Genomic DNA, 144179 nt, shown 5'->3' with positions numbered 1-144179 from the left:
ACCCCCATATAGCAGCCAATTCCCCCCACCCCCATATAGCAGCCAATTCCCCCCCCCCATATAGCAGCCAATTCCCCCCACCCCCATATAGCAGCCAATTCCCCCCACCCCCATATAGCAGCCAATTCCCCCCACCCCCATATAGCAGCCAATTCCCCCCACCCCCATATAGCAGCCAATTCCCCCCACCCCCATATAGCAGCCAATTCCCCCCCCCCCCCAATATAGCAGCCAATTCCCCCCACCCCCATATAGCAGCCAATTCCCCCCACCCCCATATAGCAGCCAATTCCCCCCACCCCCATATAGCAGCCAATTCCCCCCACCCCCATATAGCAGCCAATTCCCCCCACCCCCACATAGCAGCCAATTCCCCCCACCCCACCCCCACATAGCAGCCAATTCCCCCCACCCCACCCCCACATAGCAGCCAATTCCCCCCACCCCACCCCCACATAGCAGCCAATTCCCCCCACCCCACCCCCACATAGCAGCCAATTCCCCCCACCCCACCCCCACATAGCAGCCAATTCCCCCCCACCCCCACATAGCAGCCAAGTCCCCCCACTTGGCTCACCTGTCTCTGGCTCCTCTCCAGCGCGCCTTCTCCTCTCTCATCTTCCGGTGCAGGCATCAGGGTGCAGAGACGCTGCCTGTGTTGAGTGTCCCTGCAGATAGAGGCTGCAGGTCACATCCGGCGCAGGCAGCGTCTCTGTACCCTGATGCCTGCGCCGGAAGATGAGAGAGGAGCTGCTGGGGAGCGGGACAGGTGAGTTGCGGTCCTCCCCCACCCTCCTAAGGATTAGATGTCAGTGCGGCGGCTGCGCTGCTAACCGGAAGCTGAGGGCCGTCGCCGGACCGAGGGAGCTGCCAAACACTCGGTCCGGCAGTGTCCTTTAACTTCCGGTTAGCAGCGCAGCCGCGGCGCTGCTAGTTAATCTAAGGCCGGTCTTTCCCAAGTATATTATAGGGCTGGCCCAGCCCTATAACGTTCTTGGGAAAGACCGGCCTGGGGGGCAAATGCCTCCTTGCCCCCCGGCCCAGCCCGCCCCTGGTCCAGAGCAGGAGAGGTTTTCTATGCAGATTTGCTACTGCTCTAGACAGTTCCTGTCATGGACAGCTGTTGTTTTATTTTAATAGATCAGACAATTACGCTCGCTATGGTATATAATATGTTAATTTATTTTTTGATTTTTATGTTTTATTTATGAAATGGGAAAGTTAGGTTATTTTAATTTTTATTGGGGGAGGAGCAATGGCATGTTTATTAAAACATTTTTAATTTTTTTATTTTACACTTTTCACATCTCCCTAGGGGACTATTACATTTTTATATTGGATCAGTAACACTGTTCATTGCTGTGCCATAGCATAGCATTGATCAGTGTTATGCTGTGTTTACACAAAACATTAATTGGCCCGATCGTACGATTAACGATGTCGGAGTAACGACTTTTTTTCATAAGCATCAGCGTTTAGACGGTACGATATATCGTACGTAAATTCGTTTTGCGATCGATTTGCGATCGCTTAAGCCTATCTCACACATTGGTTAGATTGGCGAGCAACTGTTTACACGGAACGATCTGCAAATTTTTTGCGAACGACGAACGACGATTTAAGAACATGTTGTAAGATCAAAATGAACGATTTCTTGTTCGTCATTTGATCGCTCGCAGCGTTTACACGTACGATTATTGTTCGAACTTTATCGTTATCGTGCGAATTCGCACGATAATCGTTCCGTGTAAACGCAGCATTATCTGAGATCAATGTATAGAGCCTGCGCATGGCAGACTATACACATTGATCGCCGATGTGACTGCCGCGATGAAGATAAGAGACTTACGGCAGTCAGGTTCAATGATCAGAACTCACACTGTGGTGGGTCCTGATCAGACAAAGACAGGAGCATAGGTCCTGTCACTGTTGCACCCAATCGCAGCGGACCGTCATTAAAAGTGAGGACCTGGCTGCTAGCAACCGGTCCCCACGTGTTAAGAAGTAAGCTCAGCCCTGAACTCACTTCATACTGCCACTGGACCCATTGGCATACTGGTAAATCACTGGTCCTTAAGTGACAGGCTCCCATGATGTACCGGTACAACATGGGTCCTTAAGCGGTTAAGGTATGATGTGTCTTCTTGACCTAATAGAATCTAACAGCGTCAGCAGTTTGGAACATAAATTACAGCTGATAGATTCGTAGAAGTCTCATGAAACTAACAAATGACAGGCAGGCAATGGGGTGCGGGAAGATAATAAAGAAACTATACTCACTAGTCCCTGTGCTCCTGCGCCACTCTCTCTCCCACAGTGCTGGAAATAATTTTCAGTCATTTTTCGACGGGGTTCTTTGTATGTCACGGCCCCAGCTACTTTAGCTGCAATCTCACATACTTGGCTGATGGATTGCCTGCTCAGCCAGTCAATAACTGCAGTGGTGTCCATCCCCAGTCAGTAAATGGGCTGAGCAGGCCATCCATCAGCTAATGGCCCTATTCCACGGAACGATTATCGTTCATTTTCGGACGATATCGACCGCTACGGACGATAATCGTTCCGTGGAATAGAGTGCAACGATCAGCCGACATCGTTCATGTCGGCTGATCGTTGCAGTCGCTTGTTTTTCAACATGTTGAAAAACAAGCGACTGATATAGCAGCGATCTGCTGCCGTCGCTCCGCTGAATAGGAGCATCGGCAGCAGACGCTGCTATATCCTATGGGCTGCCCGGACGATCAGCGATCCTCCGAGCAGCCCCCCCGCAGCTCCCCGCCGCCCCTCCCGCACTCACCCGCTCGCTGCAGCCGCGTTGAATAGCGGCGGCAGCGAGCGGCGAACGAGGAGCAAACGAGCGCTAATAGCGCTCGTTTGCTCCTCTAAAACGGCCCGTGGAATAGGGCCATAAGTATGTGACGTTGCAGCTGGAGGAGTTGCAGAAGCTATTGAATATCACTAAGCAAGAGCTACAGGGGCACAGAGACGGGTAAGTATACTTTTTTTATTATGCTCCTGCACCCCTCTGCCTACCTGAGATTTGTTAGTTTCATGGGACTTCTCCTTTTAAGAAACTAAAGTGGCACGTTATGCTGTTCGCATAGAGTGACTGACAAGTTACTAGCAGTGAGCTGGCATCGCTGGTCACATATATAGCGATATGCAAAGCTGCCATAGTAATGTGAAAGTGTGTTTGGTGGTTGTTATATCTGGTATATGTAGGGTCAAATTCCAAGGTGGGCCCAAGGTACTCTAGTGTGACACAGGCCGGGCCAGTGCTCCTCCCAAATTCCATAGGATAGGGGATATCAAGCTTTATTTATTTATTTTTAAATCAACTGGTATTAGAAAGTTATATAGATTTGTATTTAACTTAAAAAAAAACTTCAGTCTTTCAGTACTTATCAGCTGCTGTATACCCTGCAGAAAGTGGTGTATTATTTCCAGTCTGACACAGCGCTCTCTGCTGCTTTTTGTTCACACCAGGTTTTTACTCTTTTTGCTCGCTGACAGATACCTTCCTATATAGTTATGGTGGACACCACTTTATACCGTCTGTCCTACATAGACTCCCAAAATGCATACTGCCACACCTCCCGTTCTTGCTTTTTATTCTGAATCATAATGTTATGATCGTGATTTGTCTAGAATGTGGAACACGTCTAGATTTTCTGTTGTGCTGAAGAAATCCAATCTGGACATATTGCACAGTTTTAGGCTATGTTCACACTACGTAAAACAACGGCCATAGTTTTCACCACAAAACTACGGCCATTGTTTTGAGGAAGATACGATATAGCAATTTGTACGAACTACGGACGTACAATGCACACGGCATATAAGACTACGGCCGTAGTTCGCACGGACCCATGAAAAATGAACATGTCATTTATTTGCGGCCGGTAATGTTGCAACTACAGCCATGAATTTCAATGCGGCTGCACACGTAAAATTTATTTCGGCCAAATTAAACTTGATTTTAATGTAAAAAATTTACTGAGTGGTTTATTGGGCTAGTCGCAGTATTTCAATTAAATGACGTGTTTCAGCCCGATTAAAAACATACTAGGAGGCAATATTAAACAACGGCTGTTGTTTCACGAACAGCCCGTATGCTCGTAATTCTACGGCCGTTTTTTTTACCGCAAAATTCCAGCTGGTGAAAACAACGGCCATTGTTTTACGTAGTTTGAACATAGGCTTATTCTGCAAAAATATAAAACACTACAACTCTCAACGTGACCATAATATATTATTATTATTATTTTTTTTTATTTATTTATTTTTTCTGCATACATAGAAGACCACAACCCCTAAGATGACCATAATCTATTTCTATTATACCCTCTGCATAGAACACCACAACTCCCAACACGGCCTGACCACTAGACAAGAGCAAAACACTAATTATTATTATAATACTCTATACCTACAACACTACAACTCCTAACATGACCACAATCTATTTCTATTATACCCTCTGCATAGAACACCACAACCCCCAACATAATCTGACAACTGGACAAGACCATAATACAATTCTTTTATTGGCTATACATAAAGCACTACAACCCCCATCATGACCATAATCAGCGTTCCCAAAGTGTTTGGGAATGTGCACACTACAGAATCCCAACAAAACACTCTTGGTGGAATCTGCAGCTCGCAGACTCTGGCTGCTTCCATATGCTTCATTCTGTGGTTTGTCCGCCCGAAAAATTAACCCGCGCATTCTTCAGGCGGACCATAGAATTAAGTCTATGGGAGCAGCGGAATTGCGTGCAGCTGCCAGAGTCCGCGAACGGATGTGAGCTGCGCAATCTGTGACATTTCAGCTTCCTTATATAATGTATATACACAGTATGAACTGTGACATGTATTATAGACATCGCATACATTTTTCAGCGCATATTTTGGTACGTAATAGTTGAGTTTTTTTTTTCTAATATAGATTTTATAACATTTCCTGCTCTTTACTTTTTATATTTTAATTGCAAAGAACTCTTTTAAAGCTTAAGGCTATGTTCACACGACATATAGAGACTGGCCGTTCCGTGAACTGGCCGGGTCATGGAAGGGCCGGTCTCTGCACGGATCATCCTGGCCGGTACTTAAGTACCGGCTGGATGATCTTTTGGCCGCAGTGTTCTGATGCGGGCACATCAGCGCACGTCCGTTTTAGAACCTCCCATAGCACACAGTGAAGCGAGCGGCCGGAACCGCTGCGTGCACTGATTTTCCTACGGACTTTTCCTACGGCCACAATTCATTGAATTGCGGCCGGGATCCCATTGAAGCAGAGGCATTGTTCCACTCCGTATAAAGTACCGCCGTTGTTGCCGATGGCAACAATGGGCGTACTTTTACGTAGGGTGAACACAGCCTGAAGGCTGATGTCAGAAAGTTATATAGATTTGTAATTTACTTCTAATAAAAACCCTTAAGTCTTCCAGTTCTTATTAGCTGCTGTATGTCCTGCAGGAAGTGGTGTATTCTCTCCAGTCTGACACGGTGCTCTATACTGCCACCTCTGTTCATGTCAGGAACTTACTCTGGACAGTTCCTGACACAGACAGAGGTGGCAGTAGAGATCACTGTGTCAGACAAGAAAGAATACACCACTTCTTGCAAGACATACAGCAGCTGATAAGGACTGAAAGACTAAGAGATTTTTGTAATAAAAGAATTACAAATTTATGGCACCGATTGATTTAAAAGATTTCTTTTTTGTTTTTTTGCTGAAGTAACACTTTATTACTGTGGACTATTATACTTTTTAACAACTAGACAAGCCCTTTTTGCAGTTTCTCCAGTGATCAACTAATCCTGTGATCACTGATTTCCTATGAAAGCCTGGGAAATGTAGTGTTACATGCCCCCCATACTGCTTGTCTTTACTCTGGGGGATTTCCAGGTAGGGATCCCCTCTTTCTCTATTCATTTCAACAAATTTATGTATAATACTCTTTGTCCGCCCTTTCAGCATACAATTAAATGTGATTGTCAGCCGTCTCCTTCCTGTTAACAAATCCGCCGTATATAACCGTATATCAGTGGATTTATAAACTGACTGGCAGGAAATGCTGGGAATTGTAGTGTATAGAAATGTCTGTGAACCACAAGTGTCCCTCCAAAAAGTTAAGAGGTATGGAGGAAGGGCTAACTGCAAAGCATTATGGGGAAGCCTGATGTCATGTGTTTTCACTCATCATCATCATCATCATCATAAGCTTTACAGCAATGGAGCAGCTTTATCAATCTGCAAAACATGTTCTGATTTGCCCAGAGCAACCAATCACAGCTCACCTTTCATATCTTAACAAGCTCTTATACAATTAAAGCTGAGCTCTGATTGGTTACTATGGGCAAGTTAGACTGTTGCCCATGGCAACCAATCACAGTTCAGCTTTTATTTTACCAGAGTAATTTGAGAAATGAAAGCTGAGCTGTGATTGGTTGCTATGGGCCACATCAAACTATATTATTTAGTGTTCTTAGTGTGGCCTAGCCATAAGCTGTTTGCTTGGTCAGAAGTGGGGTTAGTGACCTCTGCAGTAAAGTGCATCGCCAGTCATTATTGGGTTAATGCTTCAGATGTGTTTACCTGCAGTAGCCATGGCAACCATGCACTATGATAAACACTAATGTCATAATGATAAACGCTTATGTCATAAAGAAGGTTCCATAAAGCAATGCACCGCACCCTGATCAGTGCCATCTTGGATGCGCCAGAGGACCTTGAGCTTAACTACTTTATTCCCCCCTACCCTTGATGTAATTTGGAGGTTCTAGCCGGGGAAAAGGAGTGGTCTGCTTTAGACCACCCCTTCATCGAATTGAGAAGTGGACCTGGATCTGTGTGGGAGAAGAGATACATCCGCCAAGCCATCAATAAGGTGATTTCTCTCACATCCAGTTTAGTATATTTATAGTTTGGTATTACCCTCTAAGCCTAGGGGAGGGGCAGCTCTCCAGCCATGGCTCCCTTGAGGTTTCCCCCACAGGGGGTTTTTCCTCGCCTGAGTGCTGGAGGGTGACTCTTTGTGAGTCGTGGGTCTGCCATTTTCAGTGTCATATAATTTTAAATAAAATTTGCACCCTTTGACACCTGATTACAATGTGTTGTGTCTTTATTTTGTATTCTTTGGTTTAACTTACTATGTTCGGGAGTTGGGGATCCATCACATATTGCAGAGTCATGAAGCTGGACATCTGCCTGCTACACAGATCCATCACCTGCACAATGAGCACAAGTAGGATGGAGAAGTGGCTACTAGAGCTCCTGCATGTATGTACATATCCCTGGATTATAGGGACACTCAAATCTTGAAGAAAAAACATGCATCCCAAGGTCTATACCTACATTTGCAAGGTTTGTCAAAAGGTTTTTTCAAGTGACAGGGTCACAGCAATCATAGCAACATGGACACCACCATACATATACATCATACATACGCAACCCAGTGGCTCGTGTGTGTGTGGGCCGCATCAGGGTAAAGGCAAAGTATTGCGCCCCCTTACACATACATCCAAGTGTGGCCTAGGTAGCTGCCACCCCACCCCCAGTCCACAGGATAGGGGATATTAAGCTGATTGGTGTGGGGGTCCCAGTGGTCAGGAGAATGTGTGGAACGTGTCCCCCTCAAACAAACAGTGGCGACAGTGCTCCATTAATTCTCTATAGGTCTTGTTATCCCTTATACTGTGAATAACTTTGGGAGAGGGATATGTTCTTATATATTTTATGGTTGGACTAGGACAAGGCCTTTTTCAGAAATATGGCATATGGAATTTTGGAGGGTCAAAACCGCTGCAACCAGATGTTAGCTGATATTAAGGGAAGCGCAATACCCATAAGACATTTTTCTGCTATAGTGTTCATTGGTGAAATCATAGCAAGCTATAGGGGGAATATTGTCATGTCTATATGGAAATTAGTGTTTTTCCCTAATTCTTCAAGAGAAAACCTGAAATCACATAATAAAGAATCGCATAAGTTGTACTGGGAAAAAAAACATGGGGGATAAAACGCCAGTAGTAATTTAAACTAAAATGAGAAAATTGCAGAAAAACACCAAAAAGCATGAAAACCTTAATCTTGGTTCAGATTTGTAGTGAATTTTGTGGAAATAAAGGGGTACTCTGGGGATTTTTTATTTATTTATTTATTTATTTTTCAAATCAACTGCCAAAAAGTTATAAAAAATGTGCATTTCACTTCTATTGAAAAATCTCCAGTCTTCCAGTATTTATTAGCTGCTGTATGTCCTGCAGGAAGTGGTGTAATTCTCTCCAGTCTCACACAGTGCTCTCTGCTTCCACTTCTGTCCGAGACATGAAGGGGGAGATTTATAAAAGAGTGTAAATATACACCTGGTGTAAATTGCCCACAGCAACCAATCACAGCTCCTCTTTTTTTTCTACCAGAGTTGAAAGCTGAGCTGTGATTGGTTGCTTTGGGAAATTTACACCAGGTGTATATTTACACCCTTTCATAAATCTCCCCTGAAATGAATTTCTATGCGGATTTGCTACTGCTCTGGACAGTTCCTGTCATGGACAGAGGTGGCAGCAGAGAGCATCGTGTCAGCCTGTAAAGAATACACCACTTCCTGCAGGACATACAGCAGCTGAGAAGTACTGGAAGACTCTTAAATAGAAGAAATTTACAAATCTTTCTGACACATCTAAACTGTCACGTGTATTATAGACATCGCATACATTTTTCAGCGCATATTTTGGTACGTAATAGTTGAGTGTTTTTTTTTCTAATATAGATTTTATAACATTTCCTGCTCTTTACTTTTTTATTTTATTTGCAGAGAACTCTTTTAAAGCTTAAAGGTGTATTACTCCAGCAAGAAAAAAAAATCTTTAAAATCAACTGATGTCAGAAAGTTATATAGATTTGTAGTTTACTTCTATTAAAAACCCTCAAGTCTTCCAGTTCTTATCAGCTGCTGTATGTCCTGCAGGAAGTGGTGTATTCTCTCCAGTCTGACACGGTGCTCTATACTGCCACCTCTGGTCATGTCAGGAAATTACTCTGGACAGTTTTTGACACGGACAGAGGTGGCAGCAGAGAGCACCGTATCAGCCTGGAAAGAATACACCACTTCCCACAGGACATACAGCAGCTGAGAAGTACTGGAAGACTCTTAAATAGAAGAAATTTACAAACCTTTCTGACACCAGTTTATTTGAGGAAAAAAAACTTTTTGATGGAGTACCTCTTTAAATTAAATTAGAAAAAAGTAAATTAACTTGACAGTGGAAACCTAGACTAGACAGTGTAAAAATGCACCATATTGAGGTTCTTTCTTTTTGTTCTGAATCCTAATGGTTTTGCCCGGTTTTATTCTATAAAAACAGAAAACACTACTACTCTCAACATGACCATAACATATAAGAATGCTGCATACATAGAACATGTTTCTTTTTTTCCTCCTCCCCTTCTAAGAGCAATGACACTTTTGTTTTTTCATTTACAGGGCCAGGTGAGGGCTTGTTTTTTAAGAAATAAGTGTACTTTGTAACATGTATGATGGAACCCCCCAAATATTATTTATATGGTGAAATTGGGGGAAAAATGCAACTTTTTTTTTGGGGGGGGGGGGGGGGGGGGCTGACATGATATCTTTATTCTATACGGCAGTCTGAATGCAGTGATATGCCGTTTATATAGCTTTTCTAATGTTTTACTATTTTTTAACAGTTAAACTTTTTATTGCAAAGAGGTATGATTACAATGGCCCTTTTTAAGCTTATGTGTTTTCAAGTATGGGACTATATGGGGTGTCTTTTTTTGCGCCATGATCTCTAGTTTTTATATGTATCAGATTTGTGTAAATGAGATTGTTCCATTTTAATGGATCAGACAATTACGCACGCTATGTTACATAATATGTTTATTCATTTTTTACTTTTATATGTTTTATTTATAAAATGGGAAAGTTAAGTGATTTAAATTTTTATTGGGGGTGGAGCAATGGCATGTTTATTTTATTTTTTATTTTTTTTTACACTTTTTACGTCCCCCTAGGGGACTATTACAATTTTACATTGGATCAGTAACACTGTTCATTGCTATGCTATAGCATAGCATTGATCAGTGTTATCTAAGATCAATGTATAGAGCCTGCCTATGGCAGACTCTACACATTGATCGCTGATCTGACTGCTGGGATAAAAATAAGAGACTTCCGGCAGTCAATTTCAGCAATCAGAACCCTCGCAGTCACACTGTGGGGGGTCCTGATCAGACAAAGACAGAAGCATAGCTCCTGTCACTGTTGTGGCACTGCACGAGTTAATGGCGGGCTGCCACCCAAACGCAGCGCACCGTCACTAACAGTGAGGACCTGGCTGCTGATCCCCACAGTCCCCACGTGATAAGAAGTGAGCTCAGCCCTGAACCCACTTCATACTGCCGCTGGACCCACTGGCATACTGGTAAATCACTGGTCCTTAAGTGACAGGCTCTCTCTCTCATACAGCGCTGAAAATAATTTTCAGTCATTTTCGACAGGATTCTGTGTATGTCACAGCCCTAGCTCCTTTAGCTGCAATGTCACATACTTGGCTGATGGATTGCCTGCTCAGCCAGTCAATAACTGCAGCGTTGTCCATCCCCAGTCAGTGATTGGCTGAGTTGGGCAATGCATCATCCAAATATGTGACATTGCAGCTGGAGGAGCTGCAGGAGGCTGGGGGCTATTGAATATCACTAAGCTACAGGGGCACAGCGATGGGTAAGTATACTTTTTTTATTATGTTCCTGCACCCCTCCACCTACCTGAGATTTGTTAGTTTCATGGGACTTCTCCTTTTAAGAAACTAAAGTGGCATGTTATGCTGTTCGCATAGAGTGACTGACAAGTTACTAGCAGTGGGTCTTGGAGGAGAAAAAAATGATCGATCCAATTGGCCCGATCCTGAAAGGGTTAAAGGCATGCTCAAATCTTGAAGAAAAAAACATGCATCGCAAGGTTTCTACCTATATCTGCAAGGTTTGTCAAAAGGTTTTTTTTAAGTGACAGGGTCACACCAAGCATAGCAAAAAATGAGAGCGGCACTCCGTGGCAGGTGGGTGGTGCACGAGGAAAGGAGCACAGTCCCAGCAAAGTCCAAAAAGAGTAGAAATCCCGGCAACTCACCACTGGATCATCATATAGTGTAAATTTATTTCAGTTCCATAAACCAAGTGTGAACATAGTAACAGCAAAACGCGTTTCGGCAATACGCCTTTATTAATTGGGCAGTTGATAAAGGCGTATTGCCGAAACGCGTTCTGCTGTTACTATGTTCACACTTGGTTTATGGAACTGAAATAAATTTACACTATATGATGATCCAGTGGTGAGTTGCCGGGATTTCTACTCTTTTTACACCAATCATAGCAACATGGGCACCATCATAAATATACATCATATAATTGTTGCAGTGAAATGATAGAGTTCAGGGATTTGATCAAATGACTAGTAATTTGATCAAATCCCAGGAAATGAAGGTATGGTCAAGTCCTTCCATCATTTCCCTGAAGAAAGTCAGTGATTTGATCAAATCACTAACCCTTTTAAGGGAAATGAAGAAATGAACGAGTCAGGAGTTGCCCGGCTCTATATTTATTAAGTAACACGACAATAGTCATTGAAACGAAAATTATTTATTCGTAACTATTTAACAAAGGAAATAGGAAGCTGACACAGGTAGCTAAGCTGGTAATTTTTAGGCAGCAGGAGTCACCATCACACTGCACACAGGACCGGAGGCTGACAGGGGAGCAGAGCCGGGAGCAGGAGGCATCATCACACAGCACACGAGACCAGAGGCTGACAGGGGAGCAGAGCCGGGAGCAGGAGGCATCATCACACAGCACACAGGACCGGAGGCTGACAGGGGAGCAGAGCCGGGAGCAGGAGGCATCATCACACAGCACACAGGACAGGAGGAGGATAGAGGAGCAGAGCCGGGAGCAGGAGGCATCATCACACAGCACACGGGACAGGAGGCCAACAGGGGAGCAGAGCCAAGAGCTGGAGGCATCATCACACAGCACACAGGACAGGAGGCGGACAGAGGAGCAGAGCCAGGAGCAGGAGGCATCATCACACAGCACACAGGATCAGAGGTGGACAGAGGAGCAGAGCCGGGAGCAGGAGGCATCATCACACTGCACACAGGATCAGAGGTGGACAGGGGAGCGGAGCCCGGAGCAGGAGGCATCATCACACAGCACACAGGATCAGAGGTGGACAGAGGAGCAGAGCCGGGAGCAGGAGGCATCATCACACAGCACACAGGATCAAAGGTGGACAGAGGAGCAGAGCCGGGAGCAGGAGGCATCATCACACAGCACACAGGACAGGAGGCGGACAGGGGAGCAGAGCCAGGAGCAGAAGGCATCATAACGCAGCACACGGGACCGGAGGCTGACAGGGGAGCAGAGCTGGGAGCAGGAGGCATCATCACACAGCACACGGGAACAGAGGCTGACAGGGGAGCAGAGCCGGGAGCTGGAGGCATCATCACACAGCACACGGGATTGGAGGTGGACAGAGGAGCAGAGCCGGGAGCAGGAGGCATCATCACACAGCACACAGGACCGGAGGCGGGCAGGGGAGCAGAGCCGGGAGCTGGAGGCATCATCACACAGCACACGGGATTGGATGTGGACAAGGGAGATGAGCAGGAAGCAGGAGGCATCATCACACAGCACACAGGACCGGAGGCTGACAGGGGAGCAGAGCCGGGAGCAGGATGCACCATCACACAGCACACGGGACAGGAGGCCAACAGGGGAGCAGAGCCGGGAGCAGGAGGCATCATCACACAGCACACGAGACCAGAGGCGGACAGGGGAGCAGAGCCGGGAGCAGGAGGCATCATCACACAGCACACGGGACCGGAGGCGGACAGGGGAGCAGAGCCGGGAGCAGGAGGCATCATCACACAGCACACGAGACCAGAGGCGGACAGTGGAGCAGAGCCGGGAGCAGGAGGCATCAGCACACAGCACACAGGACCGGAGGCGGACAGGGGAACAGAGCTGGGAGCAGGAGGCATCATCACACAGCACACAGGACAGGAGGCGACCAGGGGAGCAAAGCCGGGAGCTGGAGGCATCATCACACAGCACACGGGAACAGAGGCGGACAGGGGAGCAGAGCTGGGAACAGGAGGCAGCTGCACACGGGACCGGAGGTGGACAGGGAAGCAGAGCTGGGAGCAGGAGACAGCATGACACAGCACACAGGACAGGAGGCGGACAGGCAAGCAGATCCGGGAGCAGGAGGCATCATCACGCAGCACACAGGACCGGAGATGGACAGGGGAGCAAAGCCAGGAGCAGGAGGCATCATCACACAGCAGACGGGACACGAGGAGGAGGACAGGGGAGCAGAGCCGGGAGCAGGAGGCGTCATCACACAGCAGACGGGACAGGAGGAGGAGGACAAGGGAGCAGAGCCGGGAGCAGGGGGCGTCATTACGCAGCACACGGGACAGGAGACAGACAGGGGAGCAGAGCCGGGAGCAGGAGGCATCATCACACAGCACACAGGACCGGAGATGGACAGGGGAGCAGAGCCAGGAGAAGGAGGCATCATCACGCAGCACACAGGACCGGAGATGGACAGGGGAGCAAAGCCAGGAGCAGGAGGCGTCATCACACAGCAGACGGGACAGGAGGAGGAGGACAGGGGATCAGAGCCGGGAGCAGGGGGCGTCATCACGCAGCACACGGGACAGGAGGAGGAGGACAGGGGAGCAGAGCCGGGAGCAGGGGGCGTCATCACGCAGCACACGGGAACAGAGGCGGACAGGGGAGCAGAGCCGGGAACAGGAGGCATCATCAGCAGCATCACACCGCAAGCGGGGAGCAGCAGGTATGTTGCAGGGAAGTGATAAAAATCCATTCCATCATTTCCCTGGAAGGGCTCAGGGATTTGATCAAATCACTGACTTTCTTCAGGGAAATGATGAAAGGGCTTGGCCATTTTATCATTTCACGGTATTTGATCAAATCACTAGTGATTGATCAAATCCTTGATTCTATCATTTCACTGCAACATATATAGCTATAATGTAGATGTATGGTGATACAGTGTGTATATACTGTATAATCTATAAATATATATACACCAGCCAGACCGCTGCTTTTAGACCTTGACAATAAGCGGTCAACAATAAGAGAAATAACAGCATATCAGGAGGAGATAAATTTGCTAAATAAATGTAGTTGTAAAAATATTTAACTTGATGAGCATTACAATGTTAGTTGAGATGAGAATACTCCTTTTATCATGCACGAGGTGGAGAGTAAACGTGTATATAAAAGAGTATATAAAGCTAACAGGAGTTAAGCAAATTGTGCAAAATGGCCAGCAAGCTAATTTTGGCTTCCCCATCACTGTCAGCAGTGAGCAAGTCTAGAGGGGCTTGGGGGGAATTATTTTAGGGAGATGGCAGAACCCCTGTAAGTTTAGATTCAGTAAAGTATAGTAACGGGTAAAAAAAAAAATCCACTTTTTTCTAATAACACTATTTCTACCTGCTAAAAGTTCACAAACAGATCCTAAATGCCTGGAGCAGAACTATTGTTAAGCATGTTTTGAGATATATTTCTCAACATCAAACGCAAATGAAGTCTGGCATCTCCGATTGATCACAGGAATCACTACATTTTAATACCTGCTGCTTTTGCAGTCAAGATAATCATGGTCCTTTAGAAAAAAAAATGTAGACGAGAAAGCTCAGCAGGGAAACTAAATACAAATCCACAAGTCTTAGTTACATTAAAACCATTATATCTCTTTCTCCCTTCTGTGCCTGTAGCTAAATGCTCACTGAAGCGCCAATACAATTCTAGATATATTAAATCTCCCATAAGGTATGAAAAATGTATTTTAAATCTTTCTTTAAATCAAAATTTTTCTCTCCTCCACAGGTTCACATGGATAAGATTGCATGTTTAGTCAAAGTTTTGTGAAATAAATTTTACATGAATACATTCTTTATGCTTTAATGCATTAAAACGATGCATGTCAAATACTGCCATTGCTCCTTTGTGGCTGCAAAACTGAGGGAAAAGCTGCAGGAAGGACGAAAGAATCCAAGCATTAATCCATGTGCTTTGGCGCCTTTAATATAACAATCTGAGAAGATAAAACTGGCGCCACACCTTCTTCGCCTAAGGGAAATGGTCGTCATTTTCAAAGCAAATATGCCTGTAACTGTGTTGCAGATTATACCACTCTATAGGTGGTGTAAACAAAGCTAAGTCATGCAAGGCACCAGATTTTCAAACAAACATATAGAAATGTGGTGCATATCATGCCAACACAGACACAAATTAAAATGGTGTAAAAAATGTTAAGTTTCATTCTCAATAAAAGCCCTACAGCAGTGGATATTGGTAAATGTGCGGCATAAAATGACACTTTCTCCCAGGACAGCAGTGGACATTGGTAAATGAGAAGCGTAAAATGACACTTATTCCATGGACAGCAGTCATTTTTGCTAAATCAGTGACGTAAAATTACGCCTTCTCCCGGGAGAGCAGTGGATATTGGTAAATGAGCAGCGTAACATTACACTTTCTCCATGGAGAGCAGTGGACATTGGTAAATGAGCAGTTTAAAAGGACACTTTCTCCCAGGACAGCAGTGGACATTGGTAAATGAGTGGCGTAGAATGACACTTTCTCCATTGAGAATAGTGGACATTGGTAAATGAGCGGCGTAAAATGACACTTTCTCCCAGGACATCAGTGGACATTGATAAATGAGCAGCGTAAAATGAAACTTTCTCCATGGAGAGCAGTGGACATTGGTAAATGAGCAGCGTAAAATGACACTTTCTCCCATGAGAGCAGTGGATATTGGTAAATGAGCTGCATAAAATGACACTTTCTCCCAGGAGAGCAGTGGACATTGGTAAATGAGCAGTGTAAAATGACACTTTCTCCCATGAGAGCAGTGGTCACTGGTAAATGAGCAGCATAAAATGACACTTTCCCCAGGACAGCAGTGGACATTGATAAATGAGCAGCGTAAAATGACACTTTCTCCCAGGAGAGCAGTGGACATTGGTAAATGAGCAGCGTAAAATTACACTTTCTCCATAGAGGGCAGTGGACATTGGTAAATGAGCAGCATAAAATGCAACTTCCTCCCAGGAGAGCAGTGGACATTGGTAAATGAGTGGCATAAAATGACACTTTCTCCCAGGACAGCAGTGGACATTGGTAAATGAGCAGTGTAAAATTACCCTTTCCCCAGGACAGCAGTGGAAATTGATAAATGAGTAGCGTAAAATGACACTTTCTCCCAGGAGAGCAGTGGACATTGGTAAATGAGCAGGGTAAAATGACACTTTCTCCCAGGACAGCAGTGGACATTGGTAAATGAGCAGCGTAAATTACACTTTCTACCAGCACAGTAGTGGACATTGGTGTAATATCAATTTACTCCCAGGATAGCAGTGAATATTGTTAAATGAGCAATGTAAAATGACACTTTATCCCAGGACAGCAGTGGATATCAGTAAGCGAGCGGCGTAAAATTACACTTTCTCACCAGATATTCCATGTGGGATCTGCGACATCTTCATATTCCGGGACAAATATCTCTTCTCCCGAGCTTTCATCCTCCATAGGATGAGACTGGACTTTGCCCCAAAGCTGGCCCTCCTTGGCTCTCCTCACTTGTCTGTGGCCTCTGAACTCCTGCAGTCTCAGAGATTGCTTCTGAATCCTGGCTCTCTGGACATTCCTCCATAAGATCATCTGAGTACAGGGGCTTAGACTCTGGGGGGAGTGCTAGGCTCACCATGAGCTCTCTAGCTCACTGCCCTTGCAAGCACAGTTGGGTCCCCACAAGAGACAGGGCAGAGGAAACATTCTGACCTTTCCATGGAATCGTGGTAGCACTACTCCGAGATTACCCATTAGTTTACTGCTCTGAGCTCGCATAGGTTTCTCTCCAGGATTTATGTAGAGGCATTGCACCTCTACATAAATCTGAAAACCGTTGGCGCTGCAAGGACATTTTTCAAACGAATTGGTACCAAGTGAATTGAGTTGAGTGTGTCCACTAAGATTGGAAGGCGGACGCTGTATTCACTGATGTAAGTGAATTAATATAACACAGTATGAGTTGAGAGCACCCACTAAGTCTGGAAGGTGGGCATTGTGTTCACTGATCTCAGGGAATTAGTATAACACACTATGGGGAACATTAAAGGGGTAGTGCGGCGGTAAAAAATTATTCACAGAATAACACACATTACAAAGTTATACAACTTTGTAATGTATGTTATGTCTGTGAATGGCCCCCTTCCCCGTGTCCCACCACCCCCACCCGTGTACCCGGAAGTGTAGTGCATTATACATACCTGATTAGTGCCGACACGCGTCCGCCATCTTGTGCCAAACGTCATCTTCGGCCGGCCGGCCCGAACACCTTCGATCTTTCAGAGTGCCGGCCGCGTCATCAGCTGCTCAGCCGCGATTGGTCGAGCACAGTTATGCTCAGCCAATCGCGGCTGAGCAGCTGATGACGCAGCCGGCACTCTGGAAAATCGAAGGTGTTCAGGCCGGCCAGCCGAAGATGACGTTTGGCACAAGATGGCGGACGCGTGTCGGCACGGATCAGGTATGTATAATGCACTACACTTCCGGGTACACGGGTGGGGGTGGTGGGACACGGGGAAGGGGGCCATTCACAGACATAACATACATTACAAAGTTGTATAACTTTGTAATGTGTGTTATTCTGTGAATAATTTTTTACTGCCGCACTACCCCTTTAATTAAGTCCGGCGTTTTCTGCGCCGGACTTAAAAATGTCCCTGCAGCGCCGACAGTACGCAGATTTATGTAGAGGCACACTGCCTCTACATAAATCCTGTGCGCACCAGTATTGCGCCAGGAAACCTACGCTAACTTAGAGCTGGAGTAGGTTTCCTGATCATTTTTTTGCAAAAAAAAAAAATGATGAATTAAGCGGACCCAGAGTCCACGCCCCCCATTCCGCCCCCTCCACACCCCCTCCCCGCCCCCCTAAAGTACCGGGCATAAAATCTGGCTATTTTACGCTGAAAAATACGCATTTTTTGCTTGATAAATGTCCCCCTATGAGTTGAGTGCACCCACTGAGTTTGAAAGGCAGATGCTCAATTCACTGACCCAAAAGAATTGGTATAACCCACTAAGTTTACTGCATCCAGAGAATCGCTGTGAATTCTCTTTGCAAAATGAAGTGAATTGACAGCGCGATTCGCAGTGAATTTTGCTTTTTTTTAGGGTATAAAGCATGTGGTGTGGGCTGAATGACAAATGGCTACAAGTTGTGTGTTTCCAACGACCTGCTCATGTCCTGCATTTTTTAATCTAGCTTTTTTTTATTTTTTATTTCATATTTATTAAAGTTGTCCTAAATCCAGTCGTGTATGGATACTTAAGAATAAAGGTCATAATTTCTGGCAAGTCACACCACTTTTTGTTTGGTCTGTGATAGCGTCTGTATGTTTAGCCTAGGCCTTCCAGATGCGAAGAAGAAATCTTTACATTGCTGACCACTGCTGCTTGGCCAGTATTGTTATCCTGAATATGACCAGAAGAAGAAGGTGTTATTATTTGTTTACTATATATGAGACAGATATATGAAGAAGAATGCACAGAATGGAGCTGCAACTATTAAAAGGAGAAGTCCGAGCACAGACTTTTTAATCCAAAAAGGAGGAGGTGGTGAACATAACAACACTAACCTCCCCAATTTCAGCGCTAGGGTCCGCTGTCCTATGTTCACATGGCTGTTTTGAAAAAGTGATATAGGGGGATCAGCCATAGTGATAGAGAGGTCAAGCATAGTGATATAGAGTGGTCAGCTATAGTGATAGAAAGGGCACACATAGTGATATAGAGGGATCAGCCATAGTAATATAATAATAATAATAACATTATTTTTTTATTTCTATAGCGCCAACAGATTCTGCAGCACTTTACAATTCTGGGGGTACATACATAGACAAAAATATACATATAATTATCCATACAGGAGGAGTGAGGTCCCTGCTCGCATGCATGAACTTACAGACTATTAGAATGTGTTTGAGACAAAAAGGCAGAGGCGCAAAGTGCTTCATTGTTACTATGGTCCGGCCATTTTTATAAATAAGGCAGTGCAGGTAAGGGTGGGTAAACCAGTCACCAACCAATGCCTGCCTGCTACAGGTCTAAGTGCTTAAAGGGAAACTTTCACCCCAGCTGCCAGGGCAGAGCCTGCCCAACTCGCCCCCGGTAGAGCCCCATATATTTACCCCTTCCATGAAGTCCCACCGCTGAGAATCTGCCGTCAGAAGCTCTGCGCGCGCGTTATACTAATAACCAGTAATGAGTCCGACGTCCATGAAGAATGACTATAAGAGGAATAGTGGTATAGGGGTTAGACAAAGGCCCAGATTTATGAGCTCTCTGTCAGCATCCATGCTTCTGAATCATCATGGCCCCACACAGGGGCGGGCTGGGCCCGGGGGGCAGGGTGGCATCTGCCCCCCGGGCCGGTCTTCCTCAAGACAGTATGGGGCCGCACAGCTGCCACTCACTGACAGCTCGTTGAAGGTCTCAGGCCGCCCTGCAGCTTCTAACCGCCCCAGCGCTCTTTTCTCTGACACCTAAGAGTGCTGGAGGGCCGGTCTGTGCTGTGGGCCGCCGCTGAAGCCCCGCCCCCTCAGCAGACCCCTATACTTTTAACTAAAGCCTATGAGGCTTATAGTTAAAAGCAAACTGCTGCTCTTTCTCCCTCCGGCCACTAGAGGCCGCTCTGTCCCCCCAGCTGTCACTCCTACAGCCTGGATAGAGGAGCCGGAAGACAGAGAAGATGGTGGTCTGCACTCTGCAGGGAGCCAGGTAACATCTGTACAGGGGAGACCTACACAGCATCCCCTGCAGCCCCCCATACACAGTATCCCCTGCAGCCCCCCCATACACAGTATCCCCTGCAGCCCCCCCATACACAGTATCCTCTGCAGCCCCCCATACACAGCATCCCCTGCAGCCCCCCCATACACAGCATCCCCTGCAGCCCCCCCATACACAGTATCCCCTGCAGCCCCCCCATACACAGTATCCCCTGCAGCCCCCCCATACACAGTATCCCCTGAAGCTCCCCCATCCCCCCCCCACAGCATCCCCTCAGCCTCCCTAAACACAGCATCCCCTGCTGACCCCCATCCCCACACACAGCATCCCCTGCTGACCCCCATCCCCACACACAGCATCCCCTGCTGACCCCCATCCCCACACACACAGCATCCCCTGCAGCCCCCCATCCCCCACAGCATCCCCTGCAGCCCCCCATTCCCACACACACAAATAGCAGCCCCCATATCCCCCCCACACAGAGCATCCCCTGCAGCTCCCCCATTCCCCCCACACAGGATCCCCTGCAGCCTCCCCCCCCCACACAGCATCCCCTGCAGCCCCCCATCCCCCCCACAGCATCCCCTGCAGCCCCCCCATTCCCACACACACAAACAGCAGCCCCCATATCCCCCCACCCCACACAGAGCATCCCCTGCAGCGGTCACCGCTGATGTGGTCACCCAGCTTTCCCACCATCCCACCATGCCTCAGGGAGCAGCACAGTAAATCTATACTGTGCAGTTGAAAACCATATTAGCACAATTGTGCTAATTGGTTCCCTTTAAAGAAGCACTCCGGCCATTACCTATTATTGCGCTTCCCATATCAGTGCACGGATGGTAGATGGTACCCCCGGCCTGTACTTCTGCCAGCGGCGATGTTCCGACAGTTCGAATAATGTCTCTTTCCCTTCTGTTTATTTGTGACAGGGAATTCCCACTGCTCTGTGTGAAGGGGCCAGAAGTCACCTTGTCAATGTAAGTCTATGGGACTATGGTTCAGTGTCAGTGCTGAGCCGTCCCATATACTTATACAGGAAAGTGACTTCCGACCCCTTCACAGTGAGTAGTAGGAATTCCCTGGTCACAAATGACTGGAAGGGCTGGAGACATTATCCGAACTGTCAGAACAATTCCGCTGGAGGAAGTACAGGTCCGAGTGGCATCTACCTTCCTCGCACTGATGTAGGGAGCGTAATAATAGGTAAGGGCCAGAGTGGTACTTGAAGGATGGACCGCTAGCCGGCTACTCATGGGCCACTGCTGTGTGCTTGCCCCCCAGGCTAAAATTTGCCAGCCAGCCCCTGGCCCCACAGGAACTACCTGCTCAGCCAGTCAGTGACTGCAGTTGTGTCCTGCCTCACTGATTAGCTGAGTGGAGCAATAACATCTCAGGATAGGCAGCCCAGTGCGGGACCATGAGTGGTGATGCTGCACTGTGAGGGTACTGGGATGGGTAAATAGGACTTTTTTATTATCCCACCACCTTCACTCCCCCTGGATTTTCACTGTTGCCCAAAATACCACTTTCATTTCTACTTACCTATCTCTCTCTCAAACACACACAGCCTGATGCAGGCATAACACACACGCATAACACACACACAAATGCTCACGCAGCCTGCTGCAGCCATAAGACACACACACACACAGCCTGCTGAGGCCATAAGACACACACACAGCCTGCTGCAGCCATAACACACTCACACCACTGCTGAAGCCATAGTGCACACACTCACAGCCTGCTGCATGCATAACTCACATACACACACAGTCTGCTGCAGCCATAAGACACACACAGCCTGCTGCAGCCATAGCACACTTACACTGCCTGCTGAAGCCATAGCGCACACACACAGCCTGCTGCAGCCATAACACACTCACACTGCCTGCTGCAGCCATAGCGCACATACAGACACATTGCCTACTGCAGCCATAACTCACATATACACATACAGCCTGCTGCAGCCACAGCACACACACACTACCTTCTGCACATACCTACATGCATACATAGTACACACACCTACACGATACACACATAAACACATTATATACAGATATAAACAAATGCACATTACATATATGCATAGATAATACACACATTCACCATACACACATGTCCACATACATTTTTCATGTTCACAGATTTACCACTGGTACAGAAAATCACCAGGTACAGCTCAGATGCTGTCAGATCTGTTTCTCCAAGGCCACACTGTGCAGGCTGGAGCCCCTCTCCCTTCCATTCTCCTGTGTGCCTACTACCAGCAGCAGCACATAGAGATGATGGAGGCAGCCTGAAAGAAGGAGGGTGGGGAAAGGTCCCAGGGAAGAGGTGATGTGCTGATTCTGCACACTACATGTTGCTATCTGTCACCTCCAGTTACTCCCTGCATCTATATAATGGGATAAAACCCCAGGTTACTATATTAATGCAGTGAGTAACTGGGTGACAGGCATGTGCAGCAGTGCTAAGGGATTATATATCATTATGGAGCTGCTAAACAGGGAGGCCCACCTCTTGCTCAGGGGCCTACCAAGGGGTCGGGCCCATTGAGGGATTCCCCTGCTCCCCTGTGGGCCATTCCAAGCCTGGTGCAGAAGGTATAATAAAAATAGATTCTGGTCATATTGGGGGTTGTAGTGTTGGAGGCATAGAGTATTATAGAATTTGTATTATGCTCTTCTCCAGTGGTCCGGCCATGTTTGGAGTAGTGTTTTTGCAGAAGGTATAATAGGAATAGATTATGGTCATGTAGGGGGTTGTGGTCTTCTGTGTATGCAGCATAATAATATATTATGGTCATGTTAAGAGTAGTAGTGTTTGATGTTTTTATAGACAAATCACAATCATAACATTATGATTCAGCACAAAAAGCAAGAACGGGAGGCATTCCAGTATGAATTTTGGGAGTCTATGAAGAACAGATGGTATAAAGTAGCATCAATTATAACTATATGGAGAGGTATCTGTCAAAGAGTAAGAAAAAAAAAAAGAGTAAAACATGGCATGAACCTGACCTTGATATGGCGCATTTTTACACTGTCTAGTCTAAGTTTACACTGTCAAGCTAATTGACTTTTTTTTTATTTATGCATATAGGTATACTCACCAGTCCCCGTGCCCCTGCGCCACTCTTAGGTCTCTTCCACATTCGCCAGAAGTCATTTTCAGTCACTTGTGACCGGGTTCTGCATATGTCACGGCCACAGCTCCTTCAGCTGCAATGTCATTGACCAGCTGACGGATTGCCTGCTCAGCCATTCAGTGAGTTTATGTCTATAAGCAAATTTGTGTTTTTTCCTCAGTTCTTTAATATAAAACCTGGAATCACTAATTCACTGGAATCATGGACTGAATAAAAAAAAAGGGGGGGGGGGGGGAATACCTCTCCTGGATAGTTACTTACATGAAAAGAGATAGCAGCAGAGAGCACTGTGTCACGGAGTTTATCCTCAAGAATTCCGTAGAGGTAACCCACCCTATTTTGGTGTGTAATAGTTCAGAAGTGGTGAATTCTTTCCAGTCTGACACACTGCTCTCTGCTGCCACCTGTGTCCAGTCAGGAACCATCCAGAGCAGCAGCAAATGCCCATAGAAAACCTCTCCTGCTATGGGCAGTTCCTGACATGGACAGAGGTGGCAGCAGAGAGCACTGTGTCAGACTGGAAAGAGCACACCACCCTCTGCAGGACATACAGCAGTTGATAAGTACTATAAGACTGGAGATTTTTTTTTTTTTTTTTTTATAGAAGTAAATTACAAATTTGTAGCACCAGTTGATTTGATATTTTTTTCTAGAGTACCGCTTTAATATTGTAGACTATTTTACTTTTAAACAACTAGACAACCCCTTTTGTACAGTCAATGCAGTTTCTCCAGTGATCAACTAATCGGGTGATCACCGATTTCCTATGAAAACCTGGGAAATGTAGTTTTACATGCCCCCCATACTGTCTTTATTCTGGAGGATTTCCAGGTAGGCATCCTCTCCTTCTCTATTCATTTCAACAGCTTTATTTATAATACTCCTTGGCCGCCCTTTCCACATACAATTACATCAGATTGTCAGCAGTCTCCTTCATGTTACCAAATCCGCCATATATAACCGTATACAGGCTCGGACTGGGCCACCGGGGGGCCGGGGAAACCCCCGGTGGGCCCCGAGCTGGAGTGGGCCCCCTGCTCCTAGGGGGGCCGGGGGCCGCACCTCCCTTTTTAACTGGAAGCGATCGCAACAATCGCTTCCAGTTAAATGTAAGCAGTGTTGTGATTGACAGGGCCGGAAGCCTACGGCTTCCCGCCCTGTCAATCACTCTTGTGACCGCAAGCAGAGATTTGCTTGCGATCACAAGAGTTACGCAAGCTCCGTTGCGAAGTCCCGGCGGCGCCATCACTGACCTCAGTGTGCGCCGCGGCGGCTAGGACTTCCGGGTCATGGAGCAAATACCGGAAGTCCCAGCCACCGCGGCGCACACTGAGGTCAGTGATGGCGCCGGCGGGACTTCACATCGGAGCTGCTCACCTGTCAGAGAAGAGGACACCGGCGACCGACGGGGGAGCGTGTGGTTAGGTGAGTTGTCTTGTGGTTTTTTTTTATTTTTTATCAGAAGGGGCAAGATAAGGGGGGGCTGTATACAGGGGAGGACAACATAGGGGGGCTGTATACAGGGGAGGACAACATAGGGGGGCTGTATACAGGGGAGGACAACATAAGGGGGGCTGTATACAGGGGAGGACAACATAAGGGGGGCTGTATACAGGGGAGGACAACATAGGGGGGCTGTATACAGGGGGAGGACAACATAAGGGGGGCTGTATACAGGGGAGGACAACATAGGGGGGCTGTATACAGGGGGAGGACAGCATAAGGGGGGCTATATACAGGGGAGGACAACATAAGGGAGGCTATATACAGGGGGAGGATAACATAAGGGGGCTGTATACAGGGGGAGAACAACATAAGGGGGCTGTATACAGGGGGGACAACATAAGGGGGGCTGTATACAGGGGGGACAACATAAGGGGGGCTGTATACAGGGGGAGGACAACAGAAGGGGCTGTATACAGGGGGAGGACAACAGAAGGGGGGCTATATACAGGGGCAGGACAACATAAGGGGGTATATACAGGGGAGGACAACATAAGGGGGGCTGTATACAGGGGAGGACAACATAAGGGGGGCTGTATACAGGGGGGAGGACAACATAAGGGGGTATATACAGGGGAGGACAACATAGGGGGGCTGTATACAGGGGGAGGACAACATAGGGGGGCCGTATACAGGGGGAGAACAACATAAGGGGGGCTATATACAGGGGGAGAACAACATAAGGGGGTATATACAGGGGAGGACAACATAGGGGGGCTGTATACAGGGGGAGAACAACATAAGGGGGGCTATATACAGGGGGAGGACAACATAAGGGGGTATATACAGGGGAGGACAACATATGGGGCTGTATACAGGGGGAGGACAGCATAAGGGGGGCTATATACAGGGGGAGGACAACATAAGGGGCTGTATACAGGGGGAGGACAGCATAAGGGGGGCTATATACAGGGGGAGGACAACATATGGGGCTGTATACAGGGGGAGGACAGCATAAGGGGGGCTGTATACAGGGGGAGGACAGCATAAGGGGGTCTGTATACAGGGGGAGGATGGCATAAGGGGGTCTGTATACAGGGGAAGGACAACATAAGGGGGCTGTATACAGGGGAAGGACAACATAAGGGGGGGCTATATACAGGGGGAGGACAACATAAGGGGGCTGTATACAGGGGGAGGACAACATAAGGGGGCTGTATACAGGGGAAGGACAACATAAGGGGGGGCTATATACAGGGGGAGGACAACATAAGGGGGCTGTATACAGGGGGAGGACAACATAAGGGGGCTGTATACAGGGGAGGACAACATAAGGGGCTGTATACAGGGGGAGGGCAACAGAAGGGGGGCTGTATACAGGGGGGGGGGACAACAGAAGGGGGTCTGTATACAGGGGAGGACAAGAAGGGGGTCTGTATACAGGGGGAGGACAACATGAGGGGGGCTATATACAGGGGGAGGACAACATAAGGGGGCTGTATACAGGGGGAGGACAACATAAGGGGGGCTATACAGGGGGAGGACAACATAAGGGGGGCTGTATACAGGGGGAGGACAACTTAAGGGGGGGCTATATACAGGGGAGGACAACATAAGGGGGGCTGTATACAGGTAAGGACAACATAAGGGGCTATAAACAGGGGCAGGACAACATAAGGGGGGCTGTATACAGGGGGAGAACAACATAAGGGGGGCTATATACAGGGGGAGGACAACATAAGGGGGTATGTATACAGGGGGAGGACAACATAAGGGGGTATGTATACAGGGGGAGGACAACATAAGGGGGGCTATATACAGGGGGAGGACAACATAAGGGGGGCTGTATACAGGGGGAGGACAACATAAGGGGGCTGTATACAGGGGGAGGACAACATAAGGGGCTGTATACAGGGGGAGGACAACATAAAGGGGTCTGTATACAGGGGGGGACAACATAAGGGGTTATATACAGGGGCAGGACAACATAAGGGTGGTATATACAGGGGAGGACAACATAAGGGGCTGTATACAGGGGGAGAACAACATAAGGGGGGCTGTATACAGGGAAGGACAACATAAGGGGGGCTATATACAGGGGGAGGACAACATAAGGGGGCTATATACAGGAGAAGGACAACATAAGGGGCTATATACAGGGGCAGGACAACATAAGGGGGGCTGTATACAGGGGGAGAACAACATAAGGGGGGCTATATACAGGGGGAGGACAACATAAGGGGGTATATACAGGGGCAGGACAACATAAGGGGGGCTGTATACAGGGAAGGACAACATAAGGGGGGCTGTATACAGGGGGAGGACAACACAAGGGGGGCTGTATACAGGGAAGGACAACATAAGGGGGGTATATACAGGGAAGGACAACATAAGGGGCTGTATACAGGGGGAGGACAACATAAGGGGCTATAAACAGGGGGAGGACAACATAAGGGGCTGTATTCAGGGGGAGGACAACATAAGGGGCTGTATACAGGGGAGGACAACATAAGGGGCTGTATACAGGGGAAGGAAAACTTAAGGGGGCTATATGGGGCAAGGACAACATAAGGGGGCTATACGGGGGAATAGACAACATAAGGGGCTATATGGGGGGTAGGGATGGACAACATAAGGGGGCTATCTATATGGGGGGATGGATAACACAAGCGGGCCAGTTATAAGGGGGATAACACAGGGAGACATCTATAAGGGACACTGGATGGGGGCAATTTATAAGGAGGACAACACTGAGGAGGTATCTATAAAGGGCACTACACAGAGGGGGACAACAATGGGGGGCATCTATAAGGTTAACTATACTGGGTGCGGTGTGTATACAATAGGCTATAGGGGGCATCTACTTTAGTGGACTACACAGAGGGGTCATCTATAAGGGAACTACACAGAGGGGGCCATATACTATAGGGCAGGAATAGGGAACCTTGGATCTCCAGCTGTTGCAGTTGTTGCAGGCATGAAGGGAGTTGTAGTTTTGCAACAGCTGGAGAGCCAAGGTTCCTTATCCCTGATAATAGGGAATGCACAGAGGTTGTCATCTACTATAAAGGGATTACACAGAGGGGGATCTCTACTATAGTAGAGGCACACAGGGCCATCTATATGGAGGACTGAACAAGGGGCCATCTACAAGGTGTGTGCACAATATATATATATATATATATATATATATATATATATATATATATATATATATAAACACACACACACACACAATAGTCAGGGCTAACCACTGAGAGAAGGTGTAAAGAGGCCAATACAGATGTGCAGTTTGTAGAGAGATGAGGATGGTGACAGAGTAAGGAGCCTAATATATTTCTCTGGCAGATTCTGTGGATTCGTGGCTCGGAGAAGTTCTCATAACGGCCCAGGGCAGATGAAGAAGTAGATGAAAAGGGAAGAACTCCGATCAGAGAAGACGTCCCCTGTGAGTCACTAAATCTATGTGCACTGTAACGTATATAGTGTAGAGCTGGGGCTACCTCTGTATGACTGTATGAGGGGATATTGATCTTTGTTCAGAGCATTTTATTCAGTAGCAGCTGTGGTGTTAGTCAGTATGTGGGGGTGTTAGTCAGTAAATGGCGGTGTTAGTCAGTATGTGGGGGTATTATTTGTTACTTGTAATCTGGTGCGGTGTTCATTGGTCTTAGTATACCAGATTTGGTCAGTAACAATATGGTGGTGATGGTTGTGGTGTGGCGGTAATATTTCCCCCTTGTGTACTGGTAATTTTGGTCTCAGTATACAGGATTTGGTCAGTAACAGTATAGCGGTAATATGTATGGTGATACTATTTCCCTCCTGTATACTGGTTTATTGGTAATATCGGTCTTCATATACAGGATTTGGTCAGTTACTGTATAGCGGTAATATGTGTGGGGATATTTGCTCTTTATATACTGGTGTTATTGGTAGCATACAGTGTTATCATGCAAAGAAAATTGTCTTATAGCGCGATTACACCGGCCAATAATCGGTAACAAGTGCTCCTAGGAAGTCTATTCAGCCGATGATCGGCCCATATAAAAGTGCCAGAGATTGGCTGACATGCAAGCAAATGCCCCATAGTCGGCTGATTTGATCTTTTGTGCGGCTAAGATCATTGCTGTCGGCTGCACATCTCTATATATTCCTGCCCTGCTGATTAGCAATCATTTGCAGCCCTACACTGCCCCATATCACGCCGTGTTAATGTACCTTTATTAATGTTACCATAGATAAGTGTGGTGGCAGAAGGGTGGGCCCCAAGAATGATTTCCCCTGGTGGGCCAAGGCACTCCAGTCCGACACTGACCGTATACCAGCGGATTCTAAACTGACTGACAGGAAATGCTGGGAATTGTAGTGTATAGAAATGTCTGTGAATCACAAGTGTCCCTCCAAAAAGTTGGGAGGTATGGAGGAAGGGCTGACTGCAAAGCATTATGGGGAAGCTTGATGTCATGTGTTTTCACTCATCACCATCATACGTTTTCCAGCAATGGCGCAGTTTTATCAATCTATGAAAACATTGTATGATTTGCCCCTAGCAACCAATCACAGCTCACCTTTCATATCTTAACAAGCTCTTATACAATTAAAGCAGAGCTCTGATTGGTTACTATGGACAAGTTAGACTGCCTAAGTTGCGCATGGCAACCAATCACAGTTCAGCTTTTATTTTACCAGAGTAAATTGAGAAAGGAAAGCTGAGCTGTGATTGGTTGCTATGGGCCACATCAAATCACATTATTTAGTGTTCTAGTGTGGCCTAACCATAAGCTGTTTGCTTGGTAACAAGTGTGTTTAGTGACCTCTGCAGTAATGCGTGTCACCAGTCATGAATGGGTTAATGCCTCAGATGTGTTTACCTGCAGTAACCATGGCAACCGTGCACGGTGATGACAATCACTTATGTCATAAAGACGGTTCCATAAAGCAATGCACTGCGCCCTGATCAGTGCCATCTTGGAAGTGCCAGAGGACCTTGAGCTTGTAGACTTTACTGCCCCCTACCCTTGATGTAATTTGGAGGTTCTAGCAGGGGAAAAGGGGTGGTCTGCTTTAGACTACCCCTTCATCAAGTCTCCAACTTCTTGAGAAGTGGACCTGGATCTGTGAGGGAGAAGAGATACAGCCGCCGGCCATCAATAAGGTGACATATTGCAGCCATATTTCTCTCACATCCAGTTTATTATATTTATAGTATGGTATTACCCTCTAAGCCCAGGGGAGGGGCAACTCTCCAGCCATGGCTCCCTCGAGGTTTCCCCCACAGGGGTTTTTTTCCTCGCCTGAGTGCTGGAGGGTGACTCTTCGTGAGTCGGGGGTCTGCCATTTTCAGTGTCATGTCATTTTAAATAAAATTGGGCCCCTTTGACACCTGATTACAATGTGTTGTGTCTTTATTTTGTGTTCTTTATCTTAACTTTATGTTTGGGAGTTGGGGGTCCATCACATATTGCAGAGTCATAAAGCTGGACATCTGCCTACTACACAGACCTATCACCTGCACAATAAGCGCATGTAGGATGGAGCAGTGGATAGTAGAAATCCTGCATGGATGTGTGTATCCTGGGTATAAAGGCACACTCGAATCTTGAAGAAAAACATCGCAAGGTTTATACCTACACCTGCAAGGTATTTTCATGCGACAGGGTCACACCAATCATAGCAACATGGACACCACCATAAATATACATCACATATACACAACCCAGTGGCTCTTGTGTGTGGTGGCAGCATCAGGGGCAAGTCAATGTATTGCACCCCTTCACACATACATCCAGGTGTGGCCTAGGTAGCTGCCCCCCTAAAATTAACAGGATAGGGGATATCAAACTGATTGGTGGGGGTTCCAGTGGTCACGAAAATGTGAGGAACGTTTCCCCTTCAAATAAACAGAGGGGACAATACTCTATTAATTCTCTATAGATCTTCCTTTTTCTTATCCTGTGAATAACTTTGGGAAATGGGTATGTTCTTTAACAGAAAACCTGGAATCACATGATAAAGAATCACATGACTTGTAGTGGAAAAAAAAACCCTGCAAGGGATAAAACGCTAATAGCAATTTACACTAAAATGAGAAAATAGCAGAAAAAAAAAACACCAAAAAGCATGAAAATGTGCAACAGATTTGGTTCAGATTTGTGGTGAATATGTATAATAAAAAGGGTATTCAGGCAATTTTTTTTTTTCATTTAAAATCAGCTGGTGTCAGAAAGTTATAAAGATTTGTATTTCACTTATAGTTAAAAATCTCCAGTCTTCCAGTACTTATTAGCTGTTGTATGTCCTGCAGAAAGTTGTATATTCTTTCCAGTCTAATACAGTGCTCTCTGCTGCCACTTCTGTCCATGTCAGAAACTGTCCAGAGCAGGAGAAGTTTTCTATGGGGATTTGCTACTACTCTGGACAGTTCCTGACATGGACCGAGGTGGCAGAAGCCTCTTTGACTCTTTGTACCAGAGAATAAAAGCATTTTCTATGCTATGGAAGCACAGACAAATATATTTAAGGTACCCTGTGTCATCTTGACATAACAGCATCTAACAGTGTCAGCAGTTCGGAACATGAATTACAGCTGACAAATTTCCTAAAAGAAGTCTCGTGACTTACAAGTCTCTGTGCCCCGTAGCGCTGCTCTTGGGTCTCTCTCACAGCTGCCAGAAGTCATTTTCGCCCGGGTTTGGTGTATGTTTCAGCCCTGGCTCCTCCAGTTGCAATTTCACAGAGCGGCTGATGGATTGCCTGCTCAACCAGTCAGTGTATACAGCATGGGGGCTACATGCAGAGGGGAGTTTGTACAGCATGGGGGCTACATGCAGAGGGGAGTGTATACAGTATGGGGGATACCTGCAGGGGGGAGTGTATACAGCATGGGGGCTACCTGCTGGGGGAAGTGTATACAGTATAGTGGCAACCTGCGAGGGTGAAGTGTATACAGTATGGGGGCTACCTGTGGGGGTGGAGTGTATACAGTATGGGGGCAACCTGCAAGAAGGGGGTAGTGTATACAGTATGGGGGCTACCTGTGGGGGTGGAGTGTATACAGTATGGGGGCAACCTGCAAGAAGGGGGTAGTGTATACAGTATGGGGGCAACCTGCAAGAAGGGGGTAGTGTATACAGTATGGGGGCTACCTGCGGGGGGTGCAGTGTATACAGAGTAGAAACTACATGCAAGGGGGGTGTATAGAGTATGGGGACTACCTGCAGGGGGAGAGTGTGTACAGTATGGGGGCTACGTGCAGGGGGGGAGGGGTGTATACAGTATAGGGACTACCTGCAAGGGGGAGGGGGGGGGGGGTGTTGTATAGAATATGGGAGCTACCTGCAAGTGGGGGGAGTGTATACAGTTAGAAACTTTGAAACCTGTTCTGTGTTGTCCTCACCAAGGATGAAAGGTAGTGCCTAAGAGGGTCAGATTATGATGATGCAGGATTATGTATGCACTTATTATTATAAGCTGCAGGTTTTCTGCACACACACCTTACTTATGGTCTGCAGTCGTCGGGGGTGGGGGGTCCCCAAACTATACACTACAGGTATACAGGACCCCCAAACTATACACTAAAGGTATACAGGACCTCCACCAACTGTATACTACAGGTATACAGGACCCCCAAACTATACACTACAGGTATACAGGACCTCCACCAACTCTATACTATATGTATACAGGACCCCCCCAACTATACACTACATGTATACAGGACCTCCACCAACTATATACTACAGGTATACAGGACCTCCACCAACACTGTCAATGTTGCATATAACCAGGCTCAGCATAACACTACCAATGTTGTACATAACCACGCTGTATATTACACTGCCAATGTTGCATGTAACCAGGCTGTATATAACACTGCCAATGTTGTACATAACCAGGCTCTGTATACAGTCTGATCACATGACAGCTAAGTTTGGCTATTAGGTATTTAGGATGTTTACATAAACAGGGCAGAACCTTAGGGCTATATAGTGTATAAAGGGGTACATATAGCTCTTTGCGATTTCCCCTTAAACAAAAAAAAAACAAAAAAAAAAACAATGGCATAGATTTGCCTCGTGGGCGACCTTGGAACAAATCTAATTAACACACTGACACTTTATACACGGGCAGCGCCGGGTACATTTTCTAGTTATTAATAGAACTGTGGAAATAAAGAGACGGTAGGCATTCAGTTTAAAGTGGACCTGCCTGCTGGAAAACAGGTGTAAATAAGCCAATGGCTTGAGAGGGCTTCTCTTCCCAGACATACATTCATACAAGTACAGACATACCTTTATCTCCATAGTCCTTTCCAGAAACACAATGGGGAGATTTATCAAACTGGTATAAAGTAGAATTGTCTTAGTTGCCCCTAGCAACTAATCTGATTCCATCTTTCATTTTTCAAAGACCCTGTGAGGAATGAAAATTGGAATCTAATTGGTTGCTAGGGGCAAGACAATTCTACTTTACACCAGATTAATAAATCTCCCCCAATATGTCTTTTTGTAAATATTTAAATGAGGCTCAAGTGCCCAGGGGCGTTCCCCAGCATGGCAAGAGAATTAAAATCTTTTTTTTAAAAAACCCTAAATGTTCTTAAAGCGACTGTACCCACAATCTGCCCCCCCCCCCCAAACCACTTGTACCTTCAGATAGCCGCTTTTAATCAAAGATCTGTCCTGCGGTGCATTTGGCAGGTGATGCAGTTGTTGTCCTAAAAAAATACTTTAAAACTTGAAGCCCTGTGCCCTAACTTTGCACAACCTCTCTGTCCCTCCTCCCCACCCTCTTCATCATTAGAAATGCTCCAGGCAGATTGCCTCCTATTCCTCACCTGTGTTAGCCCGGCACATGGGGTGGATCGTTAAGGACCTGTGCAATGTTTAGACAGGAGGAAATGTTTCAGTGGCATCTCTAATGATGAAAAGGGTGGGGAGGAGGGACGGAGGGGTGGTGCAAAGTTAGGGCACAGATACTCCAGTTTGGCATGGGCTTCAAATTTAAAAGTATTTTTTTTTTAGGACAATAACTGCATCACCTGACGAACGGATCACAGGACAGATCTTAGATTGAAAGCAGCTATCTGAAGGTACAAGTGGTTTGGGGGGGTCAGATTGTGGGTACAGAGTCGCTTTAAAATTACCATCCTTCTAACAGTTTTATTTTTTGGGCTATGGGGATGAGTAAGGTGTCATTCTTAACACCATGATCTGTACTTTCTATCAGTGCCTTGCATGCGAATGTGACTTTTTCATCACTTATTACAATTTTTTAATATTTGATTCGACTAAAAATCAGCAATATTGCGCTTTGGCATTTTTTTTGCGCTTACACCATTTATTGTGCAAGATCAGAAATGTGATAAGTTATTCGTTCGTCGATTACGCACAAATATGTTTAGTTCATTTCTATTTATAAAATTGGGAAAGGATTTAAAGGATTTTAAGGATTGATCTCTCATAGAGATCAATGCTATATTATATACACATATATATATATATATATACACACATACCGCATTGATCAGTGAGATCAGTGTTCCACTTTGGGTGGACAGTCCAAGCCGGGGTCAGCATCATTGCGACGCTGAGGCCTGGCCTGAAAAAACAGATCACCCCTCTGCAATCTGTTTACAATATCACCACCAATGGGCTTTTGCAGTAAGTTTCTTACCTTCATCCTCGCCACCGTTTCCGTGTAGTTAGTGGTAGTAGCTCTGGGCGGGACAATCACCCCTTGTGCATTGATCCGGCCTGCCCGTTGATATTCATTAGAAGGGGCGTGATTGGCCATGGCAGATATAACTACACAGAAACGGTACTGAGGATTAATTGGGTTATCCAGCGCTACAAAAATATAGCCCCTTTCTTCCAGAGACAGCCACACTCTTGTCTCCAGCTTGGGCGGGGTTTTGCTGCTCAGTTCCATTGAAGTGAATGGAGCTTAATTGAAAACCACACCTGAACTGGAGAGAAGAGTTGTTCTGTTTCTGAAAGAAAGTTGCCACGTTTTTGGAGCACTGGATAACTCCTTTAACCCCTTAGTGACCGCCGATACGGCTTTCTACGGCGGTCACTAATGGGCCTTATTCTGCTGCCATCAGCTTTTTACGGCGATGGCAGAGAATAAGGCTGCGGGGCCGGGACGGCCCCCACCCCATCCCCCCGGCTACCGGAGGTAGCTGAGGGGTTGGGGCAGTGTGTGGGGTCCGTCCCGCCCCCCCCCCCTTACCGACGATCGCCGCTATTAACGTTATAGCGGCGGCCGTCGGTAAAGAGGATTACCGGTGCCGCCGCCACCTTTCATCTCCCCCCGCCGTGAATCTACGGCGGGGGGAGATGAAATAAGTGTATATCAGACCCCGGATCAGACCCCCCTAGTGCCCCGATAACTAACCCCCCTCCCCCGGCGGCCATCATTTCCAAGATGGCCGCCGCCATCGCTGTGAACCGACTAACGTCGGTTCACAGCGATTAAAAAGTTAAAATGAATGAAAGCTCCATGCTCTCCGCCACCGGAGGTAGCGGAGAGCATGGGGCAGTCATCGGGGACCCCCCTGTGGGGTCCCGGTACAAGCGATCAGTGGTATATACTATATACCGCTGATCGCTTGTACCATGTGCTCCCGGCACTTTTTATCCCCTGTCACCATAAATGATTGGTGACAGGGGATAAAAAGTGATGTCCCCCCACCCCCCAAGTCGCCCCCCACCCCCCCTGTCACCCCCGTCCCCCAGTCCCCCCCCCCCCTTCCCCATATACGTTACCTGCTCCTGGAGCTCCTTCCTCCTCGACGTCCTGGCTGGTTATGAAGTGCGCATGCGCTTCACAACCAGCCAAGCTCTGAAAATTTAAAGTGACAGAGACCAATTTGGTCTCTGTCACTGAACTATGATTACTGTGATAGAAAATATCACAGTAATCATAGTAATACAGTGAAAATGAATGTATAAAGAACAAAAAGTGACAAACATACAAAAAAATAAAACACACACTTTTTATTATAGTAATAATTGCAGTTTACTCCCAAATTACCCCTAACCCCTCCCCAGATTACTCGTAACCACCGCACGTTGCCCGTAACCAGCGCACGTTGCTCGTAACCACCGCACGTTGCCCGTAACCACCGCACGTTGCCCGTAACCACCGCACGTTGCCCGTAACCACCGCACGTTGCCCGTAACCAACGCACGTTGCCCGTAACCAACGCACGTTGCCCGTAACCACCGCAAATTGCCAGTGACCCCCTCCAGATTGCCCGTAACCACCCCAAATTACATGTACCCACCCCAGATTACCTATAAGCACTTCAGTTTATCAGTAACAATCCCAGATTGTCTGTAACCCTTCCAGGTTGCACATAACCCCCCCAGGTTCCCCGTAATCATGCCAGATTACATGTAACCCCCCCCAGATTGCACGTAACCACCGCGCGTTGCCTCTGACCACGCCACGATGCCTCTGACCACGCCACGATGCCTCTGACCATGCCACGATGCCTCTGACCACCGCACGTCGCCTCTGACCACCACACGTCGCCTCTGACCACCACACGTCGCCTCTGACCACCACACGTCGCCTCTGACCACCCCAAATTGCCAATGACCCCCTCCAGATTGCGGTGCCCATGTCAGATTACAGGTACCCACCCCAGATTGCCTATAAGAACTTCAGTTTATCCATAACCACCCCACATTGCCCGTAACCACCCCACGTTGCCCGTAACCACCCCAGATTGTCTGTAAGCACAGCAGGTTGCCCGTAACCAGCCCACGTTGCCTGTAACCACCCCAGATTGTCTGTAAGCACTGCAGGTTGCCCGTAACCACCCCACGTTGCCCGTATCCACCCCAGATTGTCTGTAAGCACTGCAGGTTGCCCGTAACCACCCCACGTTTCCCGTAACCATCCCAGATTGTCTGTAAGCACAGCAGGTTGCCTGTAACCAGCCCACGTTGCCTGTAACCAGCCCACGTTGCCTGTAACCACCCCACGTTGCCTGTAACCACCCCACGTTGCCGTAACCACAGCAGGTTGCCCGTGACCACCACACGTTGCCCATAACCACCACACGTTGCCCGTAACCACCCCGCGTTGCCTGTAACCACCCCACGTTGCCTGTAACCACAGCAGGTTGCCCGTGACCACCCCATGTTGTCCGTAACCACCCCAGATTACCTGTAACCACCTCAGGTTGCCCATAACCACCCCTGTTTGCCCGTAACCACCCCACATTACCTGTAATCTCATTTTTTTTATTTTATTTTAGTAACTGCGCTATTCTAATAACCATTACTAGCTGCGGTTTTGCTCCTGTAAATTGGCGCTCCTTCCCTTCTGAGCCCTGCTGTGTGCCCATACAGTGGTTTATGCCCACATATGAGGTACCGTTTTACTCAGGAGAACCTGCGTTACAGATTTTGGGGTGAATTTTCTCTCCTGTTCCTCGTCAAATTGAGAAATTTCAAACTAAACCAACATATTATTGGAAAAATTCGAGTTTTTAATTTTTACTGGCCAATTTTGAATACTTTCCTCTAATACCTGTGGGGTAAAAATGGTCACCACACACCAAGATGAATTCTTTGAGGGGTGCTCTTTCCAAAATGTGGTGACTTTTGGGGGGAATCTATTCTGCTGACACTACAGGGGCTCAGCAAACGCACCTGGCGCTCAGAAACTTCTTCAGAAAAATCTGCACTGAAAATGCTAATTGGCGCTCCTTCCCTTCTGAGCCTGGCTGTGTGCCCATACAGTGGTTTATGCCCACATATGGGGTACCGTTCTACGCAGGAGAACCTGCTTTACATATATTGGGGTGACATTTCTCTCCTGTTCCTCGTGAAATTGAGAAATTTCAAACTAAAGGAACATATTATTGGAAAAATTCGAGTTTTTCATTTTTACTGTCTACTTTTGAATACTTTCCTCAAATACCTGTGGGGTCAAAATGCTCACCACACCCCAAAATATATTCTATGAGGGGTGCACTTTCCAAAATGGAGTGACTTATTGGGAGATTTTACTCTGTGGACACTACAGGGGCTCTGCAAACGCACCTGGCACTCGGAAACTTCTTCAGCAAAATCTGCATTGAAAAAGCTAATTGGCGCTCCTTCCCTTTTGAGCCCTCCTGTGTGCCCATACAGTGGTTTACGCCCACATATGGGGTACCATTGTACTCAGGAGAACCTGCGTTACAAATTTTGGGGTACTTTTTTCCTCTTATTCCTCGTGAAATTGAGAAATTTCAAACTAAACGTACATATTATTGGAAGAATTCGAGTTTTTCATTTTTACTGTCTTCTTTTGAATACTTTCCTGTAATACCTGTGGGGTCAAAATGGTCACCACACACCAAGATGAATTCTTTGAGGGGTGTACTTTCCAAAATGGGGTGACTTATGGGGGGTTTTCTCTCTGCTGACACTACAGGGGCACTACAAACGCACCTGGCACTCAGAAACTTCTTCAGCAAAATCTGCATTGGAAAAGCTAATTGGCGCTCCCTTCCTTCTGAGCCCTACTGTGTGCCCATACAGTGGTTTACGCCCACATATGGGGTACCGTTGTACTCAAGAGAACCTGCATTACAAATTTTGGGGTGCTTTTTCTCTCATGTTCCTTTTGAAAATGAGAAACTTTAATCTAAACGTATATATTATTGGAAAATTTAAATTTTCAATTTTTTTACTGCCTAATTGTGAATACTTTCCTCCAGCCCCTGTAGGGTTAAAATGCTCATTATACCCCTAGATTAATTCTTTAAGGTGTGTAGTTTCCAAAATGGGGTCACTTATGGGGGTTTTCAGGATACCAGACTTCTAAATCCATTTAAAAAAAGAACTGGTCCCTAAAAAAATCAGTTTCACGAAAATGTGATAATTTGCTGATAAATTTCTAAGCCCCATAACACCCTAAAAAAGTAAAATATGTTTACCAAATTATGCCAGAATAAAGAAGACATATTGGTAATGTGACTTAGTAACTAATTTATGTGCTACGACTTTCTTTTTTTAGAAGCAGAGAATTTCAAAGTTCATAAAATGCAATTTTTTTAAATTTTTCTTGATATTTTGATGTTTTTCACAAAAAACACACAAAGTAGTGACCAAATTTTGCCACTAACATAAAGTGCCATATGTCACTAAAAAACAATCTCAGAATCGCTAGCATACGTTAAAGCATCACTGAGCTATAAGAGCATAAAGTGAGACAGGTCAGATTTTGAAAAATTAGCCTGGTCATTAAGGCCCAAACTAGCTGCAGCACAAAGGGGTTAAGATAACCTTACTTTTATCCTCAGAGCCCCCTGTACAAAAGGGATATATGAGCAGTTAGATTCATCCAGCCTCATAAGCACACACATCTATAACCGCAGACTTGCATTCATAACTGTCTGCATTTTCATTGACCCCTTTACTAAGAATTGGCGATGCAAGCCACAAACACGGACCTGGGTCTGCATTGTAGACACAATAAATGGATGGATGGATGGATGATGAACGCCTCTCTGTCAAATTTTCCTGCTCAGCCTCCAGGCCGTAAAGGTGTAGATTTTGTGAGAGAATATTTTTAGAATCTACTTAAGGATACAAACCAGACAAGTGTGGATCTGTTATACAGATCAAGCCATGTAGGATCAAAAAGGAAGGAATGTGATGGCTTCTGCTTGTTCCTGTAGTATATTTTACGTATAAAGACATACCTTAACTTTCTCCAGATGACTTGGTCTTAAGAGGCCAACAACTGACAGAGTTTGAAGTTGTACAAGAAGAAGAACATGCATGCTTTAATATTCTCTTTGTTGTCCCCTGCAAGACTAGAATTCTGTTCACTATTTGGTTGAAGATTGGAATGTAGTGAGACTTCACGCCACTGGGTGGAGTGTTTGAGATGGTTTGTTTTCTGGTTCAATCTTGCTGTAATGTGGACCACTGACAACCACATTGTGTTGGATTCTGCACCCTTGGTTAGAGGTTTGCATTCTTTAGTCATCAGGGAACTCCTGTGCCCGCTGCATGTTTACGTAGAATACTGTAGACAGAGGGCTAACTGTAACATGGTAACTATATAGATCAGGGGTGTCAAACTCAAATACACAGTGGGCCAAAATAAAAAAAATTAGACTAAGTCGAGGGCCAACATTGACATTTATTGAAGAGTGCATGCTGCATTCCTGTCAGTGGTGTGCGTCTCCCAGCACTGTGCACTATGATAAATATGACAAATTGCTATGACATGGTTAAACCCCAACCCTAATGGTAGTTACCCATTATTTACCCCAAGCAGTAACTAATCCCATAACTGTGCCCTATGCAGTAACCAACTCCTCCAATAGTGTCCCACATAGTAACCAGACCTCCCAATATTGCCCCACATAGTAGCTAGTCCTACTATTGGTGTCCCACATAGTAGCCAGCCCTCACAATGGTCACCCATATAGTCGCCATCCCTTCCAGTAGTGCCCCAAATAGTAGACAGCCTCATATATATATATATATATATATATATATATATATATATATATATATATATATATATGACAGCTCTCACCAATAGTCTCTTATATAGAAGCCAGCCCTTCTTAATAGTGTCTTTTATAGTAGCCAGCACTCCCCAATAGTCTTATATAGAAGTCAGCCCTCCCAATAGACTGTTATATAGTAGCCAGCCCTCCCCAATAATCTCTTATATAGAAGCCAGCCCTCCCCCAGTCTCTTATATAGTAGCCAGCCCTCCCCATAGTATGTTACATAGAAGCCAGCCCTCCCCAAATCTCGTATAGTAGCCAACCCTCCCCCATAGTCTCTTATGTAGTAGCCAGCCCTCCCCCGTAGTCCAGATGCCACTGTGTTTCTGGCGTCTGGACGCTGCTCACATACTGCTAGGCCACAGGCTAAAAAGTGCCTCCGGCCTACAAGATTATAATATGGAAGGTCTAAGCAGCCGTTCGGGCCTCCCATATTATAATCTGCAATGTTGGCAGGCCAGATTTCATATAACAGTAGAATAGTGTGGTGGTCCAAAAATAAATGGCACCACGGGCCAGATTTGGCCTGCGGCCCACAGTTTAACATGTCTGATATAGATGATGAATGCATTAGCACTAGTCCTACAGCATTGAGCCACCACAGGTTGGAGAACATTGCTGCTTCTTTCTGGCACCATCTCACTTGAAACCAAAAGGTCACATACCTGAGCACCCAAGAAAGAGGCATCTGTAGTGAGCACTTTCTATGGTTAGGGAACCAGGGACATACCCCTTAGAAGTCTGCTCATTTGCAGTCACTATTTTACATCTTGCTGAGTAAAGGGATATATTAGCATACAATTGACCATATACCTGAGATATCTATTCTAGAAGGAAATTACAGACTGGAAGGCATGCTTGTAGAATTTTGTTTGGGAGTACCAAATCTAAAGAGAATTTGGAGACCTAAAAGTTTTAAGGCGAACTAGACAGTGACCCTAGAGTGAGTAAATAAATATTTCACTTCCTGATTGAGAGTCAGTTTATAGGAAAATAGAAACTATATGTTGTGAAGCTGGAAAATGACTGCAGTTCCTTCTGTAGAAGATATTCGAATGGAGCTTTTCCGAGACCGTAGTGGAAGTATGGTATCATACAGACCTCTCTCTCTCAGGACGACTGAAAGCACAACTATAGTTTATGTAAAAACTGTGAGTGCTAACAAGATCCTGGAAGAGAGACAAGAGAATAGTGGAAGCAACTGTTGTTTCTGAAATATATTCTATGGTTTAGCAAAATTTATATATACCACTTGGTAATCTGCTCAGTGTGACATTGAAATCTCTTTCTGGTATTTGAAGTAAGCCCCCTTTAACCAACGACAGATTCTACAATCCTTCCTAGCTGAGGGCCAAGGAAAGGACTCTTTGAAGGGATATCCCAGGTCATGGCTTAATGGGCATAAATCACCTAGATTTTAATTTATAGATTAGAACTAGGTACTAAAAATAACTTTTGTATAATAATAATTCAATTTTTCCTCCTCTCTCCCTCCTCCTTGTGAGTAGTAGCTATTTCCTAAAAATCCAGATGTGCTCCCTCTGGACAAGGTGGCATCCCTCCCTCTATTATTCATTGTAAATGCAAGGATTGTGATTTGCTTTAACCGTTGGTTGCGCCGATGCTTTTGTATGATTCACAATGTTTTTTCTTGGAAGCTTGATATTCTTTTAAGTCCTGGGGGTGATCTACACCTGTTTAGAGCACATGCATGGTCTTTGTTATAGATAGCATCCTCAGTGACCACCCCTTAAGTACAATCCCCTGAAAGCGGAGAACATATACAATTACAACACATACAGTAGGAAGCAAAAATACAAAAAATACTGCAGTGTATCTAAGTTTTACATGCGGTCATGAATATTTTTCCTGTATGACATAGAATTGAATAGAATTAAACATGATATACTGTAGGTTTATTTTTATTCAAAAAGTTACTGTCTCAAGACATAAATACAAATCAGAAAACGGTACAGAGGACAATAGAATGTGGAGGACAACAGGTTAGGTAAATATATAAAACATTTTAGCTGGTTGAAAACAAAGCTGTAGGAACTGCTTTCACAAAGATATACTCTGCTTAGAGTAAGAAAGAAATCAACTTAAGTTTAAAATGGTATATACACAGTCTTTTCAGCAGTTCTAATAAATGCAGTGGTGTGAAGGTAGGGTAGGCAGTCATTTCAGACATTGAGTACTTATGTAACATGTTTTAGACATAACAGGTTCTGTGTTACAACTATGATGTTCAAAAAAAAATTATATTTTAGAATTCTCTAGATAATTTATGGTTTTTGGCTACCACAGCCTAAACGTGATTGTTACATTTTTTTTTTTTTTTAACAGTATTTTTTTTCTTTTTTTTTTCTTTTTGTACACAAGAGAAGTTTGTGTATTGCAAGCATAAGGCATGGAATGACTTTAAACCTCAGGAAATGAAAGACAACTGACAAAAATATACACATGAAATATAAGTTAAATTTAGTTTAATGTCTAGCTGCCTAAGCCTGGCAAAAATGAGTTGATGTCAGATGGTGAATATTGACTATTAGTTGTGAACTAAGGATGATGTGTGGAGCTTTTTATAGAATAAAGCTAAGTGTTTACGAGTTTTCTAGATTCTTAACCTAATTTAAAAATAGAAGAAATGTACTGTAACCTGCTGGAAGTATACTTAACCTGAAGACTGCTTGCAAAGACAAATAGATAAAACAAATATAAAATACAAATTTAAAAATCATTTTAAAGCGATCATTTACGCTTCAACTATTTTAAACATTGTTAAAACTTTCAATATATTTCTGAAACCTCATTTTAACTTGGAATTTAAAAGTAAGAAAAAAACTAAACAAACTGCGCAATTATAAAATCAGCACCAATTTATATATATATATCATTTTTATTTAAAATTTAGAACCCTATTCCCACACTCTAATAAGCTGTATAATTTCTGTTTAAAGTTTTTTTTTTTTTTCTGCAAACATACTACAATAAGCTTTTTATTTGGAGACAAAATACAGTGGCACTACTGGAAGGATTTTCACAACATTACATGTTTCTTAAAGGACAAGCAAACTTTTAGGTTGGTTAATAAGTAAGCGTTATGTTTTGATACCTTCGGGCAGTTAACAAAAGTAGTATATGAAAAAGGCTTTCAGTAAGGCTCCTTTTCATTAACCCAGTTTAAAAAGAAAAAAGGGGGGGGGGGCCTTCTGTATTTAACACAAAAATGTTAAAAATTAGGAACTGTTCGCAACATACTGGATAACTATAAAAATGGGATGACATTAAAAACAGAGGGAATTCATAACCATACCCAATCACAGATGTAAACGCTAATCAGTTTCATAGTGTTAACACTATTGACTGGCAGGCTATTTTTTTTTTAATTGAAAGAGACATAATAAAATAAAAGAAAGGGCGTCATAACTGGACAAACTAAATATATATAAATAAAAGGTTTATTTTCCAAAATAATACATTGTAGCTTATTTGCAAACTGTTTACTTGTCCTTTATAGTTCTGTTTTTGTTTTTTGTGTTTTTTTTTTTTTCAGGCATTCAAAACTGCCCCTCAATGCACTTAATCTTGGTAAGCATATCAAATTCTCCTTAGAGAAAATTCTGTACAGAATTTCATTTTATCTACCACAAATCTGTCATTAAAAACTTTTGCTTCCATTTAAAAAAAACTTCACCACAGAGTTGATAGATGAACTGGTATTAAAACATTGATACCCCAAGAACCTAGAGAGAAGAAAAAAAACAAATGGAAGTTAGGAGTATGTAAAAATGTAGATAGAAATGGAAAACGAAAAACAAAAGAGACTACGTTGGAGTTTAGCAAAATAATAGTACAAAAGCAAGTAAAAGAAACAAAAACAATGAAATGTTATGGGAAGAGATCTATACTTGTGAAGATGTGTTTTGCTGCCATCAGCTGTTTATTGTAGTGAATGACATTCACTTACAATTTACATGAAGTGGTTTAACAAACTTTTCTTGTGTTCCTTTGCCATGTATTTTTGGCAAAGCAGCTCAGTGTATTTATAACAACTGTATTAACGGTTTATAAGTAACAAATTTTAGGTAAAACCCACAAATTATTAGAAAAAAACAAATACAGACTACTTCAATTATCTCTCTATACATTTATATATTCTCCAGACAGACCCAGCCTCACTCAAGATCACACCACCTGTCTAAAGAGGATCCATGTATTAAGTTTATCACTTTTTTTTTTTTAAATCACTAAGGCTGCATTCCCACGTTCCTTGATCCTGACGGATCACGGACGTGGAATGCATGTACCGGAGTCCCCCCGCGGCCGGACAGCATCTGTAATTAGATGCTGGGAGCGGGGGAGACTGTACTGTTACTACAGCGCGGCGCTTATGAATACAGTCTCCCCCGCTCCCAGCATCTAATTACAGATGCTGTTCAGGCGCGGGGGGACTCCAGTACATGCATTCCACGTCCGTGATCCGTCAGGATCACGGAACGTGGGAATGCAGCCTTAGGCCTAATTCTCATGCTGCGTTATCCACGGAGCGTGAAGCTGTGCAGGATTTCCATCACTCCTGGCGTCATGTATCAATATGATGCCGAAAGAGCTGAAAGGGTTTACTGATCAGTAAAGTCTTACGAAGATTTAAACACTTTCATCTCTCCCAAAATCAAGGCCACTGCGTAGCTTCACGCTCTGTAAAATCTGTGAATTAGGGAGCGTGAGAATAAGGTCTAAAACATGTCAGAAGATAGCGTCAGTGTGGTGCTGGGATAGTATCATAAGCCCTTCAACAAAGCTCTCAGTCAAGGACCACCTAAATACTTAACTAAAAGCGAACACTATAACTAGGTACACAAAGCAAACTGTTTCCAATAAAAATAATAAAAAGCAAAATGGATACAATATATTATGCTTAGTGTTGGGCCGGAGGTTGATGTAAAGAGATTCTCTCCTTTGATGTTCTAAATCCCAGCCTCATGCATCAATCATACGCCACCCCTACTGAATTTTCCTGTCTGCTTGGTTTATATAAATAATTTTAAGGCCATAAGTTGTGCAGTTTACAAGCAGAAACACACTCATATCAAACGGTTTATAGTTAACAGTCAAATCCTAAAAAAATGTACTACAGAATAAAGTTTTTTGGTTACGAATTACGAATACAAAATATATACTAAAATTATGTTCCTGTACATGATTGGCTACATGTTTCACAAAAACAGATCAAGTTTTAAACCATTCAATTCTCTAAACTTTGAAATGTGTATTTTTTAATGGGTTTACCCAAGTTTCCTTTTAGATGTTTTACAAAGCACATTTATTTCATTATTTTTAGAATGGCAGGGATTATGTATTTTAAGCTTACAGATTCATCCATGATTGAAGCAGGATCAAAGAAATCGGGTTTGAGCTCTGTTCTTTCTCGTCTGTTTTTAGATGGTGGCTAAAGAGAGGAAACAAAGTAAAAAAAAAAATAATTATATGATGCATGCTGTTGTAATACACAAAAACAAACACATGGTCACTAGCCTATTTTTTTTTGTTTAATATAATCGGTTTATTGATGTCCAGGCAATACACTAAATGAGCCATTTACATTGCACATTTCAAATAGTACTTTATCGCCTGGGAGATACTTGATATTATGTTTAAAAGGGTACCCCAGAAAAATACAAAATTTGACTGGTAATCAACTAGTGCCAAAAAAGTTACTGACAGGAACAAGAGTGGCAGCAGAAAGCATCATGTAGACTGGAAAGAAAACTCCACTGCTGAAACTCCAGTATTTAAAGGTTTGAGTTTAAAGAAAGAAAAAAAAAAAAAATGTACAAATCCTTTGGGTGGGTGAGGGGGCTTCTTTAAAGTATGCAAGCTACTTTTGCTTGATTACTATAAAAAGGTTGTAAGTAATTCGAAAAAGGTTGAATGTTTAAAGGAGTTTTCCAGGCTTCGGGTACGTGCCAACTTGTAGCAGATTCCGCAGCTCGCACCCGCTGGCGGACTCTGGCAGCCATCCGCATTTTCGTCCGTGTCATAGACTCCATTCTATGTACGGGCTGATTCCACCGTCCGTCCAAAGGATGAATAGGTTCAGTGTTTCAACGGACGTCGGAATTTGCCCATGCATAGAATGGAGTCTATGACACGGGCGGAAATGCGTGCGGCCGCCAGAGTCCGAGAGAGGGGGTGAGCTGTGGAATCCACAATGCGTTTTCCGTCGCAATTCCGTAGTGTGCACATACCCTTACAGGAAAAAAAAATACTTTTTTCCACAAACATCCTTCTTGTTCTTATTTTGTGTGTGGTATTGAAACTCAGGTCCATTGATGGTAAAGGAGCTGAATTATAGTACCACACACACAATCTGAGGACAGATGTGGTGCTATATTAATTCTATAATATAACTTCTATCATTTCTAACTTCTATTAGTTTTAGATTGCATAACACATGTTTCTTTCAAGTCTCATAAAATTTTAAAATAGGTTCTTACTTATGCTTCTAACAAATAACATCAGAAGCCAGGATGCCATAGAACAGGTGTATATTTTACACCCTTCAATAAAGCAGTGCCTATAGCTTTACCAGATTTATTAAAAAAAACAATAACCACAAATACTGAGAGATATCACTGACTCATATAATGGTCAATAAAGGGTCGGTTGGTTTTTTGTTTTTTTTTATGGTAAGAATAGCACTGCAGAAAACACTATTTGTGCCATAAGATTATAGCTATATGTATATACATACACACACCTACTGCACATAATCTTACTATTAACTATATACACAGACATCAATATAACTTACTAAGTCTATATCCATTGTGTCAAAGTCCATTCCCTCATTAAGATCTTCAATTCTGCCCTCAGATGACATCATTACATCTTCAACAATTGGTTCTTCATCATCTTCCATTAACCCAGGGTTACGCCGTCTTAAAAGGAAAAAGCCATGGTTGGAATATTATGTTTATTATAAATGCACTGTGGACAGAATTCTAAAAGATCTAGAACAACCAGTCAATTGAACTTTCTCCTTTAACCCCTTTCTGACATATGAGGTTTGCCCATGGAAGCCTGTCACTTAACAACGCATAGCATACATTTATGCCATTTAAGGGAATCTGGGAACTCAGACATGACCTGAGTTGCTGACAGTGTTATATAGGTCACATTTCAACATGGTACCTTTAGCAGAAAAAGTGCAACCTTAGTGTAGCCAAGTGTCGCAGTGGCACTCTGGCCGTGCCGCAATCTGTCACGCCTTCCTCTTTGGTTTCTCCTCCCTCCGGCATTTGAACAATAATTTCATATTGGTCTCCAGTTTCCAGGAATTCCTGAGCCCTAGTCATTCAAGCGCCATAGAAGCCGTGAAGCTTTCTTCCGACAATGCAAGTACTCCGCTCTCCCTGGACACGGAGCATAAATGAGTTTATGACGCAGGACATGCAGGTCATCTTTGACGCGGGAATTGGAGGACGATTCGAAATTATTATTCAAAACGAGGAGGGTGGAGGAAGCCGGGAAGAGGGGTCACAGAGTGCAGCACAGCCAGAGAACCGAAACAAATTTGGTCACACTAAGATCGCACATTTTCTGCTACACAGACTGATAAGCTAGAGGTACCATGTTGAATAGGGTGGCACCTATATAACACTGTCAGCAACTCGGGTCAGGTTTAAGTGCTGACAGATTTCCTTTAAGTCCAGGGGCTCTAAGCAAGTTTAGGAGCGGAGCTTGCTGCATAGAGGGTTAGGACCTTGCTATCAGCAGCCAGGTCCTCATAATATTGTTAGAGACTTCACAGTTTCTTACATGGCTTGTTGCAGATTAGTCCGCAGCTTCACATAATTCATTGCTGCTCTCTCTTGCTGTTGTCTTGCTACTTCTTCTTGCTGTCGCTGAGCAAGCATCCACGTTACCTGTGTACTGAACACAATTTCACGCAGGCTGTTATTATCAATCTTGCTTTAAAACAATTTAATCCCAGTCAAACTTCAGCATTACACAACTTAAGGAATTGTATCATGTAACACTTACTTATAATCAATGGAAGGTTGGTGATGCTCAGGCTGCATTGGGTAAACGGGCATGTAACTTTCTTCTGGCCGCAATCGTTTGGGTTCTCTCATGATTGTGGATGTTAGTTGTGGAGTTTGCATCATGACTGGTGTATTCATCGTCTGCTCCCGGTTTAACCACATACTATCACTGCTACTACTTTCTTCAGCTAACATGATAAAAAAAAAAATATATACATTTTATATATGTACACACAGATATGCATTAAACCTTAAAAAAGAAAGATTACTTAGTTTGTGGATTACCTTCTGGTATTTTCCGTTTCCCTGTTGCCGGTTTAGATTTTTTACTCCTTACTGAAGAGCCTCTGCCACTCATTCCACTCATAACAGACATAGTGTCGTCATCTCCTCCAGCTAATAAAGAGTTTCTATAAGACATGAGTGGTAGCCAGACATCTTCTCTTCGGAGAGACATTTGAAACGTCATAAACTTTTCCAAGTATGCGTATCTATTAAAAAAAAAAAAAAAAAGCAAAAACAAAACAAAATTTGCATGGTTTCTATTGCAACACACATATGAATGGGTATATATTAGTTTACATTAAAAATAAATGACCCATATAAGTCACTACTTACACTGTTTTCTTGTCCTGTCTTAGTAGTTTGGATGAAAACTCGCTGAGAATGTCAAGAAAAGCCATGTTTAGAGGTGGATGGACCTCTCCTTGGGGGCTTGGCTCTTTAAAGGCAAATTCTATACCATCCCTATAATATACAAAATGTGTTTAGTTAGTAAAAAAAATTAGAATAAATATAGATGCTACACCTAGTCATTTGGCAAAAGGTCCTCCACTCTCCACATCAAAGTGCAAGTCTTAGAAGCTCACAGGGAAATTAAACTGAAGTACACAACTTATATATATTAGTTGGTTATCGGGAAACGTGATGCAAAAACACTGGAACATCATAGTGACATTAAGGTGGCATGGAGAGAACTAGGAAGCCAATCCCTTTCAAGCAACACTGGTCAGTAACTGAGCTCCAATGCTGGTCAATTAATCCTCTGGATACCATGAGGTATCAACGGGAATATATGAACTATTAACATTTTGTATTAATCCTGCATTGTGAAAACCATAAAAAGGAGAAAATGCCTAAACTGATGTATTTTATTAGATCTAAGGTGGGGAAAAAAAAGGGGGGGGGGGGGACAAAAAAACAATAAAAAAAATAAAAAGTAACTAAAAAAGTGCCAGGGTACTAATAAATCTACAGATCAAAGCACACAAAAAAACCCTCTCAGATAACTATATACATGGAAACAAAGTCAGAATATGGCAGACGGTGTGTGATCCTTCTAGACATCAGTCATATTTAAAGAGTATCTGTCAGCTACAATTCATTTTCCAAAGAGATAACTGTTGGGTCAAGGAGACACACGGTACCTTTCATATAGCAGTCTTTGCTTCTGGAACATAGAAAAACAATTATATTCTTCAGTACAAAGAGGCTTTCCCAAACTCCTGAAGTGCAGCAAGCCGTAACACTCCTTATTCCCCATCCCATACCTGACCCTCCTTGCGACTCAGCTTCCAGGTGTCAATCAGGCAGGGAGGGGAGAGGAAGCATTGTAACTATTCAGGACCTTGGCAAAGCCTATCTGACACTCTGTATCGGAGAAAGAAAGAAAAAAATCTTTCTTGAAGCACAAATGGATAGATGAAAAGGTTCCTGTGTCTCTTTGACCTAACAGTGTCATCAGTTTGGAACGTAAATGACAGCTGACAGATTCACTTTAAGAAAATCATCAGCACATTCTGAAATTCTTGCTTACAAAGAATGGACATTGTAGTAGTTGAAATGTAGGCCTTATCCACAAACACCCGGCGCAGTCTGTCTTCATGTTAATGCAATTTGGAGCCCATTGACCCTACTGCCCTAATCTGGCTGTGTTCTTTGCGTTCTCATTAGCTTGAAAAAGGGCATAAAGCCCAAATTGTCAAACAAACTTTAACAGCACTATATTGACATGGTACATGGATTCTACAAAGATCATGAGCAATTTATGGCATGTAACTCTTAAACTGTGTGAATCACATTTCTTCAAAACTCAAAATAAATGTGGCACAACCGTTTTCCACCACAAATAATGTGTTCTATTTCCAGTGTCTCACAGATATAACCTCTGCCTGTTGTCATTGAATGGAAAAACTGTCCCAAATATTAATAGTCTATAATGAAACTAGTGTGATGTATGTTCTTCACACAAAGTCAGACACATACAAAATGTTTCCCCCCCTAAATAAAGCACCTACAAATAATGTTACAACTGGTTAGGTTTTATCTAAAAACATGTAAAATAAAGATGTGATTACTTGTGTAACATTGCAATGGCTTCTCGGGTTTTAAGCTGATCAAGTCCAAAGGTTAAAGCAAAGCGCCTTGCAAGCTCTTTTATGCCGCTGAATGTTGGTGATGATCGGTCAAAGTTAAAGCTATGCTCCTGGATCATCTCATTGAAAAGCTGTTAATGGGGAGAAGAAGAAAAAAATCAATTAGTGCATGCAAACTTTTCACTAGTTCTTATTTTCAGAGATATCTTACACTAATAAAACATTATATAAGGCTATGCTTAGCAAATGACAATGAATTAATTCAGTACTATGCTAAATAACAGTTTTACTCATGCAGATCCCATATTTTATAAAGGCTCCATAAACCTTCCTAAAAGTTGTATTTGTAACTTAACATTTGTGGCCTACGTACACTCACCGGCCACTTTATTAGGTACACCATGCTAGTAACGGGTTGGACCCCCTTTTGCCTTCAGAACTGCCTCAATTCTTCGTGGCATAGATTCAACAAGGTGCTGGAAGCTTCCTCAGAGATTTTGGTCCATATTGACATGATGGCATCACACAGTTGCCGCAGATTTGTCTGCTGCACATCCATGATGCGAATCTCCCGTTCCACCACATCCCAAAGATGCTCTATTGGATTGAGATCTGGTGACTGTGGAGGCCATTTGAGTACAGTGAACTCATTGTCATGTTCAAGAAACCAGTCTGAGATGATTCTAGCTTTATGACATGGTGCATTATCCTGCTGAAAGTAGCCATCAGATGTTGGGTACATTGTGGTCATAAAGGGATGGACATGGTCAGCAACAATACTCAGGTAGGCTGTGGCGTTGCAACGATGCTCAATTGGTACCAAGGGGCCCAAAGAGTGCCAAGAAAATATTCCCCACACCATGACACCACCACCACCAGCCTGAACCATTGATACAAGGCAGGATGGATCCATGCTTTCATGTTGTTGACACCAAATTCTGACCCTACCATCCGAATGTCGCAGCAGAAATCGAGACTCATCAGACCAGGCAACGTTTTTCCAATCTTCTACTGTCCAATTTCGATGAGCTTGTGCAAATTGTAGCCTCAGTTTCCTGTTCTTAGCTGAAAGGAGTGGCACCCGGTGTGGTCTTCTGCTGCTGTAGCCCATCTGCCTCAAAGTTGGACGTACTGTGCGTTCAGAGATGCTCTTCTGCCTACCTTGGTTTTAACGGTTGGCTATTTGAGTCACTGTTGCCTTTCTATCAGCTCGAACCAGTCTGCCCATTCTCCTCTGACCTCTGGCATCAACAATGCATTTCCGCCCACAGAATTGCCGCTCACTGGATGTTTTTTCTTTTTCGGACCATTCTCTGTAAACCCTACAGATGGTTGTGCGTGAAAATCCCAGTAGATCAGCAGTTTCTGAAATACTCAGACCAGCCCTTCTGGCACCAACAACCATGCCACGTTCAAAGGCCCTCAAATCACCTTTCTTCCCCATACTGATGCTCGGTTTGAACTGCAGGAGATTGTCTTGACCATGTCTACATGCCTAAATGCACTGAGTTGCCGCCATGTGATTGGCTGATTAGAAATGAAGTGGTAACGTGCAGTTGGACAGGTGTACCTAATAAAGTGGCCGGTGAGTGTATATGCAGGTCCAATCTAAGGAACATGTACCCATCTAGTTCTCAAAAGGACATTTATAACAAGAGGACATTTAGGATGCATAATCTGTGAATAAGCCATTATTGTCAAGGTGAGACTACCCCTTTAAGCCACTATTCCTTTGTGATTTTTGTATAGAATTCCTTTAGGATAGATTCAAACTGAATAAAATAGCCTGGGATCCCCCCTCCCCTTAAGTAGCCAAACTATTCAAAATGTAATTATGTATTAAACTAATCTTAATTCTCACTGAAAAGTAGTAAACTTACAGGGCAAAAAAAGATAACATATGAACCTGATATTGTACAATATATAGGGTATACTTAAATTAAAAAAAAAAAAAAAGTGACCCACAACACAGCATACCTGTTGTAAACTGAGAATGAGAGTCTTTGCACATTGGATTTTATCGATCTGTCGGGTTTTGCTCATGGTTTCTTTTATGATGTCTCCATAATCATTATAATACTATGGAAAAAAAATGATTATATTAGTAACCCCAGTACACAAACAATATCAAGGGAAATTGTTCAATTAACTTTCATACTTCAACAATAATTCACAACAGCTTGCTACAAGGAAGAGAACAATTCCACACAGATGACTTAACGTACAGATTTTTGCTAGGGCTACAACACAAACGTTTCTTAAAAGGGGTTGTGAGGCTAGCGGGAGATGTCTGAAGGTTTCTGCTTGCTGGCCATCGCTTTCTTAAATTCCTACTATTCGGAAGTAAGCCTTCTGAGGCATGGGATGTGCGAAACTACGTCGAAGTGTGATGTCAAACAGCTGCACAGTATTTCCGATATTGCTGAGACAATGTGCAGCTATCGGACATCACTTGCAGGCATGCTTTGGAAGGGAGGGGGAGAAAAAAAAAGTTTCAGCATCGCATAACCCCTTTAAACGTTAAGGTATAACAGCAGTGCTCAGCACTAGACATAAAGAGTTTGACAAAAAGGCTTTGTCTGGTAAGAGACATGTCTTAAGTTCAAATTGCTGAAAAGATATGCAGGATGCAATAAAAGAAACTGCTAATTCTTTTGACAGCTATCAAATCTCTTCACATACATACCCTCATATACTGCTTGAAGATGTCAGCTGCACAATTCATTTCCACCACATTATACACTATAAGCTTGCAAAAGGCTGCAAGCAAATTTCTTCTTTTGTGTAATGCTTCAATTTTACTGGCTTCATCATCTTGTTGACCATCTACATAAAATATATATATATATAAAAGATTTATCCCACATAAAATAATGTTGACTATAATATACAGGTATCAAAACACAGTCGTCTGCAATATATGGGAATGCAAAACGCAAACCCAGGTCCACCAATAAAAAAGAGCTACACCACAGAGCAGTGGAACAAGGTGGCCTTGTCTAATAATTAGAGGTTTCCCAGGAAAAAAAGTACTGATATGATTTCAATAATTGATTGGCGCACCACCAGCAATCAGCTGTTCGGCACACACAGTACACTGAAAACAGGCCCGGAAGCAGTGGTCTTGTACTCAGTGTAGTGGCAGAATTGTATTACTGCAGTCTCTGAGAAGCCAACTACTTCTGTCCAGGTTCTTCTGCTTACGCAGAAACTGAACAAATTTTTGACGAAAAGTGTGGGTGTTGGCAGCCCACCGATCAACTATTGATTGCCTTTGAATAGTTTTTCCTGCTTCAAAACCTCAAATGTTTTTCTCTTCACCATCTGGGCAGTGGTGCATGTGCACCATAAATTTGGGGCAGAGATGGCACCAGGGTGTACAATAGCAAGCGATCAGCACCACCTGCTTTATATTGTATGCATTCCCCTGCATAAAAACTGCTCTAAGTTGTTAAGGAGTGGACCTCTTAAAGGTGTTATATGGGAGCTGGCACCAAGACATTTTTTTAATTTTTTTTTTAATTTATAAATTTTTTATTTATTTTACAAAACAAACAAGACACTTCACAAATATTATTAACCCCAATCCCATCCCACCACAGAGAATACCCCCCAAATAAGTCACCGGTCTCTTACAGCAACTCATAGTACTGTGGAGTCACCCTGCGGCCCAACCAACACCAACCCAAAACCTTGGGGTACCTATCCAACCCTCCAAAAGCCCACCCCTATCACAATATTTCCCTATCCTACCAGTGCGGAAACGTCCCCGTCCCCCCCAAAAAACGACAACACCCCCTCCCCCCCCCCCAACCCCCCCACAACAACACCACCCCCGGGCCAGACCAGACAGACCACACTAAGCCACTCTGAGCTAACAAAATACAAACACACCCAAAAAACAAAAAAAAAAAAAAGAAAAAGAAAAAAAACCCCGACAAATTGTCAGATCCCCCTAGTAGATTCAACCGCCGTATCCACCCTGCTCACGCACTACCTACTCACTTTTCATATCATCTCTGCCCCCCGCACCAACACATTTGTAGCAAAAAATGATTTCACCTTTTCCTGTCCTGTGATGCATACAAGCTGTATCAACTCCAGTGGGTGTGGGCAGTAACTAATATTCAATATCCTACTGTATTCAACAGCAAAAATGGCATCCAAAAGGTTTGATAGGAGGTGTCTCCCTGTTTTCCAACTATTAGGAAATTCCAGAGGCAGGGCCAAATTGGATGCATAGATATAATACACTGCAGTTTAGAAGTACTGTAGTGTATTATATGAGTGAAAGTACCTGTTAGTATTAAAAATAAAAATAAAAAACATTTGACATGTCTGAGATCTTAACTGTGGGAGACCAGGCAATTCCAAGAGCAGTTGTGCAAGTAATGTTAGCTGGGACAAGCAAAAATCAAGAACTGAAAGTGACCTGTTTAAAATATGTACATTAGATAATATTGAAAAACAATAAAGCAACTCAAAACGTTTGAATGAAAAGAATATGTAATATGTAGCGCTAAGTAGCCACTTACCTGAACTGCTATTATCATCATCTTGGTCAATGAAGACATGGTCCAAAATAAAGCTTAGTAACTCAGATTGTAATGAGGAATCTGGGGAATACACAAGTGGCTCTAAAGCTTCACGGCCCCCGACTACAATCTGGTGGCTAAATATCATTAGCACATCGCTGAGAATAGTAAATGCCTGGAACAAATAACGTAAACACAAACTTTAATAAAGATACATTTACAATTAAATAATCTGCAATCATTTCTTTACATCTTAAGTTTTAACCATAAGTGTGCAAAATTGCAAGTACACAACAGCACAATTGCAGTGTACAACAGTGTATTGTTTATAAGGAAATAATCCCCAGCTTCATATCTGCACCGGCAGTCCTTCGTTTATATACTTCAGTATTGAGCAATCTATACAACCTGTGCTATCTGCCAGAACAGCTTCAGCTAAGTGTGTTTAGTATACCATGTTTATATGGCTCAGATTAATCATACTCGAGTCTGACATGGCATTTTTCTTGTTTTATTTAAAGTAGATCAGAAAAAGTCAATGTTCTCAACCAATTACTAAAATACACAATGCCTTCATGTGGTTATTTTGAGGCAAACAGATATTGCAATTGCAGATTTCACGCAGGGAACTCACTTTCCTAGTATGACCACAAGGTGGTACTGATGGGTTTCCTAAGACCAATCAACAAGACATCTAGGCTCTAACAATGTCTTAGACATTAATACAAATATGTACATCTTTATGTATTTATATCTATATACACAAACATTATATACAAATACACACATCAGGATCATTAATAATACCATGTAGTCATGCAGCGTATGCTTTCTGGGTATTCATCTCATACACACAAGCAAAGGCTTTTCACATTCAATATATTTCCAAATTTAACAATGTATTTTTTACACCTTTTAGGGGAATATTTATCATGTTGTAACCCTGGCATACGCCTTAGAGAAGGCGCAAATGTTAACGTTCTCCTTGGCGTATACCTGAAGTAAGGCATGCTTGTTTAATGGCCAGAGTACGCCGGTCTTAATAAATGCCCCCTTAGAGTACAGAGTTAGGCCATGTTCATACATCGTAAGAGACCGGGTCACGGAACGGACGGTCTCTGAAAAGATCATCCTGGCCGGTACTGCAGTAGCGGCCGGATGATCTTTCGGACCACAGAGTTCTGATGCGGGCACATCCGTGGGCGCCTGCATCAGAATTCCCCACAGCACACAATAGAGCGTACGGCCGGAGCCGCTTGCTCTATTGTGTTAACTGACAGAGTTTTTTTGCAGCTGCGAGGGATCCCTAAAGGAATTCATACCATTTGTATACACTCCAGCCGGGATCCCATAGAGCACAAGACAACATATCTTTTCGCAAAAAGTCCGTCAGTTATTGCCGATTGCGACAACGGCCGTACTTTTACGAAAAGATACGTCGTGTGAACATAGCCGCAATAGTGGATAAAGCCGCAGTGGTTGTTAACCCTTTTTTAACATAAGGTTTTTGTCATTTACTTACACAAAATAAGAGGCATCTGCTTGTATTCCTATACTGTAATAAATACTCTAAAGTCAATTATTTTAACTATATAATAAAGCCACTCAAATTTTGCAAACAAAAAGACTACAAACCTGTTCTTTTACAGCAGTGTGCACATTGGTAAGGTAATGCTGACATATTTGGCAAAATACCCTCATTTGTCTCTTCAATGTTATCAACTCCTCCTAAAAATAAAATTTATTTGTATTAGACAATAGAAGAGAACAAAATTACAGCAGAAAAAGTAGACAAGAGTGAGAAGATGCAATAATCAGAAAATACCTTAGTTGAGCCAGTTTCTGATATTTTTGCAAGTTGCCAGAGAATCACATAATGGGTACACTGTAAAGCATGGATGACGATCTGAAACAGAAGCACGACACATTATGTTACCAAAGAATTATTTAAGTAGCACACTTTTTTTTTTTAATTTGTTCCCCGGCTGCAGGGTCCCCTGTAGACTCACTTGTGATGACTGCGTTCCCGGAAAGCTGCTACAGCGCTGTTGAGATCACACTGACACCTATGTCCTCCAAACCCTCTGAAAATCAGGGTCTTTATTGCATCTCTATGAGAGCGCTCTCATAGAGATGCACTGAAGAAACTGACTTCTTACTTCTTTAGATGCAGGACAGCAAGTGGGCGTTAGAGGAAAGCGATTATAACGGGTGAGTATATGGGGGGAACCTGCAGTCAGGGAGCAATTTAAAATAAATAAATACCTGTGAAGTGTAATAAACTGACCTGCTCTGGCATGTCTCCATTTTCAATGCCAGTTTTTAATAGCTTGTAATTGCTGCTGAATAAATCCCACCTGGAAAGATCATGTGCACTGCAAAACACAGAAAGGGTTCTTTTGTTCAAATTTCTCTAAATTTGAAGTCCATAACTCATGAATTTAAAAGGGCATAAAAGGAACCTGAGAGCCCGGAATCCAGGGCACAGCCCTCAAAACTCACCCACTTCTGCCAGTCATGCCATGGAGAAATTGATCTGCATGCTCAGTATGTAAATTATAAGAGATGAGTCCAAAATCCATAGGAAATCACTGGAGCAGTGATATCCTATGGACGTCAAACTTTTCATTTACATATTGAGCACACAGATTGCCGGTTGGCGATTTCTCAGCTGCGGAACAGTCAGGAGCGAGTAAGCATCGGGGGCTCTACAGGGGGGGGGGGGGGGGGGTCAGGTGGGCTCTGCCTCGTGTGTCAGGCTAACAGGTTCCCTTTAAGTCATTATCCTGCAATATTCAGTATTGTATAATTATTTAGAATACAATCTTAAAAGGTGTCTGTACTACAAAACAGGATAGCTGAATAATCCAACGGGTATTAGGTATTCTAAAGTAAAGGTCAATACCTTGTACTGACCCCAAACCCGGAAGTGATATATAGCAGGGATTGGAGTATAATGAAAGCACAGGGAACTTTTTTTGTTTTTACCACCTGCCTGGGCACCAGGGTGGATAAAAATCAATGATTTTTTTAAAAAAATCGGATTTTTTTGATTTAAATCGGATTTTTTTGATTTAAATCGGATTTTTTTCAATAAACTGCTTTTTGAGGAAAATATTTTACCATCCAAAGGTTCTTCCATCATGAGATAAAGCTGAGTTGTTTAACTCAGTAGAATAAAGGCTGTATATGTTCTCAAATGTTACAACATGAACAGAGTTGAGAAAAAGACCTTAATCCTATTGTTCTACAAACCTATGAATACAGAATCATCCCCTTCAGTACCAAGTCCAAGAAGTTAGACAATGTTTCTGATTGTTTGGACTATTTTTTTTTTTTTTTTTGTTTAGCCAAATTAGTTAACATGGATGTTTGTTTAAGCAAATAACGTATGCTGTAATGTTGTTATTGTTTCAGTTGAATAAATCCATTTAAATTGTTATTAAGTTCAGGATTATTTTTCTCCTTCCTAAGTACAACAGAACAGTGGTGTCCAAATATGAATGATTAACCCATTAAACTGGGGAGAAAAAAGTAATATAAAAAGTGATTCTAAAAATCTTCATCTACTTGCATGTTAAAGTAGCAAGAACTAGTTTAGGTAGAAACTTTGATTTAAATCACTGATTTAAATCAAGCCTTCCGGACTAGTGATTTAAATCGTGATTTAAATCGTGATTTAAATCAGTTTGATTTAAAACAAATCCACCCTGCTGGGCACCCATGTAAATCAAAAACTAATAATCCAAAACCCCCCTCTAAACCTACATTTTACATTTGGAAAAAAACACCACACAATTAAAATAATAATTTATATATAATAATGAACACATACTTATGGAAAGCAGTTATTCTTTTTAGTGTAGACAGCACTTGATATGCATCATCTTCATCAGGTTCTTCTTCCTAGAAATGATTATAGAAAAAGAAAAACATTTTTATTTCTGGATACTGATTTTCTCTCAGGAATCCTGTAGTAGTATGAGAGTAGGTATAAAATATTGGTGGATCAATTGTTATGATATTACTTAAAAGGAGAAGTCCAGTGCCCAACATTTTTTTTCAAAAGAGTTAGGAAGGAGGTGGCTGGACATAACTACATGCACCTACCTACCCAGCTCCAGTGCTGGGGCTCTCTGTCAGCTCCTCAGATTCTCGGTCGCCTCCTGGTCTGAGTGGGGACCCAGGTTGTGACCTGTCAGCCCTGATCAGCCAGTCAGTGGCGGTAGCGGGGTCCCTGCTCAGCCAGTCAGCGGTCCTGCCTCAGCCGCTGACTGCCTGAGTGGGGCTGACACATCATGACCCAGGGTCCATCAAATCAGTATCAATTAAATTAAACAGTAATTGTTGTTTTAAGACGTTTCTGACATGTCAGTGACATTTCTTATGCTTAGATCAAGGACAACCCAGGTACTTAGACCCAAACCGACCAATAAAACAACTGAGCAAAAGCACCAATCTAAATGCTGGACCTCTTCACTCTGCTATTCTCAGCTCTCCTCAGTAAACACATTATACCAAGTACAGATTAATAGAAATTCTCTCAAAATTTAAATTTATAGAAAGCCTCTTTCACTAAATCCTTACACAACATGCATGGCTTTGAGGAAAGCAGAGCATTGCCAAGTGGAAACAGATACAGTGCCCAGCTGAGCACTTCTGCTCAATTGTTTAGAAATCAGTAGGTGTCAGCATCTGGACACACATCAATTTAATCTCTTTAAATAGATTTATGACACATCAGAAGTTTCTTAAAGCAACAGCGACCCTTTAAAGACCCCTAAACACCAAACATTTTGAATGTGTTAATCGCGTTCACCCCTGCTTCCATTTTCATTTATCACTTATTAGGTTGGCAGATGATACATATGGGAATATCCCTCCATATAAGTTCCAACTATTGACTCCACACAAAAAAAAAACAAAAAAAAAAAACAAACCTCCTGCAGGAAGTCTTCAAGAAGGCGATTAAATTTATCTGCCAGTTCATCAATTAATTGACTCTTTGCAATATCCACTCTATTAAATATTGTAAACTCCTCGTTGCAGAGAGCATGATAGGTTTTCGAACAAGCTTCCAAGACATCTGTATCCGTGTGCTTTTCAACAATACTCCGTATCTGGCGAAGTAGCGCTTCCAAATGCTTTGTAAAAAAAAGAAAAATAACCCCAAAAGGTATACAAAGTTAGAAACGTCACTGATAACACACACACGACCCAGTTAACATGTATACTGTTGCCAAATGTTACTTTGAAGTCTACAGCAAATTATGACAACCATCAAAACAAGAGTTTTTGTAGTCATGTAGATTTTTTTTCAGCAATGCTTCATACTCTGGTATGGGATTTGTATGCAATTTTTTTAAGGCTACTCTAGGACTTAAATAGGCCCTTAAGAAGGGACACATGGACTTCATTGGTTGGTGTCTTACTGCTGAGACCCATACTGATCAGAACAACAAGCTGGAAGAAGTACATGGTACTGCATTTCGTTCCCTGGCATGTAGCTATCTTTGTCCAAGCAACTCGATTATAAAAGTCTATGGGGCTTCCTAGATGGAAAAGACTGACAACAGGGAAGTCAGCACAATGCCACAACGTGCTCCCTACTTCTTATCCTTTTCTAAGTAAGCTGTCTAAAAAATTTTAATGACTGAAATCCTTTCAACATAAAAACATAAAAGTGCCACAGCACACTGCAAATGCCAGAACATGTGGTTAATATAGACATTTAGAATTGCAAAACTGCTATTAGGAAAAAAAAAAAAAAATTACCTTTTCTAGACGTCCTGTTGTGTAGATTTCCAGGTCAAAATATTGGGGCAACTGCAGGAGATTAGTCACCTTCTCTGCATCAACCGAATACTAAGTAAAAAAATTGTAAAATGCTGTTTTATTTCTACTATACAAACATATTCAATACACCAATCCTATTGCATTTATTACATGCACACATCGGGATATACATGATAGTACACACTTTTGCTAAAAGCTGTGGCAGAGACACTGCAAAGAGTTCTGTAAGGCGAGTCTTGTCATCCAACTGTGCTTTCTTTTCTTTAGCAGTCAGCACCTAAAAATACAAAGATATTAAATAACCTCTAAAACTGAGTATAGTAACTTATATAGAGTCCAAATAGTTAAGTAATATCACTTCAAAAACAGACTGACAGGCTAGCACTTTTTTAATGAAGGCAACCTTAATATGCTTCTCTGTATGAGAGGTTGCTGTAGACAGCATTTAAAGATGTTTTATGGGTTTCTCACATACAAATAGAATGTCCTTTCAGCAAATTAATTGAGGATCACTACAATCAACCTCCCATAATCTTCGGGAGGTCACTTACATGCAATTGAGTAAGCTTTATTGGACAACAAATTTAAATTGTATAGAATTTCTGGTTAATACATTCTAAGCAGTAATTTTACCCTTTTTCCTGTTCCTCTGCCGACAGGTGGGTGGCATTCAGCAGCTTGGCGAATTGTACAGAGCATAATTTCAATTAGCGCACTTTCCTGACGGTCTGTTAGTGCTGTAGGGGTTAAACATGGAAAGGATGTTCAGGAGCAAGTACTTCTGGCAAACAACTGACCTCTGGTCTCTTCCCCCGAAATGGACAGAATGAGAATTAGTTGTGCACCAAGGAAAGGAATTTACTGTGTCTATATAGCACCTATGTAAATCCTTATGGTTTCGATGGCAACAGACCAGAGTTTCGACGGAGGGAGGTAAAGAGAGTGAGTGTGAGAGTGTGTATGTGTGTGTGTGTGTGTGTGTGTTGTGTGTGTGTGTAGATAGAAAAAAAAAATAAAGCATTATTATGGAGTACTTACCTTCTTCACCATTCAGAGGATCATCCAACAACAAGCTGTTCATACATTCCCAATCCTTTAACAATTCAGTGGCACAGTCCCACATACTGTCTACAAGATAGGCGGCATGTTCGTGCAACTATAAAAAGGGGAAAAATCAGGCTTAAACAAGAGTTTTTATTTGCTAACCAGAAATGAATATCTTGAAAAAGTGAACTGACATACTTTTCAACACATATTACTTGTGTATACAGCAATAATAGCAATATAATAATATTTTCTTCTTAATACCTCACTCTCCAAAAAGAAGAAAACCAAAGTCTTCACAAGGTTTGCATTCGGGCTAAGTCTTCCTCTTCTCTTTAAAATTCCATCATCTTCAGGCTCTCTACAGCTAAACAGTCTGTCAAAAAGGAAAAACACAAAAGAGGTTTACAAACATATTAGGATACAGCTACATGTGGCAGCTATGCTGCAGATTTGAAGCAGCTGAACAAAACATGTTTATTTTTTGTTTTTTGCCCCCATGTCTGTAACATTGCTGGAGCCTTCCTCACTCTCTAAATACAGCCCTCCTGCCTCTTCACTGATTGACATTCAGCTTACCTTTGGCTAGCCTAAAATACTGCACAGCCAAAGATGAAACTGGTTACCAATATTTCTGTGAGAAGGCCCGGCAGCCTGGAGGCGCTATAGTATACAGAGAGCGGGCCGGGCACCAGCAGTGTCACAGACACGCCTCTGTAACATTGTCTCAGGGAAATAAAAGAAGCATCTTACAAGATAAAGGGATGGTAATACCAGGATGCTTGTTTCATAAGTGACAGTTAAAGTGTCACTGTCGTGAATTTTTTTTTTTGCAGAAATCAATAGTCCATGCGATTTTAAGAAACTTTGTAATTGGGTTTATTATCCGAAAAATGCATTTTTATCATTAAAAAGCAGTTTGAAGCTCTCCCCCCTGTCTTCATTGTTCTCCTATGGAGAGAGCTAAAGAAAAGACCAAAACAGGACAACAAAGAGTTAATCTACAAATCCCTCACGGGATATCTCCTGTGACAGTCACCAGTGACCTGTCTGAGCTCAGATTACAGCTGTCACCCAGCTCCGTGCCTGTAATCCTCTGTTATCTGCTTTCTGCTGCCGGCTAACTCCCTCCTTCCTCCTCCCCCCTCCCCTCTCCCTAGAGCAGACAGGGGACGTCTCCTGCAACAAGTCACAATTTTCAGATTTTTCAGAGTGGATGAAAAAGAGGAAGGAGGGGGGGGACCTGGGAAAAGGCTTTTTACATGCAGATAATGGCAGATTTGGCTAATAAACCCAATTACAAAGTTTCTTAAAATCGCCTGGACTATTGATTTCTGCAAAAAAAAAAAATATGACAGTGACTCTTTAAACTGTCAGCATGCATGCATAATAATATTATATATATATACACACACACACACACACACACACACACACACAGTGGTGCCTTGGATTACGAGCATAATTCCTTCCGGGACTGTGCTTGTAATCCAAATCCACTCTTAAACCAAAGCAAATTTTTCCCATAAGAAATCATTGAAATGCAGACAATTGGTTCCACCCCCCCAAAGTAATGATTTATTATTCTGGATAACATGTAAAACTAATGAAACAAACATTCTGAAACAGCAGGATATGTGATATTATAAGTTACTGTACAGTATAGCAATCAGCATGTGGAGTATAATGTATAGTAACTGCATAAACCTGATAACACAGCAGCAGTTTGTACATACAGGATGGAACTGCAGATCCCCATACTGCAGTAGCGTAGTACAAGAGGCTAGAATAGAAAAGCAGGGCTGCTGTCAGAGGTCTGTGTGGTCACATGACAGCAATGGGGAAGGGGTGTGTGTTCAGCTTAGACCAATCAGGACTGACAGAGACTGCAGGAAGCATGAAAGAATGAGCAGGGTATATGTGAGCACAGTATAGCGGCACTTTCTGTCCGGGGAGAGAGGAGTTGCCTCCACAGTCCTGTCCCCTGATGCAAGCCCCAGCCTGAAGTGGATCTGCTATGATTTGGGAAGTGAGGGAGACTTCCTGGGTCAGAGTACAGTGCTGTAGACCCCGCTATGCAGACAATACCCCTCCTTCACTCGCACTTCCACCCAGTACAGGGAGCTCTTAAACCAAGTCACAATTTTAAAAAACTGTGAGCTCTTAAACCAAAACGCTCATAAACCAAGTTACTCTTAAACCAAGGTACCACTGTGTGTATGTATATTATATTTATATATATATATATATACACACACACACACATATAAACGCACACATACATATATATATATATATATATACTTACTGTCATTTTTCCTTTAAAATGAACACTAGAGGTTAATTTCTATGCAGATACTGTGAGGAGCTTTTCACAACCAGAACATGTGCTGCATACAAGGATGACTATAAGAGAGCTGTGTGTCTTACTTTTTATAAAGAAACTCCCCAGCTGCAACAGCTACAGGTCGATGGGCAGAATACACCAAGTGGTACACATTTTCACAGTCTTCAGCAGTGAGAACCTCATCGCTACTTCTACAAGAAAGAAAACAGCAAAGTAATATGTACATTGTTACACTGGTAGCAAATAAATGACACATAAAAGTTTCTTCAAGAAGTACAGTTTGTAACTTATTTAAGACACACATGCTGGGTTATGATACAATGGTTCCTCAATATACTTCCCAATACTCATGTTAGAAGTACCTTCCTTTAGCTAGGTTTACCTACCATAGCATAAATCTGATTTCTACACGTTACATTGCCATAAGGGCCAGTCACCTCCTTAATCTCTCCATGATCACTTATTCTTCAGGACAGCAAGGGGGGCTGAGGCTAATCAAGGTGGGTGGATTTTCATTCCATAAAGTTACCGGTTTGAGGACCTGTCACAGAAAGGCTCTGCAGACTGTTGTACAGTTATAGCTGATACTGAAGATCGGGCTGCTGTGAATATATTCCATGCTGGACGAGTTCAGTGCAGGGACCAGAGAGGGATTGTATAGGACGTATCAGTATAGGGCGTATCCACAACGAAGATAGGGTGGTCCCAGGACGGAGATATCCCGGTCTGAAGCACGGCGCACACGCTGCTGAGATGAGTCTGACGCCCATAGAGAATGGCGGCTCCATTCATTCTCTATCGGCGTCGGACTCTTGTCTGCAGAGCACGCCGGGCTTCAGTCGGGGATATCTCCGTCCAGGGACCGGCTTCAGGAGCAGTACTTGGCGACATGGGGTAAGTATCCAAGGCTCTAGTGGGGGGTTGGGCGGCCTTCACCCTGGCACGGGGGGTGACAGGTTCCCTTTAAAAGAAGGCAGAATAAGCTGATGACAGAAATGCTGAACAGATTGATGCATTACTTCCATTATTTTGTTCTGCTGTTCTCCTAATATGCAGGAGAATAGGATTCTTGCCACACCCCTCCCCCTGCAGATTGACAGCTGACTGCCTATACACAGCATGTATAGATAACTGCCAATCAGCAGCTGGTGGGCGGAGTTTTCTGCTTTTCATGAATATTCAGGACTACAGGGGGCACACACATAATGGAGAGGACTACTTATTGTCCATGTTATTCAGGAGGATATCTCTGAATCAGCTGCACAGAACAATGTAAGTGATACATCATTCTGTTCAGCCTCTCTGTTGCTATTTTATGCTACCCTGAGATAGGAAAGCATAAACCTACTGACAGAGTTTTATTAACCATTGCACGGCACAGAGCATTTGGAGCAGGTAGTTGCCTTCTCTGACAGGAAAACAAGTAGATGAAACCCTCCCCTCAAAATATATTGTTTATCTGACCCAAAGTTGGCCTAGAATATTAGATAATGTGGTAATTTTCACTCACTGTAAAACCAGAGTTAGGAGCTTTATTGCCTGAACAGCCACATCATACTCCTTGTCAAGAGTCATTGACACAATTCTATCCTGAAAAGAGAATCAAAATCATCAGCTGTAACAGAGGCTTCAAAGCACAGGTAAATTAAGGATGTACTTTCATTAGAGGAGAAAAAAATACCTTGAAACGACTTGTGAACAGCTCCAATTTGGAATTCAACTCTCTGTTGTAATACAGACCTTGCAGAGCAGTAAGACATTTCAGACGAACCTCTCCTTGCTAGAAACAGAAAAATAAAAATGTTTCTTAAAAATAAAAGGTTTTTAAAAATATTTGTAAAAAAAAAAATATATATATATATATATATATATATATATATATATTAATATATATATATATATATATATATATATATATATATATATATATATATATATATATATATATATATACACACACAAATATTTTAATAAAAAAGGCAAATCACTACTGCGTGTGGGTAAGTCTGTTCTACCAAAATGTAAATTCAAAACTGCATGCCAAACGCATGCACATACATACATATATCCCTACCAGCTTTTTTTGGTCACATCATATCCCACAAACAAAATGAAATAAAAAGGCATAACTACAGATTATTGCACAAAAAGTGAGCTCCCATATAGGTATAAAGAAGAGTAAGGGGTTAGAAAGTGACGATTTATTTTTGTTCACATTATTTGTCCTCTAAAGGGACTAGTAAGGGCAATTGTTGATTTGCTAATAGATCAATGCAGTATAAATATACTGTACTGATCCACGAGATCTGCATTCTGTTGGCATAGGCAGGCTTTAACAAAGCTTTACCTATCCAGCCATGATGGAAATTGTAGTTTTGCAACACCTGGAGGGCCTGAGTTTGACACACCTGATCTAAGGGGTTAAACAGTTGCAAGGCAATCACTTCAGAGCTGCCAGGAGTCACTGGGTATGGAGTTGGCCTAAGCCCTCTCCATAATCCATTAACGGTCCCATTACAAAAATGTCATGGGTCCTAAAGGGTGTGTCTTACCTTCAACCTCTGCGCTGCAGTTTAATGTAATCCTCTGTTCGGTAAGGCAGTTTGGAACAGTGCCACGCCCCCAGAGTGCTGACCCAGCTTGCCCGCTCCACTGATAACCACTGGACTGACACTCTGGGGGAGAGGCAGGGCTTTAAAACAGCCTTACCGGACACAGGACAACATTAACACTGCAATGGAATGGCGATGAGGATGACATCCATTTATCCTCAGCACCCCATGCGCAATAGGGAGCTGTCAGCAAGTTAGATTCATCTAACCTACTGAACTATTTGACACATAACCTTTCCACACAGAGATTTCCTTTTCACAGTCAAAAAAGTCTCAGCACTTGGGTTATCCAGCCCTTCAAAAACATGGTCACTTCTTCCAGAGACAGCACCACTCTTGTCTTCAGTTTGGATGAAGTAACTCAGTTCTATTTAAGTGAATAGAGCTGGATTGCAAACCACACCTGAACTAGAGACAAGAGTGGTGCTGTCTCTGGAAGAATGTAGCCATGTTTTGTAGCACTGGATAACCCCTTTAATAAAGAGTTATGTGGGGAAATACCCATTTTATGCAATTTAATGGCCAAAAAGAGTGTGTGTAGTTCATTATGTTTATTAAATCGTTGTTTATGTTGACAATTGTGATATGCTACACTAGATAATAAGATGGATGTTTTTAGTGACTGGGAACCAAAGACAAATTACTATACTTTACTCAAAAGTTGATGAGACAAATGTTAAGTCTGTGTTAATATTCCCAGTATCTTACCAGCTGTATTGTGACAGACTTCCTCACTGAGCTAATGACCATCTAAACGATTAATTTGAAATGCTAAATTTGTAATGGCTTCAACACAAATAACCTTATTTTTTGCTTACCTTATCATGCATTGTCCAGCCTACATATTTTAAATAGCTGTCATTTAAGAAGGCATCACTGTACATTTTCATCCAGACACCAATCTCTTCTATACATATTGCTCTTATTTCTGCAATAGCATCCCTAAAAAAAAAAGCCACTATTTAATAGATGTTAAAGTCTAAAATACATACATATACATACATACAAACAAACAGTAAATGTGCTCTCATCACTAGTGACTGCAGGGGTTACACAGCCGGGATGAGAGTTATTAATAAGGTGCTAAGACCACACAATCACAGCTATATAAATGTACAGCACAAGGACAACATCATAAATTTGAGCAGGTAGGGGATAAAAGTTTGCATGTAAAAAAAAACAAAAAAAAAAAAAAACTAGGTTGTATCATTACCATAATGTACCAATAGTCATACCTGTATCTGTGTACAAAAACACCTTTAAATATTGCATTCATCATATTTTCTATTTCATCCTGATTTTCTTGTAACTGTAAAGACACAAATAAGACACCTAATCTGTTACTAAAATGGGAAAAAAATGAAACACGTGCATCTTTACATGGACAAACACATGCATATTTAGAATAAGCACAGTGTAGAAAATGCAAAATAATAGCGATACATCATTGGCACTCAAAAGGTCACGTCAGGCTGGATTCACACATTCCGTATTAGCTCTGTGAAGCGTGGACAGTGAATCCCTGTACTGTAGTGTTTCCCTGCCTGGCATGATGTATTAATTTCATGCCAGGAGTGGGGAAACTGTTTGAATTATCGTGCCACTTTAATGACCGAGCTGCAGGGTCAGGGTCACAGTCAAATAATAAATATATGCTCAGGCATGCGCTATCACCATCAGTCCCACAGTGTTGAATAGATTGTTGGCATGCAAGCCCAACTGTGTGCCTGTAACTGATAGGGGGTGCTAGTGGCTGGGCCTGCAGTTTAATACCGTTTCTCCCTATACTTAACCAGTGCTATTTATGGGGGAAAAAACACCAAATCTATAAATTTTAACCTCTTTCCGCTTTTGCAGCAAAAGTTCCAGTCTGTCATTAGCTCGTTTTCCAATCATCTTGTTTCTTTCTGCTTCATACTGCCTTTGTGTATTGTCCATATTGATGCTCAAGTTAAGAGCAACATTAACCAAGGCTGTCATTAATTTCATAGCTGGCAGAAGAGAAACAAAAAGGTAAAAATAGTGAAAGAAAATAAATTATTATTATTATTATTATTATTATTATTATTAATAAATATAATTTTTATTCACAACATTTATTTTATCTTAGTCCCATAAACACTCTGTACTAACCTGCCAATGTACTTGTATGACGAAATGCTCTAACTTGTGAATCAGAAAGGCCCGTGAGAAGAGAAATTACTGTGTCCATCATATACTCATCATAAATGATGCTGTATTGGCACTGGCGGACTAAAACACCAATGAATTCACAAAAGCTGAACTTAAATTTCTTCCACTGTGGACCAGCCATGGTTAAAGGATAATCACCACTGTCCTACAAAGACAAAATAGTGTATTAACAGTCAGAAGAGCAAAAGCTGCAGACTTTGAGCACATCAACAAACTGTACAAGTATAATTTTTATTCACTTAAACAGTGCTAGAGTTTCCTACACAACATGTGGGTGGGAGCAACGCTGGAAAAAAGGCAACAGGCGTAGGTCCGCCCATCTTTACTAAGACACATGTGTCTCTTTTTAAATCCATCTGGGAAAATAGAGGCGGGACTTTATGTAAGACTTGGGTATGAGTATGCCAGTCCATTTTCCCTTTCATATAGTTGTATCTGTACATAATCTGTACATTTAAAACATACCTTTCACATAACAGCTGTTTAAAGTGACACTGTCACCCCTCTTCTGTATGACGACTTCTTTACACAGCAGTAAAAAGCATTTTTCACTGGACCAAGCATCAAGAAATCTATCAAAGTAAGGTATGGAAACTGCAGAATTTAGGCTTTACAGCTGTGTAGAGAAGTCCTCATACAGAAAGGGGGTGACAGTATCACTGGATTCACACTGCGTTTCCGCAATCAGTTTTTTGCAAAAAACGGATGCATTTGTGTGCATGCGTTTTTCCATTGACTTCCATTGTAAAACGGACACAAAAATAGCGTCAGCTACGTTTGTGTCTGTCAAAAAAAAAAAAAAAAATTTTTTTTTTTTTTTTTTTACAATGGAAAAATGGATCATAACGGATGCACACAAATGCATCCGTTTTTTGCAAAAAACGGATTAAAAAACGGATTTAAAAAATGCAGTGTGAACCCAGCCTTACAGTGTTAGCTGTTTAAAATGTGAATTGCAGCTAACAGATTTCCTTTAAACCAGCTTAAAAGCCACAATCATTCTAAGCACTATAGATGATATTCCAATGTTTTCTATGATGGAAAAAACTCTTTAAATTGCTATAAAATTTTAATAATATCCTCAAAAAATGCCTCAAGCTCAAAAATGCATCAATTTATTTACTTTTTCCCGGTGCCCACAGCGGTGGGGTGGTAGGGGTGAGGGGAGAGCTAGATGTTTACTATACTTCATACAATGTATTTATTACGAGATATTATTAGAAGACTGACTGTAATTGACTGTATGTACGTACAGAAATTGGCTCTGTGTATGATGATGCAATGCCTTATGTTTGTATTTTTAAAAACGTGAAACATAATAAAGAAATATAAAAAAAAAGTCTCAAGCTCTGGGGTGGGTTTCTTTCTAACCTGCTGCACCTCAGCCATGCTGGATTTATACACCCTTGATAAATCCAGCACCGCACACCGGAGAAAAAGAGTGGCAAAAAAGTTGGCTATTGACATGTGCCCCTATGTATCTGTGTCTGCTATAGTCTGCTTATACTCTACCTCGAGGCCCTATTACACAGAACGATTATTGGCCGCATTCGTCCAATATCTGCTGTTACTGACGATAATCGGCCTGTGTAATAGAACACAACGATCAGCAGAGATGAATAATGTTGGCTGATCATTGTAGTCATTTGTCGTTTAACTTGTTGAAAGACAAACGACTCATAGCAGCGATCTGCAGCCGTTGATTCGTGCAATAGGAGCGGCAGCAGACCGCTTCTATATGCTATGGGCTGCCCGGATGATCTAGCAATCACCCAGGCAGCCCCCTCGCACCTCTCCGCGGCCCCATGGCTCTCATCCGCTCGCTGCCGCCACGTGCAATGGCAGCAAGCGGGGAACGAGGAGCAAACGAGCGCTGACAGCCCCTGTTTGCTCCTCACAGTCGCCCTGTGTAATATGGGCTTCAGACTGACTCTACTGGCAAAGCACAGAACTGATGCATGCAAAAAATCTTATGATTGCCCATAAAAATCACCACATGTGGAAACATTCAAACTACTAAAATATTGGGTCTATAAGGGGCTATTTATCAGATACCAGAAAGTTATATAGAATTAAAAAATTGAAGTAATTGAAAAATTGCAGCTCTTCTGTACTACTAGCATAAAGTATATACCTCATCAAACTCTTCAGTCATTCTCCTAATTATTTCAGAGTTCTGCATGTGACGAAACATTTCTCCAGAGACCACACCTGTTGATTCAAAAACATATCAATATGTTCAATAAAACATTGATACTTAAAACACACATTGACTGCTTTATTTGATATTGGCAAATTTAAATGAGCTTAGAAGTGACATTCTCAACTACGTACTGTGCCAGTGCTTCTCAATTCCAGTCCTCATGGCCCAACAACAGGTCATGTTTTGAGGATTTCCTTAGTATTATACAGGTAATATAATACTCAGTGTATCAGGCATTACCACAGGTGTTTTTTTTATGGGATATCCTCAAAAAATGTCCTGTTGGTAGGCCATGAGGACTGGAATTGAGAAGTACTATACTATGCTATGTACAGTGTCGCAATAGTTTCTTTTTAATATTTGTTAAAGATGTCAGCAACTTTGGAAAAACTCACATGTGATGTAACAACAACAAACAAAAACAGTGAGTGTCCTATGATCCTGCAGGCATACCCCCATCTATCTGTCCCCTACTTCTTTGTAACACACATGGTAGATACAGTTGCAAAAAATTAATAGCACTGGGTTAAGACTGGGTTCACATTACCATTGTGCAATATGCTGCAAGTACTGGCCCCGGAAAGTGTAAACTAGTGGCCACTTTTGGTTCCTTTCCTGAGTCAATATACACATACGTTCAGAAAATGACCCAAATGTAGTCACTAGTTGAGAACGTTTAACTAAATTAAATGTCAATGAGGTGCTTACCTATATGTGCATGTGTGTTTGCATCTGGATTTGACAGATTGTTGATATTTACATTTAACATATTGCACAACTGTAATGGGAACACAGACTAAGGTGTACTGGGCTCAAAAACATTGTGATACATTGAACTAGACAAGGAAACTATCAGTGTGGCCAAGGTAACCTAAAACAGCAAATTAATGTAACATACTAAATACATAAATTACCTTTACATCCTGAACACTGAATAAAAAAGTTGATGAGATCAAGAAGTGCTACATCTTTATTGTGTTTATAGGCTTCTATCCAGTCATCTACAACGGACTGAAGAAAAAAAAAGAAAAAAAAACAAGAGTTAAATGTGAAACCAGAATTATTTGTTTGTGAATTTAAGAGTTTTTATCCAATTTAACCTGTTCTTGACAAGGCCATAATGGCATGACACATTTTCTACAAATAACTGTGCTATTAGGAGGCAGTGTCTATGCCATCACTTATAATTATATAGCCAGATCCCAAGTTAACAGCTGGGAGAGGAGATGTTAGATCCCAGCTGATTAATAAAAGCTCTGGTCAGATGAAGGGGGTGCAGAGCAACAGTGATCCCTCCCACTAGACAGCATCCAAATGGCTAATTAGCCGGGAGCGGCGATCTGCCATGGTGGTAATTGCTTTGGCACAACCCCTCTCTAAACCACCTTACCCGCAGGAGGATGTGCCAACACGTCCTTTTGCAGGAAGGGGTTAAAGTGTGACCGTCGTTATCTTTGTTTTGTTTTTTTTGTTTTTTGTTTTTTTACTAAAAAACAAAACAAGGGCTTAACAAAAACTTTCTAATATACAATACTTTCACTATTTTTTTTTTTATTGCTTTATTACCATGTAATTCATTTATATACTTTTCGCCTGCAGGAGGCGCTGTTTCTATGTAATACTAGACCCGTCTCCCCAAAGTAGAAATCTGATTCTTAATTAAAAAAAAACAAAAAACAAAAAAAAAAATAAATAAATAAAAACAACAGTTGACATGACATATAAGTCATGCCTGCGCTTTACACAAGGGACGGCTCTACAGCTCTTTGACCCGGCAGCGCTCCGGAGCCCCAGACAGAGCCTGGACAGCTTTTGGTGACAGACTGCGTCATTGAATGAATTGCTCACCTCCAGATTCAGAGACAATGTAAAATAAGCGCAGCGGGGCAGATATATTGACTCAGGAACGGCAAAATTCCACAAAATTCAAAAGAAACATGGTAAAGAGGTACAGCTACAAGTTTGGTGACTAATGACAGTGACACTAACGCTCACCTGCATCGCACTTTTTCCCATTTTAACAACTTCAAACAGCATCATGTTTTCCACCCCATTCTGTTGATGGTGTCCATTCATCCAATTAGGACCACCAGCTCTCAAGGCAGCACCTTTGTTTCTTTCTGCAGCAGCTTTCTTTCCTTTCTATTAACAGAAAATGCAATGATATATGTCATATGGTTACAGATTTGTCACAGCCAATAAAATTCACAACATTTGTAAAGACCTGCAAAGAAAAAAAACAAACTGAAATGGTAAAAATCTAGAAAAATAAAATCAGAAATGTGCGGTTATGACGGACACTTTCAGAAAAACAAAGATAATTTTGGTAGTTTTGGATTCTATAAAAAGGTTTCTTTAAGGGTGCGTTCACACCTACAGGATCTGCAGCAGATCTGCAGCAGATTTGATGCTGTGTTCAGTTATTTAAATGAAATCTGCTGCAGAAAATCAGCTGCAGATCCTGTACGTGTGAACGCACCATAAAATGTCATCTTGATATTTCTGTTCATAAAGTTCATAAAACAGAAATAGGAGTGGGTTCCAAGACTTTAACTGCAACAGAACTTTAACCTACATTTTTGGTCAAAAATAAAGATATAGCTGTGCTAAAGACTTTTCTTTTCACTTTTATGCACTCTTTCTAAATCAACCACTTAAGCTGATTTGCTGAATTGTTCAGGTTCAGTAATGTTCTCCAAACCAGAGCATTTGACTCCTGGCAGCTGGAGAAGTTGGGTGCTGCCCTAGGGCTGGCAGAAAAACAAGTATACCGCCTATGGCGGTATCCATGTATTCCAGGACTCCCTAAGGCTTTATCCAACTTCTCCAGCTGCCAGGAGTCAAATGCTTAGCGTTCGGGTAACACTGCCAAACCCGAACAGTTCAGCAAGTCTCCCAGCACTAGTGATCAGCTTAGGTGGTTGAGTGCGAAACTCAACAATGTGACTCAGCAGTGTGCTCCATACATTCAGGAAACCAAATTTCCCTTATTTTCATAACAGATATCCCAGTGTTCAGATCCCTAACATTCGTCTAGTTATCCCCTTTTCTTTAGCCAGTCATTTGAGGTTCATCTTAGTTTTTCAGTAAAAAAAAAAAAAAAATAATTATATATAATAAATATACATACATAGTGGTACCTCTGTTCTCAACCACACTCCATTCTGGCTGGTTAAGAACTGAGCAGGTTTTTCTCTATACATAGTAATGTGTTTAATTAGTTCCAGCATCCACCAATAGCTACTACTGTACCTGGATGTATCATTGAAAAATGTACAATTTAATCAGTACAGAACTAGCCATGTTAAACAAAATAGTGCACACAGAGACCATTACACCTCATTCTTTATAGTGCAAGTGTATGGTGTCAGCAGGAGGAGCTAGACAGTACAGGCAATACAGTAGAGGGGAGGACTGGAGGGGAAGGCTCAGGCAGGTGGCAAACAACAAGGAAAACAAAGCATTGCAGCTACACAGTGACGCCAACAACACCTGCACTGCATCAGTGTCTCTTTGTGGGATCTGTGTTGCAGAGCGCTTTTACACTATAAGGGTATAAACCCACACACCGTATATGCAGCGTATTTACTGCTGCGATACGCAGCAAATACACAGCAGATTAGATCTAAATAACTGAACAAAGCATCAAATCTGCACCATCACATCTGCTGCGTATTTGCTGCGTATTTGCTGCGTATACGGTGTGTGGGTTTGTACCCTAAGGCTATGTTCCCACACACAAAATTTTTTGGGGCGGATAGAGGATTGAGAATATCATTCAGTCATTGTGACTCTGTGCTGCATCCGTTTAAAATTTCCACACACAATCCGTAGCGGGAACATACCCTCAGACTTCAAGACTAGGTGCTGAAAAAGTGTTGAAAGCAGAGCAAGTGCTTGAGTTCTGAAGCAAACTTTCCTTGAAAATATTGTTTGAGAACAGAACTGTTAAAGTTCAGGGCAGTTTGAGAACTGAGGCACTACTATATATAGATCGATAGAATATAAAAATATATTTCTTTTTACATTTCTACATACCAAAACATAATTTATTTGAAGAATAATTTATTGAGGTGCATGAATACCATGCTTTATTTGTAACTATCCATTTCATCTAAAAAGGGCTTACAATATTTGTTATAGACCACTAGTCAGCTATCCATAATATTAGACATGTAACAAATAAATAAATCATACCTTTCCTTTGCCTTGCTTTGGGATTTTTCCTTCAGTGTCATCAAAGTCAGTATCTGATGAGAAATGAGTTTCTGTTTCCCTAAAATTTAAAGAGAAAATCTGTAAATATGCATATATAGTTTTTTCTCCCTACATACACAATGGGTACCAACAGTGATAAATGTATAATGGAGAGGATACCATTACTGCAGTCATAACAAAAATCCTTTTTAAGACATGTAAAAAGGGGGAAATACACTAAGATTGGCGTAAAAGTAAACTTCATAATAAACTGCCATGCAATGTTGGCTGTGCGCTGCACATGGCAATCTCTGTCAGGGTGGAGCAGCCACAGATTTCTGCTATGAATTATGCCAGGTCACAAGAGTAAACCAGAATAAATCTGCCAGGCAGTTGTGGCAAAGCCCCTTTTAGACTGTGGTCCACCCACTTTCTCAAAAGGGTTAATTTTGTTGTAATTGCACCAAAAAGTTGCAAGTTTGAACCTTTATGGCAGATGACGCAAGTCAATGGTAAAATTCCCTCCAAAGTGTATGGCTAAACTCCCCTATAGCAGAGCTCAAATGTACACAAACTGTAAATATTCATGTACAGATATGCTACCACAACAATACATGTTTAGTAACTCTGGGAACCTAATTCTGTAAGATAGCGGCCTCTTTCACTTTATTTTCTTCCTCATGTTTAACCCCTTAACGACGCATGACGGGTATACCTGTCATGCGGTCGTTAGGGTAAACAGAGAGGGCTCCCGGAAGAGATCCGATCTAATGAGCCGGCCGGGGCTCAGCGTCGGAATGACGCTGATCCCGGCTCGGCAATCTATTCAGATGGTCTGCAGCAGACCATTATAATAGAGCACCGATCTGATGGATTATTGCTCTATTATATACACAGCATTGATCTCAATGGGAGATCAGTGCTGTGTATATAGAAGTCCCCCAGGGGGCTTCTAATTACTGTGTGAGAAAAAAGAATAAAGTGTTTTTATTAATAAATAACCCCCTCTCCTAATAAAGTCCAAATAACCCCCCTTTCCCCATGTTATAGATAAAAATAAACATGTTTGTTATCACCGCCTGCGTAATCACCCAAAATATTAATATATTTAATTCATGATCCCTCACGGTAAACGGCGTAAGCGTAAAAAAAAAAAAAAATTCAAAAAGTGCCAAATTGCGCACTTTTGGTCGCATCAAATTCAGAAAAATTGTAATAAAAAGCAATCAAAATGTCGCATATGCAAGGTACCGAAAGAAAGAACAGATCATGGCGCAAAAAATGACACCTCACACAGCCCCATAGACCAAAGGATAAAAGCGCTATAAGCATGGGAATAGAGAGATTTTAAGGAACATTTATTTTCTGTAAAAGGTTTAAATTTTTTACGAGCCATCAATTAATATAAAAGTTATACAAGTTGCATATCGTTTTAATCGCACCAACTTGAGGAACATGCAGAACAAGTCAGTTTTTCCATATGACAAACGGCGTAAGAACCAAGCCCTCCCAAAGAAAAATAATTCCTTTTTTTTTTTTTTTCAATTTCACTGCGCATATAATTATTTCTGGTTTCGCAGCATATTAAAGGCAAAAATTCAGCCTGTCATTGCAAAGTACAATTAGTGACGCAAAAAATAAGCGCTTATGTGGGTCCGTAGGTGTCAAAAAGGAAGCGCTATGGCCTTATATACACAAGGAGGAAAAAACGAAAACGCAAAAACAAAAAGTAGCCCGGTCCTTAAGGGGTTAAAAGACCATATCACTTGCTTTTTTTCACCTACAGACCCACATGAGCCCTTATTTTTAGTGCCAAATGTATTTTGCAACAACAGACTTAATTTCTCCATAAAATATGCCGCTAGATCAGAAAAAAATGACTTTCCTGGTGAAACCGAAATACAAAAATTGCATGTTTTTCCATGTTTACGCCGTGACATGTTGTCTATGTTCCTGTCAGTACGAGTACAATGATAGGCAACTTACAATTATTATTTTTTTTTTTTTACGGCTTTTAAAAAATTAAAACTTTGTTTGGGCAATTAATAGTTTGGGCAATTATGCATGCAGTGATAGCAAATATAAAATCGGAAGAGGGGGTGATTAAAACTGCCTAGCTGAGGCCTGGGCAGACGTAAGGATCACCCTCAGCGATCACATCGACCGGAGAGGGGGACAGTGTTTTATGTCATCATTTCTTAAGGGGCTAAAAAGACTATTTTAAATGACAGGGCCAAAACAATAATACATTAATTCAGGATTAAAATATCACAATATCACGGTGAATGAGGAGGAAGCGAGCGCTGACCTGACATGGCCCTTACAGCATTAAATCAAACAATTTACCAACAGAGCATTAAAAGTAGTATACCTGGGTCCTGCATTGCAGGACAGTGGACCCATATCATGGAGAGAAGGATCCAGGGGTCTGTTTAAAGGGAAAAAAACAAACATAAATATGTAATATATCTTTAAAATAAAAGTATGTTATTTAAAGACATGAAATAAACCCTTAGAAGCAAAGAGTTTAGAGGAAAAATTCAAGTATTTCTTTAGGGGTACTACACACATCTGACATAGCTACATCCAAAAATATTTGGACAGCTTAAAAAGCTGTGTGTAACCCAAAAAGGTACAAATAAAATGTAGAACTCATCTTAGAAAAAAAACACCCCTATAAAGGAACAGCAGTGGATAAAAACTATTGTAAAGTAGGCTTGTATTGTCTACTTGACAGAAGAGCAGGACACACAGTTGTGAAGGGGTATCCAGTGTTAACACTTGGAAAAGCTTTTTTGCTGTAATGTCTTCCCATAGTAAATGACACTGTAGCCGATCCATAGCAGATTATGCAGGTGACTGACTTGCTTTAAAGTGTCCCTGTCATTATAACTTCCAAAATCTAAATAGACAGTAAATGTGATATAAAGCAAGTTTGCAAACACTATTATTTATTTGGTTTTCATGGAAAACACAGCACTTCCTGTTTTCTGACTCAGAAAACAGAAGTCCTGTGTATCCCAGGCCATCTGAGCGGTCACAGAGAGAAGGCAGTCATGTGATTAATGGACATACAGAGCCGTGACTCTCTGTACTGGCCAGAATTCCAGTGTTTAGTCTCTTTTTTACAACCAGAACAAGACCACAATATTGCCTTCAGGAGACTTGAAGTAGATATTAGATAAGTTCAGCTTTGTTTTACAGCATAACAACAAAAAAAAATGAATGTAAATTGCAAACTTGCTTTATTTTACATGTACTGTTGATTTAGATTTTGAAAGTTATAACAGCGATACTAAGTGTCATCGTCATTATAACTTTCAAAATCTAAACCAACAGTAGATGTGAAATAAAGCAAGTTTGCAGTTTACATTCATTATTTTTGTTATATATATATATTTTTTTTTAAGTTACCATGCTTTAAAACAAAGCTTTACTAAATGCAGGAAGTTTAATGTGCCCGTCAATCCAATGACTTTCTCTGTGAGCATAGATGAGCGGACCTGTATTTGGTCTCTTTTTTTCAACTAGCACAAAACTAAAAATCTGCCTTCAGGAGACTGGACCTGGAGACAAGCTTTGTTTTACAGCATGATATCTAAAAAAAAAAATAATAATGTAAATTGTAAACTTAAGGGGTTACTACAAAAAAATGGCCACTTTCTTCCAGAGCTTAATTGCAAACCGCACCTGAACTAGAGACAAGAGTCGTGCTGTCTCAAAAAAAAAGTGGTCATGCTTTTGTAGCACTGGATAACCCCTTTAATTTTACATCCCCTGCTTATTTAGATTTATAAAGTTATACAGACAGTGGCCATGTAAATGCATATAGTTAGCTTTGCACAAAGCAATCAATTCATATTACCTGGCTTCTGTTATTTAAAGGAGAAGTCCGTCAAATATTTTTGTTTAAGTATTGTATTGCCCCCCAAAGTTACCCAAATCACCAATATACACTTATTACAGGAAATGCTTATAAAGTGCTTTTTCCCTGCACTTACAACTGCATCAAGGCTTCACTTCCTGGATAAAATGGTGATGTCACAACTCGACTCCCAGAGCTGTGCAGGCTGTGGCTGCTGGAGAGGATGATGGCAGAGGGATGCTCAGTGTCCCTCCAGTACCCTGTGTCCCTCAGTGTCCCCCTGCCATCATCCTCTCCAGCAGGCACAGCCCGCACAGCTCTGGGAGTCGGGTTGTAACATCACCATGTTATCCAGGAAGTGAAGCCTTGATGCAGTCGTAAGTGCAGAGAGAAAAGCACTTTATAAGCATTTCCCGTAATAAGTGTATATTGGTAATTTGTATAACTTTTTTTTTTTTGGGGGGGGGCAATACAATACTTTAATAAAAATTTTGCTTTACTTCTCCTATAACACAAATAAGAAAAAGGGCACAAAGAGTATAGTGGTTACTTACTGGAGGAGATTGAAGTCAGCTTGGATTTCTGGAGCTGCTATCATTTCTTTATCATCTTCTGACAAACAAACGCTCCTGAAATATCTGTCTCATACACCTACTAGCACAGCAAATACCTGCAGAATAAAAATAAAACATATTAATAGTGATTTAGACACTTGCAAGCAAGACTGCCACCCCCCACCCACCCCCCTTTTTTGTGGTAGGCGTTGATTGGTGATATCTATATAGGTGTTCATTTATATTTATTTCTGTAGGTCCAATTTTGGTGTGCAATATATAAACTTGTAAATGGCATTTTTTAGATTTTTGCTCTGCTTACTCTACCTCTAGATTTCAGCAGTCCCAGAGTTAGTGGGTAAAGCCTAGAAGAATAGGCAACCTTGTCAGGAGTTTCACACTGTCTAAACCAGAGACACGGGTTTTTTCATCACAATAAACAATAACTAAAGCTCCTATTACACGGGAGACAGAGGAGCAAGGTAGTCAAGCTCCTGTCACTGAGTGATTGGGACCGACGCTGATCACCGACGGACGGGGGTAATCCACTTAACATCCGGTCAGATCGGCGATCCATGTATACAGTCTGCTCTCAGGCAGGCTCTATGCATAGATCAGTATATGCAATATAATGATTCCATGTTTTACTGTAAAATAAAAGTGTAAAAATAGTGTAATTAAAAAAAAAAAAGGTTTTAAAACGTATAAAAAAAAAAAGGGGTTTAAAATACCCTCTTGCCCATTATAAAACTAGAAATAATAAAAAAAATAATAATTATATATATATATATATATATATATATATCATATCGTATTGTGCGGAATTGTCCGATCTATTAAAATATAACACAGCGTAAACGAAAGGGGGGAAAGTACAAGATTGCTGATTTTTAAAATATTATATATATATATATATATATATATATATATATATATATATATATATATACATACACATACACATATACACACACACACACATATACAGTGGTACCTCGGTTCTCGAACTTAATTGGTTCCGGAAGGCAGTTTGAGAACCGAGCAGTGTCTTCCCATAGGAAATAATGTAATGTGATTAATTGGTTCCAGCAGCCACCAATAATAACCTACAATACTCATTTATTACACTGATAAGTGCTCAGTATAATCACTACAGTACAGTACAAAACAGCACTATACTGTACAGGACATTAAACATAAGAAATGTTCATCAGAACCAGCAATTATAGTACAGTAGTCATCAACTCCTCACCCATCCTTTACTGTATAGCGTCCCCCCCCCCATCCAAGCACTGTAATGTATGGGAGATGGTGGTGCACTGCCTGTACTACTACTGCACTGTATATGCACTCCAGCAGTCTTATATAGCACTGTACTGTATGTGAAGCCTCACCACTGCTTAACTCGCCAGGTACAACGCACCATCCACGCTCGCAAAAACGCTCGAAAAATGTTCGAAAACCGAGCAAAGTTCGAATTCCAAACACTACTTCTGGGTAAATTTTCGTTCGAATACCAAGCAGTTCGAGTTCCAAAGCGTTCGAAAACCGAGGTATTACTGTGTATATGTGTATTAATATATTATATATATATATATATATATATATATATATATATATATATATATATATATATATATATAATATGAATAAAAAGCGACCAAAATATTGGTTACCACCATTATTATATTAATAAAACTAGACATCATGGCGAGCTATGGCTCTTAGAAGGCAGGGAGGAACATTGCATTAATTTGACCCGGACATTCGTGCATCAAAGGGCTCGGTCTTGAAGGGGTTAAACTTCATGTTCTATATTTAAAATATGTCCAGCCAAATAAAGAATTAGAAAATAACAAGAAGCATAATGATATATTTTGTTAGCAGTAAGTTTCTACAGTGTTTCTTAAGATGATAATTCATGTTCCTTTCGTTAATAAATGCCCTCTCTATTATTTGATCTGAGAAACAAATGGGTTTTCTCTGCTCCAAGATTTTGACCTAAGTAAATATCACACGGTGGAGCTCTAGCCCAAGCAAACCTAAGCTGAAGACAGGTCATTCAGAGGTTGATCCAGTTGATAACCCACTAGCATTCTTTGCAACCCAGCTCACTACAGGAAACACCTAGCCTACCACCTAACCTACACCTAGCTGTACTTATACTTTATGATTTTAAGAACCCATAAAAGCAGGCATAATTAAAACATCAAGAAAACAAAAACAATATTGAAGCTGGCTAGTCAATAACATGCAGCTCTTTTACTGTGCAAAATCAATTCCCATTATTCCAGGAACAATGGGAATTGTAGTTTTGCAACAGCTGGAGGGAATTGCAAGGAAAACGCAATGGGGGAAAAACCCCCCACAAAAGCTGCCTATGAATGCCTTCACACGCAGTGAGTCCCCAGCGGGAGTTTTGCAGTGAAATCTGCTGTGATAAATCATACGCAGTACAATTTTAGACTTTCATTTTACAAGAGCGCGTTAACAGAGGAAGCTTCAAGTGGAGTCCGCTATGCGACCTCAGCTTGAAATTTCCGGGCGTATTCAGTAGTGTGAACATACCCTAACACTTTAAGGATATTCAATAATTTCTTTATAGTTTTAGATGACACAGAAAAAAGGGGGGTATCTACTTCGCACAAGCTGACCGTCAAAATCCGGCCCCACAAAATGGTCTCTTCCAGCTCAGAAACACTGTCAAATAGCGACCGACAACTTTTCCCCGACCACCCTCATCTAATAGGGCCGGTGCTTTATTACTGATATATGGAGGAAATACTACACCCTGTATAACTAAATATATGTTTGTTTGTATGTATTTATGTGAGAAAGGGTTTTTATGGTTTTAATAAATAAGGTCCTTAGATTGATAGAAAATAGAAAAAAGTTTTTTTTTTTTGTTTTTTTTTTTGTAACAGCTGGAGTCTGTTTCGACTCTGACTACAGCCAAAACTAGCTCCAAATTTGACTCCACAGCCCTGCTTTACTTGGCACTATCAATTACAGGCCAGGCCACATGAATGATCACTGTATAGTTCATGTGACCACCTAAATTCATCATCATCTTTGGCACATTTCCCACTCAAAAGATCAAGTCAGCCGACATGCTGGCGTTTCCTTGCTTGTTAGCTGATCTCTGGCACTTTTACATGGGCTGCCATGGAAACCCATGAGCAGCTGGTGATCACTTTACTGTATTGCCGATGGAATAAGACACACTGGACAGTCGGTTATAAGCCGCATCATGACGACCATGGCAAAACTGCCCAGAGAGGATGATTCTCTAGTCCTGGCAGATAGGGAGCCCTGTATTGGTCACAATAAGGCCCATTTAGATGGCATAACAATGGCATACTGGTGGTCACTAAGGTATTAAGTTGACATAAAAGATAAGAACCATATCCACTTGCTATTGCCAGAATTGTGTTTTCTCTTTCATTCCATATACACTTTTGTGAAGGTTTCTGAAGACATTTTTGAGACATGCATATACGTTATTTCTGTTTGGGGGCCGTAATGTTAATTCACATAGGCATATAAAACAAAAAAGCATTTTAAATACCCAGCATATGCTACACTCTTCTTTGTGGATTAAAAAAACAACAACAAAAAAAACACACCAATCCAAGTCTATGGAGAGTGACTGAAATATGAATGCACCAGTCATTTTTCACACTCAGTATTTTGCATCCAAAACCCCGAGTGGATTGGAAACACAGAAAGGCTATGTACACACACTGTTGAAATTTTGTGGATGGCCGCCAGTTAATGGCAAATAATTGCTGTTATTTTAAAACAATGGCCGCTGGCGGCCATCCATTAAATTTCAGCAGTGTGGGAGCATAGCCTTTCTGTGTTTCCAATGCACTCCTGGTTTTGTTTGAAAAATACAGACCAAAATAATGAGCAAAAATTTTTGTGGGAACATAGCCTCAAAGTGTAATTCAATTTCTAGCCTAGATGATAGCTCATTGGTATATATTGCACAGAAACATCAATTGAAGCAATACTGATGACTTTTCAATGACTGTAAAAAAACAATAAACGGGTGGCAGCCCTAGAGGCCAAAACCTCACTATTTAGGGCCAGTCAGGTGAATGAGGGAACGTGGAGGTGGAGTCAGGAGAAATGCATAACCTCCAAGTCTATGAACATTAAAGGACAACTCCGGCGGGACCCCCCCCCCCAAAAAAAAAAAACACAGACACACACAGACACCATACTCACCATCCCTCCGGTGACGATCGCCACTCCATTCGCCCGCCGTCCGCCTCACCGTCACCTGCGTCCGCCGTCCAGCGATGTCTCCTTCTTCCGGGTCCATGAGAGAGAAAAGGCTGCCAGCGCGCTTGCGCACCGGCAGCCTTTTCATTGGCTGGAGCGCATCACATGGCTTCCAGCAAGCTCAGCCAATCAGGGCTGAGCAAGCTGGAAGCCATGTGATGCGCTCCAGCCAATGAAAAGGCTGCTGGTGCGCATGTGCACCAGCAGCCTTTTCTCTCCCATTCACTCTCAATGAAGACGCCGAGGAGGAAGAAGACCCGGACCGCCCCAGCTCTGACATCACCCGACACCAGAGAAGAGGACCGTGACGACCGTAATAGGTAATGTATATATTCTTTAACTTCCGGGGTGGGGGGGTCGGGGGTCGGAAAGTGGGGGAAGGGGGCCAGACCGGGTATTTAACCACATTACAAAGTTATATAACTTTGTAATGTGTGTTAAATAAGCCAAAAAAAAATTTCGACGGAGTTGTCCTTTAATAATTATGTTACAACTTATTACATATGAGTTAATGAAGCAGTCAGAGGTTTGTCTGATGATGAATTTACACAGACAGATTTTTGAAGCCAAAGCCAGAAACTGACTATAAACAGAACAGGTCATAAAGGAAAGACTGAGATTTCTCCTCTTTTCAAATCCATTCCTGGCTTTGGCTTCCAGAATCTGTCAGATAAAACTACCTGTGTAAACGCACCATTAGTCACTACAAGCTCTGTTTGGCATAAGTGTTGGGAGCCTTCAAGAGTTCATTGAGGCTGGACTGGGGATGAAAGTCAATAGGGAAAACAAACACAAAGCCCACAGGACTTTTTTTGCTACATCAGTTCTTCCTGACAGTTTGGAGTTTTTCAGTGTGGTCTCAGTTTAGTGAAATTGTGACAGGTTCTGCATTATGTCTCCACCAATAACACTGGCGTTTTTATCCCCACAAACTTTATCCAGTTCTTCATTAGGAATCCTGGAATCACATGATTTGTACTGGGAAAAAACTGGGGATAAAAATGGCTATATTGTATTACACTAAAAACAGTCAGAAGCAGGAAGAACTGCTGCAAGTCCTTTGGCTGTTTTTGATTATCCTTTTCATCCCAAAAAAAAAAAAAAAAAAAAGTGCAAAAGTAGAGTCTGAGGGAAGCCTAACAAAACAAGTTATTCCTAGCAAACATATTAATGGCCATAACACAGATCCTACGAGTGAAACTAAAGGATGTTATCACACCGAATTCAATAAAATCCAATGTGGAAAAAAGTATTTTTTTTATTTTTTTTTTTAAATGGATGTTTTGGGTCAGTGGCATACTTTACCCAAAGAAAGAAAAACAGTCAGTCAGTCATTTAACATGTGATATGATTCCCTACAGGATCCCTGCAGCCACCAGCAGAGGGGGCTTGCTGTATATACATTTTTTTTCATCTATAGTTCAGTGTAAGCTGTATAAACACATTAATGGTATAGAATCTGCAGCAAGTTCAATTCCTTCTGTGCATGAAGAGCTCAGCCATGTAAACACATGCATGCAGGTTTTTCAGGTCACAGTGCAGTAGGAACCCACCGTGCCCTAGTATAGTAGTATAATAATGCAGTTTCTCCATTAAACACCACTTTCTGCGGCCTCCAAATGTATTTTGAAATGATTTTCAAATCCTTAACCCCTTAGTGACCAAGTAATTTACTTTTTTCACTGATGCCCACCAAGAGTCATACCGTTGTTTTATTCTGGCTGATGCAGCTATATGAGAGCTTGTTTTTGAGGGACAAATTTAACTTTTTATTGCTGCCATTTTTTGGATTCACGGCTTAACTTTTATTACAGGGGTTGTCCAGAGAAAATCTTTTTCTTTCAAATCAACTGCTATGAGAAAGTTATATAGATCTGTAATTTGCTTCTATTACAAAATCTCAAGTCTTCCCATACTTATAAGCTGCTGTATGTCCTACAGGAAATGTTGTTTTATTTTCAGTCTGACACAGTGTTCTCTGCTGACATCTCTGGCCGAGACAGGAACTGTGCAGACCAGGAGAGGTTTTCTATGGGGATTTATAAAAAACCAAGACAGAGTTCCTGTCTCAGCCAGAGATGTCAGCAGAGAGCACTGTGTCTTAAAGGACAACTCCCATGAAAAACTTTTTCCCAGTAATTGAAGCACATTACAAAGTTATATAACACTGTAATATACTTCAATCACCTGTCTGTCCTCCTTCCCTGTCTTTTCCCCCCTCAACCCCCCACCAGGAAGTGTAAGAAACTCCTTCATACCTAATTACTGTCGTCACCAGGCTGCTCTCTCAGCTCCTTCTAGTGACGATGTGTCATCAGCAGGAGGGCTGGGCTAGCTCCTGTCACACCAGCCTCCCCCTCCCCTGCCTGGTCAGGTGACTAGGCTTGCTCAGCTCCCATTGGCTGAGCAACTGTAAGCGATCTGTCATTCTGCAACTCAATAATGACTTGTGACTGACTCCCGGCACATAACCAGCTACAGGACCCGCTCCCCCATACTCCCTCCTGCTGCCGAGTGGACTCAGTGAGTGAGTGATGTCACTTGCTTATCTTTCTCCTCACTCCCGGCATGTCAGCTACACAGACGTCTTATCTCTCCCCTGCTGCCCTGACCTAATCCTGCAGAATGTACACTACAGTGAGGTGAAAGTATGTGTGTGCAGCTTCAGTGTGTGTATATAGCAGCCTGACTGAAGAGAGCCAGAGAGGGGATTATGTTTGGTGTATGATGGGAGTTGTAGTGAATGGAGGGGCAGGCACTTGCTGTGTCACAGCAGGGGGCTGGCTTGTCACAGCAAAGTGCATCATGGGAAGCTGAAACCAGGAAGCAAGGAAGAAATGAAGAACAAGACTAGAAATCAGAAGGTACACAGACAGTGGGAAATTCAAACAGTGACAGCTCAGGAGGGATGATAAGTACAAAAGCTAGGTTTCTGATTGGTTTTTGGTTTTTTTCCTTAGTGCGGGAGTTGTCCTTTAATGAAAATAAAACATTTCCTGCATGACATACAGCAGCTGAAAAGTAGGGGAAGACTGGAGATTTTTTAATAGAAGCAAATTACAAATCTATATAACTTTCTGATATCAGTTGATTTAAAAGAAAAAAGATTTTTGCTGGACAACCCCTTTAACACTTTTTCTTACAGTGATACCAAATCTGCATAGTTTTTTTTTTTTTTTACTGAAAGGAGACCTGTCACCCCCCGTACAGGGGTGACAGGCTCCCGACCCCCCGTTACAGCCCCCTATACTCACCTGATCCCGCCAAGTCCTGCTTCCTGATCCGGTCGGGTCACGGAGATATGAGCGCCCGAAGCCCGGCGCGCGCTCACAGGAGAGTCCGATGCCCATAGAGAATGACGGAGCATCGGACTCCCCATTCATTCTTTATGAGCGTCGGACTCTCCTGTGAGCGTGCGCGCCAGGCTTCGGGCGCTCATAACTCCGTGACCCGACGGGATCAGGAAGCGGGACCCGACGGGATCAGGTGAGTATAGGGGGCTGTAACGGGGGGTCAGGAGCCTGTCACCCTGGCACGGGGGGTGAAAGGTCTCCTTTAATTTTTCACTTTATATTCAATGATGACAAAGTGGTGAGAAACAAGGAAGGAATATAAACTAATATGCAAACGGATACCGACTGAAGCAAACTGATGTAAATTATCTGCTTTTTAAAGGAGTAGTGCGGTGTAAAAAAAGTTTTTAACCAAACAACAACAACTTCCCCGTGTTCCACCATCTACCTCCCCCCCCCCCCCCTATTAAAAATGAAGTGATCATCCCAAGATGGCGGCCGGGGGCGACAGTGATTCCGTGAGTATAATGCATCACACTTCCGGGTCCACAGTCGGGGGGAAACATGGAGAAGAGGGCCATTCACTTAAAGAAAACAATGTTGTATAACTTTGTAATGTGTGTTATTTGGTGAAAAAATGTTTTACACCGCACTACCCCTTTAAAGCCAAAATGTAAACGGACCAGTAAAAAAACAAAATTAAAAAAAAAAAAAAAAAAAAAAAAAAACAGTTTTGCAATCAGTTTGCATCTGTTTGTGCTTATTGTTTCATTTAATGTAAATGGATTTAATCCTAAATGAGACAAATGCAGGTGAGAACCCACCCTTAGGCTTCGTATACCTGATCATATGCTTTATGATGAATAATACTGAAACATATTTTGTGTACACTACCATGATATACAACAACAGAATGCAACTAGAAGAGGTATCACAGCATTCACCTACATGATAGAACAATGCTTTTATTGAAGAAATCAGCAGGGCATACAAGTGCATTCTAAAAAGGCAATGAGCAACGGCCGCTTCACGCGTAAAACGCTACACTGCAAGCTCCTAACCAGTGTTCACTGCACAGAGTTTGACTTTCTGTAGAGGATAATACAACAAAAGAGTATTGCGGTTCCAAATGTTACATTTCCCAGCCATACAAACTCCAATTCATCCATCAGTCAAATGGATCAATCTTACAACAAACTTATCAGCAATGGATGTGCATGTTGCCCCAAAGTGAAACTGTCATACCACCCTGTGTACCACAATCATATATAGTAACCACATATCACTGTGGATATGTAATAAGGGGGGGGGGGAGAGAAGGAAAAAAAAATATTTTGGCATAAACAAACTACTTGCCAACTTTCTGAAAATACAGTAGATCAGTGGTGGAAAAAATACTGTAGGTTTTACAAGCGAGTTATAAATCTGACTTAAAATAAATAAAAAAAAACTAACAGTTTAGATCTTACCGATCTCTAGATATAGCCAAAATAAGCGCTAGGCCAAGCACCCACTTTCCTCTCCAGCTCCGTGAGCTCTGTCTCACGGCATTTACTAGTCTGCAAATTTTCTGCGGCAATTGAAAGAGTTTCTCCGCTGCTGGCATGATACTGACACATCATTCCTTCCCTGCCGTAATGTCCGCAAATTTGCGGGCATGTAAATGTAGCCTAAGTCTATGGAGCTCACCTTGTAGAGTAAAACAGGGATTACAGGCAGCCAGGGAGAGAAGTGCTCAAGCGCACACTTATCCTGGCTATACCTAGAAATCGTTGTCAGATCAAAACTTTTGACACATCAGAAATCTTTTTTTTTAACAACGGGCACTTTAAATGATTTGAAATACTACTTGCATTTTCATATACCTCCCCCACATTTATATTATAGTGACCAAAAGATAAGTAGAGCCATATGTCCACTAGACAAGGGAAGGGGGAAGCAAAGAAAACACATTTTGTCAGAAGCAGGACTAAGAAGCAGCAAGTAACAATTGATTATTAATAAAATAGTAGCTGCATCAAAATGCCTTGGATGTTAATATTAGTTAAAAAAATACCATGTTCTTCCATTCACAAAAATAAACCTTTTTAGTAATTAAAACAATATACTTAAACAATTTCTTTTTTTATTTTAGAATTCTTTTCAGCAATTAAGAACTTTGCTTTACAGCAGCCAAAGAGTGATCTGGTAGAAAATGACCTAGTGACTTGTAAAGAGCTTTGCATGCAAGCTCTGTGTGACCTGTGTGGAGGTATTGTGCAGGGAAGGAGAAGCACTAAGCTGCGTCCATCAGCTATTGTCACTGGTGTGACCCGGTGTTATCTGCCTCCAGCTTTATAATAGAGGTGTTAACTTTCAATGTAATCCTGCCTGTGATCATAATGAGATAAATGCTGAAAAGTGAGCTCTACAAAAACACCAGTGTCAGCCTATTTCAAGGACTCCTGCTAGAATGAAAACTGCAATATTTCAAGAGCTGATTTCTATTGACATGCACAATAACAAGCACTAAAATAGTTAAATTAGATTTTACAGGAAAACTTGATTTAAAGGGTTTTCTCTGTGTAAGCTTATGCTTACCTCTCCACGGTGCCCACAATGTCCTCCTGCTACATCTTTGGGTACCCCGCTGACTGTAGCTGCCGCCCCTTCTTAGTTGTACTGGTCTCGGGAGTGACAGGCCATTCCGCCAATCACTGACTGAGATGAGACAAGACTGTGGCCAGTGATTGGCTGATTGAGCTGTCACTCCCAAGCTGAGTTCGCCACCAGAGGAACATGGAGAAGTAAGCAAAGCCCCTTTATTATTTTCTATATAAATGCAGCTATATATTAACATTTCTTAAGGGTGCATTCACACATACAGGATCTGCAAAAGATTTGATGGTGCAGATTTGATACTGTGTTCAGTTATTTAGATCAAATCTGAAACTCCGCTGTGATGCGGTGTGTGTGAAGCTACCCTAACACAGGATAACCCCTTTAAAGCGTACTTGTTGTTTTAAGCAGCTGCTCATGATGCTCTGCAGTGTCTGTACATGAGGAGAAGCATTATACCTAGACATCATATATCTCTTATATACCTTTATTTATTTTATGGTTTCTGCTCTGTAATCTGTAGTTTTAGTTCGCCCCAGGCATCTTAATGTCTATGGTGTCTGCTGACTGAGAGGAGTGGATCCTGCACTGTCTTACTGCACTGCTGGAAAAGCTGCAGGCAGCATAGCAGCCACGATAAAGCTGTGTAAATAGCCCTGGGGTGAGCTCTTACTTACAGAGCTGTCCCTTACCTGCCCTCTTTCTATGCCTCCCATTTCCCTCCTCCTTAGGATCCAACAGACAGATTTGTTGACTGAGGGAGCCGCAAATGAGCGGGATCGGTGCTCGCTTGCAGTGCCTTTACACACAAGAAATCTAGAGGCCGGGCTGCACGAATGATACAAGGATCATCTGTGCAGCCTAGGAAACTGAGAGCACAAATATAGATGTAGATTTTAGATATCTATTTATAGCTATACTTGTGCTCTCAGTTTAAAGATGACAAGCAGCAGTGTATACTTACATCCACACTGCTTGTGATCCTGCATCCAGGTCTCTAGCCTTTTGGCCACCTCCTCCAGCTGCCAATTATTCTGGAGGAGGCAGGGCCTGAAGATACAGCCGGTGGCTGGAGGGAAATGCCGGATTACAAGCAGCGCAGAAGTATACAGGGCTGCTTGTGATCTTTAAACTGACAGCACAGATTTATACATAATATATATATATATATATATATATATATACACACACACACACACACACACACATACATACACACCTGTGCTGTCAGTTTACACAGGAAGATGTGTGGGCGACAACGATAAATTTTAAAGCCTAACCTACAGTCCCAGGGGTGCTCAGAAATACTTCTTTTGCTCACTGACAACCACCTTAAAAACTTGTATATCAGCATTAACATATTTAAAGGAGAAGTCTGGGGAAATCCAAAACTAAAAACGCCAACAGGGGGGGGGGGGAAGAGTATACTAACTACCCCCCGTGCAGCACCATGCCACCGGACCCTGCCGGATGTCACGACCCAATGGCAAATGGTGAGAATAAGGGCCCTATTCCACCAGACAATTATAGTTTGCATAATCGTTAACGATTAACGATCTCAAACGACCGCTATGGCGAAAGACCTGAAAACGTTCACTCATTTCCATGGAACGATAATCGTTACTTATGATCGTAATTTTCTTTGCTATTGCGTTCGTATCTATTGCGAACGACCAAACGATGTCTTATTCAATGCGAACTATTTGCGAATGAGCAACGATAAAAATAGGTCCAGGTCTTATAAAGCGATAAACGATTTCTCGTTCAGTCGTTAATCGTTAACTGCATTTCAACCGAGCGATTATCGTTTAGATTCGGGCGATTTAACGATAATCTGAACGATAATCGTCCGGTAGAATAGGACCCTTAGCCAGTCCATGACTGCAGTGGTGTCCCGCCCTAGTCACTGACTGGCTGAGCAGGGCATTCATCAGCTGGGTCATGGCGCTGAAGGAGGAAGAGACACCACTTCTTGAAGGGCAGGGTTTCAACTCCAGTCCTCAAGAGCCACCAACACATCATGTTTTCAGAATATCTCATACAAAGAACACCTGTGATAATTCCTGATGCACTGAGTATAATTATATCACCTCAAAACCTGACATGTTGGTGAGGCCTGAGGACTGGAGTTAAGAAACACTGTTGTAGGGCATACAGCAGCTAATAAGTACTTGAAGGATTGAGATTTGTTAATAGAAGTAATTGACTAATTTAAATTAATTTTGAAATCAACTGGTGTCAGAAAGTTATACAAAAGGAAAGGAAGCCCAGATGTGAGTACTGCTGGCCAACAGCTTAACTATGGTCCTGCGCCAAGATGGACAGAATGAGAACTATCTGTGCACCACCAAAACGATTTGTTTCCACATGTGCATCTGCAATAGCCAGTATTATCGACAACATTGCATGGTTATTGGTAAAGAAATGGTAGAGGGGAGTTACCACAATCTGCATCACATTCCAAACACATACGTAGAAACAGCAGTATCCATGTTTGCATCCAAGAGTGTTGCTGTTTCAAGAAGTTATTTTTTTTCCTAATCATAGATAACCTGGGGAGTGTGTCAGCAGAAAATGACTGTCCATTTAAATCAAGTTTTTATGTTAAATGGTCACTGTCACTATAACTTTTGAAGCTAAACCAACAGAGGATGTGATATAAAGCGTGTGTGTGTGTTGGGGGGGGGTTGTATGTATTTACCTAACAGTACATATTCAAAAATCATCAAAAAAGAGAATAAATTGAGGGCACTCACCGTTAAAATGACAAAACCTTTATTCAATCCTCTCTAAAAACATATATATTCCATGTGCAGCAGTGAACCGGGAATCCCGGATCCCGGTTCACTGCTGCACATGGAATATATATGTTTTTAGAGAGGATTGAATAAAGATTGTCATATTAACGGTGAGTGCCCTCAATTTATTCTCTCTTTTGATGATTTACACATTTTTTCTTGTGTGAGCACCTCCGTAATTTTTCTACCTCCTTACACTGCTACCATGTTATAAACTACCTAAGTCGGATAGTGCCAGACCGCTATATCTGATAGACTGATACTACATATTCAAAAATGTTTGTACATTTGAAATGTTTCATTAAATATAATGTGTCAGTTTAGCCCTATTAAAGGACAACTCCCACAAAAATTTTTTTTTGCTCATTTAACACACATTACAAAGTTATATAACTTTGTAATGTGGTTAAATACCCGGCCTGGCCCCCTTCCCCCACGTTCGGACCCCCGACCCCCCACCCCGGAAGTTAAAGAATGTATACATTACCTATTACGATCGTCACGGACCTCTTCTCCGGGGCGGCATCTGGTGACGACGACGTCAGAGCCGAGGGGCGGTCCGGGTCTTCTTCTTCCTCCTCGGCGTCTTCATGCAAAGTGAATGGGGATGAAAAGGCTGCTGGTGCACATGCGCACCAGCAGCCTTTTCATTGGCTGGAGCGCATCACATGGCTTCCAGCTTGCTCAGCCCTGATTGGCTGAGCTTGCTGGAAGCCATGTGATGCGCTCTAGCCAGTGAAAAGGCTGCCGGTGCGCAAGCGCACTGGCAGCCTTTTCCATCCCCTGGACCCGGAAGTCGGAGACATCGCTGGATGGCGGACGGTGGCGACGGAGAGGCGGACGGCGGGCGAATCGAGTGGCGATCGTCACCGGAGAGATGGTGAGTATGGTGTCTGTGTGTGTCTGTGTTTTGTTTTTTTTTGGGGGTCCCGCGGGAGTTGTCCTTTAACCTCAGGGGGCAGTGGTAGGTACAGCCATACTGTTACCTATGAAAGAGAATCCTGAATAATGACCTTACCAGCTCACAGACCCCCGCCGGAAGGCATTTTCCACAAAATTGTGATGATGTCACTACTCGTGGGAAAATGCCTTTCCTGCTGATGGACAGCCCACTTAGCCAATCAGTAACTGGAGCGGTGTCCCGCCCCTGACTGGCTGAGTGGGCTGTCAATCAGAGCCGAGAAGATGATGATGATGATAAGCCCGGCGGGAGTCCTGGAGCGGCAATCTGTCGCTGGACAGGGACAGGTGAGTTGTGGTGGTTATGTTCCCCCTGTCTCTGCTTTTCCAAAAAATTTTTGCAGCACTGGACTTCTCCGTGAAACATTTAATTTGGTTCTGCAATGTTATGAAAGGATGGCTGGTAATAAATAAACATCTGTTACAACAGGAACAAATTATGCTATGCTCATAGACTGATTTCCACCAAGTGCCTACAGGAACCTGCCAACATATAACAAACATCAGCTTAGCCTTGCACGGGACACAGCAGGAAAAGGATCAGCTAACTTATAAAATAAACTAAAGGAATGGGAAACATAGAAAACAAAAACGAAAAAAACGTCCACTAATACCCTGATTGCTGTAGAATAGTTTTATTTGTGTCCCAGGAGATCAACCTTCTACCCCCACACAGCACAAGGAGCATTCTCCCAATGCATTGTCTTTAATAAAAGGCCAGGAACACCAAGCCCTGCCCCCTTAGCCAAGTCTCTCTATATCCTCCTTTAAATGTATAGAACATGTAGGTAAATATATCTTACAATAAATATCAATTTAACTCTTAATGGGGCGTTTACGCCGATAAATTATCTGACATACTTTTGAAGCTAAAGCCAGGAATGGGTTTGAAAATAGGAGAAGTCTCAGTCTTTCCTTTATGACCTACACTTTTCTTCATTATCTGTTCCTGATTTTGGTTTCAATGATCTCTCAGGTATCTATGTGAGTAAAAGGAGTCTAAGTTAAAAGGGGGTCACAACATGTTGCTGCCCAATCCTCTGGGGATCGGTGGGATTAGCTAGCCCTGTGCCTGATCCACAGAGAAAGACATAAGCAGACATCTCCGTTCACTGTGTAGCAGCTGTGCTGGGTTACTGCAGCTCAGCTCCTACTCACACAGAACGGTCCCACAGTGGCTCTGATGGGTAAAATGCAAGGTGTTAAATCTGATACTGATGGCCCGATATCCTGACAGGCCACCAGTATATTGTAACCATAAACGCCTTTAAAGGGCGTTTTTTCGCTGGGACGACACGTCTCGGGCCCGCGTCAGACACCAGGAAGTGTCCGGGAACCAGGCACCGGAGCGCCGTGATGCGGGACCCGCCGCTGGAACCGGGGAGGTGAGTGGACGTCTTTTCCCTTGTCCCCGATCCCAGCGAAAAAGTCCCCTAACCCCCCCACCCCCAAGGGGATCTGTACAAGCATTGCTCCCAGGAACAACAGCAAATGGCTGATTTTATCAGGGATGCCAACTCCAGCCAGGCACTTCCCCCACAATGCCTGCTGCAAGGCTAACGTAGGATTATATGATAGCCACTATGCTGAATGACTGTCCAGCTCGAGACCACCACAACAGCCTCACAGAGACGTTTACTAAGCTGTGGACCCCGTTTTATTATATCCATATGCCCTATATTGGGCATTTTCTGGTAGAAAAACAAACGTAAAATTAAAAAAAAAAAAAAAAAAAAAAGACACCAGTTGTAAGAGTATGTGTGTGTTTTTCTAAATGCCAGTGTCTGTTTAAAGGGGTTATCCCTTGGCTACTTTCTTCCAGAGACAGGACCACTCATCTCCAGTTTGAAGTGAATGGAGCTTAATTGCAAACCAGACCTGATCTGGAGAAAGCGGCCATGTTTTTGTAGCGCTGGGGGGGCAATTCCTGTCCCGGCATGGGTCCAGTAGCGATGATCCAGGACTGAAGAGGCAAGTTAATACTCTTTGTTACTTTTCCCTATGCCCCTGCCTTTTCTTAAGCAAAACAGATGAGGGGATAAACCATAAATATGCTACATTACACAAAAATAAGAAATGTTACACTATAAGGCTGTGTTCACACTATGTATTTTATAGGACAAGAACAGCAGTTGTTGCCAAGTAAAACAACAGTCATTCTTATCATAAAAAAATTATCATTGTTGAATTCAATTGAAACAACGTCTGTGGAAATAATTAACCTGCTAATTATTTCCGGCCGTTGTTTCCATACAGAGGCCTGATATAATTAACAATTCATACACAGTGTGGCTTGTGGCTGTAGTGTGACTGAGAATCAATAGTTAATTGATTTCTAGGCACACCCAAATGGTGGGACGGATTGTAATGATTTCCAAATAATGTTCATCCGGCCAATAATGCAGTATCGTCTGGGTGAACATGTAAAACAAGGTCCGTTGTTTTACCAAGTGTGAACATAGAGTACCTAGTCTAGAGATGAGCAAACCTCGAGCATGCTTGAGTCTTTCCAAACCCGAGCATTCGGCATAGCGGTGGCTGCTGAAGTTGGATAAAGCTCCTAAGCTGTCTGGAAAACATTAATACATGGATATGCTTTCCACAAAGCCTTAGGGCTTTATCCAACTTCAGCAGCCCCCGCTATGCCAAATGCTTCGGGTTCGGATAGACTCGAGCATGTTCGAGGTTCGCTCAACTCTAGTACCTACATCTCCACTCATTTTGCAATGTAACAAAATAAAAAAACAACTTGATATTTTGTAAAACACAGTTGAAGAGGTCACAAAAAATTGTAATTCCATGAATGTGCTGAACTTGGCTAATGCTCCCACACATTTAGTTGTCATGGATATAAAACACTAATGTAACAACTGCTTGGAAGGGTGTACACTAAAACCTGTCATAGTGGAAAATATGCTTCCAGAGTGAAACACTTTATGACCGTATACTCATTCCAGGTATCAGTGCAGGTGTTTTTTCGTTTTTTTTTTTTTTTTTTACCTCTGAAAAACAAAATTCAAAAGAAATACAGTATTTTCCTGCGTATAAGACTACTTTTTATCCCAGGAAAATCTTCTCATGAGTCAGTGGTCGTCTTATGGGGCAAGTGCTGAAAAACTTCAGAACCAGACTGGACAATCTGTTGTTGCCACATACTGTTTGAAGAAATAAGCAAGCTGCAGTTGTCGGGGGGTATGGAAAAAGAGAGATACGGTGGCGCTGTACTCAGAAAAGAATTCCCTCTCACTCGTCTGGCCCGCCCTTGTATCCGAACCGGTATTACTGTACCTCCTTCTCTGCCTCTCAAATCTCGCTGCTGTCTGATGTTTTTTTTATTCATTTTTATTTGTTGTTTTGGAAGAGGGGTAGTCTTATATGATGAGTATATCCTAAACTCTATATTTTAACAGTAAAAGTTGGGGTTGGTCTTATATGCCCATACACAGGAAAATACGGTAGTTTAACATTCTGACTATTAAACTAAGGGGGCATTCAACTGTTCCATCAATGAACATGTGAATGTGTCGCTAAACTAGATAAAATATTTTACTATATCGCTGGGACTGCAGGGGAGATATCTGGAACATATACTTACCTGTCCCGTCTGCTCTCCACCACAGATTTCAAAACATGTGGTGACGCGCACTCTATACCGAGCTTCCATTTCCATCAGGAACAGCATGCCACAGGAGGTTTTGAAATCACTGGTGGCAGTGGAGAGCAGGCAGCCTGGAACCTGGCAAAGGTGGTGGAACAGGGCAAGTTTATGTCCCCACTGCAGCCCCGGCTGCATAGTAAAATATTTCATTTTGTCCGTGCAGTAGATTATGCACAATCCTACTGTAATGAAGTGTCAGAGGGGAATTGTTTTTATCACACTGTGGCACGCCTCACCACTCCTTCCTCCTCCCTCTTCTCCATGAATAATCTATGCTGCCCAGCCTCCTGCTCTCTCAGCTGTTAGCCATTGTTTGATTTGGTCTGAAATAACCACTTAGATAGGGAACGTTCACACTGAGGAAAATAGGCCCAAATGGGAGAGCGGTATCCCCGCCTGCTCCATAGACACCATTCTATGGGCGGGCCAATTCCGCCTGTGCATAGAATGGTGTCTATGGCAGGGGCGGAAAGGTGTGCGGCCACAAGTGGGTACTAGAGACGGAATTTATTTGCACGGAATCCATAGTGTGAACCCACCCTTAGTTGAATCTCTGAGCCCAAATGTGTTGTAGCTGTGTTCTAGAGTAACTCACCTGTCAAGAGAACACCTGCAGTTCATTATTTGGTGCAAATCCCCTGATGGAAGTAAAATATAGGTCGTTATTTATTTTTTCCTATTATTGTATAATTTTTAGGGCTATGTTCCCACATAGTATTTTTGCTCAGTATTTTGCAACCAAAACCAGGAGTGGACTGAAAACACAGAAAGGCTATGTTCACACATTGTTGAAATTTAGTGAACGGCCACCATTTAACGGCAAATAAGAGCCACTGTTTTAAAATAATAATTATTTGCCATTCTCAAGAGTCATCTCTCAAGAGTCATATCAGCCATCCACTAAATTTCAGTGTGTGAACATAACCTAGCCTGTGTACTGTGTGTGAAAATAACCTTAAAGTGACTCAGATTTCTGTCCTGGGGTCCGTTCGGCAGGTGATGCAGTTATTGTCAAAAAAACAACTTTTAAACTTACAACCCCGTGCCCTACGGGAGTATCTGTGCCCTAACTTTGCACCACCCCCTCCATCGCTCCTCCCCACCCTCTTCATCATTAGGAATGCCACTGGAACATTTTCTCCATGCTGAACAATGCACAGGTGTCTTAACGATCCAGCCCATGTGCTGGGCTAAACAGGTGACGAATAGTAGGCAATCTGCCTGGAGCATTCCTAATGATGAGGAGGGTGGGGAGGAGGGACAGAGGTTGTGCCAGCCTAATGCATACACAATCCAGGCCACTCCCGTAGGGCACGGGCTGCCAGTTTAAAGGTAAATTTTTAGCACAATAACTACATCACCTGCCAAATGGACCGCAGGACAGGATCTTGGATTAAAAGCAGCTATCCAAAGGGGGGGGGGGGGGGGGTCAGATTGTGGGTACAGAGTCGCTTTAAGGGTGCCTTCACACGTACGGAATCTGCAGTGGAGTTCACGCTGCGTGTTTGCAGCAAAATTTCCATTCCGTTGCAAGTATGTAATCCTGCCGCCCCCAAGCATACATTACCTGCTCTGCGGCTGAGTGTGAGGCTCCCGGCATCCCTCACTCCCCATTAGCCAATCAGTGCACGGCAGCACTGATTGGCTGTTGGGGAGTGAGGGCAGCCGGGAGCCTCACACACAGCCACAGCGCCAAGCAGGTAATGTATGCTGCGGGCCGGGGGCTGCAGGCAGTGGGATGCGGGGGGTTAAAGGGGCCAGGTCACATCCTGGCAGTGGAATGAAAATTCTGCTGCGGATATGTGACCCAATCACTTCACACTACCAGGATCCACATTGGATTTTGTTGCAAACTCGCAGTGTGAAATCCAATACGATAATGAGAAAAATAAATAAATGAAAAAAAGACATTTAATTTCCACCAGGGAATTTGAACCAAAGAGTCAACTGCAAGTGAGTTACCCCTAGACCACAGCTCCAAAACATTTGGGCTCAGAGATTGAACTATATGGCTACATTCACACATAGTAAAAGTGGCGGAATTCCACCGTGGAGAATGCCGCCAGCCTCCCTGTCATAAGGACAGTCTATGGGAGGCTCACATGGCTTCTCTCGCCACTCTGAAGAATGAACATGTTCATTCTTCAGCGCGGAGAGAGGAGGCTGGCGGCATTCCCCGGCTGAGAATTCCGCCACTTTTCCTAAGTGCGAACGTAGCCTATATGAGCGTTTATTTCAGACAAACTGATCAGAGATACTGGCTGACAGCTGAGCAAGCCGGAGGCAGGACAGCATTGACTATTAAAGGGGAACTCCAGGTAGAGGGGAAAAAAATAAAACTTCTAAACAAGTAAATAGCATTACTTACCTATCTATCCTAAACACCACTTATATAAATCCATTTGTTTTGGGGGAGTTTGTTCTGTTTTGCGTTTCTGCACTTCCTGGTTGAGCAGTTCCTCAGTACTACATGTTCCAGAATGCAATGCTTTCCCTCAGCTGGTCATCACAATCCCCCACCCAAATCAGTTGCAGAACATCTAGGCAGTGTTCGCACATTGCAGTTTCATTGAATTATTTGCAGTACTTTATCATTTCATTGTGGTCCTACCCAGTAGAGGATTACAATAGGGGCATTTCGGGCGGCAACCCGGGGCCCTGGGCTCCTGGGGGGCCCATGACCACCCAAAAAGACATACTTTCAGTGGTGTAGTGTCTCCTGGCTACACTTCCGCCATGATTTGCAAAAAAATCACAGTTTTTTATGGCAATTTTGCACAAATCATGGACATCATGACATTATCTGTCCTGTACTATGAACACCAGGCTAGTGCTGCCATAGTTAGTGGGGTGGGGGGGCCCAGGCTTGGTGAACAGCCCAGGGCCTATGGTAAAGTTAATCCGCCCCTGGTCCTACCCACACAGCACACAGCTACTACCTGTAACACCACACAGCACGCTGTTTTCTCTACCTGTAACACCACACAGCACGCTGTATTCTCTACCTGTAACACCACACAGCACTGTATTCTCTACCTGTAACACCACACAGCACGCTGTATTCTCTACCTGTAACACCACACAGCATTGTATTCTCTACCTGTAACACCACACAGCACTCTGTATTCTCTACCTGTAACACCACACAGCACTGTATTCTCTACCTGTAACACCACACAGCACGCTGTATTCTCTACCTGTAACACCACACAGCACGCTGTATTCTCTACCTGTAACACCACACAGCACGCTGTATTCTCTACCTGTAACACCACACAGCACGCTGTATTCTCTACCTGTAACACCACACAGCACGCTGTATTCTCTACCTGTAACACCACACAGCACGCTGTATTCTCTACCTGTAACACCACACAGCACACTGTATTCTCTACCTTTAACACCACAACACTGTATTCTCTACCTGTACCACACAGCACGCTGTATTCTCTACCTGTAACACCACACAGCACACTGTATTCTCTACCTGTAACACCACACAGCACTGTATTCTCCACCTGTAACACCACACAGCTCGCTGTATTCTCTACCTGTACCACACAGCACGCTGTATTCTCTACCTGTAACACCACACAGCAAGCTGTATTCTCTACCTGTAACACCACACAGCACGCTGTATTCTCTACCTGTAACACCACACAGCACGCTGTATTCTCTACCTGTAACACCACACACCACACTGTATTCTCTACCTGTAACACCACACAGCGCACTGTATTCTCTACCTGTAACACTACACAGCGCTGATTTCTCTACCTGTAACACCACACAGTACACTGTATTCTCTACCTGTAACTCCAATATTGGAATAAAGTAAAGAACTTTTTAAATTTATTTTTTTTTTTTCTTCATTTCCACGCACATATGATCAAGCATCTTTTATCTTTGAGGTTGAGCCCCACAATAAGGACTTTATCCGATCTTATCTTACATGGGATATACTGTTTATGCCTCGTTTTTTTTTCTCCAGGTGGGATTGGCAGTGCTGGCTTTAATCCTCTCTGCCGTTTAGAATCATTTAGTTGTGTTAGGGTGAGTTCACACTGCGTTTTTGCAATCCGTTTTTTTAACAGACAAAAAAAAAAATTAGTGTCAGCAACGTTTTTGCGTCCGTCAAAAAAACGTATCCGTTTTGATCCGTTTTTTGTTTTTTTTTTTATAAAGGAAGTCAATGGTAAAAACGGATCAAAACGGATGCACACAAATGCATCCGTTTTTTAAATCCGTTTATCGTTTTTTTTTTTTTTTTAAAACGGATAAAAAAAACGGATTGCGAAAACGCAGTGTGAACCCAGCCTTACTGCATCATTTTTGAGAATATTCTGCAGTACTGCAATGAAACTCGCACATGTGTGAACATGGCCCTAATTAGGGCTGGGCGATATGGCCTAAAATTTATATCATGATATAATTTGATGCATGCACGATATAACGATATATCAATTTTTTTTTTTTGTGTGTATACAAATTACAACACTAAGAATTTTTTTTAAGATGTGTATTGTATAACAGATCTTTTTCCAAACAATGTAAAGATTAAGTGTTAGTAAAACACAAAATTGTTTAAAATAAAGTGCCAGTTATCAGCCCCCCTTGTGCCAATCATCAGCCTTTCCCTGTGCCATCAGCCCCTCCTTGTGCCAGTTATCAGCCCCTCCTTGTGCCAGTTATCAGCCTTCCCCTGTGCCATCAGCCCACCCTGTGCCAGTCATCAGCCCTCCCCTGTGCCATCAGCCCCCCCTTGTGCCAGTTATCAGCCCCCCCCCCCCCCCAGTGCCAGTCATCTCCCCCTCCCCTATGCCATCATCAGCTTTCCCTATGTGCCAGCCAAGCCCCATGCCATTGCCTTATTATGTCCCCCCAGCCAGGGCCATCATCAGCCCCATGCCATAGCCATCTGAACCCCCGACCCCTCTGCTACTTACCTTTCCTGCAGGGCTGGCTGACGGAGTCCGCGAGGCGAGACGGGCCGCGTCTTCTTCCCAGCATGCACTGGGAGAGATCTGACGTCACACGCATCGTCAGCTAGCGCGCTGACGATGCGTGAACATAAGGCCCTGCAGCGCGGTACCACGGAGCGGTAAGTGAGAAGCTTATTCACTACCGCTCCGTGGGCATGTATCGCGATATGACGATATGCCGAAAATCTATATCGTCATCTGAATTGATGACGATATTTTTGCATATCGTTCATATCGCCCAGCCCTAGCCCTAGCCCTAATTTTACTGCAGAGTTTTCCACAATCAGTAAAGTCCCAGCACATTCTTCTGTCTCTCCTTGCCTGCTCAGGTGTAGGGAGGGGCCAGTCAGAGATGGTAAATCACTTAGGCCTTATGCACATGTTCCGCAATTTACGGATCCGAGTTAGTGCACATTGATGTCTATTGGGCTATTCACACTATCAGTAGCAGAAATGGATGAAAATCAATCTTGAAAAAAAAAAAAAAAAAAAAGGACATGTCCTAGTACGGACCCGGTGCGGACCCTGATTTTTTTACAGATCCTCTCATTGAAATCAATTGTTTACGGATTGTAATATGTTGGCATCCGTATTTCCATAAAAAAAAATACGGATGAAGTGCATTGAAAAGCATTGGAGTAGTAAAAAAAGGATTTACGGAAATAAGGATGTCCAATCCGTAAATTTTAGCGGGTTGTTTCAGGACCAGAAAAAAATTACTGAACGCGTGCATAAGGCCTTAGGTTATTGGGGGATCCAGCCAAGCCTCCTGTGACATCACGCCCTGTCTGCATCATCCGCCTGTGCTCAGCAAACACACACAAATGTGAGACAGAGGCATGGAATATTTGTCTCCTAAGGGTGGGTTCATACTGAGGAATTCTTGCAGATAATGTCCGCGCGCCTTTCCGCTGGCTCCATAGACACCATTCTATGGGCCGGCATAATCCACTATCCGCCGAAAGAAGTGACATGTCACTTCTTTCAGCGGATAGCTGAATACGCCGGCCCACAGAATGGTGTCTATGGAGCCGTCAGAAAGGTACGTGGCCAGCCAACGGAATTCATCCACGAGAATTCCGTAGTGTGAACCCACCCTAAGGAGGGAGAGCAGTGGGAGCAGGAGACCATGTGAATTGGCACAAAGGCCATTTTTCTTCACTTCCTGGATTTTTATCAGCTACCAGTGTGGCAGAACCACACAGATATGGTAATACATTGTATAGACACATCTATAAAACTTTTAATGTGCTTTTAATGTGGAGTTTCCCTTTAATGAAGAAGAGGGAGGAGGAACATCATGTGCCAGGTCCCCTATCTAACCAGGAAGTGGCCGGGGGCCAGAGCAGTGGTGTGCAGCCCCCAGTACTTGAGTCGGGAAGATAAGTGCAAGTTATTATTTTCACCGGCACTTTTGAAAAGAAAATCTCCCTGGCCGAACTTCTCCTTCTCTGTATAGTATACAGAGAATAAAACCTCGTGACTAAATATCGTATCAATTTATTATTTACCAGACGTTCCCTGGCAGCTGCTGTTCTGGGGATATACATTTCCTTTTGTATAGCTAGTTCATAGGGTTGTGTGCACATTAAGACAGATGAAATGAAGAGCAGTGAAGAGGAGATGAGCACAACTTTCCGGCTCGCGCATGCTCGAGTTGCACTTATCTCTAGAGTGAACCAACAAAAATCTCAAATTAGTAAAGAACCTATTAAACAGCTCGCAGGGCTCCAGACTAAAAAATTTACCTAGGAGCCATTGGCTCCTAACCTGAAAAATTTAGGCGCCAAATAGAATATTTGGTCGCCAACATTTTAAACCATGTAAAATTAATGTTATGTTAAATGGGACTTACTGTGTGCAGAGGCCGCGGCAGCCTCCTCCTCCTTTAGATTCTTTCTTTTCTTAGTTTGAAAACGTTCAACATGGAAACTTGCAACTTGACAACCATATACAGTCTGACTCAGTACTTCAGCTTCACTTGGCTAGCCTTTTAATGAGGCTTACTCTTCTGAACTTGAACTTAAAGGGAACCTGTCGACCCCCGTGCCGGGGTGACAGGCTCCCAACCCCCCGTTAGAGACCCCTATACTCACCTCATCTTCACCCCGCTTCTGAAGATGGTCGGGTCACGGAGATCTCAGCCGCTGCAGCCCGGCGTGCGCTGAGAGATGAGTCCAACGCTCATAGAGAATGACGGGAGAGTCCAGTGCTCCGTCATTCTCTATGAGCGTTGGACTCATCTCTCAGTGTGCGCGCCGGGCTGCAGCGGCTGAGATCTCCGTGACCTGACCATCTCCAGAAGCGGGACCCGGCGCGATGAGGTGAGTATAGGGGGTTCTAACGGGGGGTTGGGAGCCTGTCACCCCGGCACCGGGGGTGACAGGTTCCCTTTAAAAGCTTGCAACAGTCTATACATACTGAGCTAGACTTCTGACTGCAGCCATAGTGACCCCCCACAAGATGTGTATATAGATAGATATATCTCTCACCTAGTGACTAATGCAAGTGACCCCCTACAATACAGACACCTGAGGGGCCCTGATAATAATAATTGTGCATATATCTATCTCCCAGTGTCTGCAGCCAGTTTGCCCTACACTTATAGATGGCCCCCTCCCCTTATAGATGACCCTCTCTACCCCCATTATAGATGCCCCCTCCTCCCCCCCATTATAGATGCCCCCTCTTCTCCCCCCCTTATAGATACCCCCTCCTTTTATAGATGCCCCCTCTTCTCCCCCCCTTATAGATACCCCCTCCCCTTATAGATGCCCCCTCTCCCCCCCATTATAGATGCCCCCTCTTCTCCCCCCCTTATAGATACCCCCTCCCCTTATAGATGCCCCCTCTCCCCCCCATTATAGATGCCCCCTCTTCTCCCCCCCTTATAGATACCCCCTCCCCTTATAGATGGCCCCCTCTCCCCCCCTTGAAGATGGCCCCTCTTCTCCCCCCATTATAGATGCCCCCCCCCCCCTTTCCTCTATGCTAAGCAATATTTAAAAAAAACAAACACACAAACTCACCTGACAACCCGCTCCCCCGGCGATCCTCTTCTTCGGACGCTGTCCCCGGCTGATGCACGGCTGCCGGGGGTGTCCCGTCCTATACCCGGCAGCGCGGCGCATCAGTGAGCTCCCTGTACGCCGGGGCTGTGACTTCTGACACAGGAAGCGTCTCTGACGCGGCTTCCTGTGCCGGAAGTCAGGGCCCCAGGCAGCTCACTGCCCCCAGGCCGCGCATCTTAAAGAGACAGCGCGCTGCCGCCGGGGCCAGTCGCAAATGGCGCCCAGATTAATAGATCTGGGCGCCATTTGCAAAACGTCAGTCGCATTGGCGACCATTTTGGTCGCCATCTGGAGCCCTGGCTCGGTGTTCTCCAAGTGTCTGCGCGGTCCTGCAGCCGCCGTTGGAACTTCAGAGCAAGCCTCTGAAGCGACAGGCGCTCAGCCAATTATTGGTCGAGTGGACTGTGACTTTAGAGACCAGCTCCGAAGTTCAAGCGGGCAAAAGCTAGGAGAACCTTGAGGAGCGTAGACAGGTGTATATTTTTATTTTTTTTTAGTCATGAGCTATGCATCGCTATAGAGATGCACGGTTGGCAGCCAATAATTTTTCAACATGTTGATCAGCTGATCCTTTCTTTGGACGATTGCTGTCTATATTACATGGAACAACATTCTGCCGAATTGGCCTGACTGGGCAGATCGCTCTGTGTAATAGGGCCTTAAGTGACAGACTACAGCCCACTGGACCAAAAACAAAGAGTTGTGTTATATTGCTGCTTTCTTTACCATCTATACAATTCAATCTAGTTATATTTACAGCTTACCAAGCCTAAAGGAGTAGTTTAGGCAAAATAAACAAAAACGAGGTCAGTACCCTTGCACAAACTTTTAAACTGTTTAGGAGTGTGTACACACAGAATTCTACTGACTTCTGAATGCCCCCTGACAGTTCTGTATCATATTGGATCTGATATACTTTTGGGTTTAATGCAATGGGGTCAGAGTCTATGTCGCTATTTATGTGATGCTAATTGTTATCTCTAATTGTTATCACATATTTTAAAAGGAACCTGTCAATCTGGCGGGACCGGGACTTCGAGGATGGGGTAAGTATAAGGGGCTCCACCAGGGGGGGTGGGCTTTACACCGGCAGCCGTGGTGACAGGCTTCCTTTAATAAAACCTTTATTTACCAAAAAGAGTTTGTAAAATAGAAACTGGTGAATACTTCTCTGTAACGGGAAAAGAAGCAACATAATTCTTTAGGGTACAATTAGCTCCTAACAGCCAGAGCACTACACTACTGTCCTGACCTGACAAAGCCAAGTCCTTTCAGTAATTTAACGCTCTGACTATTCAGGAGCTTACTCCATCAAAATAAGGATGCTGTAAAACCCATTCCCAGCTAAGGGTATGTTTACATCTTGTTTTTGGCCCCACATCGGGCTACACGTCAGGAGTCAGTGAAAAAAGGATGCCGACGTGCGCCCGACGGCCACATTGACTTGAATGAGCAGGACGGAGTTATTATGTGACTACGTTCTGCTCATTTGCCGGACATACACTGCTTTTATGCAGGTCTCAAAAGCTGCACGTCAGCTTCCTTTTTTCACAGATTCCTGATGTGTAGCCTGACGTGGGGCCAAAAATTAGATGTTAACATACCCTAAGGGTAGCTTCACACGTACCGTATCGCTGCGTATTTAACGCTGCGTTTTTATCGCTGTGTGTTTGGTACAAATTTTTACATGCGAGTTTTGATTTTCACATGATTTTCATGTAAAAATCGCACCAAACACGCAGCGACAAAAACGCAGCGATACGGTACGTGTGAAGGTACCCTAAGGCTGGGTTCACACACAGTGTATTTTAGGCAGTATTTGGTCCTCATGTCAGGTCCTCATGTCAACCAAAACCAGGAGTGGATTAAAAATACAGTAAGGATCTGTTCACACAATGTTGAAATTGAGTGGATGGCCGCCATATAACGGTAAATAACTGCCATTATTTCAATACAACGGCTGTTGTTTTAAAATAACAGCAAATATTTGCCATTTAATGACAGCCATCCACTTAATTACAACATTTTGTGGACATAGCCTTTCTGTGTTTTCAATCCACTCCTGGTTTTGGTTGCCATGAGGACCAAATACTGCCTGAAATATACTGTGTGTGAACCCAGCCTAAGGGTGCCTTCACACGTACCGTATCGCTGCGTTTTTATCGCTGCATGTTTTTACATGCGAGTTTTGATTTTTGCAATGTTTACATGCGAGATTTGATTTTCACATGATTTTCATGTGAAAATCAAAACTCGCATGTAAAAAAATAAAAATAAAAAAAAAATATCGCACCAAAAAAGCAGCGATAAAAACGCAGCAATACGGTACGTGTGAAGCTACCCTTAGGCTGCATTTATACGTCCAAAGATTTTGTGGACCTACGGAAGGTGAATGCATGCAATGGATTGTTTCACCATCTGGCGTGATGAGTCAATACCAGCCCAGCAGCGGGGAAACTCTTTGAATCGCCCCTGCTCTGTCACTACAGTGCCGTGGCGATTCAAAGAATTTATATGTCACTGAAAGAGAGATATTGACATCATGCTGGGCGGGGAAACAATCCATTGCATGCATTCACCATATGTAGGTCCGCAAAATCTACGGACGTGTGAATGCAGCCTTAGGGGGAGATTTATCAAACATGGTGTAACGTGGAACTGGCTCAGTTGCCCCACGTAACCAATCAGATTCCACTTTTCATTCTTCACCAACTCTTTGGAAAATGAAAGGTAGAATCTGATTGGCTGCTAGGGGCAACTGAGCCAGTTTTACTTTACACCATGTTTAATAAATCCCCCCTTTATGTTAATTTTGTGAGATTCAGACAGCACAAGGGCCGTATATCACCTGTTGAACATGGCTGTGTGTTTAAGGGTTCTGTCACACATAGATATCTGACCGATTTTTGAAGCCAAAACCAGGAACAGACTATAAATACAGAACAGGTCATAAAGGAAAGACTGAAATTTCACCTCTTTTCAAATCCATTCCTGGCTTTGGCTTCAAAATCTGTAAAATATTCTGTGTAAAAACACAAGCATAAAGCTGGGGTTCCACAGGGTACTCCAGTCATACAAGTCCTTCAATTATACAAGTACATAGGGTTGAGTTGCGACCCACAAGCTGCTGCAATCACATCACCACAGTCACAGTGTTTAAAGGGGTTATCCAGCGCTACAAAAACATCGCCACTTTCCCCCTACTGTTGTCTCCAGATTGGGTGGGGTTTTGAAACTCAGTTCTATTGAAGTAAGTGGAGCTTAATTGCAAACTGCACCTGAACTGCAGACAAGAGAGGGGGAAAAGTGGCCATGTTTTTGTAGCGCTGGATAACCCCTTTAACACATCCTGGATGTTATTTTTTTTTTATTTTATTTTTTTTGCAACTGCAGATTGTTAACTTGCATGAATGAAGAATAGTACAACACCCATTACTTATACAACTGGGCGCATAACTGGGAACTGCCAAGTAGCCCCAGCTTTAACCCCTCAGATGCAATTGTCATAATGAAAGTTTTTCCCCAACTGAAGGGATATCTTTGGTGTTAAATGGAACTAGTATGATATCCAATTTTTCCCCTTGATACTGCTTTGTAATTTTGCCTCTATGTGCAATAAAGTTTGTGGTTGAGAATGAATTATCCCCCATCATGGCTGCTGCAGGTGTCAACTGCAAACTACAGCTGGCACACATAGCATATGAGGTTACAGGTTACTGATTCTTTCCACTTCTGCCGTACCTAAACAGATAATAATCCAAAATGGCAAAACAGGTGTCGCTCCAGACACTGCTTAATAGGCAAAGCTCAATAATTTAGGTATTTGCTGTGCCTGGTATTGTACTTGAATGAAAAGAAGCCACAACAGGCAGAGACCATACTAAACGTAGATTGGTTTGTATGGTAAACAGTGAAGATTGATCTAGAGTATGCTGTCCAGTTGTGTGTGTAGAATATATGATTGTATATTATAATCAGATAGCAGCTGATTCCTGTGGTTTCAGGGGCTAAACCAGTGGCAACTTTCTGAGCGCCATGGATATGAAAAGACATGACTCAAGAGGAGCTTTGGGGGTAGGTATCTGACCTCAAAGAGTAAAGAAAAAATCCCATCTGAACTCAAAAAGCCTATTAGACTAGAACATTAGACAGTAATACTATATATTTACCCAAACGAGTCCGTTATTTTATTAAAAGAATAAACAAAAGCCTTTTTGAAGCAGCCTTTATTTACCGATTTGACCTGGTTCATAGGTTTTACGGATTTAAAGACTTGTCTATTTTGGCAAATAAACTTTTTCTAATCCATACAGAGAATGTTTCATCTTCATAAATGGATAAGTCTATCAGAAAACTTATGTCCTCCCCAGGGTTTCCACAGCATAGGGCATAACTAAGGGCCCTATTCCACCGGACGATTATAGTTTGCATAATCGTTAACGATTAACGATCTCAAACGACCGCTATTGCGAAAGACCTGAAAACGTTCACTCATTTCCATGGAACAATAATCATCACTTATGATCGTAATTGCGAGTTTTTTCTTCGCTATTTATTCGCTAATGCGTTCGCATCTATTGCGAACGATCGAACAATGTCTTATTTAATGCGAACGATTTGCGAACGAGCAACGATAAAAATAGGTCAAGGTCTTATATAGCGATCAACGATTTCTCGTTCGGTCGTTAATCATTAACTGCATTTCAACCGAACGATTATCGTTTAGATTCGAACGTTTTAACGATAATCTGAGCGATAATCGTCCGGTGGAATAGGGCCCTAAGATTGTCTGTTGGGGGATGGGATAAGGTACAGGGACTCAACAAAGCTGCTAGAGAACTGAAAGCTGCATGGAGTATAGCCCCCGGCACTACCTGCCTGAACATACCTTAGGGGTACAAACACACACGGCTTACACGCTGCGTATTTACTGCTGCGATACGCAGCAGATTAGATCTAAATAACTGAACACAGTATCAAATCTGCTGCGTATCTGCTGCGTGTGTTTGTACGCTAAGGGTACAAACACACACAGCAGATACGCAGCAGATATGCAACAAATATGCAGCAGATTTGATGCGGTGTACAGTTATTTAGATCTAATCTGCTGCATATCGCAGCAGTAAATACGCAGCGTATATGCCGTGTGTTTGTACCCTAAGGGTACAAACACACACGGCATATACGCTTCGTATTTACTGCTGCGATACGCAGCAAATACGCAGCAGATTAGATCTATATAACTGAATGCAACATCAAATCTGCTGCGTATCTGCTGCGTATACGCTGTGTGTGTTAGTACCCTAAGGGTACAAACACACACGGTTTCTACACTGCGTATTTACTGCTGCGATACGCAGCAGATTAGATCTAAATAACTGAACACAGTATTAAATCTGCTGCGTATCTGCTGCGCATGTTTGTACCCTCAGGGTACAAACACACGCAGCGTATGCGCAGCAGATGCACAGGTGCAGATTTGATGCTGTGTTCAGTTATTTAGATCTAATCTGCTGCGTATAGCAGCAGTAATTACGCAGTGTATATGCCGTGTGTTTTTGTACCCTAAGGGTACAAGCACACACAGCATATACGCTGCGTATTTACTGCTGCGATACGCAGCAGATACGATCTTAATAACTGAACACAGTATCAAATCTGCTGCGTATCTGCTGCGTGTGTTTGTACCCTTAGGGTATAAACACACACACCGTATACGCATCGTATTTACTACTGCGATACGCAGCAAAAATGCAACAAATACGCAGCAGATTAGATCTAAATAACTGAACCATCAAATCTGCTGCAGATCTGCTGCGTATACGGTGTGTGTGTTTGTACCCTAATAAGGGTACAAACACACGCGGCATATACACTGCGTATTTACTGCTGCGATACGCAGCAGATTAGATCTAAATAACTGAACACAGTATCAAATCTGCTGCGTATCTGCTGCGTATAAACTGTGTGTTTGTACTCTAAGGGTAAAGGGTACAAACACACAGCAGATACGCAGCAGATTTGATGGTGCAGATTTGATGCTGTGTTCAGTTATTTAGATCTAATCTGCTGCGTATCGCAGCAGTAAATACGCAGCGTATATGCAGTGTGTGTTTGTACCCTTAGGGTACAAACCCACACACCGTAAATGCAACAAATACGCAGCAGATTTGATGGTGCAGATTTGATGCTGTGTTTAGTTATTTACATCTAATCTGCTGCGAGTTTGCTGCGTATCGTAGCAGTAAATACGCTGCATATACGGTGTGTGGGTTTATACCCTAAGGGTGGATTCACATGTACCTAATCAAACCAGGTTCACATTATATAAAAAACAGCCCGTTCTGTGTCACAGAGCGGCCAGTGTCAGTGAAGCTCATCCCAGCTGATACTGTAGTCACAGCCGGATGATCTTCATTTGTGCTGAATTGGCATGTGGGCGCATCCCAATTCACCATAGCAGACAATGGAGAGCGCGGCTGGAGTGTATACACTCTGGCCAGGATTCCCTTAGACTGCAGTGCAACGTAACTTTTAATTACCGCCGTTGTGGTAAATCGGCAACAACAGGCGTGATTAATACAAAAGTTACGTTGTGTGAACATAGCCTCACAGCAGATTTCACGCTGCAAGTTCTGCAGCTAATCCCGGTACTTTCATTTTGTATAGGTTTACTTACTTGCAGCAGATTTTACATTTTGCTGCGAGCATGTAAAACCTCGTACCCCTTAACCCGCTGCTGCCCGGTGAATACTTTACCTGCTCGCTGAGCCACAGAAGCAGGCTGGAGCACGGACGGGTAGCAGATTCACTGGGCAGGACAGGACACAGGATCGCAGCGGGTTTCGTTGTGGAATGCTCATTGTGCCGCGTGAAATCTGCTGTGATCCTGTATGTGCGAAGCTTTCCTAAGGGAGGTTTCACATGAAGTGTTTTGTAGCAGCTTTTTAATTACGTTTTTGAGCCAAAGCCCAAATTGCACTTAGAAGGAATAATGAATAGAAATGAAGGACCTTCCTGCTAGATCCACTTCAGGCTTTGGCTTAAAGGGGTTATCCAGCACTACAGAAACATGGCCACTTTCTTCCAGAGACAGCCCCACTCTTGTCTCCAACTTGGGCAAGTTTTTGCTGCTCAGTTCCATTGAAGTGATTGGAGCTTAATTGCAAACCGCACCTGAACTCGAGACAAGAGTCGTGTTGTCTCTGAAAGAAAGGGCCCATGTTTTTGTAGCACTGGATAACCCCTTTAACCCTTTAAGGACGGGGCCCATTTTCGTTTTTACGTTTTCGGTTTTTCCTCCTTGTGTTTAAAAGGTCATAGCACTTGCATTGTTCCACCTAGAGACCCACATGAGCCCTTATTTTTTGCGTCACTAATTGTACTTTGCAATTACAGGCTGAATTTTTGCATAAAGTACACTGCGAAACCAGAAAAAAATTCAAAGTGTGGTGAAATTGAAAAAAAAAAAGCATTTCTTTTATTTGGGGGAAATGTGTTTTTACGCCATTCGCCCTGGGGTAAAACTGACTTGTTATGCATGTTCCTCAAGTTGTTACGATTAAAACGATATATAACATGTATAACTTATATTGTATCTGATGGCCTGTAAAAAATTCAAACCGTTGTTAACCAATATACGTTCCTTAAAATCGCTCCATTCCCAGGCTTATAGCACTTTTATCCTTTGGTCTATGGGGCTGTGCGAGGTGTCATTTTTTGCGCCATGATGTGATCTTTCTATCGGTACCTTGATTGCCCATATACGTCTTTTTGATCGCTTTTTATTAAATTTTTTCTGGATTTGATGCGACCAAAAATGCGCAATTTTGCACTTTGGGATTTTTTTGCGCTGACGCCGTTTACCGTACAAGATCAGGAATGTGATTAATTAATAGTTTGGGCGATTACGCACACGGCGATAGCAAACATGTTTATTTATTTATTTGTTTACTTTTATTTAAAACCTGGGAAAAGGGGGGTGATTCAGACTTTTATTAGGGGAGGGGGCTTTTTACTATAAACAACACTTTTTTTTTTTTTTTTTACACATATACTAGAAGCCCCCCTGGGGGACTTCTAGTATATACACTTGGATCTCTCATTGAGATCTCTGCAGCATAGATATGCTGCAGAGATCCATGAGATCGGCACTCGTTTGCTTTCGGCTGCTGCAGCCGAAAACGAACGAGTGCCGAGCCGAGGACGGCGCCATCTTGGACGCGTCCCCGGCCGGCATCAGTAACGGATATCGCTCCTCCGGGACAAGGTCCCGGAGGAGCGATCTCCCCCACTAGACCCCAGGGAAACGTTGCCTCCGGTAATCTGAGGCAGCTGTCAACTTTGACAGCTGCCTCCGATTAGCTAATTAGCGGGCACGGCGATCACACCGTGCCCGCTAATAGCAGCGGTCCCGGGCTACTGGCGGCACTTCAAAGTGGGGCCGCCGCGCGGCCCCGCTTTGAAGTGCAAGTGAGGACATATGACGTAGGGGTACGTCATATGTCCTTAAGAGGTTAAAAAGCTGAATAAAAACTACAAGAAAAAGCTGTCATCAAGAGTAAAGAAATTGTATTAATCGTCCCTTATACCACTTATTAGTTTAGCAGTGCGTCCTTTTATGTTTTCTTACTTTGTTATGCTCTCTGTGAACCAATTCTTACTATTAGGCTGGGTTCACACTACGTATATTTCAGGCAGTATTTGGTCCTCTTGTCAGGTCCTCATAGCAACCAAAACCAGGAGTAGATTGAAAACACAGAAAGGATCTGTCCACACAATGTTGAAATGGAGTGGATGGCCGCCATATAACAGTAAATAACTGCCATTATTTCAATATAACAGCCGTTGTTTTAAAACAACAGCAAATATTTGCCATTAAATGGCGGCCATCCACTCAATTTCAACATTGTGTAAACAGATCCTTTCTGTGTTTTCAATCCACTCCTAGTTTTGGTTGCTATACAGCCTCAAATATACATAGTGTGAACCCAGCCTTAAACTGCACACTCCAGATGAGGCCACACTAATACTTATCTAGGCAGAAATACTCTGTCCCATGAGTCCATGCCTCTTAATGCAAGATAATATCCTGCTGGGCTTAGAAGCAGCTGATTGACATTACATGCTATTCTTCAGTCTGATTTAGAAGTACACCCAGATCCTGCTCTACAAATGACTCTCAGCTTGACTCCCAATAGAACATTAGATGCATACAGGTTATTAGTACATGGATGCATAATTTTACAAATACCTATAGTGAACCTCAACTGTAATTTATGACTAAGTTCTACAGACTGCACTATATGAAATAGCCTGGTGCCATGTAGCACCAGAAGGCTACATGCACACGTCCAATATGGGGACCTTACTGACGGGAAAGGCAAGGAATGGATTTGCTCCCCGTCTGGCATGATGTGTCAATATCATGCCGGCAGCAGGGAAACTGAATCTCCGCAGCACTGTAATGACAGAGTCTGTTATGACACAGTCGCGCAGATATGATACCAATGAAAACTATAGATCATTATGCAAAAAAAAAAAAAAAAAAAACAACCCTGTAGGTGGAAAAATAAAAGCGTTAACGCGCATCAGTGACCTTTGGTCATAAAGGGGTTTAAGGAGAAGTCTGGCGAAAACTTTTAAAGTATTGTATTTCCCCCCAAAAGTTATACAAATCACCAATATACACTTTTGTGCTTTTCTCCCTGCACTAACTACTGCATCAAGCCTTCACTTCCTGGATAACATGGTGATGTCACGACCCGACTCCCAGAACTGTGCGGGCTGTGGCTGCTGGAGAGGATGATGGCAGGGGGACACTGAGGGACACAGGGCACTGGAGGAACACTGAGCATCCCTCTGCCATCATCCTCTCCAGCAGCCACAGCCCGCACAGCTCTGGGAGTCAGGTCGTGACATCACCATGTTGTCACATGAGGTTTGGCTGGATCTCTCACACCCAAGTGAGTCACCAATTCAACAACTCTGACCAGTCCCTCTAGCCTACACCTGAGCAGACAAGGAGTTATAGAAGCAGCTGCTGCAACTTCACTGATTGTGCAAAAGTCTGCAGTGAAATTAGAGCTATGTTCATACATGTTAACGTTTCATTGCAGTACTGCAGCATCTTCACAAACATTATGCACTGCAATTAAATTATGCAGCGAAATCCACAGTGAATCCTGGTATTGTGAAATTCAATAGGGTTACATACCTGCAGAATTTTCATTCCACTGCAAATATGAAACCTGGCCCCTTTAAACCCCCCCCCCCCCCCCCCAGCATACATTACCTGCTCTGGGCTGTGCACCGATTCGCCGAGCAGGACCCTGACATGCTGCCATGGCACCGAGCAGGTAATGTATGCTACAGGCTGAAGTTAAAGGGGCCGGGTTACATACTCGCAGTGGAATGAAAATTCCGCTGCAGGTATGTTACCCTATTGAAGTTCACAGTACCAGGAGTCACAGCGAATTTTGCTGCAAACTCGAAGCGTGAAATCTGCTGCCAAACCGGTATGTACGAAGCTATCCTAAGGGTACACACACACCGTATATATACATCAAATCTGCAGCAGATTTGATGGTGAAGACTTGATGCTGTGTTCAGTTATTTAGATCTAATCTGCTGCCTATCTGCTGCGTATCGCAGCAGTAAATACGCTGCGTATATGGTGTGTGTGTTTATACCCTAAAAGGCAGGTTGCACCGATGAAAACCATAACCATTACCAAATACCTGCAGCCCAAGTTGCTACTACTGTAAAACACTGTGGGTTTCCTACATGGAAATCTGCACAGTATTCATCCTTTAGGTGATTGTGACTGTTATTAGGTACCCATTGAATGAATGGTTTGAAAAGAAAGAAAAAGTCCACATTTTAGCAGACAGAAAATAAAATGAACCTTATGAGAGAGCAGCCACCGGCACTCCCACAACAAGGTGTATGAATGTGGGTAGGATGCAATTGTATGTTCATAGATCACTGGTTGGTGCTCACTCGGGAAACTCAAAAGCGAACACCAATCTATATAGTGAAGAGACAGAAAGTGCATTCACCATTCAATTTGATCTTTTATTGAAATGTGCAGTAAAAATTCACAGGACATGCTGGGCAGCTAGCGAACGCCAGGCACCTAAGAAATTTGTTACAGCTGTTTCATGCGCATATCCTGTGAATTTTTATTGCACTTTGAATAAAAGAAGATCACATTAAATGTTAAGAAAATAAAATTCATATTAACATATCCATAGACATTGTCTCTTGCGATTTGAACATGTCCATCCTAGTTGCTTTGCTAATGCGGCATTATTGTGACCAACACAGATGACAAGAGGCCAGGTCTAGTAGTATTTATGGCTTTTCAAGGGCAGACATTGTTGCTACATCTCATAAACAAAAAGAAAAAACTCAGCTCACCATAGGTGGTTTGTTGTGTGATGGTGGACATTCAGGCAGGGGCAAGTGGAGTAGTAGCGGGCCGCAGCCGGTAATAATGGTAAAAAGGAGGAGAAGATCCACAGCGTCCAAAAAAGGTTTGTTGTCTTTATTATGAGGCACATAACAGTTACAAAAGATAAAAACGTAGGCCTAAGTTTTTAGCTTTTGTAACTTTTTATATGCCTCATATTAAAGACAACAAATCTTTTTTTGGACGCTGTGGATCTTCTCCTTTTTACCATTCTTCATGTATAAATCTTTAAATGTGTCAACATCTAACAAAGAGCAACATTTATGAAAACAACAAACCATACATGTCACTAACAGAAGGACAGACAGACATTCAGGCCTTTTACACACGTTCCCCAAATTTTTGCGTAATTGATTATCTGCAATTGCGGACAAATTTGGGGCCCACTGATTTCTATTGGCCTGTAAGTGCAGAACAATTGACCAACAGAACTCCGTATTTGGCATCCGTATTTGTTGTGAATGTTACATCCATAACAAGCACAAAAATATGGAGCTCTGATTTATTTTTAGTTTTATTTTTTTGGGGGGGGGGGGGGAGGATTGTGGAAATATGGTCCCAAAAAAAAAAAAAAATCACTGTTCGTGCGAATGAAGCCTTTAGATAACACAATCATAATCTTCTATGCAGATCCACTTTCTTTTCAAAATTAAAAACAAATCTTAAACACTGCTAATAGTCCAAAGAAAAAGATATATCCATATCCACATATCCCCAATACTGTTCTTAGACTTCACTGAAGACTAGTAGACATATAAGAACCCCCTAATAAACCATTACCTAGACTGTGCATAGCTTAAGGCAGCCATAGCTGTCACAACCACATGCTGCGCTTGTGAAGAACAATTCAGACAAGTGAAACAGCTAAGCGCTGTGACCTACAACTACGTTTCCTTCACTTGTATACAATATGCTGATGGCAGACATATTTGTGAGCAGTTTTACATACTGCTCACCTACTATACAGATACAGCTTCATATTTTACTGTTCTGCATTGCTCTCCTCATTCTGAAAGCGCTGTACAGGTTAAATTGTTTTCCTTCTTTCCAGCATGGAAATATGCAAAGCTTCACAAGACCTGAGAAAGCCAGCAACTGGAAAAGGGACAAACTTGTAACCGCACCCACCCAACACAGCCAGCAAATAGGAAGCAACAAAAGGGGAGGGTGGCAGCAAACAAGCCGAAGGCCCTGGTGGTGGTGGTGTGACGCAGTTAGGTTGCCCGATCTCCCCCTCCCTTTGACAACATCAGTCAGCTGCAAGTAATGCTAAGTGAATGGAATAAACAATATTTCATTTCAGATCCTACATTCAGCAGACTAACACCACCAATGCTGAAAATATAGTTCTACATGCAGCTTAGGCAGCCCATATGTGAAGGTTAACACACTACAGACAAGTGAGTCATGTGACTGCTCTGTAAAAGGCACGCGATTTACATTTATTAGGCTATGGATTAATCCCATAAGAATATGATGGAGACGGGGAGGTGCCCTGACCAGATAGTAAACAGGAAGGTGTGGCTGGATGACTAGGGAGTCTGTTCCTACAACTTATACGTATCATAGCCAATAAACCATACAATTCTGAGGTCAACTTATTTTATTCATCTTCAGACTGAAAAACATTTATTCCAGAAAAATGTGAATGTCTTTTACTTAGTTTTGAAGTATTTGGGGGGAAAACTGCACAGAATGATCACAGCCAATGCATTCTGCACAAACAGGGATATTGTGAGAGTGATGAACTAGTCGTGGAAAGCCAAACATCTGCGAATGATCCGCCGCCCCACACCGTATGATCTATGTACATTACAGAGGGTCTCATTGCTAAAGTACAATGGCAAGAAGCGAGCTCCCATATTACATGAGTACGAGGGGCACGCCGTCACCGGAAACCTACGCCTCATCTGCAGCTGTGACACTACAACTCCGAGCATATCCTGACAGCTGCTCCCAACAGGTGCTGGGCCACAGGTTACAGGCCACTGAAGCAGAAAACCCCTGTGTGTGACCACATATGAAGTGACATCCCCCTCCTCCATCTTGGCCCTGACTTCCTAGAGCTCTGCCCTGAGCCAGCAGAGGAGGACAAGCGCACTCAGCAGATCCCTGACACATATACATCATGTAAGGACAAGGGGCAGGTCACACAAGCCACCCAAATATAGCCTGCTCCGCTTCTGTACACCCTAACCCCCTCTGCTAGGGGCCCTCTCCGCCTTCTGGCCATCACACCCAGGAGGTCACCTACTTCTAACAAGTTGTCCAAAGTCCATCTAGTTCTGGGGAAGCTGAGACAACCAACATGGCCACCATAACATAGGGGTTAGTCACTAAGCTTGCCCATTGCACACAGGTTTCCTTACAGGGGGCAGGATAGTGATCAGTCAGGGCACAGCTGTATGTGGAGAGCCCGGTGCCCTCACTGCTGCCATCCCCGATACACTGTGACACAAGTGACGAGGAACTCCAGCGGGAACTCCAGCTTACTCCTCCCGGCCCTCTCCTGAGACTGGCGCCAAAACGGCGGTGACGGGCTGCGAGCCCCGGGCAGGGTCAGGGGGCACGCGCCCAAGGTTGTGGGCAGGAAAGAGGAGGCGGCGGCGGCGGCCCGGGCTCCGGGATCAGCGGGCGGGAGGTAAATAAAGCGCGGGCCGCGGCCCAGGCCTCACCCCCGGGGGGAGCAGTGTTTACCTCCCCGGACAGCGGGAAACCGGGCAAAGCCCAGGAGGAAAGGCCGCGTCCTCCACACTCCCCCCACCGCCGCTCTCCCCGCCTCCCCCCACCCCCGGCCACCGCCGCCGCTTCCCGGCCCAGGCCCCAGCACCATCTCGCCTCACAACACCGCCACCAAAAGAGAACGAAGCGGAGGGAAGAACCCCAGCAAGTCGGCTCCTCAACAACAAGGCCGCGGAGAGAAAACTTCCACACACGTATCCGCCATTTTACAACTTACCTCGTCTCCCACACAGCGCGCCTCCCGGGGGGAGGGCCTCGTCCCACCGCCTCCTGCTAATCCCAACTAAAGAGGGCCGTACGCGGCTGTTAGACGGAAGACCACTGAAGCACAAGCCCCCAATCCCGAATCCAAGGTTAGAACACAAATAAAAAGCGCTTTGGAGACGGCTCACGGTCGGCTCGAGTTGTTCGCTCTTCGGCAGCTCGAAGTCGAATGAGGCGCGCAGGCGCCACCTGGTGGTCACAAGGGAACAGCCGGCTCTTGCTGGGGCGCAGCGCCACCTTCCGGTCAGACGTATTCCCTTCAGGGATTTAACTCTACGGCTGCTGGAAAAAGGAAGAAAAGTTTTGGTAACCCCTTCACTGCTGTGCGCGGGAGCACTGCTCGAGGGAGACTGAGGCGGAATATGGGATCGGTAGACGAGGCATGTCTACAGAGTGACACGTGACCCCAGAAGGGCCAGCTCTGCGTCTTTAGAATGCGACAATATCAGATCCCACTCGTTTACACTTTTCAATGCTATAGGCCAATGTGTATGGGGCGGGCGGGGCCAGCTACATACATTGTACCTACCATCTGGGGTCATCAGCACTGCTCAGTATTGGATGGTTTTAGATGTATTCACACTGGACTGAAATGTTGCAGGTTTGCTGCCGTCTCCCAATAGACTTCAATGGGGAAGTCAAAGTTTGTCTAAAGTCTGTAGCACATCCACAACATTTCATTCTTACGTGAACATACAACAGGCGGCGTGCACACATGCGTACAGCTATGGAGAGTAATACGCATGTGCATCTATAGCCGTCCGCGACTACACCCCACCATTATAGGTGATAAGTTGATCCATGCAGCAATTGCGGCTCACGGATCTGTAGTCACTAGAGATGAGCGAACCTGGAGCATGCTGGAGTCCATCCGAACCCGAACTTTCGGCATTGGATTAGCGGTGGCTGCTGAAGTTGGATAAAGCCCTAAGGCTATGTGGAAATCATGGATATAGTCATTGGCTGTATCCATGTTTTCCAGACAACCTTAGAGCTTTATCCAAGTTCTGCAGCCGCCACTAATCAAATACCGAACGTTCGGGTTCAAATGGACTCAAACCTGAACCCGGTTCGCTCATCTCTAGTAGTCACTAAAGGGGTAATATACTATCAGCAATAATGGATCCGTAAAAAAAACTGCGTCTTATTTATATTGCTTTTTTTATTATTAAAATTTATGCAGATTTTTCTTCTTAAAAAAAAAAAAAAAGAAAAGTTAAATCAATGTGAACTTAGTCGTACAGTCTCTCCTTGAATCTGTCCATAACAGAGTACAGTAAGGACATTGGTTGGCAGACATGTCGCCTATGGTAGTGTTCTCCAACCTGTGGCTCTCCAGCTGCTGCAAAACTACAACGCCCTGACAGCCAAAGAGGACAGGGCATGATGGGAGCTGTAGTTCTCCACCAGCTAATGTTGCCTTTACACAGAGCGATCATCTCTCCAATTTTCACAATAACGGTCACATTTGAGTGATAATCGTTCCGTGTAAACACAGCAAACGATGAGCGAGAAATCTTTCATTTTGATCTTTCAACATGTTCTCAAATCGTCGTTTTCTAAAAATCCGCAGATCGCTTTCAAAGATTCATCCTATGTGAAAGATGGGCTTAAGCGATCTTAAAAACTATCTCGATAACGATTTTTCTTAAGAATTTTCTACCGATTTATTCGTCTAAACGCTGACTGTTATAAAAACCAAATCGTTGCTTCAAAATCGTTAAATGATCGATTGGGCGAGTTATCGCTTCTTGTAAACACAGCATAAGGGAGCCACAGGTTGGCTGAGCCTGGCCATGCGCCTCCTCCATACCGTACTGCAGGCCTACGGGATGCGGCAGCGCTGTGTGCACCATGTTCCTCCAGTCACAGCCAGGCCAGTGTTTGGGTGGCCGCCCCCACAGGAGAAGTCACCTATGACTGTATACACTGGGCCTGGAGGATGTGTTCAGTAATGGCGGCCATCTGGCTGGGACATCTACAAGTACATTACAAGGAGTTTTCAGTCACAGCAAGTAGAGGCGCTCGCTGCCTCCCCAGAGCCTGTGTGGCGGCTGTCTCGTCACTCTGACTGACTGGAGCCCTATTGTTCTGTGATTGAGTCTCATTGTGTGAGGGGGGATACTAGAGATCGCAGCTGGACGCCTCAGGCGGGGGTGTGAGGTACTCCATTACACATAAAGAGCAGCCACTGCCTCTGTTATGTAATCACTTCCCCGTCCGGCCCAGCACACAAAGCTCACTCAACACCCCCAATGGATTAGCGGCCATTATTGTATTAGTTCCCGTTGTTGCACACGACGCCCTCATAAAGAGTTAATAGGAAGTGCTCCGTGCTGAGGAAGACGGGGCGGAGGCGCCCTCACACATGCGCACTGCGCTCTACTCTCCCAGGCCGCGATGCGCGCGGCGGAATTATAAACAGTAGGCGGCGGATGAATACACAATTCTTTTTAGGTCACTTGGCCGCACTACAGTGACTGACGTGCGCAATATTTCATGGTGATATAAGGTCCCGGCCCCGACGCGGCGTTGCCGTTGCTGCCAAGCTAATGGCGTATGTTGTTATTCCGCGTCCACCATGGCGGCGGCTCCCTGTTGCCTACGTGCAATTCTGAAGAGGGAGGGACTGTAAACAGGAAGAATCGCCCCGCGGGCAGCGAACGTTCGCCACACTTGCCCATTGACGTGCTGGCAATAGGGAGGCGTGTATAAGTGTTCGCAGAGTATTGTGAAACGACATAGCGTGAGGCGCAGTGTGACGGGAGCCATACATGCCTTAAAAATGGCGCCATGTACATGATAGAGTGTGAGGCTTGGAGGTGGGACACGTATGAGCCCCGTATAACCTGCCAGAGCTGTGAGGGTGCAGGGAGGAGACGTATACAGCGTCCTCTGCCGTCTGTGTGGGGTATAACCCCGGAGGATAATCGCACAGTGTGTCCACTCTTCTTTGTACCAATATCATACACCGTCTATGGACTCATTGGCTTTGATAGGGCGTGGCTTGCCAAGGGGCGGGGTTTACCAGGGTTTGGCCTGTTATTGGGCGGTGTTTGCCAGAAATGACATTTTCACAATATTCCCTTTACAGCAGGGGGGGATGTGTAATGTGTGAGGCTGCTCCTGTACATATAGTACAGTGCAGGATTCCCTAGTGCTAACAAGGCAATGATAATAAAATCACATGTTTATTACGTTTTACCAACTATTTTGCTACATCTAAATAGGAACCATGTGTGATAGAATTTTTTCTCTCTCCAGTTCTGTTAGGGTACGATCACACAAATACCGTATCCATAGATGATGTTACGCTGTGAGTTTGCAGTGAAATCCGCTGTGGATACCTGGCCATTCAATTCAATGGGCTGACATACTCTCAGCAGGATTGTCATTCCACTGCCAGTATGTCAAACTCAGTGCCATTAACCCCCGTGGCCCGAGACCATGCTGTACCAAGTCCCCGCTCTGGCTTGCTTCGTGGGCTCCCTGCAGTCAGCCAAACAGTGCGGAGCCCCCAATGCAAGCCGGTGCGAGGACCCGGTATACTATGTTCCCAGGCGGGGGTTAATGGCGCTGAATTTAACATACTCGCAGCGGGATGACAATCGCGCTGAGTGTATGATTCCATTAAATTGAATGTGAACTTGCAGCGTAAAATCCACTGCAGATACAGTACGTGTGAACATACCCTTAAATTTTCATTTTATAAATCTTGCATAAATGCCATTATGTAGTGAGAGAACATTCATAGGCAGTGTATTGATGACAGGAGTTGCAATTTCTTGACCAATCAAGAGTCTTGGTTTGCAATAATTTCATGTCTGACCTCATACAACTTTATAACCACCCTCCAGTGTCCTTACTATACGGACCTTACAATAAGGACAGCATAAAGAGAGGGTCTGATCTCTTATACCATTTGCCAATTAAGTTACATGGGCATATGCATCATTCATTTTGCCCTATTATTTTGGAGAAGAAGGTGTTTTTGCGTGAAACGTATATTTTACGCACCATTTATCAAGCCATTTGCACTGTTTTGGAGCAGCTTACACAGGCTGTGAATTATTATTTTTTTCTTTTTTTCATTCGTGGTTGGGGTTTATATTAGATTAGCTACTTTTTTATTGAGCAGCAGTACTCCAGTCAGACCCTGGCGTAGTTTGTTAGGCCTTTTTTTAATCCATAAAACCCCCCACAAAAATTGTGCAATATTTATCAAGGCCCATGCTCCCATTGATATCCACTTTTTTTGCGCAGGAAAACAGTCTTTATAATACCTTTAACCTAGACCACAAAATGAAAACCTCTTAAATAAGCATTGTCACAAAAACACAGAGATAGCATTTTCATCATTCCAGTTTCCGAGGACTGGATCCAGCTTTTCCAGGCACTTAAAGGCTGAACCCGCTGTCAACATCAGTATAAAGTGTATGGTGTCCTAAAGGGGTTGTTCACCAAAAAAGTTTTTTCAAATCAACTGGTGCCAGAAAGTGCCAGAGATTTTTAATTTACTGCTATTAAAAAATCTCCAGTTTTCCAGTACTTATCAGCTGCTTTATGTCCTGCAGGAAGTGGTGTATTCTTTCCAGTTGACACAGTGCTCTCTGCTGCCACCTCTGTTCATGTCAGGAACTGTCCAGAGCAGTGGCAAATCCCCATAGAAAACCTCTCCTGCTCTCCAGACTGGAAAGAATACACTGCTTCCTGCAAGACATACAGTAGCTGATAAGTACTGGAAAACTTAAGATTTTTTATAGAAGTAAATTACAAATCTCTGGCACCAGTTGATAGGAAAGAATAAAAAATGGGTGAACTGCTCCTTTAATGTGCACTAGAAAATGTACCCGGCGCTGCCCGGGTATAAAGTGTCAGTATGTTAATTAGATTTGTTCTAAGGTGCCCAGGAGGCCAAGCTAAAGGTATTGTTTCATCTGAGTTAATCAGTGGAATTAGTGTATACCTGTAGTGCATAGTTGGAGGGGTTCTGTATACCCATAATGTATAGTTTTTAGGGGTCTTGCATATCTGTAGTGCATAGTTGGGGGGGCTGTATACCTATAGTGTATAGTTGAGGGAGGTCCTGTATACCTGCAGTGTACAGTTGGTGAAGGTCCTGTATACCTGTACTGTATAGTTTGGGGGTCCTGTATAACTGTAGTATATAGTTGGTGCTGTATACCTGTAATGTATAGTTGGTGGAGGTCTTGTATACCTGTAGTTTATAGTTTGAGGGTCCTGGATACCTGTAGTGTATAATTGGTGGAGGTGTTGTATACCTGTAGTATATAGTTCGGGGGTCCTATATACCTGTAGTAAATAGTTTGAAGGTCCTGTATAACTATAGTATAGAGTTGGTGGAGGTTCTGTATACCTGTAGTGTATAGTTTGGGGTCCTATATACCTGTAGTATAGAGTTGGTGAAGGTGCTGTTTACCTGTATTATAGAGTTGATGTAGGTCCTGTATACCTGTAGTGTATGGTTTTGAGGTCCTGTATACCTGTAGTGTATAGTTTGGGGTCCTATATACCTGTAATATATAGTTGGTGGAGTTCCTGTATACCTGTAGTGTATAGTTTTGGGGTCCTGTATACCTGTAGTGTATAGTTTGGGGTCCTGTATACCTGTAGTATATAGTTGGTGGAGGTCCTGTATACCTGAAGTATATAGTTGGTGGAGGTCCTGTATACCTGTAGTATATAGTTTTGGGGTCCTGTATACCTGTAGTGTAAAGTTTGGGGTCCTGTATACCTGTAGTATATAGTTTTGTGGAGGTCCCGTGCACTTGTAGTGTATAGTTTTGGGGTCCTGTATACCTGTAGTGTCCTGTATACCTGCAGGGTTGTATTTACCCGTATGGCAGTGTTACTCAGTCACAGTGTGTCGGTATTGGTCATGTCTGGTATGGGGGTGTTATCCAGTCACAGTATGGCGGTATTGGTCAGATCTGGTGTGGCGGTGTTATCCAGTCACAGTATGGTGGTATTGGTCAGGACTGGTGTGGCGGTGTTACCCAGTCAGTTTGCCGGTATTGGTCAGGTCTGGTATGGCAGTGTTATCCAGTCACAGTATGGCGGTATTGGTCAGGTCTGGTATGACAGTGTTATCCAGCACAGTATGGCGGTATTGGTCAGGTCTGGTATGGCAGTGTTATCCAGTCACAGTATGGCGGTATTGGTCAGGTCTGGTATGGCAGTGTTATCCAGCACAGTATAGCGGTATTGGTCAGGTCTGGTGTGGCAGTGTTATCCAGTCACAGTATGGCGGTATTGGTCAGGTCTGGTGTGGCGGTGTTACCCAGTCACAGTATGGCGGTATTGGTCAGGTCTGGTATGGAGGTGTTATCCAGTCACAGTATGGCGGTATTGGGCAGGTCTGATATGATGGTGTTATCCAGTCACAGTATGGCGGTATTGGTCAGGTCTGGTGTAGCAGTGTTACCCAGTCACAGTTTGGTATACCTGTTGTGCCCTGTATATACATGTACTGTATAGATGGAGTAGGGGGTCCTGTATATACATGTACTGTATAGATGGAGTAGGGGGTCCTGTATACATGTACAGTATAGATGGAGTAGTGGGTCCTGTATATACATGTACTGTATAGATGGAGTAGGGGGTCCTGTATATACATGTACTGTATAGATGGAGTAGGAGGTCCTGTATATACATGTACTGTATAGATGGAGTAGGGGGCCCTGTATATACATGTACTGTATAGATGGAGTAGGGGGTCCTGTATATACATGTACTGTATAGATGGAGTAGGGGGTCCTGTATATACATGTACTGTATGGATGGAGTAGGGGGTCCTGTATATACATGTACTGTATGGATGGAGTAGGGGGTCCTGTATATACATGTAGTGTATAGATGGATTAGGGGGTCCTGTATATACATGTACTGTATAGATGGAGTAGGGGGCCCTGTATATACATGTACTGTATAGATGGAGTAGGGGGTCCTGTATATACATGTACTGTATAGATGGAGTAGGGGGTCCTGTATATATATGTACTGTATAGATGGATTAGGGGGTCCTGTATATACATGTACTGTATAGATGGAGTAGGGGGTTCTGTATATACATGTACTGTATAGATGGAGTAGGGGGTCCTGTATATACATGTACTGTATAGATGGAGTAGGGGGTCCTGTATATACATGTACTGTATAGATGGAGTAGGGGGCCCTGTATATACATGTAATGTGTAGTTGGAGTAGGGGGTTCTGTATATACATGTACTGTATAGATGGAGTAGGGGGTCCTGTATACATGTACCTTATAGATGGAGTAGGGGGTCCTGTATACATGTACTGTATAGTTGGAGTAGGGGGTTCTGTATATACATGTACTGTATAGATGGAGTAGGGGGTTTACCAGTTATTACTGTGGATGTTGTGAGGCAGCTTCCCTAGCAACCATTGCTCCCTGTGAAAATGAAAGCAGTAATCCTATTGGTTGCTAAGGCTCCAACTGCCGTGTCTGCTGCAGCTAATTATATCACCTGTGTTTGCAGTGAGGAGATTTTCCCATTCATCTCTATGGGGCGCCTCTCTTTCCCCTCCCCCTCCCCTCCTGTACATCTGGCGGGGACGGGACCTTCGCAATAACCTTCCCGGGCACCCAATGTATCTGTGTGCCAAATTTGGGGTCAAACGGTTCAGGCGTTTGGAAGTCTATAGAGGACAGACAGACAGACAGACAGAAGGACAGACAGACAGACAGACTTTGATTTTTATGATATAGATGTCCACCTTAAAGGAGAAGTCCGGCGAAAAATTTTATTATTGTATTGCCCCCCAAAAGTTATACGAAAATATACACTTATTACGGGAGATGTTTATAAAGAGCTTTTTTCCCTGCACTTACTACTGCATCAAGGCTTCACTTCCTGGATAAAATAGTGATGTCACGACCTGACTCCTAGAGCTGTGCGGGCTGTGGCTGCTGGAGAGGATGATGGCAGAGGGATGCTCAGTGTCCCTCCAGTGCTCTATGTCCCTCAGTGTCTGATAAGTCTAAATTTAGATGTTGACCCGTCTCTATGGAGAAAAGTCAAATACCCAGGATGGATGGTTTTTAAATATATCTAGAGCTGTAACCTGCAGTATTACCAACTCGTCACTTATAAATCACGGACACAGATAAGACATTGTATCATAATTATAAGCCTGGATAAATGGCCCAAGTTTTATTATGGTAGTCACATTTTATAGACAGAATATGGGGCGGTACTACTCATTCATATGAAATATGTAACATCCAATACAGGCGGGGTTCCAAGTCACAAGACACAAACATGTCACACTCTGGTAGGCCAGTCCATAAATGGTCAGTAGCATCCTGTACTGCGCAGTCAAGGTAACACTGTTTTATTATTCAAAAATTGTTTATAGATAAGTGTCTCTCCTTCGTTCCTTGGGTATTGTGAATGATATAAATGATAACGTTCCAGGAGCTGTTCTCATTGACGTGCTTCCAGCATTCCTCTTCTTCATCCAGAACATCTCTCTTTTACCCTCTGATCACGCTCTGATCATCTCCAGTCTCTTCAGAGGGCAGTACAATAGCGTAGCTACCGCGGTCGCCGCCGCAACCGAGGCCCTCCCGACCAATCACTCTTGTGATCGCAAGCATTGTTTTGCTTGCGGTAACAAGAGACCGGCTCCGGCTTCCCCCGGCTGCTGCCAGGGGTGTCACGTCTTATCCCAGGCAGCGCGCGCATCCCAGAGATCCCTGCGCGCCTTGGGCACTGACTTCCGGCGCGCAGGGAGCTCTGGGATGCGCGCGCTGCCGGGGATAGGACGTGACAACCCCGGCAGCCACGCAGCAGCCGGGGACAGACCAGGAGGGGTGAGGATCAACGTGGGAGCGAGTTGTCAGGTGAGTTAAGTTTTGTTTTGTTTTTCTATTAGCCTGCAGGGTGGGGGGAAAGAGGGGGGCATCTATGAGGGCGGGGGGGGAAAAGGGGGGCATCTATGAGGGTGGGGGGAAAGAGGGGGCCATCTATGAGGGTGGGGGGAAGAGGGGGGCATTTATGAGGGTGGGGGGAAGGAGGGGGCATCTATGAGGGTGGGGGGAAGGAGGGGGGCATCTATGAGGGTGGGAGGAAAGAGGGGGGCATCTATGAGGGTGGGGGAAAGAGGGGGGCATCTATGAGGGTGGGGGGGAGAGGGGGGCATCTATGAGGGTGGGGAGAAAGAGGGGGCCATCTATGAGGGTGGGGGGAAAGAGGGGGGGCATCTATGAGGGTGGGGGGGGAAGAGGGGGGCATCTATGAGGATAAGGGGAAGAGGGGGGCATCTATGAGGGTGGGGGGAAAGAGGGGGACATCTATGAGGGTGGGGGGAAAGAGGGGCATCTATGAGGGTGGGGGAAAGAGGGGGGCATCTATGAGGGTGGGGGGAAAGAGGGGGGCATCTATGAGGGTGGGGGGAAAGAGGGGGTCATCTATGAGGGGGGGTAAAGAGGGGGACATCTATGAGGGTGGGGGAAGAGGGGGGCATCTATGAGGGTGGGGGGAAAGAGGGGGGCCATCTATGAGGGTGGGGGGAAAGAGGGGGGCCATCTATGAGGGTGGGGGGAAAGAGGGGGGCATCTATGAGGGTGGGGGGAAGAGGGGGGCATCTATGAGGGTGGGGGGAAAGAGGGGGCCATCTATGAGGGGGGTAAGTGGGGGGCATCTATGAGGGGGGGAAGAGGGGGGCATCTATGAGGGTGGGGGGAAAGAGGGGGGCATCTATGAGGGTGGGGGGGGGGAAAGGGGGGCATATATGAGGGTGGGGGGAAAGAGGGGGGCATCTATGAGGGTGGGGGGAAAGAGGGGGCCATCCATGAGGGTGGGGGGAAAGAGGGGGGCATCTATGAGGGTGGGGGGGGAAGGGGGGCATATATGAGGGTGGGGGGGAAGAGGGGGGCATCTATGAGGGTGGGGGGAAAGAGGGTGGCATCTATGAGGTTGGGGGGAAAGGGGACCATCTATAAGGGAGGGGGAAAGGGGACCATTTATAAGGGAGGGTGGGGGGAGAGGGGACCATCTATAAGGGAGGGGGAGAGGAGGCCATCTATAAGGAGGGGGGAGAGGAAGCCATCTATAAGGAGGGCGGAGAGGAGGCCATCTATAAGGGAGGGGGGAGAGGAGGCCATCTATAAGGGAGGGGGTAGAGGGGGCCATCTATATGGAGGGGGGAGAGGAGGCCATCTATAAGGGAGGGTGGGGGGAGAGTGGACCATCTATAAGCAGGGCAACATGGGGGGAGAGGGTCCATCTATTTGGGGGGGCAACATAGGAGGAGAGGGAATACACAGAGGGGGGCATATATTATTAGGGGGTCACATAGAGCCAGGGCTACCCACTAAATGAGGGTGTAAAGGGGCCAATACAGATGTGCAGTGTGTAGAGAGATGAGGATGGTGCCAGTGTGAGGAGCCTAATATGTCTGTCTGGCAGATTCCGTGGATTCGTGGCTCAGAGAAGAAGGTACCCTGGGAGTACTTACCTGTACTTGATATAGAGCATAGTATGATACAATTTTACTTCATTTGTATGTTAAAGCAATAATTGGTTGCTTTCTTGTTTATTTTAATGATTTGTTATATTTATTTATGTAATTTTATATAAGTCTACTGACTTGTAATAGTTTATCTATTATTATATAATTGTTCTTATCACTTTGTATTTATGTATAACTTCAATAAAATATCGTTAAAATAAAAAAAAAAAAAAAAAAAAAACATTTCCTTACTGGTAATATTGGTCTCAGTATACAGGATTTGGTCGGTAACAGTATGGCGGTAATATGTACGGTCATAATACTTTCTCTTCCAATATGCTGGTGTTATTGGTAATATCTGTCTTGGTGTGTGTATGTATATATATATATATATATATATATATATATATATATATATATACACCAATAGCATCACTTGGTCGTGAAAGGAGGGGGGGGGGCCAAGTTGGCCTCTCCCACCAGGGCCCAGGAGACATTAGCTACGCCCCTGGGGCAGTATATAGAGGTGTAGACATATAGGTACGGTGCAAGTAGGTAAAATCGCATAACCTGGTCTTATGTCCCCCTGCCATCATCCTCTCCAGCAGCCACAGCTCTGGGAGTCGGGTCGTGACATCACCATTTCATCCAGGAAGTGAAGCCTTGATGCAGTAGTAAGTGCAGGGAAAAAAAGCACTTTATAAGCATTTCCTGTAATAAGTGTATATTGGTGATTTGTATAACTTTTGGGGGGCAATACAATACTGTAATAAAAATTTTCGCAGGACTTCTCCTTTAAAGTGAATATATGATTTAGATTTTTTACTGATTAAAGCCACATACCAAAAATGTAATTTTTTTTTTTTATAACCTGTTTCTTCCAAAAACAGCTCCTTTCTATCAGCAGACTACAAGAGGCCCAGGTGTTCAGATGCCCACGATCAGCTAGTTATCCCCTAGCCTATTGATAGGGGATAACGTTGTCAGATGGGAATAGAGACACTTGGATTTGGACATAATAGACAGGTCTATACCTTATTTACTAGAATTTTCTTGGACATGACCTGTCTAGAGGTCATTCCTTATGGAGGGGGAGGCAAAGCTGTGGTCTTAAAGGGGTGCTCCAGCGTGGGAGCACTTTTTGGGGGGATCGGGGAGGAGGTGGCTGAAATAAAAGACGTCCACTTACCTCCCCGGTTCCAGCATCACTGCGCTCCGGTTTGAAGTCCGCTCGGATCCCGCCTCCTTCACTGAGTGGCTGAGCGGCCCTGAGACGTAGCGTCTTGGGCGGCGTCAGACACCCGGAAGCGGCCATGAACCGGGCACCGGAGCGCCGTGATGCGGGACCCGCCGCTGGAACCGGGGCGGTAAGTGGACGTCTTTTATTTCAGACACCTCCTCCCCGGTCCCCCCAAAAAAGTGCCCCTACGCTGGAGCACCCCTTTAACCCCTTAAGGACAGAGCCTGAAATGGCCTTAATGACAGAGACAAATTTTATGAATATGACCAGTGTCACTTTATTCATTAATAACTTCTGGATGCTTTTACCTATCCGGCTGATTCTGAGATTGTTTTCTCGTGACATATTGTACTTTACATTTCTGGTAAATTGGAGTCGATACTTATAACGAATCTTTATGAAAAAACCCCAAATAATGTGAAAAATGCATTTTTCCAACTTTCAAACTTTTTTGCTTATACAGAAAGTGGTTATACCACATAAATTATATATTAAATAGCATTAGCAACATGTCTAATTTATGTTGGCGGCATTTATTAAACGATCTTTCATTTTTTTTAGACAATAGGAAGCTTAAAACATTAGCAGCAAATTTCCAAATTTTCAGTAAAATTTCAAAATCAGATATTTTTAGGGACCTGTTCAGGTTTACCCAAGTGTATTTGAGGGGCCTGTATGTTAGAAAGCCCCACAAAGCACCCCATTTCAGAAACTGCACCCCCCACACTCTGCAAAAGCATATCCAGAAAGTGTTTTAACCCTTTAGGGGAGTCACAGAAATAAAAGCCAAGTGTGTAAGAAATTTGAAAATTTTAATTTTCTGTGCAGAGATTTTATTGTAATCCAATATTTTTAATAATTATAAACCTATTACCAGAGAAATGCACCCCAATAATTATTGCCCCATTTCTGCAGTTTATAGAAATACCCCATATGTGGCCCTATTGCGCTATTTGACGCAACCACAAGCCTCAGATATAAAGGAGCGCCTAGTAAATTTCAATGCCTCCGTTATATTTGGTCATTTTTGACTGTACCACTTCAGGTTGGCAGAGGCTCTGGGGTGCCAAAACCTAAAAAACACCCCAAAAGGGACACCATTTAGAAAACTACACCCCTTAAGGAATGTAACAAGGGGTGCGGTGAGCATTTGGACCCCACAGGTGCTTCACAGATTTTCCGAACAATATGGCGTGAAAAAAGAAAAATTTATTTTATACACTAAAACGTTGTTCTAGCCTTCAAATTTTCATTTTCTTAAAGGGATAAGAGGGAAAAAAAGACACAAAATGTGTAGCGCAGTTTATCCCGAGTACGGAAATACCCCACATATGGCGATAAAGTGCCAAGCGGGCGCAGGACGAGCCTCCAAAGGGAAGGAGCGCCAATTGGCTTTTGGAAGCTGAATTTCACTGGAAAGGATTTTAAGGGCCATGTCGCATTTACAGAGCCCTCGTGCTGCCAAGACACTGGAAACCCCCCACAAGTGACTCCATTCTGGAAACTACACCCCTCAAGGAATCTAACAAGGGGTTCAGTGAGCATATGGACCCCACTGGTGACGGGCAAAAATGTGGAACAATGTGACGTGAAAGGGAAAATTTTAATTTTTTCACTTTCATGGCACAAATGTGTCCGTCATCAAGGGGTCCATATCCTCACTGCACCCCTTGTTAGATTCCCTGAGGGGTGCAGTTTCCAGAATGGGGTCACTTGTGGGGGGTTTCCAGTGTTTTGGCAGCACGAGGGCTCTGTAAATGCGACATGGCGTTCATCATCCATTCTAGCCAAATCCAACCTCCAAAATCCAAATGGCGCTCCTTCCCTTCGGAGGCTTGCCCTGCGCCCACATGGCACTTTATGTCCACATGTGGGGTATTTACGGACTCGGGGGAAATTGCTCTACACATTTATTTTCCTCTTTTAACCCCTTGTGAAAATGATAAATTCAAGGCTAAACCAACATTATAGTGTAAAAAATGTAATATTTCATTTTCACGCCACATTGTTCCACATTTGTGCCCGTCACCAGTGGGGTCCATATGCTCACTACACCCCTTGTTACATTCCCTGAGGGGTGTAGTTTCCATAATGGGGTCACTTGTGGGGGGTTTCAACTGTCTTGGCAACACTGGGGCCTTTTGAATGCAACATGGCCCCTTGAAATCTATTCCATCCAAATCCAGCCTTCAAAAACCAAATGGCGCTCCTTCCCTTCGGAGGCTTACCCTGCACCCGCATGGCGCTTTATGTCCACATGTGGGGTATTTCCGTACTCAGGGGAAATTGCGCTACACATTTAGTGTTTTTTTTTTTATCTTTTAGCCCCTTGTGAAAATGAAAAAATCATGACAAGATTAATGATTTAGAGTAAAAAATTTACAAAAATTACACTAAATGTTGGTCTAGCCTTGATTTTTTCCATTTCCACAAGGGGTTAAAAAAGAAAATGAACACAAACCATGTAGGGTAGTTTCCCCTGAGTACGAAAATACCCCACATGTGGGCATAATGTGCCATATGGGCACAGGGCAAGCCACCAAAGGGACAGAGCGCCATTTAGAGGCTGGAATGGAGGATGGAGGCCATGTCGCATTTACAAAGCTCCTGTGCTGCCAGGACAGTAGAAACCCCCCACAAGTGACCCCATTATGGAAACTACACCCCATAAGGAATCTAACAAGGGGTGCAGTGAGAATATGGACCCCACTGGTGACGGGCACTTACGTAGAACATGTGCCGAGAAAATAAAAAATACAATTTTTTTCATTTTCACGTCCCAAATGTGGCCGTCACCAGGGGGCCATATCCCCGCTGCCCCCCTTGTTAGATTCCTTATCGGGTGTAGTTTCCAGAATGGGGTCACTTGTGGGGGGTTTCTACTGTCCTCGCCGCACAGAGGCTTTGTAATTGCATCATGGCATCCTCTAATGGGAATGGCGGCCATACCTACTTAGCTGGGGAAAAGGGACAATTCTAATTTATTTGGGGGTATTAGGCCAATTATTGGTTTATAAGGTTGAAAATGACAGGTGTCCATCAAATTCAACCTGTGTTGACCCAGAGGAAGGCAAAAAAACCCTCGTGAGGCAGACGACAGTAGCCTCATCACAGGGAAAAAATTCCTTCCCGACTCCATAATGGCAATCAGAATAATCCCCGGATCAACGTGACCCCTAAAATAGGAATAAGGGACAGAATTTAGATAATGTAGAACTCCAATGACGTGTGGTGCGCCTTGGAGCGATCCAGTATGCAGAGGCCAGGGTGATCAGGACAGGCGTCACACTGGTAAATGGTGTCCTTCCTGATCCCCCTGTTACGCCACACTCTGCACTTCTTCTGGGGTCTCCTGTTTTCCAGTGTGGGGGACGTCACCTGGAAAATGTTGCCCTGGTGCGATACGGGGTCCCTCACATCCAGAATCGCTGGGTCCGCTCCATGGCTGCTAAATATTAGGGCTCTATTACTACTTCTGATATGTTCGGATCGTGCCGCAAGCTACAGTAGCTCGGGCAGCGAGGGACCGGAAGAGGGGGTGCTGGTATAAAAGTTATCCCTGTACAGGTGGTAACCTTTATCCAGCAGTGGGAAGATCAGTTCCCGGACGATCTTCCCACTTGTTCCGAGGATGGGGGGGAGGGGGCATCTGGGGGCTGGATTTGGGTGTCCCTTCCTAGACACACTCTAAGGGTACGCGCACACTGCGGAATCGCGACAGATAACCCTTCGTGCATTCCACAGCTGGCACCCGCCGGCGGACTGATGCAGGCACACGTCTCCACACGTGTCATAGACTCCATTCTATGTACAGGCGGATTCCGCTCTCCATCCAACGTATTCATTCTTTGGATGGACGATGGAATCCGCCCATGCATAGAATGGAGTCTATGACACGGGTGGAGACATGAGCCCGCATCAGTCCGCCGGCGGGTGCCAGCTGCGGAATGCACAAAGGGTTATCCTTCGCCATTCCGCAGTGTGCACGTACCCTAAATCTGTAAGTGTATCCTGAGGTACTCTCACAGAGTTTGTAGAATTTCACGCCATACCGCCATCTCTTATTGGGACGGTACTGGCGGAAAAGACGTGTCTGGGGGGCAGCGTACGCTACGCTACCCCCCAGACATGTCACTGGATGATGAGGATGATGAGGATGAATGGAGGAATGAAGGATCCCCCTCATTCATCCTCACTGGCTGTTTCAGTGTCAGAGGCAATAATAACGTATCCCTCTGACGCCGAAAACATCCTGGGGGCCATCTTTATACGGGGACTAGTATATGGGGTATGTAGTGGTGTAGTGTCAAACTTTATTCAATGTAGTGTGGTGTAATGTAGTGTTTTTTACGTGTTTTTTTTTTACAGCAAGTATAAAAAAAACCTACGCCAACAAAGGCATTGCTGATAAATGCCGCACTTATGTGCGGCACTTATCAGCAGACCGTGGCAGTAGGATATAGAAAAAAAACACCCTACGCCAAAAAGGAGGAGTTGCTGATTAGCAGCGCACTTTCGTGCGATGCTGATCAACACTCAGCGGCGATAGGGTGCGGAAAATAGAAAGAAAAAAAAATTGGAAAAAAAAAAACAAAACTTTTTCTATATTCTGAACATCCCTGTAGCTGCTGATAAGTGTATTACACATATCAGCCGCTAGGGGGCAGCAGAGCGCAAAATCCGGAAAAAGACGAGGCTGGAGCCGAAAATAGCCGAAAAAGCCGATGGGGACCGCCGGAAAGAGCCGAAGACCGAATGAGAAGACGGAGGACGCCGCAAACCCGGAAGAGTAATGTACAAATACCTGCTCTGGACCCCTCAGCTACCTAGCTGAGGGGTCCAGAGCAGGTATTTACTATTTTGGGGGACTCTGATCGCACTTACACAGCCCGATAATCGTTTAGCGAGAGCTGCAGGGACTGCGGCAGTCCTGGCCAGTGATTGGCTGAGCGGTCTGTCAGCTAAGACAGGCCACACTGAAGCTGCTGCTGCACACGGGACCGGGAGGAAGAAGGAGCACAGGAGAAGACCTGCAGCATGCTTAGGTAAAGCATGGTGCTTGTGAAATCGTCGGTTACCTGCCGCGCATTGCTATTCTACGCAGCGATCCATGGTTGGTGCCCGATGATTTTAGGTTTGAACCTAAATAAACGATCAGCCGATTCGGCCTATTATCGCTCCGTAGAATAGGACCCTAAGCCTGTCTGTGATGATAGTATGGACATAGCTGGAAAGTCATCTGTACAGAAGAGGAAGTGTTAGGCTGGATTTACACTGCGTTTTTGCAATCCGTTTTTTGAAAAAAAACGGATTGCAAAAACGGATACATTTGTGTGCATCTGTTTTGATCCATTTTTCCGTTGACTTCCATTATAAAAAAAAAACGGATCAAAGCGGATCCGTTTTTTCGACAGACACAAAAACATTGCTGACACTATTTTTTTTTTCCATTAAAAAAACGGATCCGTAAAACGTATGCTAAAAACGCAGTGTGAACCCAGCCTTAGAGTTTTTCTAATTCTCCACTTTACTATTGTAAATTACTAATTAGTACATGTACTAAAGACTGATAAAAATTCAAAGTAACCAACACTCTCTGTGCAGAGGCTGCCACACACAGCGATATTGAAAGGCAGCTAATAGGAATATACAGTACACAGAGGGGGTAACCTGCTCTATATCAATAGCGCTGTGTAGCAGTGCTGGATCAGAGCAGTAGACCAGGAACTGTAGGACAGCCCTGCAGTTCCCAACATGAAAAATGGTGGTCAATAACTTAAAGGGGAACTCCCGGTAGAGGTAAAAAAAAATTAAACTTCTGCAGAAGCATATAACAATACTTACCTATCTATCCCGGTTTTAAAACTAGCAAAAATCCATTTGTTTTGGGGGGTTTTGTTCTGTTTTGTGTTTCTATATTTCCTAGTTGAGCAGATGTACTCGGTACTAGAGGTTCCAGAATGCAATGATTTCCTCAGCTGTTCCATCACAGTCCCCCAACCTGCCTATTCCCCGCCCAAATCTATTGCAGAACATCTAGGCTGTGTTCACACATTGCAGTTTCATTGTGTTACTGAATTATTTGCAGTACTTTATCATTTCATTGTGGTCCCACCCGCACAGCACGCTGTATTCTCTACCTGTCAGGGTAGCTTCACACGTACCGTATCGCTGTGTTTTTATCGCGGTTTTATCGCTGCGTTTTTATCGCTGCGTTTTTGGTGCGATTTTTACATGCGAGTTTTGATTTTCACATGAAAATCATGTGAAAATCAAAACGCGCATGTAAAAAGACGCACCAAAAACGCAGCAAAAATGGAGCGATAAAAACGCAGCAATACGGTACGTGTGAAGGCACCCTAATGCTGATATTGGAATAAAGCAAAGAACTTTTTAAGGGTGCGTTCACACCTACAGGATCTGCAGCAGATCTGCAGCAGATTTGATGCTGTGTTCAGTTATTTAAATGAAATCTGCTGCAGAAAATCAGCTGCAGATCCTGTAGGTGTGAACGCACCATTAATATTTTTTCCCCCTTTCCACACACATATTATGATCAAGCATCTTTTATCTTTAAAGTTGATTCCAACAAAAAGGGCTTTATCGATATTATCTTACATGGGAAATACTGTTTATGCCTTGTTTTTTGTGCAGGTGGGATTGGCAGTGTTGGCTCTTATCCTCTCTGCTGTTTAGCATTATCTATTTGTGTTACTGCATCATTTTTGTGCAGATGCTGCAGTACTGCAATGATATCCAACATGTGTGAACACAGCCCTAATTTCTCTGTAGACTTTTGCGAAAGTTGAAACACCTGCTGAGACGAGCAGACACACACAATGTGAGACAGAGGCATGAAAGATTTGTCTCCTAAGGGAGGATAGCAGAAAGAGCAGGAGACAATGTGGATTGACACAGAGGCAATTTTTTTTCACTTCCTGGATTTCTATCAGCTACTAGTGTGGCAGAACCGTACAGATACAGTAATACAATGTATAGACACATCTATATAACTTTTAATGTACTTTTAGTAGAAAACAAGTTTTTCTTATCCGGAGTTCCCCTTTAAAGGGAATGTGTCATCAGAAGATCACCTATTGTTGAAATCAATTTTTATGTTAGTCACTGGTGTGGTGCTCCCCCCATCATGGAGGCACCCATTGGCAACAGGCTAGGGATATCTGGCTATTCCCGTGTTTTAAGACTTGCAACCGTGGCTCCACGGACTCTTCTTTTGCATATTTAAATTTTTGGAGGCATCAGTGGAGACTCTTGAGTACTTCATTGGAATTATTTCACATCTCCTTGAGCTCAGTGATTACTGTGTTTTGTTGGTTAATTTGTCATTGCCCCAACTAGTCAGAATCCTGCTCCACACTGACGAGGGGCAAATGCCCCGAAACGGCTGTTTGTGGATGGATGCCTGCCTTTGCAAGCCTGTGTCATGTCGCAATGCTCACACCTTGAGTTGGACTTTGACACAAAAGGGGCCACCCTGTTGTTTCCCCATTTATGTTCCAATACTTGCAACCGAGTGGGACTTAAAGGGAACCTGTCACCCCCCCGTGCCGGGGCGACAGGCTCCCGACCCCCGTTAGAGCCCCCTATACTCACGTCTGGAGATGGTCGGGTCACGGAGATATCAGCCGCTGCAGCTCATAGAGAATGACGGAGTGCTGGACTCTCCTGTCATTTTTTAAGAGTGTTGGACTCATCTGAGGAGCGCGCCCGCTGGGCTTCGGGCGCCGATATCTCCGTGACCCGACCATCTCCAGAAGCGGGACCCGGCGGGATCACGTGAGTATAGGGGGCTCTAACGGGGGGTCAGGAGCCTGTCACCTTGTCACCGGGGGTGACAAGTCCTCTTTAAGCGACTACTTATCAGGGTGGTGTGGTTCTCTCCACATCATGAAGGCACCCCGTGGTAACAGGCTAGGGATATCGGGCTATTCCCGTTTTTTGAGACTCGCAACCGAGGCTCCATGGACTCTTGTTTTGCATATTTAAATTTTTATGTTAAAATTTCTAATTTTACTATGTATATTATATAGGGGACAGACTCTGTCTATTGTTGTCTATGTCCACGATGCCTGTCGTAAAGCATGTCACTAAATGCAGTTCACCCCTTCAGGACCGGGCTAATTTTCGTTTTTGCATTTTCGTTTTTTCCTTCTCATGTTTAAAAGGCCATAGTGCTTGCATTTTTTAACCTACAGACCCAAGTGATCCTTTATTTTTTGCGCCACTAATTGTACTTTACAATGGCAGAAAAAAATTGTATGCGCAGTGAAACTGAAAAAAAAGGAAATGGTTTTCATTTTAGCGGGGTTTTGTGTTTATGCCATTCATTCTATAGTAAAACTGACATGTTATATATGTTCCTCAAGTTAGTATGATTACCACAATATGTAACTTGTATAACTTTTATTTCATCTGACTGCTTTTAAAAAAATGTAAATCTTTTTTTTTTTTTTAAATAAATGTTTAAAATTGCACTATTCCCTGCCTTATTACGCTTTTTATCCATTGATCTATGGAGCTGTGTCATTTTTTGCGCCATGATCTGTACTAAGGTCTCTGAAGTACTTTCAGTATTACTGCAGTGATCTCTCATAGAGATCAATACAGAATACTTAAGGGTATGTGCACACTACGGAATGGCGACGGAAATGGCTGTCGCGCATTCCGCAGCTCGCTGATTGTGGCAGGTGCGTGCAACTTTGTCCATGTCATGGACTCCATTCTATGCACGGGCGGATTCCGTAGAATGCTGTAGAATGCGTGAGGGTTTTCTGTCGCCATTCCATAGTGTTCACGTACCCTTAGGGTGCGTTCACACCTACCGCATCCGCAGCTTATTTTTCCGCAGAAATCCGCAGGTCTGGTAGTGCAGATTTCAACCTGCGAGAAATCCGCGTACGTGTGCGTTGTGCGGTTTTTCCGCAGCAAGTTTATCGCAACTGAAATGTCCGTTTTGAATGATAGAATGTTGAATAAAGTTTCCTGGCATCTAATTGAAATTAAAAAAAAAATAACCTTATCAAATTAGCCTCACTAAATCCGTGACAGGAATCACTTCAGTGTTGTAAAATTTGGCCACTGTGGTGAATTTAGCCTAAAATCAAACACAAAATGCCAGGTTCACATGGCCGTCTTCGCCTTAGGCGACGTTATATTCCGCTACTCCTGCGACTAGCACTTACGCTGTGTCACCAAAAAATTCTGCATGAGGTAAAAAAAAAAATTTTTTCAAATTGAACCGGTTATTTTCAATGGTGTTCACTGGTGTTTGGTTTTTCGGCGTCTTGGGTGGCATTTTTTTGGTCAATTACGTACATTCAAATGTAATTTATTTGTCTTTCTGTTTACCTCATCAAATGCAGTCATGGCTGTAAAAAGTTGTAATTTCAGATGTCAGTGATGCCCTCCTCACCAGGGTTTTTTTTTTTTCCCTTATAATATGTGACTTGCAACCATATCTGCTGTTGAGTGGAAAGATGGAAATGTTTATTACTAAGGTCCGAGAATATGTTTTTACACAGTAGTAAAAATTATTACACTGCTTGGCGGTGAGGAGTAGGAGGTTGCTCTAAGTTTGCTCTAAATATATGTGCCACGATGAGTCCATGCAGATGTGGGGACCGCTTTGAGGCGGAGGAGGGAGAGTGGGGTTTGACACTGCAGGCCGTTAACGATACCGACTACTAAACAAGTTCCTTACAAATGTGGATGTCCTCCATTATACTGACTATTAGACAGGATGGTGTGAAAGCTGGGTGACCTCAATTAGACTCACTACTATACAAGATGCTGGAAAAGCTATGTGACCCCATCATACCAGATGCCAGGGCAGCAGAGTTACACCTTTATACCAGATGGCATGGTAGCTAAGTGAACCTATTTTACCTGATGCCAGGGAATTTCAGTGACCCCATTATACAGGATACCTGGGAAGAAGAGTGACCCCATTATACATGATGCTAGACAAACTGAGTGACCACATGGCACAGGATGCTAGGGAACCTAAGTGTCCCCACTATAATTACCCTCCTTCCTGTGTTCCATTGATTCTGTCCTCTGGCCCACTGGGATTAGGTAGTATTCCATTTGTGGTGGGCATCAGGGGGCGGTGCTTCCCACACTGGGCCAGGATTTGCCAATATTGGGGCCAGGCCCTACCAGGAAACAAACGGGGCTGTTGTCAACTATGGTGAGGGATCATCTCTGCCAGTGGCTGTTGGACAATGTGCTTAGGGGAGGGCCAGGGCCTTGCTTTGAGATTGATGCCTCTCCCTTTAGGTAGTTGTCCAACTGTGTATGTGTGTTTTTTTGGGGGGGGGGCTCTTTCACAGTACTGCCACTGCTGAAGCACCATTGAGACAGGCCACATTTTTTGAGGGGGGCCGGCCACCTCTAGGGCCAGGGCTCCATAGCAAAAGCCTTATCCTTATTAATGGTAGCTATGCCACTTCTTGGGATCTGTGTTGAAATTCTTAATTTGTGGTATGGTGGAAGAAGCAGAAGTGATGACTTTTACCAAAGAGTAAACAGTAATGGGTATCTTTCGTCATTGCACTAGTTTTTAGCTTGAAAAGAATTATTAAATATACCTAATATAGATTTCAATGTGCTTGGGAGATGTGCCGTGCTGCTCCAAAATATTCCTTTGCCTTTTATTCTTTCTAGGAGTGTTGTTACAAGCGTCTGTGGGTGCATCCCTATCTTCGTGAGCATAACACCAAAGGCTTCTTCTACAATCTATATGGGGATTTGCGACGGTAAGCATGCAGTTGAAGCCTTGGTGAATTACAGACTATTGCAAAATTAGTTTGTGTGGTAGCACACTGTTCATCTCTTGTGTGGTCTTCTAATTTACAGCTATCCATGCAAGTTTACCAGCTTTTGCCGTGTGACCATTGAGCAGTTTGATGAATTAGTGCAGATTGTGAAACTGCCACTTACCTTTCAGAACACCAGGATGCGGAGGTCAATTTGCCCTGAGGAAAGACTACTCATCACCTTGCGGTAAATTTTTTTAAGATTACATATGTACATTAAGCTTTTTATAATTTGGTTGATTTTAATGGTTTTATCTTCTTTGTCTTCCCCCCCCCCCCCCTCTTCTCTTTTTTGCATATGTAGTTTTTTAGCCACAGGAGAAAGCTATGCATCCCTGCACCTTCTATTCCGGGTTGGTAAATCTACCATCTCTGGAATAGTTAGGTGTACATGCAGCGCAATCTGGCAGAAATTGCAGCCTAAGGTGATGCCGCGCCCATCCGAAGAACGTTGGCTCCAGGTTGCGGCAGGCTTTCAAACTGTAGCCAACTATCCGAACTGCTTAGGTGCGGTTGATGGCAAACATGTCAGGGTGAAGCAGCCACCGCACTCAGGATCCAGATTTTACAATTATAAAAAGTACTTTTCTGTGATTCTGATGGCTGTGGCTGATTCTAACTGCATGTTTGTAGCCATTGATGTTGGTGCCTATGGCAGTTCGGGTGATTCTCGGGTGCTGCAAGCATCTCAAATTGGACTGCAAGTTCTCCGAGAGGGCGTCACGCTTCCAGCCGCCCGACCTCTTCCGGGCTCCACAGAGCCAGTACCCTTCGTGATGGTATCGGATGAGGCTTTCCCAATAATGCCAAACCTGCTGCGCCCATACCCACGGAGAGAACTGGATCCCCGGAAGAGGATTTTTAATTTCCGGCTGTCTAGGGCACGTAGAGTTGTGGAGTGCACCTTCGGGATTATGTGTAGCCAGTGGCGGGTCTTGAACACTGTCATCCAATTGGATACCCCCACGGTTGATCTGGTTATCAAAGCTTGCTGTGTTCTCCACAACTACTGTCGATCTAACATCTCTGACGTAGTTGTGGAGGCACAGCAAGCCCCAGTTGATGCAGGCATCAACTGGCGTGGGGGTTTCTCATCCAATCAGGGTGTGCAGGTTCGAGATCTGTTTGCTGACTATTTCATAACTCCTGAAGGTGTCGTGCCCTGGCAACACTCCTGTGTTGGTGATGAGTAGCCACCCAGGGCCTAGGGGGGAGTGGACATGGATGCACACAACATGTCTCAACAGTCTACGCTTGCAGCTTGAAGATTTGACCTCTACATTCAAGGACAACCTACTGGACACACTGCCAGCAGCCTACCAGTTTTTGATATTTGCAGTTGTTGTGGTAATTGGGAACCACACAGAATATTAGGACTTTATTTGATTTGTGTGTTATGTGTATATACTGTTTAATTATTAACCCCCCCCTAAAAAAAAAAAAAAAAAAAATTATACTTACCATCTACATCCAAGTGTGGGTCTCAGCCCTCAAAAGGGTCATGATGTGTAATTAAAAAAAAAAAAAAGCCTAACATATTGTGTATTCCTTCTTTTGTGTCTGACTATGTTTTACCATTTGTTATGTAGCCATTGCCCACCACAAATTTTATGCAAATGGTGATGTAAATAACATACCTAGATT

General features: G+C 43.5%; 2 protein-coding genes across 3 annotated transcripts; one reads left to right on the top strand and one right to left on the bottom strand.

Annotated features, from left to right (window-relative positions):
* Positions 1–41962: 41962 nt before the first annotated feature.
* STAG2 (STAG2 cohesin complex component) lies at positions 41963–122901 on the bottom strand. 2 transcript variants are annotated; one of them, XM_069986806.1, is made up of 35 exons: positions 122807–122901; positions 79829–79944; positions 77781–77837; positions 75410–75488; positions 73208–73354; positions 72127–72223; positions 71144–71220; positions 68950–69154; positions 68656–68807; positions 68052–68125; positions 67635–67758; positions 65886–65984; positions 65715–65794; positions 64288–64395; positions 62122–62233; positions 61852–61969; positions 61447–61550; positions 60998–61090; positions 60793–60882; positions 59958–60161; positions 58853–58923; positions 57305–57392; positions 56843–56923; positions 56653–56745; positions 55018–55192; positions 53169–53308; positions 52460–52561; positions 50465–50613; positions 48726–48854; positions 48393–48598; positions 48106–48295; positions 47881–47994; positions 46874–47000; positions 45431–45508; positions 41963–43802 (listed from the first exon to the last, which is right to left on the bottom strand). In XM_069986806.1, exons 2-35 carry the CDS (start codon positions 79870–79872, stop codon positions 43779–43781), a joined length of 3831 nt encoding a protein of 1276 aa, XP_069842907.1. In that variant the 5' UTR covers positions 79873–79944; positions 122807–122901; the 3' UTR covers positions 41963–43778. The 2 variants fall into 2 exon arrangements, with proteins under 2 accessions (XP_069842907.1, XP_069842906.1); XM_069986805.1 differs by lacking the exon at positions 122807–122901 and adding an exon at positions 119911–120140.
* A 19258-nt stretch (positions 122902–142159) lies between these two features.
* Positions 142160–143957, top strand: LOC138766416 (uncharacterized). The gene is made up of 4 exons (XM_069944003.1): positions 142160–142240; positions 142384–142475; positions 142576–142722; positions 142840–143957. Exons 1-4 carry the CDS (start codon positions 142160–142162, stop codon positions 143726–143728), a joined length of 1209 nt encoding a protein of 402 aa, XP_069800104.1. The 3' UTR covers positions 143729–143957.
* Positions 143958–144179: the final 222 nt, after the last annotated feature.

This window comes from Dendropsophus ebraccatus, chromosome 10 (genome assembly GCF_027789765.1).
Source record: "Dendropsophus ebraccatus isolate aDenEbr1 chromosome 10, aDenEbr1.pat, whole genome shotgun sequence".
NCBI lineage: Eukaryota > Metazoa > Chordata > Amphibia > Anura > Hylidae > Dendropsophus > Dendropsophus ebraccatus.
This window is presented reverse-complemented; position numbering and strand designations above follow the sequence as displayed.

Coding starts and splice junctions, on each gene's coding strand:
- STAG2 (XM_069986806.1), bottom strand. CDS start 79,872: ATGATAGCAGCTCCAGAAATCCAAGCTGACTTCAATCTCCTCCA. Junction 73,355..75,409: donor CAAAGCAAGGCAAAGGAAAG/GTATGATTTATT, acceptor TTCTGTTAATAG/AAAGGAAAGAAAGCTGCTGC. Junction 56,924..57,304: donor ATGGAGACATGCCAGAGCAG/GTCAGTTTATTA, acceptor CTTCTGTTTCAG/ATCGTCATCCATGCTTTACA.
- LOC138766416 (XM_069944003.1), top strand. CDS start 142,160: ATGCCACTTCTTGGGATCTGTGTTGAAATTCTTAATTTGTGGTATGGT. Junction 142,476..142,575: donor CTATATGGGGATTTGCGACG/GTAAGCATGCAG, acceptor TCTAATTTACAG/CTATCCATGCAAGTTTACCA. Junction 142,723..142,839: donor AGACTACTCATCACCTTGCG/GTAAATTTTTTT, acceptor TTGCATATGTAG/TTTTTTAGCCACAGGAGAAA.